This window comes from Nipponia nippon, unplaced genomic scaffold (assembly GCF_047370975.1).
Source record: "Nipponia nippon isolate SJK-2023a ecotype South Korea unplaced genomic scaffold, ASM4737097v1 scaffold_6, whole genome shotgun sequence".
Taxonomy (NCBI): domain Eukaryota; kingdom Metazoa; phylum Chordata; class Aves; order Pelecaniformes; family Threskiornithidae; genus Nipponia; species Nipponia nippon.
The window spans coordinates 56395064-56539242 of NW_028262380.1; the positions used below are offsets into that span (position 1 = coordinate 56395064).

Consider the following 144179-nt stretch of genomic DNA (forward strand, 5'->3'; position numbering starts at 1 on the left):
TTTGCCAAAAATAAAAATGCAGTGGTTATTTTTGGTTCATTACATACAGCACCTATATTTTTAAAACCTATGGATGATTCTTAATTTTTAAAAACATTTCCATTTCTTTAACATGCTATTCATAGAATGTGCCTATCATAGACTATAAGGATATTTCCATCAGTGCTGTAACCCACAGAAAATAAAATGTAGCGAAAGTGACAGAAAAGTCAATTCAACACTTCCGAAGCCTCACAAAAGTTCACACCCCTTCAAATCAGCCTATTTGGCAAAAGACAGAATAATAGACGGGTCTTGCAATGTGGCCTGAAGTGCAACCATCTCAGGCTCCGTCAGACCAACACGGAAAATGAGAGGGGAAGCGAGAGAGGCAAAAGAGAAGGTCAGCTGGGCATTTCTAGCCACCACTTCTCATCCCACAACAAGAAGGAAACTTCAATATATTTAGAAAGTGGCAAACTTTAAAAACTCTTTTACAGAGTGGAGAACCAATCTGGGGAATGGGCTGTGATAGGATGCCACTGAGGCCAGAACCTTATGAGGAGTAAAATACTCAACAGTGATGAGGTGATACAACATGAGATGGTATAACATAACATCAGTCTAGTCAAAGTAAAACTTTAGGACAAAAAGGACAGAGTTTTTGCACCTTTCTCTGAAAACTCACAGTATTTGAACTCTTTGTCTGATGTGGTATATCTTTTCCTCTTTTCCCATCATGTGACAGATGCCAAAATTACCTAGGATCTAGAACACAGAGGTTCTTCTAGAGCATATCCAAAATGCTTTAATTAAGCCTGGAGACCAAAAGCCGGCACACTGCAGCACTAGTATAATGGTTTGCTCACTTAAGCGTTACTAAGTCAGTGGCTAGGTGCAATCTCCTCTAGCTGAGATTAAGTTATCCTGAAGGATCCAGCAAAGACTGTCAAGCCTGATGCCCATAAGACCAAGCTGCAGAAGAATGTCCTGGTTTTTCCTCCATATTGATTGCTATTTTCATTCCATTTCCTTCCTCTTTTTAACTGAAAAAAAGAAGTCTGGATGGATCTCTTTTTTTTCCTAGGAATAACACTAAGACATTCTGAAATAAAAATATTCTTGTGGCTTCCCAAAACCAAATGCAGCTCAGTTTCCAGTAGGAATCAGAGACTCATGAATCTTGTTACCATGAGCTACATTTTAGCTGAAGAACAATACAGTGCCACCTTATTTCAGCCCTCAATAGCTGTCCACCATCAATAGCAGACAAATCTTCCTTGCCAACATATAACGTAGATCAGAGATTGTTAGCACCATGCCAACAGTCTTTTTTGATGGCTTCATATATATGCTGAATAGATGAGTTCTTGGTAATTTGTCACCCTTTGGGATCTCTGAACTACCTAAAGGTGTTGACCTTTGCCATGCAATAAAAATGAAACTGGCAATAGGCAACACTGTAGATAATAATGCATTCTAATATATCTACATTATCTACCCCTATACTGAATTCATGGCCCTTTTCCATGTCTGGAGATGACAGATAATACCAAAGCTGTATTACTACAGCTTTTGGCCTTCTGCCAAAATTAGAGCATCTAAAAATAGACCAGTAATTACGATCTGCCTCTGAAGTAGCTGTCTTGAACACAAGTCCAGAAGCAGCTGACAGCAGCCAACAGTGGGTGCCTAGGAAGCATAAGAACAGGACAAGCATGTAGGGATGCTCCCTCCAAGGACTCTTCCAGCCTGCAACTATTTGCAGCTCAACAACTTCTTGAGATATCTAATAGTCCTTGAAGAATTTTTTTGTATGAATTTGTCCGGTCATGCTTTTTGTTAACTCTATTTTGAGTAACAAATGTTGCCAGTATGGGTCACTCTTCCAGTTTTAGCCTCTGATCAGGCTACCCTGCTAGATTGGTGGAAAGATGACGTTTTTTTCATAATGACTCAGAGGTGGAAAGGACTCTCTTTACACGGTTGGATGGCCAAGTTCATGGTGAAATAGCTGCTATAATTCTGCTGGGATTTCATATTACCATTAATGATTTGCTAGGGCACTTGAAGCCTGCAATGCTATCCCTTAAAAGGATTTAAAATCTAAACACATTAAAAAAACTCTGCATTTGCTCTGCGTGGCTTACGTTCCTATTTTCTGATGCTACAGCCCTAATTCTTTTGACACTCTGAAGTCTGTCACTGTTGGAAATCATTAATGCCACCATCATCAAGGAAAACTACAAGCCCAAACCAGGAACTTTTACAACTGTGGTGTGACAGCAGGGAGTATTCAGCTGCTGTGGAAACATCTTCTGCATGAAACTGTCTTGCTTTTTAGCTTTTGTTTTCGTCTTTTTCCGTCCATGGAAGTTAATTACTTACAGTAATTAACAATTAGACCAAGTGTATGCACGCTAACAGAAACTTTGTTCCAGATGGACTCTGCCACGTAATGAGGGACAGTTGATTGATAGTAACTTTTTCCTTTTCAGAGGGAGTCCAATGGTAGATCATGGCTATGGCAGTTTGGGGAGAAGGAAGCAAAACAATCTTTCATCCATGCAAGTGAGATGTTGGGTGACAAATAACTAACACTAACTGGTAAGTGGCACCAAAATAGATGCATATTTTTTTGTCCATTTCTTACTGTCTTACAAGCTTTCAGCCAATTTATTGAGATCATTTGTATAGAATTGATTTTTGTATATGGTTTTATTGGATAGGCAAACACCCATTGACGCTTATACATGATGGTCCTATCACACAGTGCTGTATAATCAACAGCCACCCAAAGACTGGATGCCCTGGAACAAGCATTAGATGGGGCACAATTTTTATGAAAAATAGTTGTGCCAATATAATGTCCCAGACAGACTCAATTATTTCCATATACATGTGCCTTTTTTGTCTTGGATTATGTCACCTTGGACACTTTTATCACTGAATGAAAGCAACTGTATGCCAATTGAATTAAGTTGCTATAACTGAGATAACTGCAGTGGTGCAAAAGGGAAAACTTTCTATGCAGCCATGCTGTCACCTGGCCCTGAGGCTATATCTCCTGTCTTTGATGGAGAGGCTGTGGTCTACAATGCTGCTGAATTTGCCACAGCCCTGGCACTTTAGATGCACCTGTTTTTATACCCAAATGTCCCTAATCCAGTTCCCACTGTGTCATGTTTAAATTACGAGTTCATTGGCACACACCTTCAATGAGCTAGCATGCACTCTTCCTGCTCCACTGTCATTTACACTGAGGGATGTCAAAGAAAAAGAAAGAGAAAGGCAGCAAAATATACTCAAAGAGCTTTTTAGATTAACAATTCAGGGAATTCTACTATTATAAATCATAGTAGAAGCAAAGTGTGCTTTTTTGCTTGTTTGTTTGTTTATGAAGCTGTCCTAGAAGGTGTGACACAATGGGAGAAATTCTGCCTTTAGGAAAATTAATGGGAAATAATTCAGCGGTTGCAACAGGGACAGGATTTTTCTCACTGTGTATCGTCCTGTTCCCATCCTTCCTCCTCTGCCTCCTCTCCAGCACACATACAGTAGACAAAGAACAGTGCCTCTGTTATTTCAGCTGTCATTTCAAAGGAAGAAGACTGACTTAATTCCCTATCGCCAGGTCACTTAATTGCTTGGCGGTCATAAAGGATAACAATTTTTATTGTTCAATTTAATTAGACATCGTCTAGAATAAAATAATTTGAATTTCCTCATAACACAATCTAGCTCCTGGATAAAGGATAAAAGCTTATTTCAATGGGAAATCATGGCTTGAGTCACATCTGGAAAAACCCTAGCACCTCAAGTCACTGAAATAAAACGTCTTTGTGTAGTCAAATGCAAAACCTGTTCTGATTTCTGTAAGACCTGAGAGCAATATTAAGTGTTTTTTACCTATGTTGGTTTTTGGACAAGATGTTAAGCTCCTAGCTAGAGAGTGTAAAGAGGGCCTGGGAAAATTGAAAAATAGATTATGTTAATTGATTGTGGCTAAAGATGAAAGCTGTCTTTAGGATCTACCATTTCTTTGGGATACTGCAGAACCTTACATCTTCAACAGACACTGTAACCACCGTGCAGCAAAAATGTACGTTCTGCCATTTAAAAACTGCTTTCCGGGGGGGGTGGGGTGGGGAATGTCTGACCTGTTCACAGAAATGGAGATGATTGAGAGTTTGCCCGTACTCGTGCAGAAGGATGCCAACCTCAGCAGCAATTTGCTTTTTTTTTCTTATGATCAGTCAGAAACCCCCTGAAGTTCACCATCTAACAGTTTGGATGGGGAAGGAATTTTGTAGCACCTGTCTCGCAAAAAAATCTGCTGGTCATCTGACTCTTCCTGTGGGCAGGTGTGTGATGACTAACAGGTCTAAAAGAGACTAAGAGGTGGAGCAGAAAGCCACTGAAAGGGAATGCTTTTTTACTTCAATAAGTTTACAAAATCAGTAATTGCTGGCAGGGGCTCAGAAACTGCATGCCCAGTCAAGAGATGCAGTGATTCTGCACTTTGCCAAAATTGCATTTTCTCAAAAGTTCTTCTGCAGCAACAAAAATGTAGTAATTTTTCCACAGGTGCTGGAGCTGATGGGATGGAGTCTACCCAGCCTTCTCCCTTGTTGAAGGCCAGCATTTTTCCAATGAATATACTGAAGTGGTATCAGCATAATGCTTTTTAATTTTATTTTTTTTTAATATCCTATTAAACCAGCAAAACTAACCTGATCCAACTCCAGCATAGGGCACACTTGTTCTGGTATAAAACATCTTCTGGGGGTTAGTGTATGTTGTTTGGAAAGAGGTTTAAATTGTGCAGATAAGAGCCACTGGAACTGGGGCTGTTATGTCTGTGTCATAGGTACTGTTAACTATGGTCCAGTTTTGCAGATGGACAAGATACTAAACTGAAGAAGCCTGGGACAACTGGGCTGTGGAGCCTTCCTCTTTCCTTTTTCTTCCCTTTTTTCCCTTCCTGTTTTCTTTCAGTAACCCATGCAGATGTGCCAGGAGGCCACTTCTTCACTCGGCATTGCTGGTGTGATAGCTGGAGCTGGCAAACTGCACTGACACTGGCTCCATCTCTCTGTTCCTTTCCCCTCAAAATTGTTACCTTCCAAATTGCAGTCCGAGCTTGCCCATCCTATTACTTGATAAAGCCCTCAGGAAGCTGCTGCATTTGAAAATGCTCTGTTAGACCTGGTTTACTCAAACCCTGTGTATAAGTTGCTAGTATATGTCTAGATCTTCAACTCAAAATAGATCCGCTGAAGTTAGTGGAGCTGCTCCAATTCACCCCAACTGTAGGTCTGATCCATCTTTTCTCATTTGGTTCTTTAACCAGCCCCTTTTTCTTGTTCCAACTTCTTTTCTCATCTACATTTACCAGTCTAGTATTTTGAATTTTTCTGCAGTCTGGTTTCATTTACTGTTAAAAATGCATCTCCGGTATCAGGCACATCATTTTCTAAGCCTCCATCATGCCAAGAGAGTTAGTAAAACATCAGTTTTTCACTTCAGTTCCCAACCCATATGTTTTCAAGTAGCACTAGGGAAACATTTTTTAAAGGACAGACTCCAGAGATGTCTTCTAATATCATCAGCAATGATAATCAAAAGCTGCTTCTGCAGAAGCCTGCGGGATTATCAGTCTCTCAAAAGGAAATTCAGCAGCTTTTCTTGCAGTAACATTTATTCTCCACCCTTCCACCTCAAGCTATCGTGCACCTCAAGGTGGTGACACCCTGGACAACTCTGTTTCCATATGCACTTCCTATTTAAGTGTCAGGAGGGACCCCTAATCCAGGATCAGAACCTCTCCGGGCTTTCTAAGGGAAATGTAACTCAAATGCTAATAACAGTTCATCATAGTTCATAGATGATGCAAGTTATGCCTCATTTACAGTTGCAAAACACCTCTGAGGAAGTAGTTTTTTTTTTTTTTTTCCTTTTCAAATTTAGACATAATTTCAGCTAGTCATGACATCAGTGTTAGGACTGAGACTTCTCCATAAAGGAACGCCTTGCTAATTTCAAGCTGTTTATGGCTGGACTTGATGATCTTAAAGGTCTTTTCCAACCTAAATGATTCTATGATTCTATGTTTTGGCTAATTCTATGTTTGGCTATGTCAGGCCCAGAGGTAATACAGCCTGTTCCTGGCCTGTGACTGGCAGCGTGCTGATGTTCATTAATGTCCACATGATGATCATCATTTCTGCAAACCTTCCTGCTAGTGACCTCTTTGACAAGGAGAGTAACACAGAGGGCCGGGATGGCCCTATTAAAAAGTTCAACCAAATACCCTCCAGAATTGCTTTATCATCAGTAATCTCATTATTTTGCACTCTTTGCCATTTCTCACTATTTCTTTTCCTACTCTCCCTCCAAATCTGTCTTGTCAAAATGGTCTGCTTCCCTTTATTCTTCCTCTTCTTCAATTCCCCAGACGACGTCTTCAAGACTTACCACCCCGTGCCCCATCCTTCCCCACGGGGTGGAATTAGTTCAGCATCGCCTGGGCCGTGAGGGTGTATCTGGCTGTGGAGCCCAGCAGAGCCCCGCTGACTCCTGGAAGAGTCTTGGATGACGGGTCCTTTCACGCAAATCTAGAGACAGTTGTCGCCTGCCTTGGCTTGTGCTTACCTCTTCTCAGGCAAACCCCTGGGCGTAATTTATTGGCAATGGAAAAAATTCAGCTCCACTGAGTTTCTGTAGGGTCGAGAATATAAGCCCTTGCTTGGCCATGAGGGCAGCAATATAGTGAAAAGCAACAGCAACCAACCTCTGCAACCCTTCGCGGCCAGCCTTGCTCTCCTTAAACTTTCAGAAGAGGGGTTTGCGGTTGTCTTCAGCACCCCCGCAAAGAGCCTGGGTGAGGCGGGGGAGCGGGCTGGGGCCGGGGGCTGCGCAGGGCTGTGACGGGGAGAGGCGTGCGCGGCACAGAAGCGGCTAAGGCAGGCAGAGGGGATCTGACCGCAGCCCAGACTGCGACAAGAGAAATTGAAATGTAAATTCTGCACCCCGGCAATAAATTTCACAGCAGCCTAATTTTCCTAGGAATGACGCCTTGGGCAGAGCCTGTGTGGCCCAGAAAGGAGCAGGTTTTAAATTTTCTAGAATTCCCTAATCCGCTTTATCAGCCGCTTCTCCCTAAACTGCTGCTTCTCCCTGAGAGATTTAAAGCCGTAGTGGCTTCTTCAAGGCCTCTTGCTGATTATTATGTTTATTCTCATCCAGTCAAGACAGAGAAACATTAGCATGTGATTTACAGCGTGGGACCAATCGCAGATACCAGCACTCAATATTTGAAATTCAAGCAGTATCTACTTGCAGCAAACTGGTCAGGATCAATCTAGAGATAAAGAGGAGGGCCAGCCTTTTCAGAAGGCAGTAGAGATTCATCGTCGAGGTCTGTCAGTCTTAGCCTGTCAAGCAAGATGCTGTGCATCGCTCCTAGGAACCAATGCATGCAATGGCGCTCACACGGTATTAATACATGCCCCTGTGCTGGGTTTAATTCCTTTCTTTTGGCTAGTTTTTTTTTTTTTTTTTTTTTTGCAACCATCCGCTTTCCCTCTCATGTTTCAAGTCTTTGTATATATCTGTCAAGCAAGCAGTGGATTCAGGACAGGTTTTCATGCCAAGGCATTCCTTTACCTAATGAAAACAAGTGAATAAAACATAAGAGAAGTACCTTTAAATTAAAAATAGAGACCAAAAAAACCTGAAGAAAACCAATATCTTAAGGGAAACATTTTTTTTCCTAGAAAAATGCCAACTGAATGGATGAATCTTTATTTATTTCTTCTAATTTAGGTATGCACTTATAATTATACCCTAATTAAATAAGGGAAAAGGACCATGTGTGGCAGATGAGAAATATATGCACATGTGAAGAGTCAAGAAAATCCAGATAAACTTCTGATGGCATGACATACTCACGGAGAGTAGTCACTTTTCAAAACTAAAATTTTCTCCCAAAGGCCTCCAGTTTGTATTATTGATGACATTTTTCCTAGCCTGCATTACCATTTCCATCTGAGGGGAAAAAAGACAAAAACTTTTCTCAAGTTTGAAAGGACAAAGTGGTCTCCGAGTCACAAACATCAAACACTCTTGCACAAACCTTTGAACGGATTTCAGCGGCGGGGTTTTGTAAATGGATAGAGCAAGCGGCACTCCTGGCCTGAGACCCTGTGCTGGCGGGCTCAGAGATGAGGAACAGCCAAGTGGCAAACCTGGGCGGGGAGGAAAAAGGCATGGAAAAGGCACTTCACTATGGCACACTGCAACAGCAGCCCCACGCAACGGGGCCCCTTCCAGCCTCCGGGACACCAGTCCCATTTCACAGGAGCTTCGGTGAAGTGAGTACATTTGGACCCTGATTTAAGTCATGGGTAACGCTGACTGCTAGGAGCTAATTTAAGCCTATACCAAAGAGTTGCAAGGAGCTGGGGCCATTAGAGTAGTTTCAATCTGTTCCTCCAGGTTTCTGCTGGCTGCATGGAGCTTTGGATGCCATATCCTAAACGTCTGCCACCGACTAGCTGTCCCTCTTCTCTGTTTAACACGAATATCCTGTAATTGGAGTGTCAAGCTTCTTGCTGCCACCACTGAGGAGGAGGATACGGAGGAGGAACCAGCAGAAATCCGTCTTTGCCATAATGAATGCATGCAGTTCAGACCAGATTGGGCTGTTCAGATGTTTTATTCCTCCTTTTCATCTCCTTTGTGGAGGCTCAAGCAGTACCAGAACACAGAGATTTCCTTTTAGGGCTTCAAACCCATCAAAGATCCGCCGGGTCCACTGTGAGGGGGGACAGACAGGGAAGCTTTTTTGATGCATCTTTGTAATCTCTGTGCTGCTGGTGCTTTTTGCATATCTTGTCGGCTGTCGGCGTGGGGGCATCTGGCGGAAGCTCCCTACGGGAAGTGGGGGCCGGGGAGCCAGGCCAGGATGCCGTGCCGCTTTGGTGAGGCAGGGCACCCGCCGGTTTGCTCAGAGCGGGTGACAAATAGCTGGTTTTACTGTAGTCTCTGGTGCCTAATTGTACAAGGTGGCACAAACTTAGATGCAGTGCCGCCGCAATGAGGCACAGAAAGCACAAGCAGGCGTTTTCTGTGATGTCGTTAACTCATTTACAGAGCTGTTTTTAGGGGCCTGGGCAGTAACTGCCACCGCCTGTACTCCATATGGCCTCTGGCATTTCCCTGCTGTTTCATGGCTATAGATGAGATCTGTGGTATCCTAAGACCCTGGGCTTTTTTGCCCCCAAGCTGCTGCTAGCAACAGTTAGGATCCCTAAAGGAGCAATAAGTTAGTGCAGAAAAAGCCCTAGTGGCAACTACCTACTTTCGCTGTCAGAAGAGAGGAGTGCAAGGGCTATCGGCTGGGTCAGAGCACCCAGTACGTCCCACTGCCACTGCCCTGGCATCACTTCAGTGATGCACGCAGCTACACTGCACTGAGGTGGTACTCCTCTGGCCGGTCTTAGTGTCATAGTGGGTGCCCACCTGCTCTGTTTGTTCTGTTTGCTTGCCGTCCTGATGGATGGAAATCCAAGCTTTCTTTGTCACCTTACTCCATTCACTTTAATCTAAAAAGGTACCTGTAACTACAGCTGTCTGTGCCTTCGCAAGCCAGCCTGACCGCTCTTCCCATGGTGAATACCATCTACTCACTGACTAGCAACAGGAGTTTTTAATACTGTTTTGTTGCCTTCCTTAGGAAGATCTGAAAGTGAATAAATCACACACGTGTCCCACTGCTAAAGCTATCGATCAGATGTGTAAAAATTGGACACTCACAGAGGTGTGGAGAGATCTGCATCTGTTTTCTAGGATCACACTTTCTTTTTTTCTTAAATGCAAGGTTTACAATTCTTGCCTGGGAACCCATTTTAGTACCTCGTATTGCTGAAGTCAAAATTAATGCTCAGAATGACCATCAAGTTAACATTGACCTTTTTCCCGCAGTTGTTCTTATCAGGCCTATAAAAATGGGTTAATATCCTCTCATCACTGGTTATATGGAATTTCCTACACCTATTTAAATAAATCTGACTTTTACAAACAAAGAGCAAACTCAAGAATAGACTGTAGTTACCTTGGAGAGATATTCCGGACCTAGCTGAAAAAATACAGGAGTCATTTGTAGTCAGAAATACAAGTTAAGATCAGAACATTTGATTTTTTTTTTAATACATAGCTAAATAAGATTTCCCACAGGCTTGAACAAATCATCACTAAATCCACATTTCAATAGAGAACAGGCAAACTGGACTGGATAACTCTTATGCAGTCTGGAGTACTTTACATCTCCTATTCATCTATTCACTTTTTCACACTGTTGCCCAGAATATGTTAGAATTCATGCATTGGGGTCCAAAAATAGCTTAGGAAAGAGTACTAGATAAAAAAGTACTTCCCTGAAAAGCAAGATTTAAAAAATATATTCCGTAAAAATTATTCTCTGTAGATGCTCCAGAACTTATTAAGCTAGTGGTGTCTAGGTTAAAAATAAACCATTGAAAGACAGCTTTTATTTGCAACTTGGAGGAGGACTAGCTCTCTTTTTGCATTTAGCTAGTGCTGGTACGCATAAATTATTTTGTGTATTACTTAATCGCTGAAGGTTTGTACATAATCACATTGCAGTTCAAGCCTCTATCCTATGCTAAGGAATTCCTTAACTAAAGGCCTAAGTGAAGATGTCTTTCTGGTTTCTGCAGGAATCTGAATTGAAACAGATGTTACAGGCATTTCTGACCACAGCAAAGCTCAGAAAATAGCCACCGATAGCCTTGGCCTTGTACAGATGACCCTATTTGAACTACGATTACCTCTCCAAAATTCACCCAGATTGTATTGGCAACCAGCATGAAGTATGAGCCCAGCCTGCCTGAAGGACTAATAACTTCGCCATGAAGATTGGCTTCACGTGCCATGTTACTCAAGTCTGCCTTGGAGGTAAGAACGAGCAGTAATTTCCACAGGGAGTCAGAAAATGAATACAGTCCTGAAATGCATGTCAAATTGCCTTTGCATTTAGTTGCCTACCAACATGCTAGTTATAAGATGGTGACAGCACTGAAAGTTTTTGTGTTGACTTGACTTCTTCATCCACAGGGAAGAATGATGCTACATAGGTGATGAAAGGCACCCGAGTCCTCTCCTGAAATGACAAAGGACTGGAGAGCACTGTGGTGCCTTCTCACATTTACTTTGAGCTTTACTCTATGTCTCCACTCATCCTACCTCACGAGCATCCCAACTCTGCCTGTGCCACTGAAGGAGCAGGTTGTATTGCGCCAGTGCTGGGTAACGCTGTCCATCCATGTGATTAAACCCCTGTGCTGGTGGGCAGGGGTTGTACCAATAGCCTTCGCAAGAGATGGTAAAAGCCATAGTAACAAAGTCAGGGCACATGCATGATAATAATTAGCATTTATTTCCATATCTATTTGCAAGGTTCTGTTTACTGAAGTTCAACCACAGCCTTGTCCTCCCTCACATGCTCTTTCTCTCTTGCTTTCTTCCCACCCCTCTGCTTTTGGTTATTCAGACTCCTACAGGCGACCACAGAGGAAACACAGGGTGCTTGCAGGATCTGCTGGGTGAATGGTGAACCCCAAGCAAACACACTGTTTATTCAGAAATATTTCAGGCTGTTTTCAGGAGCCAAGAGAATACTGATTTCTGATCGTGCTTCCCTCTTAAAGGGGAGCATGCAATTCGCAGCGGTAACTTTCCATTTCAATGGCTACTGAAAGAAATCTGTTTTGGGAATTGCCTTTCCTTATTTGTGTAAAAATCCTTTTATGCCATTTAGACACTTTGCAAAGAGAAACAAGATCTAGGGGCTTGTCGAGGCACAGTTTTCACTACCCAGTAGAGTTAGTCTCATTAAAATGGGCCTCGTCTCCTCGCTGCTCCTGCACATACTGTCAGTTTATCACAGATCATCTGACATCTCTAAAATGGAAAGCATGACGTAAAGCAGGAAAAAGAGCCCAAGACTGAAAAAACCCGAAACAAAAATTACAAAGACTTTGGAGAAACAGCTTGCAGAAAAAGATGCCTGTATACAAACTTGTCAAGTCTTCAGGGTGCCTATGTGCCAGCCACAGGGAACAATAAGTGTTTAGGGCTGTGCTCTCTGCCTTTACCCAGCTCTGCAAGGAGCGGTGCACACTCCTGGAGCCATGCACACAGGCACAACCTTCTTAGGAAAACCCTTCCCAAAAAAACACTGCAGGGACGCCTCCCTGCCTCCACCCCGCAGCCCTAAGAGTGCCGATACAGCCAGGAGGGGCTGCGGCTGGCGGGGGCTGTCTGCCCACCCTCCTGGCCAGGCCCCTCACCAAGACAAGGCAGGCCAGTTTGGGGCTTTCAGGCAGTTCTCGAAGGTGGTGGGCCTGAATATTGGTTTACCCTTGAGTTTTGGGCTGGGAGCTAGGAAACAGCAGAAGCACCTGGATGAAAGAAGACAAAAAAAAAAAAAAGCCCTCTGAGACCTCCTCCAGGTCAACGAGGAGTGCAAATCCTGCGCTCCGCCTGACAAAAGGCAACAACTGGAAAATTACCAGGGGACAGAGGGAAGACTGAGAAACCCCCAGGACGTGGAGCAGTGTGGCTGTGGGAAGCACGAGGGCGAGGGCAGTCAGGGGGAACCACCATGCCTGCTGGGGAAATAAAATCCCCTTTGCCCCTCACATGGGCTGGGGTGCAACAGCTCCCGGCAAAGAGCTGCTGCCGCCTTTTCTCCCGAAGCGGGAGGGCAAAGCCCCAACAGCAGATGCTGCAGCGCTTAAGTGGGCCCAGCGAGGGGAGTCCTCGGTTGATGGGCGAGGATGGCCACGCACTGCAGGGAGCTGCTGGCCCTCCAAGGTGGCCTCGCTGAGGATCACTCCCTCCCTTCCCGAGCATGGAAATGCCCCCAGAGGGAGCTTGCTGTGGGAGACGTAAATTCTCCTCTTGGTTTCTGCGTGACGGCAGTAAATTCTTTTATTGCTCCTTAAGCTGAGTTTTCCACGGTCAGTTTTCCTAGGAGACTATTTTTGCATGCATTTCCTTGTCGCCTGGACAAGACCAAGACAAATTTGAAGCCAGACCATTGCAATAACTCAGCTCCACACAAGAAGCCTGGTTCAGTAGTGGTGGGGGAAACAAACAGTCCGGGGATTGATGGGAAGAGAGATTTAAATGGTAAAGTAGAGTATCTTATGCTGGCTGGGGATTCAGTGGGTTTTCAATGTAAACTGACAAGAGACTGGAGGGCAGGCGAGGGAAATGGAGGCGACAGCAGGAAAAGAGGCTGTGGGACAAAGCGGTCCCTTTGTATACGTATAGGTATAGCTATATGTATATATGAACGTATGTTGAATATTTAGATTAAAACCCCCTCTTATCTAATATGTAAAATGCACAAGTGTTTAACTTGAACCCAAGACTTTACCTCCAACAGTCCCTCTGCTCGCCCAGATATGTTTGTCCCAGGCAGTCCAACTGGAAAAACAAGCAAACAAAAAAGACAACCAAACCCAAATCAGCAACAGCAGTACAGAAACAGAAAGGTTTTCTTATAAAGCGCCAGTCAAGAGCCCTCTAATTGAATTCATGGGGGTGTGGTGTGTGCTTCCCCTGGGGGATTTGCCTCATCCCCCCGCAGCAGCCTTTGACAGCGGGAAAGCAGTTTTCTGGCAGCAGCAGCGTGGCCCTGCCCGCGCTGACCCGCCGCCTCCCCATCAGCGGCGCCGTGCGCTGCCTTCACCGATGAAGCATCTAAACAGGGAGCTAAGGTGGATCTCAAAGAGAGAAAACCAGCCACAGTCAGAGGATGAACGCTGAACTAACAAAATCCACAGGTAAAACCCCGCGGGGAGGTGTTGATTTTGCTGCGTTTCCCGCACCGTACAGGTGACATCGGTTAACGCGTTAAAATGGCTCATGCGTCATTAAAGGAAAATGGGATTGAAATGAAGGATGAGGGATGCGGGAGGCAAGCCCTTTAAATTCCCAGCTGTAAATGCCAGGTTTGTGAATGAGCCGCTGCCGCCAGGTACTTTGGAGGAAAAGCCTAGCTAATAATTGGAGAAAATGGCATGGCACAAAACTCTCCGAGTGCTTGGCCTGGAGGTCGTGTGTCCATTAGAGGAAATCAGAAAGTCAAAACAGACACTGTGTAATTTCTCTGTACTTGCATTAACCATACCCCCAACACTCACAGTGTGGTTCACTTTAGTATAATAAAGCACTTTATTCCACCCCATCACAGCTAAGTGTCCTCATCAGACAGAGTATCACAGTGGCTAGAATTCACTTTTCCATTAAGGAGATCGTGCATACTGCTAAGACATTAGTCTATAGCTCCAGTAATGTTTTGATTATTTTTAAGCGGACATAACTTGCTGATAAACACCCACCTTCCAGCCCCAGAGGAACTTTTAATTTAGTAAAAAAACAAAAATCTTTTCTACTATTTGGCAACTTCCTTGGTAAAATATTTTGTCTAAATTGCAATCTGTTAATCCAGTTGTTTCACTGCACAGCAAATCATTCCTTTCCAGGCACCGGAACTGTTTGCCTTGTGATGTTTTATTGCATTAACTCTTTGGAGTCACTAAAATCAACAGAGCTGGCAAAGTGTGGGGCTCCCCTTTTTCGACCTGGAACAACTACCTGAAGGTTGAGCAAAGAAAAGTTTGAACAGGACTCTTCCCAGAGGTGGAGTGGGATAGGAGAAGAGGCAACGGATGCAAGTTGGCATGCAGGAAATTCAGATTAGATATTAGCAGAAAATTGTTTCACAAGAAGGGCAGTCAAAACACTGGAGCAGGAGCCCACAGAGGCTGCCGTTTCCATCCTCAGCAATATTCAGACCCTATCTGGACAAGGCTCTGCACAACCTGATTTAATTGGCGCTGCTTCACGCAGGGGTTGCCCTACATGACCCCAGAGGTGCCTCCCAGCCTAAATTATTCTACAATTCTGTGATCAGCACAGAGAACAAGAGAAGTGGGATGGCAGCGTAGGCAATCTTACAAGCTCTTCATATTCACCATATGCCAGAGCCATCCAAGACCAAGTTGGATCCCCAGACATCCTACACCAATAGCCTCTACCCAAGTGAATACCGATGCCTGGGAGCCACACCAGCTGCTGGGAGGGCAGCAAGGTAAGAGCATTCCTTCTCCATGTTCAGGAGCCTGGGAGGGCTGAGGGCTTTTTAAGCATTTGTTGTACACGTGGGCATTGTCACGTGCCCTTTGGAGCATTGTATGTGATGCCCTTCCAGGGTGACAGCAAGGGCTGTCTGGCTGAAAGGTCCTGAGGTTAGTGTCACAGAGCCAAATTGTGCTCTCAGGTTTGCTGCAACTGCTCTGAGGTTTGACTGGATTGGTATAGCCGAGACCACAATTAATAACGGAGATTTCTGCGGTTCATGTAACTGTTAAAAATTTGCTTGCCTTTTAATCCTTGAAGTCATTTTAATTCCTTGCTGACATATTTACATATTGGGGTTTTTTTATGTATCTATATCTATCTATCTATCTATCTATCTATCTATCTATATCTGTAAAAGCATTGAAACAATATACAGATGTCTGTTAATGTTATAATAATATAACATATCATGTTAATGTTATAAGATAAGCAAGAGCTACTCTGAGGCCACCTTAAGCCCTGCTGAAACTTAAATGCCAGATTGTTATTATGGCACATTTACTCTCACTTCTAGCTGCATTTTACTGTTTGGCTTCCTAAATCTCAGCAGGGAAAGGACAGCTTAGCTCCCTTGAAGACCATGCTGCTCTGAAATGATGACTGTTGCTGTGGGGGAAGGGGTTGCACTCTGCAACATGATTTGTAGGACCCTCTATAAATCATTTACCAGCATGCCTTCACTGCAAGCCACAGGCTTACAATTTGTGGAGCTTTGAGAAACGTAAGCAATAACAACACGCAAAGGACAAAAAAATGAAGGAAGAGACGGACATCTCTAAAACCCTTGCCTGGAAAAACAAAAGCCTTTATTTAAGTCATAAGGACAAGCACTGAAAGCATTTTAATGGGTGAGTGCCTTACTGCGCCACCACCACGAGTTATACAAATAGCTGCTTCGTGGCTTCAGAGGCAGACAGGGAGGGGGGCTTGGCCAGCCCTGCGAGAGCAGTGCCGCTGCGACCCTCATGTCTCCCTCTTGAAGTCCTTAATAAATCACCCTGCCATGCTCATAAAGTGGAGTTGAGCAGCAAAGCAAAGGCCTGAGCATGCAAGCCTGATTGGAAAAACAAGGGATTTTAAAAGGGAAGAGCAATACCTTCCATTTCTGTCACAGAACAACACCCATGCGTGGTTGCGGACAACACCAGAGCAACTGCTGGGGACCTAACGTGGAGGCATTAAATTTTTCTTACTGCTGGAGGAGCTTCCTGGCATCATCCTTATGCCAAATGGAAGTGCTGATACAGATTTTAAGTGATAATTAATGTCAGTCAGCATTATTATAAATAGAAACCCTGTCTCAAAAAATATTTTTCTTTTTGACGATGGATTTGGTGACACAGCGATCCTCCTTCCATTGTCAGGTGCTTCACTTAGTACCGTACAGCACGGTGATTAAAAAATAAGCACTCCACAATATCAGTAAAGATTGCATTAAGTGGGTGAAGAACTGAGGTATTTTTGAAGAGGATTCAAACAGAGATGTTTCCACTGCAGGTCAGAAGTGCCCGAGACATTGAAAACATTTTCCACCCAAGACTCTTCATGAAATCTAAAAGATGTGACAGGTAGCAACAGGTCTGTCACAAGGATGGAACCAACAACACCAAATACTCTGATGGAGCCGAGGGGTTCATTTTTTCCCATTTTATTGCCTGAAGGAGACAGGTCTGGGGGATTCGTTTTATGATCTTCCATGGACCACGGTTCCTTCCCAGGGCAAATCTGCTGTGGAGCTGGGACAGGAGGCACTAGATCAGCATCCTGTGTTAGGTGCTACCTGTATCTCTAAAAGTCCCTCAGAGAAACTGTAAACCATGTGGAAGATGGTGCAACATTTGGTAAGATAGGCTCACTCAAACAATTGCATCGAAATACAGGCAGGTGTAAAGGCTAGGGATGTGGAGTGGAAGCCACTCCTGGAAATGGGCAGCAGGGTAATCCCACAATAATGGCAAAGGGTCTAAGGTCATAGTGGACAAGCAACTGAACACAGGTTGCCAGGGCAAAGGCGCACTAAAAAGAGGTAAAATAATCCCTATATACAAAGAGGGGAATGCAAGCAGGTTCCGGCATGGGCTTTTTAGGTTGTATATAGTCTAGATGAGGCCAGTTCCTGACAACACTCAGCTCCAGAGTTCGTCTTTTTTAATAAGGGTGTAGCAAAATTGGTGACTGCACAGAAAAAAAAAAAACACAGCAAGTGCCACAAAAATGGTTTAAGAGCTGAAGAAAGTGCTTTAGAGTGAGAAATGTAGAGAGCACAATCTGTTTAGCTTATCAAAAAGAAGACCGAGAGGTGGCTTGATTACAGTGTACTATTACCTTCAAGAAACAGTGGGAACCGTGAAGTTCTTTAACATGGGAGATAACAAAACCCAGTAGCTGGAAGCTTGAGACAGACAAATCTGAGACGATAGGAAGGCATTTTTAAGAAAGGTGAAAAGCTCAGAACAAGGTATCGATGGAAGTAATGAATCCCCCACCTCTTAGTGTCTTCTGATCAGGATATACAGCTTCACCAAGCAGAAGTCATGTTTTTGTCAAACATGCCATTGCCATCTCCCTCATTTTCATGAAAGTCATCCTCTAGGATTTCTAATGGCTGAGACTCTATGTGGCAGTAAAGAGAAGGGAAAGACAGAAGAGCCCAGAAATTATTCCCCAGAATATTTTTAAATACCCAGTAATTATAGCAGATTTTAAATAATTGAAGAAAGTAGTTTGCACAAAACCTCTGATCCACGTTCTTTAGAAGAAACTCCTGGCTCACGAGCTTCTTTCTGTTCCTTGCAGAAAGGTTGGCAGAAACACACCAGCATTTAACAGTTTTTTCCCAGTGCTACAGCTATTGATGGCAAAGACTGAGAGATCGGAAATGCCCTAGGAAGGCTGTCAAGAGCCAGTGGGCACCAGGCAGTGACAGCAGACTTGCAAACCAAGAGCAACCTAACTAGAAGCATGGGTGGTAGCTACTCTGATCACCACCTGTACAGACCTTAGCCCAGGTAAGACTCAAGGGAACATTTTCTTCTGCATTTATGCCAGCGTTAATGCTACAAATTTTGTTTTCCCTTGTCCAAGATGTCCAAGATACAGAAACTGGTCCTGCCCATGGGATACAGGATTCTCTTTTCAAGAAATAATATCTAGAGGTTTATCAAAGGCATCAACAGTCAGTGGATTAAATGGGAGCTGTGGATGCTGGGTCATATTAACTTGCTCCCATTTGGGTGCCTGCTACTGATTTGGAAGTGCCTAAACTAAAGACACTAGAGACTGAAAATGTTGCTTAACTTCCCCTAGCTGTGCTTGATCTCCATGTCCCAGAGGAGTAAAGAAAGCAATAAAAACTAATACTGATCAGGAACTGCAACATGCCCCAAGTGACAATGCACAGGGAGCAAGCAAAACGGAGCAGGAAGCTGTTCCCCCAACACACCATAACAATGTCCGTATGCAAGATCATATTCTGCATCATTTTCAGAGAGATTATGGAATTTATTCAAAAGGTATAGCAGGAGCCACAGAGCGGTGGGTGGGAAAAACAGAGGAGAGACAAATTATAATGTAAACAGCTAGGGAAGAGATTGAGAAAAGTGCTGGAGCAGCGAACTAACACTCAGGGACACCCTGCCTCGTGTTCTGCAACAGGTGATGAACATTTGGGACTGAGGCATTTGAACTTCCTACTCAGATTCCTGCAGCCAGCCTGAGTTTGCTGACATGATTAAGGATTGACTGTGCCCATGTGAATTTAAATTGATTTCTCATTGCAGCATGAATCCCTCCCTCCCTCCCTGCAAGAGGAGGCACAGCAACTGAAGTCACCTTTACAAGTCATCCTGGCATGGGAGAAAGAAGCTTATGAGATAATAAGCAAATATTTTTTAATTAGGTGGTGAACTGAGGATTTCCCCTGTTTTCTGATCCAGATCCTTCCTGTTCAGCAGAAGAGACAGGAGAAGGAAGAGGCAGGACGGGGACGAGCTAGGAAAGTGCCACAGAGAACGGGATTTCCACCAAACGGCTTTGCTCCTGCTATGAGCCCTCATCTCCCACAGCTGGGTCTCCTTCTTGCTCTGGTACGCATGATTTTTGTTTTCCCCTGTCTCCTGCAATGAGTATTCATGTACAAATCCCATAGGCACAACTTTGGAGGCCTCCTAGTTTCCAAAGGGGAAGTAAACCAGGTGAACCGTGAATTCACTCTGTGGGTGCCAGGGGCTGTTTTCTGGCTGGTTTTCTTTTACTGTTAGCCTCTTTCAACCTTCTAATATCATTGATGCTTTAGTAAAGTGCCTCGAATCTGCAGACAACATCATTTGCTCAACTATCAGCATTCCCCATCAATAATGAAGCTAAAAACATAGCTTAATAGACAACAAGGCTACAGCAGCTGGCAGTGCTGCACAAATCTGGCACTCTTGCTGCTGAGTTTATTAGACATTTTATAGTCCTGGGAACTAAAGATAATGGATCCCGTTCCCATATGCTGCATCAACAAGAGCTGGGACCCCGTCGTGCCATTGATCTATGAGGCAGCAGTGAATACGACCCAGACACAAATACCAAAATGAATCAATCCTAAGCTGTTAAAGAGACACCACGAAGTACTTTCCAGTTTTCGGTTCTTGCTTTCTAATCTCCATTCCATGAAATACTCTCCCAAGGGCTCTTAAATACAACAATTTGCCACAGACTTTGGGATCAAGTTGAGAGGAATTGCCCCTGCGGATCAGCGAACAGAGCTGAAATTTAGAGCCCATTAACCCTTAGTAGGCACTTGCGAACTCCACCCATTCCCCTATGCAGCAAAACCCTTTTTGGGGTTACTTTCATTTTTAAAAAGTGCTGCGTGATTATGTTCATACTGGTTTCCAAAGCAATGTTCACTGTACGGTTCATAAAGTTATTGTCAGATGACTGGAAAACAAACTTTGATTTGTTTCTAAGTACAGAAAACTGTAAGTATCTGCAGCCCAGAGAATAACTTATACCTATAAAAAAAAAAAAAAAGAAAGAGGCTTTAGTCTGAACCTGACCGACAGTGAGTCCTACTCAGGTGCTAACATTCGCTGTTTCAGAAACTATGACACCCTCCGATTTTAGCATATGAAGGTACTATGGTTGCTGCAGTCTCAAATCAATTTCTATTGAATCTACATCAATGTGCTCTATTTTAGCCATTTAAAATACATCATACTCAATACCAACAAATCGTTTTAAAGCAAGCACTCAAAGAAAAGAAAAAACTTTAAAATAGCAGCCTCCAGACTGGCACCTACAAACATAAAACAAAAACAAGAGAAAAATGCCATGACATAAAATCAGTTTTCAAAACAAGGAGAGACTGCCTAGCTACGTACACAAAATGAAAGTTTTGCCAAGACATTATCGGATGAAATAGTTTGGAGAGCTCCTACTCAAATGCAGAGTTATGAAAAGCAAAGACAATCAGCTCGCTCCTCCTGATTACGGATGCCAAGTGGATCTGATGACGGCCTCAGGCACTTTCATGGCTCCATATGCCCAAAATCTTTGCAAAATCACATCAAGTGGCATTTGGTATTTAACCTTGCTGTGCCCTTATGGCAAGAAATAACACTACTTTTACTCCGCAAAATCGTGAGGGCTTTTCAGTAATTAATGTCAAGTAAATAACTCAAAAAGCTGGATAGAGAACTAAAAAAGAGACTAATGCATTCATTAGTGTAATTCACTGACGAAAAACCTCCACTGGTAAATTACTTTCTCCTATATGTATCTGTATGGACAGGCGAATAATGAGTCTCTCAGATTTATGGAGCATCTCTCACCTGGGAGAAGACCCAGTTGCTTTGCACCTTGAATCATTCTGGTCATTTGGAGAGTGAAACACAACAGCTGTTTAAAAACACACCCAAGTTTACAACCTGAGGTAGAAGCAATGTAATTATTTTGAGAGGAGTTAGGCTGCTAATGTTAGGATGTGGATTTACGAGATGAGTTACTCAATGACTCTATGAAATCCAGACTTAGCTTGCAGGAGCAAAGCAGAAAACCTCTACCCACCCACATAAACTCACTGGGCGCATGGAAGGACTTGAGCTTTGCATGATTCATTACTCACATGGCAGACATTTCACCAGTGCTAATCAAGAAAAATGCATTTTGGTGTTCAGTACTAAAGAAAGCTTAATAGGAAAGCAGTCTGTTAGGATGCTCCTTGGTAGGTGTATTTAGGTGTTTGACCTGTTGACTCAAAAGAATACAAATAAAAACTAATTTAGGTGCAAGGGGAATAATACAAAGATTGGTTTTGGTAAAATTCTGTTGTCCCCGAGAGAAATCACCTGAGGATGCCAGTATAAGATGAGGATTTGATGAAAGTGTTCAAGAGAAGTTAGCACACTTCTGATTGAAGTCTCTAACAGAGTCGAGACTGTGATTGACATATGCAATATGTTATATAAAAAGCTCAAAGGGTCACTGTCAAGGTTAAAAAGAGCCTGAAATGATTTTGTTACCCTTTTACTAGGCTCTCTCCGTGGCTTATTTGAAATTCATTCTTTTTAATATTTTTCTAAAAGAGTTTTCTTTTTAAACAATAATTTTAAACATGGCAATTATCTAAATACCTGAGGCCCAAAACACTACTTCGATCACACAATTGTACCGCACACCCAAACACATAAATGCAGTCATAAATATACACCTTAATTATAGGCTAGCCGCGTCACGAAACGCGTGCCAAAGAGGGAAGTGAGCATCGCACTGCACAGCCTGGTGACTAAGGTGAAGGGCATCGGATGAGCAGAGTTTTAGCCCTAACTCTGCCGCTCACACGTGGCTGTCGACCAGCTGACCTGAGGATTCGGCACTCGTTACTGCCACGTGCTGGGGTTGGAGGGGTTTGGGTTTGCGTGTGAACGATGCCCATGGCAGAGGGTGCAACGTGCAGAGACAGGTACGGGCTGCAGCCCAGAAAGGGACAATTGGAGAAAAATCATGACATGCTGGGAACTGCAATAACACTTGGGTTCAAATACCACTAAAATAAAAAGCTTCACTAAGCCCAGACAAGAGATCTAGTCTGGATCCTGCAAAACAAACATTTTTGAAAGATTTGAGAGATTTCCATGGAATTGTTTTCCTGCTGGGTTTTCCTTTGACCCTGTCCTGGCCCCACAAGGAGCGGGCAAGCCAGTGGGCCACCCATCCTCACGATCATGTCTCCTGTGGCCCCAGTGCACAGCCCTCCTTCCTCATGCCTTCGTCCTGGTTCAGTCCCCCAGTCGTTCTTCATTTAAGTGAATGATTTAATCTTAACAACTCACTAGCTCAGTGACTCCTAACCAGTGCAACGAGCTCCAAATCCCTCCCTGCTGGTACTTGCTGCCTCGAAGGCAAAGCAATAAAACACAGCGTCACTGGCTCGGTATCCCCCTTTTACCTAGGCAGGTTTAACCTCTCTCCTCTGCTCAGCAGGGCTTCCCAGCTGCTGAAACCTCTTCCCAGCCCCCTCGCCCAGCTGAGCAGGCAGCTAGGTGCACGGGACCAAGCTGGATGTCTGCCCTTTCGCCCGCTCCTGCCAGAAAATTGTGCTGCACCTCGGGAGCCTCGCGCCGGCGTTCGGCCCCTGCCCACCCGCAGAGACCTGCTGGCCCCTGCGCTGCCCCAGAAGGGCAAAGGGTGAAATAAGACACTGTTAACAAGAGACAGCACGCCACGGAGCGGAGGGCTGGTGGAGCCTGGGCAGCTATGGGGGGACGGATCCTGGCTGTGGAGGCAATGGAGCTGCTAAGACCAGGCTGCGCCTCATCAGCACAGGTTAGCCCACAGCAGTTCCATCCCCATTCCCATGCTGAGCTGTGCAAGCCACGAATTAAACCTAGGAAATAATTAAATATCATCTACTTTAACAGCCACTAGCAGGAAAATAAATAAGACATCCTAACAGAGGAAGATAGAGTAATTTCACGTTTTTTAGGGAAAAGGGAATTTGAAACAAACATCTTTTTTTTTCCTGCAGAAAGAGAAACTCTACTGCCTGTCAAAGCGGGACCGTAGCGACACTGAGGGCTCTGTGCAAAATTCTTCTGTTTGCTTCTGCATTTGATTAGCTGCCTGTGTTATGTGTTTTAATTTCCTGCTGTTGAAGCACATTGCTGTCATGGTGATAGATGCTATAGAAATGAGTAAAATAAATAAATAAAAGTTCAGAACACTTTTGACCAAGTCTGTGCTAATTAAGCGCATAAGACAAACAGACGAATGTTTTCTGGGATTTGTGTCAACCGTATCCAGATTCCTCCCCTGCTTCTCAGATATCAGCGAAACCCTTTCTAGAAATGGAAATAAAGAAAGGCAGCAGATGGGGCTGGGAATACTCCGAGTAAGATGTCTCTATTCAGAGCCAGATATTAGCGGCAAACCATCCAGTTAACAGGCACTGTGAAGCAGCGAATATTTAATGTGATGGTAGTAGAAGAGCCAGGAAGATGATATTGCAAAATGACTGGTGAAGGGCTAACCAGAAACCATTCAGAGCCTGCGTGGGTGAGCCGCTCCACCTGCGATGGGAAAAGCTGATCTAGCAGGAATAGGTGGAAGTGGGAGGGGAAAGAGAAGGGGGCTATCTGTCACACTGGACAGGGCAGAAACATGGGAGGACAGAGACAAATCTTGTTAACATAGTTTGTAACATCAAAACAAATGGTGCAGTAACATTCAGCTCTACTTCTGGACTTTTTTAAAGAAATGAAAATAGCAATAATCGTAATCAGCACAGGGTTCAACCAAAAGCATCCTAAGAGTTTTAGAGGCATAAAACGAAGACTGCCTGTACTTTCAAAGTGAGGAAAGGACTTCTCTGATTGACAGTGGAAAAGAAATACATAAAAATAGCTCCTTTCCAAAACCAAAGAGGAGTTATTATTTCTTGCAGAGCTTCTACCACAAGCCATCATCATCCCCTCCTGGCTGGCTTTCCTGTAGAGATTCAAAGCTAAAACACATATCCTCAAGCCATGTAATATCGCTGCTATTGCACTGTCTATGCAGTTCTGATCAAATTTTTTTTTGATCAGAAAATTAATCTTAGCTGGAAATAGGAAACTAAAGGGATATTTACTGGACACAGTCAATATTAAATTATTAGACATTTAGTAATTTTTTCCAGGATACCATCATTTCTCAGAGAAATACAATCCCAATTTAGGCTATAAGTGTAAATTCTAATCTCAGTAATAACATCTCCCATCATATTGCACTGTCACCTGCATATACTTTGCGATGCAAATTGCCCCCAGTACAGCCTTCCTTTAAGCTAACACCACGAAACGGATGTCTACAGCCTGAAATCACATGGCATGCATTTTTGGCCTTGCACAATCTAACCTGTAGACTTTGACCTTAATGGCATAACTGTCCACCATAGTAACTGAACCTCTGCTGTTAAAAAAGCCTTGCTGAGAATTTATACCTTTACAGAACAGGGAAGTTTTATCAGTGCTGCTTTTATTACAGGGAGGTACTGAACAGTCAATATTGGCTGCGTTTTTTATTCAGATGGCTGTAGTCTGTACCTAGGGAGGTGTGCAGCAGAAACAAGGCTAACAGAGGAGCAAGCGGAATGCTGAAGAGGACCGGCACAAATGCGTAGCTATGCAGTAAGGGCTGCAAGTGAAGAAGCACAAAGTAAGATCTTGGGATTCAAGGGACCCTGTAATACCCAGTCATTCAAGGATGGACCAACCATCCTATCTGGGGACCTGTTGGTCAACACGGTAACTGTGGTATCGGTGTTCCAGATCTCACACATGTTCTACCAAATTCACCTCTCCTTGACAGAGTGTTTTGGTCTCTGCCAAAGCAGAAAAGTCACCCCCCAAATCCCATCCAGGTGTCACTGGATGATTTGTCAAAAGCAGTCACAAGTTATGCAAGGACCAGCATCTCCCGCGGCCAGCTCCAGCTGATTGCCTGTGCCACTTCGGCCGCAGGACGAACAAAGCTTCAGCCACAAAAATCCTGTCCTCTCTCTCTGCAGCCTGCAGCACCCAGGCCTGGCCGTCACTGGCTGCCGGTCACTGCCATCACCAGCCACAGACCCTGCTTTGCCCAGGGGGAGTTCGCCGTTTGCTGCATCATTGTGTTTGGATGTGCCACATCTCCTCCTTGCCAAAGGCGGTGCAACGGCACAGGAGGGCAGGAGTGGCTGTCAGGGCAGCAAGGAACTGCTGAGGAAGGCAAAAAGCGACAGCCAGAGCCTATGGAAAGCTGTAAGGAGCCGGGGGGAAAGGCGGAGGACAAGGCGTGCAGGCCAGTACAGTCTCCTGTCATTTCATACAGAGACAGCCCTGCCTGCTGTAAACTCAGGCTGAAAGCTGGCCACGCTCAAAAAGACCTACGAGAACAAATTGGACAGCTGCGGGGAAAAACACATTTCGCTGCGGATGCATTGCTATGAAAATAGCCTAACCTGCTGACTGGACAGCCTGCAAGTATCTAACTAACGCAGCAGGCTGAGCGCCAAAGGTGTCAATTTGCCGTGGCACAATGCATGTACGCAGCTACTGGCGGGGAAAGCATACGTGAGTGGGAGAGGTTAAGTCCATCACCGCATCCATAGCAAAGTTCAGGAGGAGACAGTTTAACACTATCTATCTAGGAGGTTATGGAATAAGCAATTCGGATTGCTCACCCATGTGCCTTTTCCAGTAGACTAAAGGGTTTGGGGGGGGGGGGGCAGGTGGTGCCTGCTGGTGGATAATGGAGACCCAGGGGTGCCACGGCCAAAGTGGCAAAGGAGCACCTTGCTTGAGGTGGGCTGCAACGCAAGGTCCACGCCAGCCCACGCTGCCTGGCTGAGAGTGGGGGGCACGCGGCTGAGCGAGGAGCAGCCCACTGGGCAGCGGGAACCACCTTCAGAGCTGGTTGGCTGCTCCCAGCATTGTTCAGAGCAAGTTTTGAGCTTCACCAAATTCTGCCTTAAGCCCACGTTCAGAGTACCAGTCCCAGGCTGGGCTGAGCCCCATGTCTGTGGCCCCTGCAATGGGGCTGGGGCAGCATGGACCCTAGAGGGTGGCAAGCCTCTTCGGAATACCTGGACATCCTTCCTCTTGTCACGTGCTAATGGCACACGATTGCACTTGAAGGCTCCGACAAGACAAAATCGTCCCTTTACTAGTCGGTAACACTGCTTTTGCTGAGATGCAAAGGAACAGGGCTGCCATGGTGCTGTCCTGCAAACACCGCTCTGCAAATTCAACTTCTGAGCGTCCTGGTCTGCATTTTCTCCTGGGTTTAGGTGCAGATGCAGAAGGTTTTGGGGAGTTTTCTTCAAGGCCACATATATCATCCATCCTGTAAATGATTGCAGTGGCACCAGCTCCTGTCCTTGACTGTGCTTCTTTGTCAAGCGCGGCAGCGATAGCAATCACTCCAGTGTTTTGCAAACCTGAAGATCACTATTGCCAATCTTTGTATAAACAAGAACTAATTAATCTTCACCACATCTCTGTGAAGAAGGTAAGTATTATCATTTATTATCTTTCCTGTTTTACAAACACAAACTGAGATGGCAAAACAAAAAATGATTCGCTGAGGGCCAGGCAAGATAACATGTGGGCAGCAAATATAGGTTTGCTCATTGGTAAAAGGCAGACTGTAAGATTCCCAGGCTTTACCTTAATGCCAATAATGAAGAATAGCTATCCGAATAAATAGATTGTGGTTCTATGAAATGGAGGCTTTCCACTCTGAAAATAAGTAGAACAGCAGCCAGAATATTTTACTAATTTTATTACAAAAGAAATACAAAGATGAAGGGCCCAAATTTTGAAACAGAGCAGCAGCTGCACACATTTGGTTTTCATTTTTAAGAAGAGCACAGATCCCATTTAGGCTTCAAAGTGTCTGCTCTGTCAAAAGGTCCACTGACATATTGAACCTCTTGACATTTTGATTTTTAATTTACCCTGAAATATTGCGAAGGGATCAGTTAAGTGCTGAACTTCATTTTTCTTTTAGTCTGCTGCAGTCAAATGGCGTGGAGCTGTATCTTTAAAATCTTGCCCCATTTTGCATGTAGTAGGGACATGGAAAATTGGCTTTCTATGAGTGCAAAGGCAAGAAAGGATGTAGAAAGCTAGCTGAAAAAGAGCTGAAAATTGCCTGCTTCACTGTAGCTTTGTCTCTGTAAGATACTCCTTGTCTGCAGACATAGTAGTTGCTTCCTACCACGTATTAGTAATTACACTGGCCATTTTAAGAAACTAGTTATGAGTGTGGATTATTTTCATGTGTGGTCAAATGATGAATAATGATTTAGTATTCCTGTGCCACATTCTTGCAAAGCACTTTAAACTGATTTGAGTATATGAGCCTAATCTTCTAAAAAATCTTAACTGAGCAAGAAGTAGCTGAAATTATCCTGAAAAAAAGCACTCAGGTGGCATGTCATTTCTTAGCTGTACAAGGTGAGAAGGGGAAAGGCAAGGCAGTGGTAAAAACAAGGGAAGAATTTCCTGGGAACGAGCTCACGGTACATCCACAGGGAAATCCCTTGGGGCCTTCAGGCAGGTAAATAACTAGCATTAAACTGTCCTGCAGCTCTTCCGCTCACTTATCTTATTTTTTTCCTTTCTTTCGTTCTTTGTTATGGAGAACCTTCACACAGTGCAGTGCCCTGAATTTATTCATTCTTTATTTGATTTGATAAATGCCTTTTCCATATTTTTTTCTCTAAATTCTGGGCACCAGTTGCTAGCATCCTAAAGTTTTCTCCTATGAAACATCGTAGTCAAAGACTAGTCTGAGAAAGCTACCTCTTTTCTGGATGGCCAGAGCACCCAGGCAACCAGCTCAAAGACAGATTCAGGCATTAGCGAAGCAGGAATAAAAGCAGGGGTAAAAGGGAGACCTTCCTCCTCCTGTATCTATATTGGCCACATAGAAATGGCCCAAGTAAAGAAATTACTCCAGTGCCTAAAATGAGGAGACCACTGAAAGTCAGAGCACATTTCCCCGTGGTGCCATGTTTCCTTGCAGCCCGATCTGAGGAGGATCGGTGCAGCCTTTGCCATCGCAGCTGCCTGGGCATACAAAGAGCAACTTGTCTTTACTCATCTAAGAGGAGAGTTTAAGGATTGAGAAACTTGCTTCCTGGTGAGCAAGCCAGAGGCAAAGCAAGACACCATGTGTGGTACTCGCAGTCACCTGGTCTTCTATTTTTCAATGTGGGAGGGGAGGAGGACTGCGTGGTTACGTGTTTCTGTGGCAGAAAAGATGGTGCTGTAGTGGGGAACACCACTGTCCAAGGGAGGAGGGTACTGGAAAACACCTGAGGGTGTCGGGTTTTGGGATGAAGACTCGGGAAGATCATAAGGTTGAAGGAAAAGATGATAGAAGGGGTAGATGATTTTGCCGTAGACCTTAAATAGCCTGGACATCTCTTCAGCTGCTTCTACATATATTTGTCAGAGACCAGCGCCCCAGGAGGGGTGACTGACCAAATGCCAGGCAATTTAGTGTACAAAGATCAGAAAAGACAAATGTGCACATACCAGCAAGATCAGGCGTAGCACGCTCCCATGGATGGGAGTCTAGGGGCAGGGAGCCTACGTGTGCCAAGGCACGAAGTGAGAAGCAAAACCAGGGGGCTTAGAGCAAGGCAGTGACACATCGCCCTGCTCGGAAAGCAAAGAGGGGAGCGAGGGACTGCTCGCTGTACGGCAATGTCTGCCCCACAGGGGACACAGTACAGTTTACAGAAAAACAAAGAAAGGGTTGTCAGATGACCTGGAGGCATTTCATTGCTTCTGGAAGAAGTCATTAAGCACATTAGTTAAAACAGAGTTTGCCCTGTTGAAAAAGCAGGCGGTTCATAGCCAGACTGCTGTTGGGGAGTGCGTGACGAAGCTGTTCGCCCAGGACAGGTCCGTCATTAACCCGGAGAGGCCACCAACACCTACCTTGGGAATTGGGTTCAGGGAGACCTTCTCGCAGAGACAAACCCACCAGCTACCAAGGCAAGGGGCTGCCCCAGGGCTCCAAGCTGGCAGATGCCTCCTCACCATTTAATTACAGGATGGGAGCATCAAAAAGGCACAGCTGAAGAAGCAGAGTTTTCCTGGTTTCCTTTCCATTCGTTTAGTTAAACAGGTGCCAGGTTTGCCAGCAGACCATCTTATTGAAGTTTAGGACAGATTTGTATTGATCTGAAGTCAGAACATTGCTCAACTAAGTGAACCTGCAATAAACTAATTTTATGCCAATTTAAGCCTGTACAAAAAAATCTTGCAGTGGTTAAAATGAATTGGCATTTAAACAAAGTAAACTTAATTTGATAAAACTTCAGTGAGAAGATGAGGCTACTCATCCTGTAGCCCTGCAAGAGCATTTGAGAGAGTTATTCATATAATTTTTGTTGCACAGAAAAAAAGCCTGGATTTGAATCTATACAGCAACATCAAATAGAAAGGGGTTTATGAACAGATTTTTTTTTTAAAACCTGATTACAATTTAAAGGCCTAGTTCTAATTCTTTGACTAAAATAATTTTCTATTATAGTATAATTCACTATTCAAAAAGAGTAAGGTAGCAGATAGTGTCTAAAGCCAAGACAAATCTACAAGATGGCATGTAAAATAACTGTAATTAAACAATCAAATGTAGCAATTAAACATGAATGATTCTTTATTAGGCTGAATGAGGATGCCAAACAAGACTCCACAGGTGGCGAGTTTATTCCCCCATGCTCGTCGGTATTTTCATTAGCAGCTCTTGGCATAGTCAGACATGCAAATGTGTCCGTGCCTTTAAGAGCAAGCCCCTATTTAGGTACCATTCAAACCAAAGAGGATATGCAAATATCGAGAAGGACAGGATTAAAGTATAACGTGGCGTTTGGGAGATAAATTGAAGAAATGTACTGAGATTCAACAAAATCAATGTTTTGCACATAGAATAATGAAATGCAGCACTGTAGCATGGCAATAGAAAACGCTGGGAGTGTTGTTTCGCTATAGGATCTAGAGGTCACCGTTAAAACCCTAAAAGCAATGCAAGCCAGCAGCGCTGCTCTTTGACTGATGCAACATCCAACCGGCCGAGATGGGCTTTGCTGGGCGCCACAGCCGCGACCAGGCGGCAGCGCTTTCTGAAGCGCGTGAACTCTCTTTGCAGACGTTGCCATTTCGAAGCCAACTTCTCTGCCAGCAGCCGGAGGCGGCAAGTTTTTCACAGCCATCGTTGCCTTGCAGCCCTGCCACACCAGAAGCACACCAGGGAGGCATTGGCGCAGCTGCCAGGTTTGCCTGGGCTGGCATCCAACGTGGCCAGCGTCCCCCTGGCAGGAGCAGGGCCACCAGCTCCTCCTGGAGCCACCCACTGCCCCGAGCCTTTTTAGGGCAGGGGCTCCCCAGGGATTTTTCCCAGGTTACAATACTTTCCGCATCGCTCTCTGAAGCCAAGGGCTGCCTGAAGGCAGGGGCTGGACTCTGCCTGCAAAGCGGTATCTGCCTTTGCAGGAACTCGTAAAAATGACTTGCAGCTGAAGGGACAGCCAGTCCAACCCTACATCAACCTGTGCTCAGGAGAAGGCTGGATTTGCATGCTGCCAGCTGGACAAGGTGCCCCAGCAATAAAACAGTTAATAGCAGAGCTGTGGGAAAACCAGGTGAGATAATTATGCTAATTATGCTGCTCTCCTTCAGCAACAGAGGCAATGGCACACTGCATTTGGTGCGGGGCATGGTTTTTTTTTAAAGATTAATTGGGAAGAGCTCACAGGAAAGAAACAAAAGTGATAAAGGATTTGGAAAATAAGACCTGTGAGAGAACGGCATGTTCAGACTGGAGAAGAGAGGGCTGAAGGGACACATAACTGTCTACAAGCACGTTAAGGGACATTATAAAGAGGATTGGGACTAATTCTCATTAGTCAGTGAGGACAGAATGGGAACTAATGGGTTTTAACTCCAGTAGGCAAAAATTAGGTTAAATATTAGGGAAAACTCTCCAAGATCAAACAGGTAACAGAGCAATTTGCCAAGGAAGCCCAGGCAGTGGCCACCACCACAGAGATGCCAGGAGGGACCAGACACCAGGCCCACAAAGGCAACGGGGAAACCATCCGAGCAATCCTCTAGCAGCCAGGCTGGAGATTGTGGCCGACCCACTGAAGATCTCCGCTCACCTGAAAGGTTGGGAAGTGCCCAGAAAGAACAGACTACGTGGGAGGGCTAGAAACTATTCAGGTAAGAGCGTCTCAGCGATGGGGCAGAGTTTTTGCTGCAGCAGGGTCAATTGTGATGGGGATTGTCAAGCCGCTCTGTCCTTTCTTCCCAACTGTTTTTTCTCACCAGGGGTGGAGAGAGGCAGCCCCACAGCTGGTCCTCCTCTCACCTGGCTGCGACACGGACTTGGGGACTGCTGCCAGACTCCAGCAGTTCCTGGTCCTTCTGTCCTGTCCTCAGATGGCACAGGGAAATAAGATGGCTGCTGTAAATCCCACATTATTCTCTGAGGGCATGCATGGACATTTTGGACAAGGCTTGACTTCCACCAGCTGTGGGCAACAGGGAAGCAGCCTTGGAGCTGCAAAACAGCTGGATTAAAAGAAAGCTGACCCCTCTGGAGCCAACAGACAACATGGCATGTTTCATCTTGACCATATGTAACCTGGCAAAGCAAAGGTGTTTGGTGAACACTCCCTGCTTAGTGAAATAAGTTACCACAAGATGCAGTCTGCTTCCTATAGGCAAATTAATTCCTATCGTTTACCTTTTCTGTACTACTACAGTATTAGGACAGCAACTTAGCAATGGAAGGAGCTTGTGTACAGGGTGTGCAAAGAGCTCTTCTCTCCTTCAGCCAGAGCTGGGGATCAGGTCACCTGCGGTGCTTTTTCCTTTTCAGTGCCACATGTGCATAACGTCCTCTGCAAACAGTTGTAGCTTAATTAACACTAGCAGATACATCTCCCAGGGCGTTTTTTGTTTCATTTCCCAGAGAAAAGGTGGAATGACTTCACTTTCACTGATTCACAGACCGATTTCGAGTTCACCTTTTAAAACCCTTTGGTCTTAGCTGAAATATATGCTTTAGAAAGCAATAAAAAACACAAGAAAAGCATGAAAGCATGTTGCACTATTTCCATCAGCGTGCACAGGCAGTGCTCCCAACTCTTCTGTGATGCACGAGGCTTGGGCTTGAGTTGAATCTTGCTGAGGACAATGCGGGTCTTCTCCTTTCGCTCGTCTGGGCTTTGGCTGAAGGCGCAGTTTCCCGTGGCTGCAGGTGTAGGCTGGCTGGCAGGGACAGCAGCGGGGCTGAGGCTCTGCATGCAAACAGGCAGCCCAAGAGCTGGGGCCATCCAGCCTATTAAAAGCAGGCAGTGTATTTCTGGTTAATGCACTTGGGAGGTGGAGAGAAAGGAGTTTGGCTTCTGGCTTGGCACCACCAGCTGCCAGCCTGCAGTGAGATGGAGAGCGACTGCCAGCTGAGGGTCTAAATTTGGTAGTTACTACCCCCAAGCAATCAAACGTCATGACTCAACTCTAAATCAGTGGAATGGTTTAAAACCCAGGAAATACAATAATAATAAACCGTGAGTTTTTTCCTTGACCTTTTTATTTCTGAACCTTCGTGGGTAACTGGTGTCATGATTTGAAGAGTTTACATTTCCTTTCAAAGAAAGTAATGTTTATTTACTTAGGAAAGATGTGATTTAACAAACTCACTTGCCTCCAGGAGCTGGAGTTTTAATGAAGACTAGAGATATAAGCCTATGGAAAAACTGCAAAAGTCGATCAAACTGCAGCTACACAGAAGACAAGTTTGTTCTGCTTCCAATATCACAATATTTACCTGTCAGGGTAAGAGATACGAAAGTCAGACTTTCCTTTGCATTTCTGCCCAATTCTGCCTTTACAAAGCTTGGTTTTGTGGTATTCTGTCTAGCATCTAAAACAGCGAGCTCTCTCGCACCAGTGATGACATTTCCACAGAAGATGGATTAATCTTTTTTTTTTTTTCCCATTGATCCGGGACTTAAAACAGCTTTGGGGAGGGAGGTAGATAGGAAACAAGAAGGGATTTAAGCCTTTCACTTCACCTTTAAAAAAACCCCATGCAGCATTGCTGTCCCTGGAGTAGGCCCACATTATTACTACAGCCACAGCCACATCATCAGAGCTACAGCGCTCAGAGTTGTAGATCATCAGTCTGCTGTCACAGCCGTGATGTATGATGGAAAAAGCTATCCATCTGCAAACACCAAGCACAAAGGGCTGTGGCTGCAAGGATGCAGCGTGGCATGTGCGACGTACACAACAGCGAGCATTTTCCAAGCAAAAAGGGCATAAACATGGTAAATTGAGACTCATCGGAAGGAGAGGGGAAGATGTTCAAAGCCTCTCACTCCCAGGTCTCCAAAATCGCAAAATGCAAGTATGTTCTTGGATCCAGAAATGACACCTATGAATCCAGCTACTGCTTCCTCCACACACACCCCTCTTTCCCTTAAAGCTTACATTTGATTTTCTCTTCCAGTGTAAAACCTCAATCATATTTACACCTGCTTTAGGATCTTTACAGACAAAGACATTTAAGGCTGTGAAATCTTGGGAGAAGGTAAAATGACATGGAGGATCAATCAGCTGATGCTTCTTCCCTGCACAGCAGGGGACTCCAGCAAACCTCTTGTATTTTGCGCGGAGACTCAGCTCTGACTGAATTTTTCCTTTGGCACTATAAGAGCAGAAAGATATTAAAAAAAAAAAAGGAAGTGAGAGAGACCGAGTGAGCATAAGCGCTTATGCATGGCTCCAGGTTTCTCAACTAAAATGAACTGTTGGTTTTCCAGGAGAGAAGCCATTTCTTGTATGTTACTCTGCTGCGCAATACTCCAAGTGTGGGTGCAGAGAAGGTTTACAACTAAATAAAATAAAATAAAAATATTTTTTTAAAAATAGCATGCATTGATCACAGAGCCACTCATGCAGATGCATCCTGGGATGTTGATCATCCAAAATGGTTCTCCTGAGTTTTAACACCCGTCTCTGGGTGACAAGCAAAGCCGATGCTTTACAAAAGCAGACGTTCAGGAGAGAGTTTTGTTTTTTCCCTCTCCATGCAAGAAGTGCCTCATCTAAAAATCAGAAGCTGCAGAGAAGTGGGTATCACTGTAAAAGCAAATGGGAGCAAGCAGTTCTGTTACTCTACCTTTTGCGCGGTGGCAGGGGGAATATTCATTTAATTTGAGCAGCTACAATGCAATTTTTAAAACATCTACCTCCATGTAACTTAATACACTTGAAATACCACATTCTTGCTCATTAATAGTAAATTATGGCACGTGCATCCAGCTGTTCTTGAGAACATAAGTTTAGAAGCCTTTGACAAACACATCCTCTGTTTGTGGGGAACGTGGTAGGGCACCGTGGTACTAAAAAGCATTTATTTCCCCACATTTCACATACTTTTCAATATCTTATTTTTATTTACGAAAAATGATTAATTTCTAATATTTTGCCACTAACGTTACAATTTTTTTTTAATCTTTTCATGTGGATCTGCCAAGGAAACATTTTAGTTTAGAACTACTATTCTTTCATTTTTTCATTCATGCTTTTCTCTCAATAAATATTTGAGCCAATCACAGATTTTTGTTGCTAATAATAGTTTATTTAAGGAACCCGGCTCTTTTTGCTTGCCAAATCATCACTTGTGATATTTATGAATTTCTTCATAGCTGCAAAACATGTTTTGCAAAGCCAACACACCTCTAAAGCGACATACCCAGCCCTTGAACTTTCCTAAGCAGATGATGAGCTTTGCTGAAGACAATGGTAATTTGGCTATTCCCCGAAACGGCAATGAATTTTTAGAGCTTGGCTGCACAGAGGTGAGTCGACTCTGCCTTTACGAAGAATGGTGGAAGGAAGGGAGTTGCAGGACAACCAAGGAGGCGTCCCGGGAGGGCAGCCCAGAGAGATGAATCCTGGTGATCCTGGCTGCAAAGTACCAAAGCACTTTTGGCAGCACAGCAAAGTTCTTCCAGCCTTACGCCAATAAACCTGATTCCCTTGGGAACGCCTGGCATAGGCAAAGCGTGGGACAGTATGAAAGAAAACTGGTGGCTGAGGTGATATCAGATCTAAAATCATTCTTCACAGGTCTACTAATGAATGCATCGGTACCGTCTAAAAGAAAGAAAACATCTACAGTAAAGCAGACAGCACACTTTGCAGGGGAGGGATCCCAGGACAGCTGAGAGCCTGCGACTGTGTGTGGCCACAGCTCAAGAGGGCTTTTCAGTTTTTCTGCTTGAAATTCTGCCCCATTTTGGTTTTTTTTTTCTTAAGCTACTTTATTCAGTGCCAAGTCCTGAAAAGAAAACTGTGGGAGAAAAACTCTCAAGGAAAGAATTTTTTTTAGCTTAAATAGCTAGGCCAGCAGTTCATAAAGCTGACAAAGGCGCAGGTTGCACTCTCCAGGACACTCAAACCACCACGGGCAGAGTTCTCTTATTTAATTCAGGAGCTATGTTTTGGCTTGCACACTTTCCCCGTTCATCTGTATCCGAGTGTGGGATGCCTCTAGTGATGCCTGAGGGGATGGGTCCCCTTTCGGATAAGCAACAGGAAGGAGAGGATGAAACCGCCAAAGTCATTTTTGCCTGCCAAATTGCAACGGAGAGCCGACACGCCGCCATCCCAACCCCTACGGCCAAACCTCCACAGTACCCCACGAGGTGCTCCCGCTCCCCTGGGCCTGTTGGACTCGGACATCAGTTAGCGGGTGTTGCCCTCATTTGCAGATCCTTAGGAAGGGCTAATAATTAGGAAGAGATTTCCGGAGCAGGTTGCCACCCTTGACAACAGCATGGGAAGAGCAGGTAACTGGCTCATACGCTTGCGCATTTATCAGCAAAGGCAAGAAAAGCAACAGAAGCCTCCCTCTAAAGATGAAAACTATCTTAGACGCAAGAGTTGTAGAGCCTCATGAGGCGCAGGGGTGTCACATCTCATAATTTTATTGATGCTGTATTATGCAACATTCTTCTAAAGCAAAAAACCCCCACCAAAACTGATCTACTATACAAGCATTAGAAAGGAAGCATAAAGCAGAAAGAAATATTTGAAAAAGGATAACAGTTTTAACAAAAATTTTTAGACACACACCCCCCTTTAAACCTTCCCACTGTTAGTCTTAAATAGACCCATGGATAATTAAATATCACAGGTAAGTCTTGCTAAATTATCTAGGAGGTGAACTTCCCATTTGCACCACATCTTCAGTAACATAATTTATGTTGCTGAAATGGTGCCCACCTCTACCGTACTTGAGTTTTGTGATTTTAAGGCTTGAGCAACTATAATTAAAGAGCCTTTTCGGAGCAAGCATAGCACTGTGCAGTGTAATGTGACATTCAGAATACATCAGCGTCACTTTACACCGGAGTTCTGATTATTTTCACGTCTGCGCTTCAGCCCTGTCATTTATCCCCAGTGAAGCTCATCTGCCTCAAACCATGGTGTCTCACCTAGTTCATGCAGTTTTCCCCACTTCTATAAAAGTCCGTCATTTTAATCATGTGGTTTATATCTTTAATTCTTAAGATAAAGACCTACTTTTGTTTGCACACTAATGATTCTACTAGCTTATTGCCTAATGCAAACAGTCCTAAAATAAGGCAGCTAATCAACACGAATGTGAGACACGAACATCGAGGCAGCATCATCCATTCACATAGCAATGTATGTCTGCAACGGAAGAGATTTTTATTTTTTTGTTAAATAGGATGCCAGCAGGAACTGAGACTGCTCTTTGATTCAGCGATAATGAGTGAACGTTGCACCAAGAAAATTTACATTTTGCCAGTGGTATGGAAAAACACAAAACTATTCTTCTAAGTTCAGGTTTAGGCCCCCCAAATACACATTGATTTCATGAAGTTTGAGCGCTCTGAAGCCCCTATTGATGTGAATGAAAATCTTGGCAACTTAGTAAAAGATGACATCCAACATGAAAGGTAAAAGTAGGGCAGGTGACTATCTGTAAACATTCCTCCTGGAGGATCTTCTTCTCTGAAGCACATTAACCCATCTTCCTCTTCCCTTTCCCCCACTGCAAGCGAAATCAAATTTTCATCAGTTTCTGTCGTATCTGCTTCATTTGGAAACTTTCTGAAAATATATTAGAAAACCTGCACAAGGCTCCATATCGAGGCAGAAGCGCATTTCTCTGTGCTGACGCCTACCATGTCAAACTATTATCTAGGCTTCCCGCTGGCTGATGCTGCTGGAGAAAGCTGAACTTTGACTTCAGGGGAGGCAGCGAAAGGTAATTTGGTCTGCGCATCACATCTCAGGCAGGAAGGAGGCTGCAGATCTCGTCTGACTCAGACCTGTGAGGCCACTTACAAGGGCTGTGGTGGTTTGGGCAGGGGCCATGAGCCCCACGAGGCTGGAAGTCAGCTGGAGGCGATGGTCTCCTTCCCTACTGTGAAGCAGCATAAAGGGTGACTGCCGTGTTGCCACCAGCATACTGCACTGCTCAGATGGACACAGGGCACTGTCCGCTGTTAGGGCTATAGAAAGATGTGTGCATGTATGCGCAGCACCATTTTATATATATATATGGGTCCTGACACACCAGGTTAAAACTGAAACAAGTTGACAAGGAAATAACAAGATGTAGTTTTCTTTATTGGCCAGTTTGGTAGCATGGACAGTACTGGTATTTCTGATCTTTTCTGATAGTATTTCTGGTCTAAACCAGAACACTACATGGTCTACCAATGCCTAAGGAACATTCCTTGAGCATTTCAATGATTGCGTGCCCTATCCTGACAACAAATAGTATCATTTTATTTCTGTTCATTTGTGTAGTACCAACCCCGAGTTCCATATTTTCTACAAAATTAACAGTACAGGCCATCTCTGGATGGAATAGTTAGTATCCTGAAGAGGGATACTGCAACAACTATAGCTTTTGGTATCCTGTAATCCAGGTAAAATACTGTTTCCTGGCAGCAGAGGCCCTGTGTAATTCCTGGGTGCTTTCAGACAGCTGCTAGCAGAGCCATTCCTCAGCAGCTCTCATGCCCATGGCAGGGGGGCTGGAGTTAGATGATCTTTAAGGCCCTTTCCAGCCCAAGCCATTCTATGATTCTATGATTCTATGGTATTGAAAGTAGGTCTTTTGCTCATGGGCAGCTTTTAACAAAGTAACTGAGACTTGCCCAGCATCTTGTTAACAACATTGCTGTTATCCAAGTTATTACACGCCAGCCAGTCCCTTTGAAGATGTCCTTCCCCTACCCAGAGGATGGGGAGGAGGTGGCTACTATTTGTATTGCAGTGATTAACAGGGAAGAACCTGAGCTACCACTACCAATAGATTCCCAGCCTTGAATTAAGAGAAATGGCTGTCCACTTTTTTCTTCCATAAAGGAGGTACTTAAGCAATTTTTCGTACATTTTTCCTTCTGTTTTTGATGAGAAAAAGTAGTGTTCTCATTCTCCCATTAGAATCTATTATATAGTAGATATAGTACACTTACAGGCAGTAAAAGCAAGCACATCAGTTAACATTTGCAGGCCAAGTATGCAAATGCAGAAACAACAAATTATTTTTAAAATTAAGGGCCAAAAATGAAGCTCCCTTTCAGTTCCTGACACTCTGCTGACACTGGAAATGCAAAGCTACTCCCAGTTCATACAGAGTTTTCCTTTGGTGACTCCAGTTTCTTTACTATCGAGGAGCTCAGCCTCCTTGCTGGTGGGGTGCAGGTTGAGGAAACGCTCTGCTCAGCAGCATGCCATCTTGGATACTTCATTCAAAAAGCGTCTCCAAATCCTATGTGGGTACCAGCCTAATTCTCTTTCCCTCTCCTTCCACCCCACAGCTGTTTATATCACTTGTTCCCCCCCTTCCCTTTTGTTAATTTATTATACAGGGGCAGCAGCATGCAGCAGATGAAAATCATGGAAGCAAGGCTCATTAGGATTCTATGTCCTTTGAGTGGTACGTAAAAAAATGCTGTGTGAAATGTCATGAAAGTAGATTTTGAGATTTTGACAGATGTGAGAAAAGGAGAAATGTTTGCCATTTGTCTTAATGACACTTTAGTGCATTTGGAGAGCCAAAGGAAAAAAAAAAAAAACACCGAGCAACCATTCTGGAGGGATGTGAGCCATTTCCAAAAGTGACACTGGGGCTGAGAGCAGGCCCCCAGGGTATCAGTGGGCCTGGTCCTTTGCATGGGCTACGAAAAGGGAACAATAAGTGGGGTAAAGTAAGTGGAAATCATAGTCCTTCATGACTTGAGCTTAATCTTTGGGTAAGAGCTGGCTAGCATACCTCTTCCCACAATACTACAGCCCTTAGGACTCCTTGAATGCAGCCAGCAGTACAAACAGAAATGTGCAAATATTATCAGAGCGTAAGAGAAAGCATTTATGTTAATTACTAACCCAGCCAAGACAATTATTGTCAGTGTTAGTTCTGAACAAAACGTTCTTCGGGTAAAATCCAGTCCTACAGCAGTCAGACACTAAGTTGCCATCGACCTGAAATTGTCCAATGGGGTTTTAAGATTTGTTCATTGGCTTTATAGGAGAAAAAAGGATGAACCATGGACACACCAATTTCTTCTGACTCCTGAGCCTGGGAGCTGACTCTCCCAGGTTCATGATGATATTGCTTCACTGGCTGCATCTTTTGTCCCCATCAGGCCTTAAATGCTCACTTGTCTCCACTGTGGGGAAGGATGTTGCTGGCAAGAATATCTCTTCACACTTTTGGCCAAACCTACTTGAGCCCAGCACCTGCGTTTTCCCAAAATGGGCTTTCACCTCCAGCAAATATGACTCAGCTCCCCTCCAATAAATGATCTTACTCTTTACAGCTTCAAGGCAAAACTGCCTGATAAGCAGGAAAACCCACTGGGTTCAACGTAGCACAAGTCACCATGGGCTAGGCAAGCTACCACCACTCAAAGAGCCACCACGCATGTAAACGCTTCTGCGAAACACGTCTTTCCTTACAGACTTGTGGGAAAATGAACGCAGAATAAATGTTTGGTTAATAAAGAGTACCTATTACCACTTGGGTGCCAACAGTGGTATAGCAAGGTTCAGTGGGCATCTGGGGCAAAAATCCCTCCCTCCAATCTTTCAAAATAATCGGAATTTGAAAAAAATAATTGTGTCATAGCATTACAGCAAGGGACACACAATTAATGTCAGCATCTACCCCAGTGGCAAGAAGTCCAAGTAGAAAAGGATATACTTTCAAATAGGACAAGCTCACCTAGTCTTGTCCCCTTTCCAAGGAACAGCGTGGCACCCTGGAATAGCAGTAGAGGAGGAGGTCCAGGTGATGTAGGACTCTTTTTTTTCCACATGTAGAAAGTTTTATGCAATCTCAATTTCATAGTTCAGTATTTATGAAGTCAAAATTTCTAGTGATAAACAATGCAATAGCACAGTAGCACGTTTATTTGAGTTAGAAATGAGAAATGAGCAATACCTTATCATGAGGAACTAGTTCTGGTTGAACTATTTGTGGCAGAGAATCTATTTGTTGAATTTAGTCCTTTTGCCTGCTTGTGAATCATCCTGAAACAGATCACAATTTCCATGAATATGTCCACAGCTCAAAATTATCTGACAAGCAATGCAAACATATTCCAGACTGAATTGCTGGTAAGCTGCTCACTGTGATTACTGCTTAGAGTATTTGATATTAAAAATTGAGCTGTTTTTTACTTGGGCCCACAGCTCACCTGATTTGTCAGTTCCCCAACTGGATAAGCACAGCTTTTTCAAGTACAGCTATTTACAACAAGAGTTAATTGCTAGGACTTTCTTCTCCGTCCTTCATTTGCCTCTATCTGCTCGGCTTCCTAATCTCCAGAGGCAGAATTTCACAGCCTCTCACAACAAAACGCTGTCCTCGGTCAGGGCCATCGGGCCAGCCTGGGATATGGGCTAACAATATGACCCTGAGGGGAAAAAAAACCAAAACAAACACAAAACAACTACCTCCTTTGTGCTTTTGTTTTGCTACAAAGCCAACACCACATAGCTGATGTGAAGTTTGCATAATTAATGCTACATCTTTTGAGATCTGTGGATGAAAGATCCACATTTTCATGTGTTTTGTTAATGGTCTGAGAGCTGGAGCAAAGTAGGGCAGAAAATGTTTACTGTCATGTTCGCTGCGTGATTAGAAATTGCCAGCCAGCCAGCGGTGTGGCTCTTGCCACGACAGAAAACAGCTCCCAGGATTTTGCTGCTCAGCTGTCTCTGCAGTGGCTGCAGTGTTACAGGTGGATCTATCCAAGCCGTGATGCCAACAGCAGCTCAGCCACGCGTTGCAGCAAGGACCGCCAAAAAGGCTCCAAAACCCACTGGTGAATCAGGGGAAATTTGGGCTACAGCGCACCACCAGCCTCTAGTTACTGCTGTAATCAAGGCAACTGCACTGGCACAAATTAGCCAGCTGAGAGGCCAGATCGGGTAGCACAGCAGTGACTGCAATATCAAAATCTCTTGCTACGGGAAGGTGGGAAAAACAGAAACAGGAACAGGCATGGGCACCTGCCCGGCCTCCCCCGGCTGCTCCCACCATCCGAGGGAGCTCATGCACACCACAGCCCGCACATCTGCCCAAACTCTTTTACACCACAGCTACTGAGCATTAGAGTAACTGCTGATGGGAATGAGCTTAAATAATGCTCTCCAACAGTATCATTTTGATCATCTGTGGACTCAGGAAAAATTTCTATGCTGGCTTACACAGGTTGCGTTTTTATTTGCAGCTCTGTAAGCTTTGGATTATTATATTGAAAGGAAGGCGGCTGCATATAAAGCCAGCTCTGCAAAGCACTGCAAACAGGACAGGCTCTCGTTTCAGGAGAGATATGGCTAAAATGCAGCCGCCACAGAAACAATCTGGGAATCCATCACACATGCATATACTTCTCTTCCAGTAAATGTTACTAATTTCCTCACAGATCCCCCACTGATGTTTTCAACTGAGGTAAATAAAAGAAAGCCAAATATCTAGATTTTTTTTTCCTCCTTAACACTTAAATCTATTTTATTAATTTATCATATGCAGATTAGCTATTATTATGCAAGTACTTGCATGGCAGATAAGCAAATCCAGGCCCCTGTGAGAAGCGAGCCTTTTCCATTTCAAGAAGTCATTTATCTGCTAATCCATTTTACAGCGTGCAATCTTCACCAGTTGCTTTTGCCTTTCACAGGTTTCCCCTGTTTCACAGAGAAGAAAGTGTTACGGGGAAGCGTGTTCATTCACAGCCCACAGCGTTACCTGGGCCTACAGCAGCCCTTTGCAACAGAAAAGGAAGTTTTTTTCTTAGTATTAGTGCAAGAAAAGTCTACGTTCTTGAAAATGGCATGGATAGGAAGGCTTTTCCCCTGTATAATGTGAGCGATACCGAATTCTGTCTTTCTGCTGGTGCAGTGACGTGAAAAATAGAAAACCTGTGCCGCCTGACCCCATGGGTCTGCTTTACATCTGGAGAACCGAACACAAATAAGATACACCTGGAAATGAAAGCGCATGCTGTCTCAGAGAAAAAAAAAAAAAGACATCTTTTTTTACATTTGTTATTGCTCTTATTTTATTTTTTTAAATACATTCTTCAGTCGGAGCATGGGAAACAAAGAACGTCCATGTTAAGGGCCAGCATCTCCCTGCCCCTTGATGAGGTGCGCAGGACGGGGGAACACAAAGCAGGATGCAGAGCACCTGCATCCCCCAGGGAGGGCGAGAGCACGAGAGCGCTGCTGGCACCGGCCGGGTACCCAGTGCCCCACAGAGGGGTTCGGACCTGCTGCAGGTGACGGGAGAGGGATTTTCTGGTCGGCACTGGGTATCGCTTTGGGAAAACCCGGCAGCTCCCGCTGACTTTATGTCCATCTCTGAAGAGCCAAGCTGAGACCTGCATAGCGCGGGCACATTGGTACCGTCCTCCTTCGGAGCAGCCTGCTTCCCACAGAGCTCTGCTAAGTCCTCTCACCAAGTTATGGATGGAAGAAACAGCAGCTGCTCCAGCACTTGATGTATGCCACAGTTTAATCAGACTCTGCCTCCAAATATTAACGGCATAAATAGACTTATGGACTACGAAGTACTTCAAGAGGTCATCCAGCCTGTGTCCTTGATTTAAGGCTGGATTAGTTACAGTATATCACTTCTGCCAAAGCTAGATCTAATCTGCTCTTCAAGATCCTCAACAATGGAGATTTGACAGCCTCCGCAGGCTGCTGCCTCTCCATCATTACCATTGCAAAGTTTCTCCTTGACGCCTAACTCGATTCTTCCTCACGGCGATTGAAGACCGCTGCTCCTCTCCTAGCCACCAGAGATGGAGGAGATTATTCCCAGCTCCCTCGCAGTGGCCTTCATCTCTGCGAAGACCGGCTTCATACCACCTCTCAGCCCTCGCCTCTCTGGGCTAAACACAAATTCAGTCCTTTCTCAGTGGCACATTTCCTTCTCGCCTCACTCCATACAGGTATGTGCAAGCAAACAAGATCAGTACGGTTACAGAAACTGGGGAGAAGGCTCGTGCCTAAGTGAAACCACCCAAAAGAAACTCCAGTGTGCTATCTGGCACCTACACAGAAAGTTGTGCAACTATTTACCAAACACTCAGTAAACATGGTTTTTAACCATGGCAACCTCTGTATCATGCAGCCCACATTCATAGACAGCTGTTTCAAATAAACAGCCAACAGACCTGAAATAGCATCACACTACTGCCTTAATTATTAGCCCATTGATCCTGTATTGTGTGTAAATAGGAACCTTAGAGAGCACTTTTGGAGAAAAGAAACATGAATTTTAATCAGCCCAGATAAAAAAGGGCACCATACACATATCAGACTAGGAAAGGTATTGCAAAAATTGCTTCCTCACTGCAAAAGAGTATCCCAGTTATCTAGAAAATATATATCTCAACCCACATGCACAGAAAAACCAAAACGTGACTGATATGACAGAGGATGCCACATGCCACCTGCGGTTACAAACTGCTTTTGCTATTATATGTGTTGCACATAGGTACCAACATTGATGATAATTTTAACATGCAAATGCTGCTTTAATATCCAGGTCCACATTCTGGGGAGATGACCCCTGGATCTGCATGTGGTTTCAACCCACAGCTGGTAACATCTGCAAACTGGTGACTCAGTCAGGTGAGTGCCAAACTCAATGTGTTGCACTTGCACTCAGTAGGAGGACAGGTATTAGCAGCTACAAAAAGGGACAGTAACTCCAAAGTCCACGTTGAAGCCTATTTATGAATACAAGTCTAAATATCCATAACTCACTGTCTACGCGAGCATCTCATGCATCCCTGTCTGGTTCAAAGTCCTGGCATTTGTTACAGCTGCCTGTCTATAAACTTAACCCCTGGAAGCTCACCTTTTTGTAGCTGGACACATTGGTAGTGCTGGTGACAAGGACGACTCTACCTATGGCAATATTGGCCTCTCTGCACCCAAGTACCACAACACTGCCCTGCTCCAAATTTTTGGCACCCACTCCTTCAGCCTTAAGATTTACCTATCTCTGTGTTGGCAATGTGTCTCAGTGGAGCCATCTGAGCGTGGAGCGGCATTTGGAGTGGCTTTAAGGATGGTTTCTGAGCTTGTGCTAGCTTCTGGTTAAAATCCCAAGCCAGTGCTGCAGTATTGTCTGTGTTGTGGCTCATGGGTAGCCTATGCGGTACCGGTGGCAGGGTGACTCGGGTGGTTCACTAGTCACAAAGCCCTTCCTCAGTATCTTTATGGGGTAACTTACTTAATAGGAGGAGCATCAAAAAGATGGGATGGGAGGTTGTTTTTCCAAAAGATTATTTGATCAAAGGTGATTTGGTGAGTGAGGAGAGAGCGGTGAGCAGGTACGGCAGGACTTGTGCTCCTCGCTGCCCGCGGAGAGCCTCGGCTGCTGACAGCAGGCTGCGCTCAGACCAAAATGCAGTTGCTGAAACTGGCAGGAAGATGATTTTCGCAAATGACATCAAAGACTGGTTTTGTTGGGATTAAGACACTCAAAATTCATCACAATAGCAAACTTAAAATTAATGTTTTTTTTAAAAAACGAAAAGCTTTATTTTTTTTCATAATTAAGAAAACTTTCAGTCGAAATACACGTGTAATCAATAGGCATACTTTACTCATTTGGATTAAACATGAACTACTCAATATGTTCTTGCAATATGTCAAATGACCTTAATGAAAAACTAAGTCGATTCTGCCCCAAAAATGACAGGAGTGTGGGATTTCACTTTGCAATCAGTTAGTAGGGAAAAGTGTGGCTTTCTGCATAGCTCAGCCTGAATGTCACGAGAAGCCACAAAAGCAAAATGGGTGCATGCCGTCCCCTCAATTCACCAGCCCCCATCACAGCTGGGGGTGTTTCTCAGCCCCCCAACCCAAATGAGAAGAGGGACGGACACAATGTGTCCCACAAAAGAGCAATATCCAGGCAGACCGGACCACGAGAGGCCAGAGCCGATGCTGAGCAGCAGCAGGCACAAAGCCAATGTGTTCACTTCGATTTGCATGGCACGAGGGACCTGGCCTCCGTCCCAAAAGAAAGGCGATGCTGCAGTCTAGGATTACAGTCCTGGGACAAGAGGGAGGGCTGCATCGTTCCTCTGGGCTCTCTCACCGCCCTCCTAACCCCCTTGGCTCCTTTCACCACCGGCAGAAATTGTGATCGCCTCGCAAAGAGGCAGTATCCACCTTGGACTCAGCGCTGAAGCATCCTAAATGAGCTGGTCCTCACAGCAGTAAGCACCACTCAAAGAGCTAGCCACCAAATTCTTCATTATGAAATGTGTATTTGGCTGCTTCCTCTGTTTTTTTGGGGTGATTTTCCTTACACATGCATGCCTGCGTGCCGTCCACCCTCAGTGTCTCCTATTGCAGTAGCTTGCTTAAATCTACTCCTACCGAAACACAAGACAAAGACAGCTCACGGCCAATTCCTATCTGAGGTACCTTTCACTTCACCTCAATATGTACTCCATACTTAACACTGTTCATACAGCAAGTCTCCTCTTGATTACTTTGATAAGAAAAGGAAGAAAAAGAGCAAGAGAAGTAAAACACTAAGTTTCTGAATAGATTATGCAGAGAACAATGAAATAAACCCCCCAAAATCTAACTTTCTAGGTGCAAAAAGGTCCGGTGTGTGGAAGTTGAGTGCTGAACTGTAAGATGACCTGAGCAAAGCGCCCCGAAGGAAGGGAGCATCTCCAGGGCAGACACAGGCAGTGCGCGAGCAGGGCAAGGGAGCAAGGCAGGCACGCAGAGCTGTGCCTTTATATCACACCGCTGGTGGAAGAATTCGGTTTTTTATGGTTGGCAGATCACACTTTACCCTGTTTAGACCTAGTCGGAGAAAAACACAGGCAAATATCACCCATAAAAGAGGTTCAAGTCAGCCTTTGCCTACCGCAGGCAGGTATGCGCTAATGTAAATGCAGAAGGAAACCTGGCTCCCTCTGGACAAATGCAGATGATGGACGAAGTATCACGAGTGGCAAATTGCTGCACGAGTGCAGAATGCATTTAACCCTTTCCACCCCCCCAAAGCCATTACGAGATCTTTTCCTAGACCCCTCCACTGACACACACATGCAGATGGTATTTGGCCTTATATAAATAAAGTAGACAGCTGGAGAGGAGTAGCTGCAGACCAAGGTGCCTGGACGGTTATAGGCTACCCAGAGTGAGTCCCTGAGGCTGTACAGCCTCATAGCCCATCTGGGAGGCATCTCCTCTCCGTAGCAGCATACGTGAAATGCAGATGACATGTCTGAATTACATCACGGCCAGCCACAATGGTTTGGTCTCTTGCAGTCCCAGTCACAGTCGAATTATCTCTGCCTTCACACAATTGCCCTTCTTACTGCTAATTTTTAGGGCTTCACGAGAATTTTACCACCTGCTTAAATCTTCTCTGCTCCATCTCTCCTCCCTGTTGACAAATAGAGTGTGCCTAGTTTTACTTTTTAAAAAGTTACTTTAAAAAAAGCTAGCACAGCAATTCCCTTTGAACAGCAAGACCACGTGGATTCATGCCTGAAAGTTTGAACAGCAGCTGTTGCAGAAAATAACCTATTCATTAGGCTTCCAAGGAGACCCGATCAAATTACTCAATACAAATAATTTATCGGACAATTTTCTCTTTGCAGATTGGCTATACGCAGGCCACTTTTCACCAGTGCAAAACTAATTTTTTTTCTTTTTTTTTTTTCGCCCACAAAAAATGTGTTAAAAGTTTTGCTGGTTCTCTTGGCGGTTGCTAGGAGCGTTCATTATTTGTGGGTCAGTATTTGTGCCGAGAGATTGGCACATGCTATTGTTTCCACACTCTGCTGAGATGTCCTACACTGCGAAACAGGCCTGAATAAAATTGCTGAGGCTTTGTCTTTCCTCTGTAGGTAGCATACTGCGAGGTGGACGTGGAGAAGCTGGCCCAGGGAATGTTAAGATATTGCAAGCCTTTTTCTCCCCATCAATATGGCACAAGGCAGGGAGAGCACTTGATGTTATAAATGGATCCCAGATTTAAACCTGCCTGGGTTCCTTCCTCAGGCTGAGGCAGAAAAACATATATCTAAAAGCTGGTATCTGTTGGCTGTTTAGCAAGTTTACATTCCATTTTCTCTTGTCATGCTGACACAAATTATTTGCTCTTGTGTCTGGATTGCTATTTGCAAAGGGTGTAGCGACTACCCTTAGCCTTTCTTATTTGATTAACTGTCTAAAAGCCATAGCTCTTTGGCGGCGGGTGGAAAGTTCCTTATCGAGTGGCCCAGAGCCTGTAAATAACAGAAATTCGCTTTTTCTGTGCATGGATCCACTGATCTCCTCCCTTTCATGCCACGCTACCAAGCATGCTGTCGAGGGCCCAACGGGGTCCCATGCCGAGCCCCGGGGGCCGCGGGCTCCCCATCCACACAGGCCAGGGCTTGCCGGGTGGGCCGGCAGCGGCTCGGCACGCTCACCCGCTGCCAAACGCGGGCTCGGCCCCAGGGGCGGCAGCTCTGTTGCCCCTCGGCATGTTAATGCAAAGGGACATGAGCAGCCACAGGACGACATGTGATGATGCCAATTAATTTGCACCGCAGCAACACCCAGGCGGCTCGGCCACCGAGTGCGGAGGGGGGTCTCTGGGCCAGCAGGTGCCTCAGCCCCCACGGTGCCACCCTCCCGCACGGGACCCCTGGTTATGGCCCTCAGCTGGCGTTAAAAAGAAGAAATTTCCCTCCATGTGATGCGGCCTGCATGTCAGCAATGATTGATGACACAGCTGCTTCTGCAGCCCCTGTCGGAGATCTCTAATTTAATTAATGGCGTTCGGCATGTGTGTAACATAACTCCTGCAGCACCTCCGGGGCCCGGGGGAGTGCGGGGACTGCAGGGCGGCTGCTCCTGGCAGGGGCAGGGAAACCGGCGGGTGGGAAAACAGACGGGCATACACAAGGGCCAGATGCGATCGGGCACCTCGCAGGTTTGCATTAACCTTCGCGTAGGCGGGGGCACGTGGAGCCTTCGTTTGGCGAGCCTCCCTCATCAGGCCAAGAGCAGCAGCCTCCCAAGCTGCTGTGCATCTGCTGCCTGTCTGCCATGTCCTCAGGAAAGCTGCAAGAAGGTGGGCACCACCCCACGCGCCGCCTGACATCTTGCTCAGCTTTCTGCCTGCTGCGATGCACAAGTGGAAACGCCTGGACCCAGGAGCAGGGAGGCGTTCGGCAGGTGAGGAGGAGTCATTTATTTTCCCCTTAATTGGCAGCAAGGGGAGATCTGAAAGGGTTAATGGTGTCTGTTCAGCCCAGATGTAAAAAAGAAAAAAAAAAAAAAGCTATCCTAAGCTTTCCTGAAATCTGGAGAACTCAGAAGAATGTGGCAAAAATGTTTCCCAGTTGCAAAATACTGCAGGATGGCTTTTCTCTTCTAAGAAAGTGCCTTTGGTCCTTGTCAGGAGTAGGGGATGTGGGGCCAGACTATAGAACAAGACACTAACTTAGGGAAAAGCTGGCTAACATGACCCCCCCCATCCCAAAAAATTCCATCCAAGTTTAAAGACTGAACCTGCACCCAGACGTCCCACACCTAACTCAGTCATGCCTAAGGAGAAAGAGTATTGCCAAAATACCGAATAAATGAGAATCAGTTTTGGGGCATAGCTGCCTTGGGAGGGGGAGTCAGGGGAGTTGCCTGCAGGTCCCAGCTTACTGAAATGGAGGGTTTTTCCCTGTCTTCCCCACCTTTAAGTCCCACCACGGATGAAGGCTCCAGAGGCCCCTGAGCTCAGCAGCATCTCCACACCTTGACAAAATACAAAGCTCAGCCTTTAGGAGAAAAGATGCTCTCTTGCAGACAGGGAGTTCTTAGTCCAAGAAAGAGCCAACAACAGAGACACTAGTATATTTTTGGGTTGCTATTGAAAAGAAAAAGAACAAGGGCAAAGGAAAAAACTCAGAGAACTTTGTTCGATGCCTAAAATGGTCCTTAGCTGAATGGGTTTGGGATAAAGGGTAAGCATCTTATTTTCTTCAGCATGCCCTGCAGCATTTGTCCATCATTTTCTTTGAGATGCGCCAGTCTCGTTCAACTCCAATATTTACTGGTAAAAATATTCCTCTATCTTGTTTTCCTGGAATATTTCACCCTGGCACTGCAGTCAGGCATTTCTGAAGAGTACTTGCTTCTGCTTACCAGCCTCTTCAACTTTGGACCAGGTTTTAAAAATAGTAAGCTTCTACTTTTTTCTCCTTCTTCTTTTTTTTTTTTTTCCTTCCCTTGCTGTTTCCTTTTCATTACCAAGGTGCAGCTACAGAGAGGGAGAGAGGCAGAGATTCTCCTTTGTTTTGGACTTTCAGTTGAACCAAAGACTCGTGCTTCATAAAAACTATGCTGCTCTCCCAAAGGCCATCCTTCACTTCTGTTATGCCTCGTTGCCTCGCCTCCCTACATGAGAGAAAACCCCCAACAATATCGTCTCCCTCGAGCTCTAAGAAAACAGGTAATGATGCATGGATGTGCAATGAAATTTCAGAAATGTGCACTGACTTTTTAGAAATATGCCAACTGTCAAATAAAAAATAAAAGAAAAAATCAGGCCTAGCCAATATTTAAACCGTGAAGTCCTCAACAGCACCACCTCTGAACGGCAGCCTCTGTTACAGCACAGCAACTTGCCCAATATTTTTTGTTTAAGATTTACCCCCAAAATGTGACCTGGTGCTTGACCCAAAAGGTGGTTTGCTTATAATTATTAGTCTGTCACCAGCCTGCTGCTCATCCACTGCCAGCAGCCCTTGAATGTGTCGTGTATACATTTTTTATAGGTTTTCCTATTTGAAAAGCCTGATAGTAAAGATAACTTTGGTTGTATAATGACCTGGCCATATGTACAGAGATGTTCATCATGAAGGACTCTATTTTGTGCTTACATGAAGGCAAAGTGATGGTGATATACCTTCTGAGCTAGGTACAGGAGCCGAGCTGTGGATGTAAATACATAGACAAGTCAATAGAAATATGCGTAAACTCTCTGCGTTGAGTCATATTGGTTTTCATTTTCCTATAGATATGTGTGTTTATGGCTGTACCATATGCTGCATACCCAAAGATTTACTATCAAGTGGATGTGCAAATTGAGATAGCTGCACACCATCTCTAGTGGGCGTATATATACATACATATGTAAGTACATGAATGAAAATATACACGTTACTTCTGCTTAAGACCCCTTTTTTAACATACTCTACAAGTAATTGTAGAAAGTAAATACGTATGCAGGCGTGTATGTATAAACCCACAGGTGTGTTCGTTTATTCCCGCTTGCACACACCGGGGCGCATACATGGATGTCAGAGCAGGGTAGCAGACAATATACAAATACACATTCTATATGTGTATGTACTATATATGGGTACAAACATTGAGCCACACAAGGCTGTGCAGGCAGCAGCATTGCTCAGCAAGCTGCGGGCAGGGAACAGGCAAATAAACGCCAGCAGAGAGGCCGTCGGGGTAGATGCTGGTGGGTGGCAAGGCCAAGCCCGATGGCTGCATGGGCTTGCTCAGCTCCTAATTTTCCCTGCTGGGCTGTGATTGAAAACAAATAGGACATGGTTCGCTGCAGAAAGGCTTGAACGGCGGGGGACGTGGCTGGCCACACAGCGGCCTGCTGGCCGGCGCCTGGGCAACAGCCTGAACCCGGGCCAGGAGGTGGCAGGCCCACCCGTGGCCATCCTTCCTAGTGCCTGTTTCGTGGCTTATTTTAACCACTTAATCTAATTGCACGCCTCCACTTTTCACTGGAGGTAGCTCAAATCGCATTTGGACAAAGCAATTTTGAAACATATTTTATTGATAAGGGAAAAAATTAATGCTCATCGGTGCCTTAGAGAAACACTATAGAAATAGGTTTAGAAATAATCACACGCACGCCACACGTTTTCTGATTTCTTTCATAAGGCGTTTTCAAGCTAGAGCTATTTACATTAACTAGGCTTTGCGTTTCCACAGGATTACGGGTTACACCCAGAGCTCTGTGCCAGGGGACTGGCACCCTCGTGGCTGTAAGACACCAGCGTGCTGCCCAGCTGCCTGCCCGTGCCCCTTGCACGGGCATCCTCGCTGTGCAAACCCCATCTTCCCAGCGTCCCCATGCCACTGCTGGATGCGTGGCTCGACTGGACACGGAGCGTGATGGAGCTCTGATGACCCCATCATTCAACGTAACAGCACCGTCGGGGGGCACTGCCACAGGGGCTGATTAGCGTGGTCCCCAGGCGCCTGTGCCAGGGCCCGGTGGGCACAGCAGTGGCACGGCCCACCGCTGTCCCTTGGACTCGGAGGGTGGCACTGAGCATGGCGCTGCTCTGCCGGAGGGTCGGGTCTGAGAGATATGCTCTGATCTCGCTTATGTTCATGCACAATCCACAGTAACTCATGAAAACTTGGTATTTTTTTCCCCCAGACTCTCTACACAATAAATCAGAAGCCAGGCCTCCTACCTTTCTGATTTGTGTTTTCCCTCCTCCTCCGCACATGATGAAAATCTCTTCTTTGCAATATTCAGTGGGCATTTGTGAAAACTGTATCACAGGGGATAAAAGCCCAGCTTCTCCTCACGTGTAACACACTCACACTGGCAAAGAAGTGGGCTGAAGGGCTCAGAGGGAGGGACGCGCCATAGGAAGGGGAAAGAGACCCTGTGAATTTCCTTTATTAAAACATGAGAGAGGGAAGTGTGTTACGTCTTCTCTGAAGCTGCAGGAGAATTGTTTTCACATAAAATATTTGAAAAGTTTGCTACATGTCTTTCAATCGGTCTTTCAGAAAAAAATTATGAGTATTGTTTGCTTTGTTCTAGAAATATTTTAAGAATTTAAAAGTAATCCCTCTTTTATAGGCACAGTATACTTACTCCCTTTACATATGCTATAAAAGCAAAAATATTTTATATGTCTTATTCAAATCTATAAAATATCATTACAGAAAATTGTTACTTTTATTACTCAAGCTGAACTTTTATGAATAGCTACTCCGTTAGATTTATACACTGACTTTTTAGAGTTAGAAATGACACTGTAAAGCACAGGAATAGCTGGGATATTCATTTTAAAGGCTACATTACAAATAATTTTCTGATAACAATTCTTTTTCTGCTCAGATTATTACTTTATTGCTCCCCGACTTTTTCCTCAAACAAATTGCAAGGTGTAAATCCAGCACTTACAGTGACAGGTGTCGGAGGAACCGCATGCTCCTTGCAGAGCCTCCGGAGTTTCTTTCCCTGCTTGTCCCCACGCCCGGCAGATGTTTGATGCCCAACAGAGGTTGTCCCACGCTGGACTCAAGAGCATGGTCCTGCTGGGCACGGGACACGCTAATGCAAATTGCGATCTGCTGTCTAAGATAAAACGGCGAGCCACAACTTGGAGTATTTGCAGGTGGCTGGAAACCATTTCAATTTGAGTATGCACACAAAAGTATATTTATTGCCGTGTCTGTGTGCTCACGGACACATACACACATGTAGACCTCACATACTTCTGTCTGGGGTATCCCACACAAGGAAATGTATGTGCAGCATACAAAGGCAAGTCCAGCAGGTCCCAAAAACATCAGCAAAATATCTACACTTGTGCTGTCCTCTGGGATTTCCATGTCTCCCTCAACCCAAACCGCTCTCCGTCTGACCTTACTGCCTGAATTACTCAACTTCCATACAAATATAATTTCCAGGTCCAAAAGACAAGGCATATCTAACAAAACTGGGGAGCTTTACATCCTGCAAATGCCGCCTCCTTACCATGATGTGAAACCATGGGAGTACATTGCAGTCCAACATGCACCGTCACCGCCACATCAGCATAATGTGTTGCAACAGCCACAGCCACTTGCACGCCCTGGGGCGAACAGGAACAAGGACCTTCTGGATATCAGGACAACCACAGGAATTTCAACAATCCCACTAGCCACGGACAAATGCTGGATTTAAGGTGGCTGAGAATATGTCTGTCCGAAGATGGGTGGTGAGCTTGTACAGCAGGTTTCCCTATGTAAGGGATTCCTGCTTATTCTCCCAAAGCCTCCAGTGCTGCTGCTGCCAGAGACGATGCTCTGGACTAGATGGACAGCTGGTGGTGTTTCCATGTCCCTTGGCATATCCCCTCCTTTACCTCCCCTATTTCTGCATTCAGGTTCTAAGTTTTTTAAGACACCTAAGGACGGAAACCACAAGGCTAAAAACAGCGTTTCAACCAGTTGTCAAATACTGTGAGGCTTTACCTGGCAGGTGCTGGTGGCCACCCTCCCACCCGTGCTCGCCCTGGCCATCCCCAGGGTGCTTGAGCCTTATAGCAGGTACCCGCAGTCCCGGCAGCCAGAACCAGTTCCACAACTTGCCATAATTCACCTTGAAATGCTAACAAGCAGAGAGCAGCAGCGCTAAATGGCTGGATGAAAGCAGGTGTGTTCAGTCCTCAAAAGAAGAAAACATTTGTATTGTGTTTTTGAGCTAATGATAGAAAACTTTTCCCATTGAGATGAAAAAAAAAAAAAAAAAAAGGACTGTGGTCTATAACACTCATCCTACAGCTTCAGGCATCCTATTCCTCTGCCTGTCACTTTTATATATGCATATATAAAAAGTGTGATAGCCTGCCACTTTCTACATATAAAAATTTTATAGCGGGCACCAGTGGCGACCACTATATTTTAGTGCAGAAAAACAATTTCCATGAGGACCGTGCCTTGATTTTGCCTTCTCATAGTTTCCCAGAACATTACGTTTAGGGATCAAGACATCGGTGCTTGTTCTTTACGTGAAGGTTAAGGGACAGAAGAGAGTGCTTTCTTCAAACCAAAATTATTTCAGCTCTCTTTTTCCATACATGAATGAAAGAGGCTTTTTCCATCATTATTTATAAGAAATGTTTCATATTCTTACAGACAGCTGCTATGTTTGGTTGGGTTTCTCTTTTTATTTTGAAAAAAAAGTAGGTTTGATTTATAGGGATGCAACAAGTTAAACTTGCATACTGAAGATATGCCAAGGAGTTTTCTTCATCTGTTCTCGAGCAAGCATCTGTAAGAGCACTATACCACGTTCAAGTAGGAGCTAGAGCAATACTAAACTACTACAAGCTCAGAAAGCATACAGCAAAGGGCTTGTAAGGCCTCTCAGTCAAGTGTTACTGGGGTATCCTCCCCTTTCTTTTGTTTCATTAGCAGCAACAGGATTAACAGAGGCTTTTGTTGAAATCTAAAGAGAGGATCAAGGGAGCTCCAAAGAAAAACCACCCACGACTGCTTCAGTAGCACTCCGCTGCTGTCTTCTTGCACGGCTCTGGGCAAGCCGTTCAATCCACGCCTGAATTTCTTCCCGTGAGACTGGGGGACCTGGTCCCCGTCCCACGCGCGCGGGGAGCACTGCTGAGGCAGTGCCTGCTCCTGCCAGCTCTGGGCACCTGTACGGGGTGTAGCGGGTGTAACCACACTGACCATGCGGCCATACAGGAGCTGTGAATGACTAGCAAGGTCTGGGCTTTGAGTTACTTGTGAGAGGGTTTTTCCTCCTAAAGGTATGTTACAGATCATTTAGGATGAGACAATACCAAAGCATCTATGTGTTGCTGTGGCACAAGTAAACCAATAGCACTGCTGATACAATAAATGCCCAAAAAGTAGGGTAATAATTAAAAAAGAAAAAAAGCACCAACTCTACAAAAGTCAGCACCTCCTTCCACTCCCCCAGAATTTCAGGTTTCAGCCCGTCTGTTTTATCCCCTTTACCCTCCCCACTGACAGTACGGAGCACTGCAGCTGGTACTGTAGAGGACAACTACCCATAAGGTTGTTTTCCAGCTGGGATCCAGACTGACTCCTTCCTTCCCATTTGGAGTTTGTCATTCTCGTCACAGAGACAGCAAAAGCATGTGGCTTTCAGAGACCCTCTGTGAGCTGAAGAGTTCCCCATCCTTGAAAAATCAGATTTATTTCTGGGTAGGAAGTGCACTGGGTATACCGGCGTGGAAGATGAGCCTACTGTATGCTCATAACCTACTTATTACTGCTTATCTATTAATGAATAAGGCCTCGGGAAGTCAGGTTTAAAACAAAACCAAAATTGATAGCTAGGAGAAATGAAAAAGAAAGTGAATTTTCAAAAGCACTTAGCATCGACTTCTAATGAGCACATTGATTTCCAACACCATTTCCAGTGAAATAGCTCCAATATAAGAAAGAAGCCATAAATATAGCGAAGATCTAATACTAAATCATAAGCACCTCATACCCCAGTCTTTAGACCAAGGCTGGAGCATGTGACTAAGTATTTGGAGGACCTTCTTTTTTAGGACTCAGCTCGAGGCACTTTGTGTTTTCACAAGTTGCTCATAATTTGGCAGCTAAGGTGGCCAGAAATGCCAGCTCGTAAGTTTGCAGACACTTCAGAAAAATCCTGGTGTTCAAACAAAACTGCCTGGGAAGGCTGGCCATCCTAGATGGGAGAAGGCAGGAAGCTGGAAGATAAAAATCCTGCTCAACAGCAACACGCAGAAAACAAAGTCAGTAAGTACCGAAATAATTTTAAAAGGTCAGTGGTGTAGGAAGCCGACAGTGAAAGGGAGAAAAAAATCTAAATAAATGTAAATCCATTCAGTCTTGCCTCCTACAAGACATTAAGTATTTTCCAGCAGCGCTGCGTTAGCTGCTCTGTGTGCCTGGGCTCCGAGGAGCATTTCTGCCTGCTCACACGGCAGCCGCTGCGGGATGGCAAATGGCCCCAAGCCAGGCGTTTCCAACCTCTTGCCAACCTCTCACGGTGCCACCAACTACTGCTTTTTTGTCCCCAGGTAAACTGGGGTGGTGGTTTAGGTTGGGGTTTTTTTTCCTCAGTTCCCCTTGGCTCTGAAATGAATTCCTTTGGGATTTGAAAGCGCCAAGATGCGCTGACCTCTAGCTTGCACTCTCTGGTCGGGCTGTTTTCGTGATGTGTTGCCAAGGTGATGCCGGGAAAGGCTCGGGATGGCCCAGAGCGAGGGGTTGGGGCTAATTTTAGGGAGGGAGGAATTGTGTCAATTGGATAGGTTTGTGTTTTCAGGATATTACCTTAATTTTATATACTTAAGGCGTCTATTAAGGCACGCTGAGCCATTAAGACTAGACTTAAAGCACTTGCCTAAGGCTACGCCATTGAGAAGAGCAGATAAAAATAAATGCGATGGTCAGAGCTTGCCGGGGACTGGGCACACAGTATGCAGTGTAGATGAGCCCGCTCCAAAATTCACCTTCCCCAGCACCTGCATCCCCAGTATGGGGGCAATGCTGGCCAGTTTGCTCTCGCTTCTGCAAGTTTCTCTTTTGTGCCTGCAGGTACCGATGGATGGGACATTTAGAATCAGTGGAAAATGAATAAATATTTTGACTTTTTCTTTTTTTAAACCTTTTTGTTCATCATTTCAGGCTTCACTTAACAGCTGGAATAGGCAGTTTATCTCTTCCTTGCTTTACATCTCTTTATTTGGCTATCAATCAAAAGAACTGTAGAGGAAACAGTGGAAAGTGTGGGGATTTTGGGGGGGGGAGTGCACAATAGAAGATGCTGATAATCAAGCTAAAGGGCAATGCCTGCTTTCTGCCTTCAAACTGTCCAAAGTATCTGCTTGCTTGGTTGGTTGAGCCAGGTTTCTCTTGGGGAAAAAAAAAAAAACACGTTCCTTTTTTTGTGGCTGGGGCTGGACCCGCTCTTGTGAAACATCTGCAAACAGCCCTGGCCCACGCGCCTACGCTTGTGGAAATGATCCCCCAGGAAAAATGGGAAAAGAATGGATGTTTCCTGTCCTTTCAGGCAAAGATTGGAAGATAAATCAAAAAACCATAGCAGCAGCTGCACCGAACAGCTTTCTTCAGTCATCTTTATCCCTAAGAGGAGCTCTGAGGGTGGTCCCCCATGGGCAAAGTGGGGTGCTGCTGCCGCACTGTGTGCCCTGCCGGAGCGAGAGGTATAGCATCCCTGTGTGCTTCAGAGGCCCGCAGAGGAGCCCCTGGCAGAAATCTGGGTGGGATGGAGAAAAGGGGGCTGGGTAATGAATCACAGTGTGAATTCAGCCCATGACCATGAAAAGCGTGGCCGAGAATCTAATCTTTGGTGTTACTTTGCAACACTTTGGTGAAACATTGCTTCCCTTGATGAAAACAAGCAGCCTCCCTAGACCAGCAGCGGCAGCCTTGCGCGTTGCAGATTTACACGGATGAAGAGATCAGCTCAGCATGAGCACAGCAGGACCGGCCACGGGGAAAGGTGCCCACACGCCTCCTTGGCGACCAAAGCAGCTTCTGGCAGGTTAATTTTTAGCCACGGTGTATACTCATGTGTTGGGCATACAGTGCCCTTCCCTGCTATATTACCATCCTCATCCTCAGCAAGCAAACATACCCTGGGCCAAATTCATCCCCGGCGAGCGGAGTTGCAGCAGGCTGGAGCAGGACCTGGCCATGGAAAGGTTATTTTAAGGGGATGCTGAAGCGGGATGCAGCATGTTAAAGAAGGAGAGCGGGTCTAGGGGGACCAAAAGCCAGGGAAGGAGGGTGCAATAGCCCTATCGAGGCCATGTCAGCGGGAGAGAGGAGCATAAACAGCCGTGGAGGAAAATGAAGGCACGGCATTTAAAGCCGGTGTGTATTTTCGAGGCAGAGCGAGAGACATCTACCGGTCCATGCATCCCTGCTGCCAGGGCCCCCTCCCACTAATTACGGCAAGGTTTCCTCTCCTTTCGGCTGACAGCCGGGGAGCGTAATTAGAGTCTAATAAAACCCCGAAAAGTCACAAATGCAAAAACGGGCTAAACAATAAACACTGGGGGCCGAGGAGGGGCAGGAGCGTGACGGCCGGGTAATGCCTTGGCTAAACGGTGTGCGCACTGACACTGTCACGCTCCCGGCAGCCCCGAGCGCGCCGGCAGCCCGCTGCAGACAGACAGCTCGAATTAATCCCAGGAGGCGCGCGTGACAGGCGAGCCAGGCAGACAATTAGAGTGAAGGAGGAAATTGGAAATGGCAAAGGTGTGAACATATGTCAAATTACAACTAAATGATAAATTACAATTCTGTCATTGAAATAAGCGGTAATTAAGAAAGATTTCAGCTAGCCCTCTTGGAGGAAAAAGAGGAAGAAGAGGAGAAAGCAGATTTTTCTCCCCCCCCCCCTTTTTTTTTTTAAATAACATAGTTTGGATGTATTGGGTGTATTGTTTCCACCCATCGCGTACGTTAGGGCTGGTTCTCCTGTTTCTTTCTGACTGCGTCCGTGTACTTAAAATATAATACCTTTCTTCCCGCTCCCCCTCCCCGCTCCCCATCCCCCCGCCTGGCAGAGTGACGGTGTCAGAAATGAGCAGGGAGCTGATAGCAACCGATAAAAACCCATGCGGGAGGATTAAAAAAAAAAAAGCCCATCCCAACCCCCCCAGTCTGTTTAAGCCGCCACACTCTAATTATTTTAAACAAGCCCAGCGCAGAGCAGCTGACAATTAGGAAACCCTGCTTGCTGGCTCGGGGAATTCATGCGAGCTCTCCTCATCATCGCCGGCTCCACGTCCTTCCCATTTCAGCAGCCGCGATGGATGCAGGCAGGCAGGGCTGCCTGCCCTCGCAGCCCGCTTGGCTGCAATTCAAACCAGCCGGGGAAGCACAGCTTTGGAAGGCGGCAGCCCAGCCCAGCCCAATTCAGGGGCCGCGGTACCTGGCCCCCCCCCCCCCCCCCAGCCCCTGGGCACATCTGCAGAGAGTTTGTTTTGGAAATGAGATTTCTCCAGTGCATGACTGCTATTCCCCAGCCAACGTTATCTGCGGAGAGCCCGTGTCCATAGTTGACGGCGCTTCTTCCCACAGAAGGGGAAAGCGCTCCCAGGTAATGATGAATGTTTAGCTTCGTGGTAGCACATTTGTCATGTGAAATTAAAATAATATTGTGTAAACAGCACCTTTCGGCCAAAGATCTGGAGGTGCTGTGTAAATACAAATGAGGTGGGTGTTTTTACTTATCCACTACATACATAGGTAGACTTTGTACCTCAGTATGATCTGTTGATACATAAAACAGTCATTGTAGAAATTTATCTATTGACAATAATTGTTTAAAATCCACTAAAGCCGATTTAGCGTACAAATCAATACTAAATCTCTACAAAGCAATTGGCTCTCTTTGCGTTTCATTACATCTATTAGGTTTAATTAATCTGCAAATGGAGTGACATAAAGATTTAAAAAAAAAAAGCAAGACAGGCTAATTTCAGGTCAAAGGCTTTCTATATGCATCCTTATCATTTCTTACGTATGAGTCCATTATACACACATGGGTAAGAGATGGCCTATAGATACATTTGCACATTTACGTTCTGGCTCTGAAATGTAAGTTTTTGCGCCAGACCTCTATACTTAAACAGGAGAGGAGAAGGGATAAAATAATTCAAAGAGTTAAATGCATCAGCATGCTTCCCTGACAGCGAGGTTGGAACTAGTGACCATCATCAGGGGATAAATCATTTTGCAGCCACTGCAGCCAGAAAGTGAAGTTCGGATCCTGGAGAGCTTAATTAGGAAGCGTGTTAAAAGTGAAAGGGTGAGAGTCATGTTAATTATGTGGGGTTCCTCTTGGAGCAAACCCAGGCAGCAACTGTGCTGTAAGGCTAACGCAGCATCATGTTATCCCCTGAATTAATCAACCTGCGTTACCGGTGTGACACAACTGCTTATACAAAAACCCCATACAAGTGCAATTGCAAATTGCAGGTGGAAGCTTGGATTTGATTGTACTTGATTGCTGTGACGTAACCGTATGATTTTGGAGCAGCTTCATGCTCCAAATAGTTTTTCAGACACCAAATGGGGTGTTATAAGAGCTCTCCAGTCTTGCCATGAACATGCAGCCCGAAAGTTATGACCAGACCCTGAGGACTGTTGGGGTTTTTTTCCACCCTTAGAAAGGTCCATGGAATTGAAGCCCTGCTCTTGGTTATCGCAGGCGAGAGAGCTTTTGATATGAGGCCCCAATGGCTTTATAGACAAGCAGACCAATAAATTTCTCTGCTTTGTCATCTTGTTGAGGGTTTAAATCTTGTTAAAATCCTAATTATGGGGTATATACATGTAACCTCTACAGTTCCTGCCTCAAAATTAATGATGATGATAATGATGATGATGATGATGATGATGGTGGTGGTGGTGGTGGTGGTGATGGTGATGATGATAGTAATGATGATAGTAATAATAATAATAAAGTTTAGCTTGAGTAATCCATCAGAGATGATAATTAGGATCATGGTGAAACTTCTAGCTGTGAAGACATAGCTGCTGCTCTCTGAAGCCCTTCAGCTCCCCTGCTTCGCCCTTCTGGAATAACCACCACCCTCAAGAGACCCTGAATTTCTGGAAATCTCTTTGTCAGGATGACCTGTGTTCAGACATTCACCCTCAAACATGTGTGACCCACCGGCAAGTAGCAGCCTACCAAGAGAGAGCACCGCCTGGTTTCCCATCAGGAGCCTTCCCTGGGGTTCGAAGGGGCGCAGTTCCCCCTTACAGGCGCTTCTTTGTTCACGCATCGTCTTGCTCAGGCAGCAAGAGGAGAACTTTGAATCTGGAGTTTTTTTCTATAGTGGTGGAGAACCCCATACCAACACCCGTAGAAGTCCTAGACAGTATACTTGTGCACTGTCCAATCTTTTTTAGTGACGAAGACCTCAATGATATCTTTTTTCCTACATACTCTTGGTTCAGGCAGGGAAAACCCTATTTTTCCTGTGAGGTTGTCCCGCAAAACCCCTGCCCTATTAGTATTACTTACTGGTCAAAAATTTTCATAAATCAGAGTTTTCAGCTGTCATATTAGTCTATCAAGATCTGAGGAGCAATCAATAAGGTTTTACTAAGCAGTCCTTATAAATGATGTATTCGAGTAGTTCACAAAGGAGTTCTGAAACACTTCATCCTTTCATAATGGTAAGTGTAAAAGAAACTAGAGAAACCAGTGGTATCGGCAGGGAAATGGTTGATTTGACTGGTGATGATGCCATGCTCTCTTGCTCTCTCTTTCTCCACCCACTCACCCCCCATATGCCTGAAGGGTAGGAAGGTCAGCCTGTACTTATGTTTCAAAAATACCACTTGGAAATTGCCATACAGCTGATGCCGTTTCCAAGCTTTTCTCTTGGTTTATGCTTCAAAATCCAAAATTCTGCCAAGAGACCTCAACCCACTGGAAGTGCCTGGAGGAGGTGTCAGGAAAGGACCTCCGCGGACATTTCCACAAGAACCGATTTCTCCCAATGGGTTTCGGCCTTAACCCCACCGACATTTGGTATTGCGTCACCAATCCTTGGAAAAAAAATTTAAATCCACCTCTGCCTTTGTCTGCCTGCTGTTTGATGTGGGGGGTAGAATAGGAGGCAGGTAGCATCTTATACATGTATTGGCCCGCTAGACATACTAAAATGCATCATCAGACACCATCGTTAGCTACTCCAAACACTGAGTTATGGCAAGGAAAGCAGAGCTGATATGCACAATGAGGGGAAAAACAGCATTTAAAGCCAGGAATATATTTGGCATTGATAGTACTCTGAAATCATTTGGCATGAGAATGCCACCCGTTACATGGATGCGTCAAGTATGTTGTTCAACCCTTTTGCGGCCGTAGGTCTACAATAGGGTGTGATTATCACACGTGGAAAATAGATTTGCAGAAAAGATGGCCTGTGACAAATATTAGACAATCATGAGCCAATGGTGGCTGTTCCTTGTAGACTGAAAAGAAAAAGGATAAGAGCAACGCACTAATAATTCAGGCTATTTTGAGAATCTCTGATGATATATGCCAAAATCCAAAATTAACTGCATATAAGGTAAAAAAGTAGAGGAAACTGCAGCAAGAGGCACACCAACTATAGTTTACACAATATTCTTTCCATGGTTTAAAAAAATTTTTTTCTCATTGTAAATACTTCTTTTCAACTATCTGGGACGCTATTACTAAAGATTTTCTACCCTGACAAGAGCCTAGCATTATGGCCTTCAAGAATCTTGTATTAGATCACAGCTGGTTTTAGCATTTTGGAAAGCCAAGTTCAGCTTCCACCTGAGATTAAAAGAACATAAAACTAGTAGTTTTACTGATGCCATGCACATTAAATCACATTCTAACAAGAAGCAGTTGACTGCAACAAACAAAGTGGGTTCGGACAACTGCAACCTCCTTCACTCTGCGTTACTTTTAGAGACTGGAAACAGGCGGGAGCACATCAAGCTTGCAAATAGCAGGCACCACATATACGTTTGAATTCATAAAAATGGCAGAATAACTCGGAGTATTGTTTTATGGATTCATTTCCTCCCTGTCCTTCCCTCCACACCTTCAGGAAACCTCCTGTGATAGCGGCTGCTTCACTTTTACTGTGCCTCTCCAGTCAAGCTGTTCTGGCCCTGACTCAGATAGCTGTCTGCAGCTGCTGCAAATTGATTTATCTCCCCATTGGAGTTGCAGCCGACGACCAAAACACCAGAGTAATTTAGGATTTGTGGTCGTCTGTATAATCTGATTTCCCCTCTTCCCCTTATTTTATTATTTTCAAAACCTATAGACGTTTTCAAGCCAAAGTAATGCTTCAGTCTATCTTCTTCCCACCAGTGTTCTTTGAACTTCGTTTCATAACCATAATGTTATGGTAGCAAAAACATCTGAAAAGGATACAGCAATTTGCAGCAAATTAAAAAAGCATGTCCCAGAGTCTACGCAAAAATTTATAGTCAGCAAATGAGTACGGAGAAGCCAGTATACAAATCATAGCCCTGATTCAGCAAATATTTGGCAGGTATCCTGACGTGCCCCGCAAGCCCAGAATGAAATAGGACGGGAAAAAAGCAGGAGATAAGCCAGGAACTGTGCTGTTTGGGGAAGAAGCAAGAGCATCTCCCATCATCTTTGAGAGAGAGAAGGAGGGCGCTGCAGACCAGTGGTGGCACCACGGTATGACCATCAACGACAGCAGCTGCAACATCCATCAGTGACAGCACCTTCAGCCCCGCTCTCCCCTCACGCCCCATATTGAACTCTACAGCCACAGGGCCGAAGCAGGGCCTGAAAACACCAGCAGGCATGACCACGCTGTACCCACCCATATGAGGGTGGGACCTGAGATTTGGCTTCAAGGAGCACGCTCTGCTTCAGCCAGGTCCCCTCCACCGGGGAGACCGGCAAGGAGCTGCAGAGCACGGAGAAGCTCTCACCAGGGGCAGCTGCATCAGAGCTCGGCGGCGGGCAAAAGTGATGGGAGACAGCGTGGGACCCCCACCGCAACCCCAAGCGCATTGCTCCAGCCCCGGGGCCGCGTTCCTGGCCCCCTGCTCCTCCCCGGTTTGGGTCCTTCGAGCTGGGACCACATACAGAGCCCCGCGCTGGGGGGTCTCTCCCTCCCTTGTGCCTGCAGGTGCCACACCAACACAGACGCCGAGGGGCGATGAAAACATCCAAAGTAGCAGGCTCATCCATGACACTGCCGCTTCCCAAATTCGCAGCCAAAAGGGACTATCATTATCCACCCTTAACGAGGCACTTAATGATGATCCTGTTGCTCGGTGACTGGCGCATTACCGAGAGGTGTATGTAACAACATATATCCAGAGCTGCTTATAAATCGGTGACCTATTCTAACTCATACTTGCTGAGGACCTGACCCAAAATATTTATTCCTCGTGCAAAACAGACATTCCAGGTCTCCTAATGGTCTCCAGTGTTCCTGGCTGACCCAGTTTGGAGCGTGAGCTACACTCAGCCCTATTTCAGTGCTGAACTAGTTCCATCAGAAATGGTTTCCTTTAAAACTGCTGCTACCAAATGACATGCTATGAAATGTTTAATTTTTTTTTTTTTTTTGAGAGAGAGAGAGAGAAAGCAAATGGAACTAATCTGAAAACATATACTGGGTAAACCGAAATGGGCATTACGTAACATCAATAGGGCTCCTAATTAATTCAGATTCATTCAGATTTTACAATCCTCTCCAGAACCAACGTTTCTTTTCAGATGGAGGGGAGAAAACTATAAGACAATACAAAAATACATGTAACTGCTGCTTCTGAGCATATTAATGAACAGAAAAGTAGAAAATGCAGGATTTTTTTCAGAAGAGCAGAATAGCATCTACCGTGATAGATGCAGGATACAGCAAAATAGGTCAGTAAAGGGAAATATGTGCAATGAATTATATAAATCTGTATGTATAAAAATGAACGTATTGATGAAAAGTGATTCTAAAATGAAGGCTTAGATACAAATCATTAGTCCTATGGCTAAGACTAATATGTATTCTGCTGTAATAAGCGATGTCATTACAAGTGAATAACAATGCTGTAATGGGAGAGGAGCCTCGCTGGGGGAGGGGATTGATTATCAAGCAGTTAGGAAACCTTTTCTCAATTATTCGTGTAGTTTTAGTCACCTCGGGTGCTGGCAGGGGCTGCTTCCAAAAGGCAGCAGCGATGCCAAGGAACATGAAGAGGAAATTCAAAGTCTGGAGCGGTGATGGGGATGCCTCCACAGGGACTCTGGCAGGGGCTGGCCCGCTGGAGCTCCGGCGGGATGCTACTGCATTGGGTGAGCTGGGGAAGCAAAAGAAATCACCCTACTCTTTGCCGGGCAACCAGAAAGGACTGCTGAGCGCTCGAGGACAGAGTGTGCGGGCAAACCTCCGGCTGCATCCCCCCTGCATCCCCGGCTGCATCCCTGGCGGGCTCACCCCTTGTGTGTGCTGCCAAAGCCCGGCCACCTTCTGCAACCACCTCCTCTGCTTTTCACACCTCTAACACATGCCCGGCAGGCAGGCATCGTGGACGAGCCCTTCTGCTTCCCCTCCTTCAAGCCATCTCCCTCAGCGCCAAAGCCCTCTGGCCCGTGCGGCATTGCCGTATGGGAGTGACGGGGCCTGATATGTGCTGTCTTGCCAAATTGGCGTCTCCGTGGCCATAAGGGAATGGATGTGTACTGCTGCGCTGATACCAGCCGAGCAATATAATGCAGTGCCGTTAGGAGCATTACTCATAGCTGATGAACACATACCTTTTCCAGTGAAACACATACATTCCAGAAAGAAATGCATAGATCATTTGCTGAAGCACATTTATCATAGCAAAATGTGTACCTCAACTAATGAAACGCATAGATCATATAGTAAAATGATTATGCTCATACCTAGCAGATTCAAGCATTTATTTATTTTTAAGCAACTTATTTTGGTTAGGAGGCTGAGCGTGGCCCTCCCCCTCCCAGGGATTAGCAGTCCAGGACTCATTCTTTCTTCGAAAGTGTATTTATTTTCCCAGGATACAAACCCAGGTTCCCATCCCAAGCTTGCTGAGAATAAATTAGGAGGGAGCCCTCTCTTACAGGAGCTGAGCATCTGAGTTGAAGCTGGTTTTGCTATTGAAGATGGATTTTGCTACTGCATATTAGCAGGTGCTGCATCTGGTATGCTTGCTAATTAAAAATGATGTCTATGTACTACGAAACGTTTTAGGCACTCTCCCTTAAATGACAGTTTTGCTGCCCACCTGAGACATCTTCTACATCCTTATTAGCATCTTCAGCCAGAAATAGGTTGAGTCAGTGCCCCTCCAGAGTCAGCCATAAACTAGCCGTTCCCAGTATATAAATTCAGTTGGCTCCAGCTCATGCTTGCCCTGAGGAATGAAACGGGTCAAACACTTTGTTTACGACTAAGGAATCCTCTAGTACACACATGCCAACCATAACCACAGCTCAGCAATGCTGGGAACGGGTGTAAATCCTGGAGTTATGCTACAGCACCAACATCATTCACGCACTGACCAACTGGGAAAAAAAACCAACACCCTGACTTGTCCCGCTACATGGGATCCCGCAGCAGCCGAGGGCCAGCCAGTCTCTTTCACGACTGCTTGTTTGATTAGCGACAAAGCTGCATTTCGAAAAAATAAAGGAGGACCCTGTTTGTTATTGGACTGGTCTTTCTTCTGCTGAATTGTATCTGTTTGAACAACCAACCTAGGGGAGGGGGTTGAAAAGCAAATTACTTTTGGGAGTAAGCAAGGAAGGGAAAATAGACCAACAAAAGCAAAAAAGCAGCAGAAGACCAGGTACGAAATGACTGCACTCAATACCCCTCTCCCCTTTTTTCCCCGAACTCCATTGGCTTCCAGTTGTAGAGGGTATTGATTTGAATTTTTTTTTCATGTTAACTTTTAATTGCCTAGCTGCAGCTGCAAGGCAGCGCCTTGCTGAGCCCATTTCCAGCTCCCGTCCCGAGCGCCCCACCAGCCCCAGCACCCCGCGCTCTCCATCAATAGGAAATCAAGCGGCTGCTCACAGAATAACTCTTCCTACTTTTCGCGCTTAGCAGCAAGGCTTTTTCAGCTTGCTCGCGTGTCACCAACCTTCGGAGCAGCTTCGGCATCCAACTATCAGCCCTGCTGGAGACTTTTTATCTTCCTTACAAACTTATCTTTCGAACATGCTTTTTAATGTGTAATCATTGTTTGCTTCGGCAGGGGAGGCTTCCTTGGGGCTTATTGTGCTTAACTGGCCCTATTGTGGTGAGCCTTTCTGATAGAAGATGTTGCAAAAATACATGCGGGTCGGGCTGGATATTTGCGTTTGCATTTCATGGAGATAACGGCATTTTCCTTAAGTTATATGAGTCCCATTTCATTATTCCGTGAACCTCTCGGTGAACCTCGGGCTTCACTATATAATTTATGGTCCCTGATACAATCCAACAGTGTAATCTCATGATTTATGTGCTTCATTTATAATTTGATCATTTCAGTATAATACATGTTTTCCTAGATGATTTATGTACTTTCTCCCATAACGTATGTGTTTCATGCCATGATATACGTATTCATCAGCCGCGTGCCATGCCCCTGATGGTACTTTCCCAGGGAGGAAGGTGGGACACCCCAGCCCGAGGCCAAGTCCCGAGGTTAATTGCAATCAATTCACCTTCCATGCAATTACACTTTCATCTGCACGCGCCTGTGAAGTGAGCATGCTTAACGCCGTACCAGCGGGAAAGCAAATGTGCCTCTTTTCCCCTTAGAGCCAATAAAGCCAGCCGTGGCATAGGATTACAGGGGGGCAGCGGGGACGGTTTAGCCCTCCTTTCTAACATTTCCACTGAGAAGGTGCTGAGAATAATTAATTATCTCCCCGTTGTGCTGATTAATGCAGGTCTCGTTTCAGCATGTCGGCAGAAGAGTATCCCAAACGCTGACGAGGCAGCATCAGCCTGCTCTGATTTCAGGAGAGCATCCTCGTGCAGCACAAAGCCCAGGCTGAACAGAAAACTTCAGAAAAACAAACTCACCCTTCTCCCTAATTCCCTCCCCCCGAAACAAGGGCTGGAAAGAGCCCCAGGGACCACCGTGGCTGCTCACCCCGTGGGATCAGCTGTGCCCAAACTCTTCCCCGCAGAGGCCAGCCCACCACCTCCGCAGGTCACACACTTTCTTCCAGTGCTTTGCCCCTTCACCGCCCATCTCCCTCATTTCCAGCCTCCTAGTCCCTTCCTCCCATGCAGCCATGGCTCCTGGTGCTGTCCGCAGCAGGGAGAACATCACCTAACCCCCCGCCGTCCTGCATCCATCATGTGGGGAGCCTCAGCCTAAATACACCCCGCTCTTTCCGCCCTCCCACGCAGGACGTGCTCCCCGGACTGCACGTCACCCTCAGTGCTCTCCGCTGAGTTCTCCCCAATTAATCCATATTCTTCTTGAACAGCCACGCTCAAACCGGGGCAAACAACGCCAGCTGAGCTCTTGTTAGCACTGCACAGCGCAGAAAGCCTCACTCGCCCGTGATCCCCTGCTTTGCTTGGCCCCGTGAGGACTTTGCTTTTTCCACAACCATGCTTCGTGTTCAGCCTGTGATGCTCTTTAACCCCAGCAGATCCTTTTTTCCTGTTGATCTGCTATTTCACTAACAGTTCCTCACCTGGGATGCACGCCATTTATTCCCACCTAAAACCAGTCCTTTGTGCTTGTCCTTACTGAACCGCATAGCCTTTTCTCCAGCTCTCCCCACCACCCTTGCAAGCATGTTGAACCCCTGCCTTCCTGCTGGCTCCCCACCTCTCCTCCCTCGACGCCCCTGCCCTCCCTCACCCATCCCAAAGGGATTCACAAAAATGCCATGCATCCCACCACGGGGATGGGGCACATGAGTAATGGCTCATGGTGGGCGGCTTTCTGCCTCTCCTGGTCCGTGTCCCCGTGGCATCTTCAGGAGAGTGTGGCGTGAGACGGTGTCAGAAGCCTCACTGAGCAAAGATACATGATATTCATTGCCTCTGCACAAGTCTTATTGCCCTGTCATAGGAGGAAATAAGGTGAGTTTGACATGATTTGTTCTTGACAAATCCCTGTTGGCTGTTACTTATCTCCGTGCCATATTCTAGAGGTTCATAAATAATTTGCTTGATTATTTCTTCCAGCATTTTTCCATGAGCTAAGTAGACTGACTGGTCCACAGCTCCTTGGCCCCCTTGGTTTGCCTTTTTTCAAAGATGGGCACTCTGGTTATCCTCTCCCAGGCTTCAGGAACCTCCCCTAGTTGCCACCAGTTCTCAAAAAAAAATTGCCAACAGCTAAATGACTGTTTCTGCGAGCTCCCTTAGATCCAGTCTAGTGGAAAATATCCTGCTGTCTTCTTCTTCCACCCTAAATTTGACCTCCTGATTGCTGAGATGAACACTGTCAACCTAAAAAATGTTCATGGGTGATGACATGGGTAAAGCTGGAGAAAAAAAAAAAGATACGGAGTGCTTTTGTCTTCTTGACATCACCTATTTCTGGCTTTCCCACCTCATTTAACAGTGGGCCACCCTTTCCTGAAGTAACTAAAATACCTGTGGAACACATTTTTTTTCTTCATGTCATTTGCAGGTTGTATCTCACTTCATGCCTTGGACCTTCTCATTTTGCCTGCACAGCTCCATGGTATTTCTTTTCTACTCACTGACTACAGCCCTGCTTCTCACAGGGTTTCATCTACCAAATTTTTCAGTTTATTGATGTCCATCACTGTTCTTTTTCTTTCTGTGAATTACAAACCACATCATTTTATGTTTTGACTCTCCTAACCCAACTTCTAGCTTCACATTTTAAACAAAGTACTTCCTGTCGATAAAGTCCACTTGTTTTCCTTACTTTCTGTCTCAAACTCCTCTTTCCAGCACACCCAAGGCCACCTTGGACAGGTTGCATCGTACTGCGTTCCCTTTCCGACGGGAGCAGGGGTCAACACTTCAGCTGTTAGCTTTCACCATTTTCCATTACTTGCTCAAATGTGAGCTGAAACTACACACAGGCTAGAGTTGTAGTTGATACAGACAAGATGCTGTGCCTATCTGCATCAGAATAAAACATTTCCTTTTCCTCTCTTAGAACTGCTCAATAAAATGTGTATATATATGGATGTATCTAAATGCATGGATGTACATAGATATATAAATATATAACAAATATAAATATATGGGTATAAAACAAGCTGGTACTTTGAAACCAGAAGGGGTGGGATGCCCATGTGGACAGGGTATTCCTCCAGTACCAACACTGCTCATTTTCAGATATCCCGGTCTGCGAGGTAGCGTGCCAAAAGAAATACCAACAAGCCTCAGCTTTTTACCGCATGATGAGACAAAAGCCCAGAACAAGCTTGGTGTGTTAAAACCCAGCTGTATAAACAGTAGGAAGCTGGCGTGTGTGTAGATGCTTTTAAGCGTAAGCCAGATGTGAATCCAGCCATGGTGCAGCCCTTCCAAAGCCAGGGACCGAGGAACAGGGACCTACACAGCCCCATCTGCCCCACCGCCTGCTCTTCTCCTCCATGCAAAAACTTAGGCCATTGCATTTGTGTTGACCAACACAATGGTCTGTATCAAGGAGGAACATCCCTAGATTATCCCAAGACCTTGAAATTAAAGATCAGTTTGGGGGGATTTTGACGGTATCTGCTGGGGACTCCCTCTTCAAGAGGGAGAAATCCTGAGCGGAGACTACTTCTTAAAAAAATAAAAGATCTTTGTTTAATTGGGAGTGATGCAAACAGTATTCAGGTCTGCACTATAAAAATTTTAAGAAAAAAAAAAACCCAACCCAAACCCCACAAAACTCCCACAAAAAACATGCAGCCCCTTAAAAACTGTAATATACTTGTGGGGAGCTGTGAATAGACCAGTTTTGTTAGATAATGTTGACTAACCCCAACAATTAAAAGCATCTTTCAGGAATGTGGTGCTTACGAGATCTTATCTATATGCCAGAAAAGCTCAGGCCACTTGTATCTGAGATTAATTACAGTACTGGATAGGAAATAAATGTTCCCTCAGTACAAGTGTTCAGGGAATTTCGTCCATCTTAGTAAAAACCAGTCACCCAAGGACTGGTCTAAGGAAGCAGCCATCAAATTCCCACCACGTCAGAAAAGACAAAGAAGAATTTATTAATTCCTGCCTCACTGGGACGAGACCTCTGAGAGCGTAAGGTTAGTTTGCACCCCCCTACGTACTGCTATTTTTCCTTGGCCTTGCTCTCCAAGGGACAGTGCCAAGTCTGGTCACTGTGTTGCGATATCAGGGCCCGGGCACACCCTGGCGTGTCACCCATAACCAATCCATCACTCAGCGCAGCCTGCAGACTCTAGGTTCTAGCAATTTGGGGAAGGAGGGGGAAATGAGAGGGGGAAAAAGGTGCATTGCAGCATGTGGACACCCACCAAGCACAACAGCAAAGACATGGATTTTGGAGCAGCCTCTTTGTCATTAGCATGGCTGGGTTCATCGCGAGGCACCAGCCACCACAGCTGTGAGAGGGCCTCGTGAGGAGGGAGGACAGCCAGCGACCCATCCCAAACTGGCCCAGGCATCAGGAGCCACCCCAATGCCAGAAACAGCCCTCAGCAACCGCAGGCAGCTGGCATGGACCCCGGGCTGGGCCATAGTCCTGCTGCTGGCCTGTCAGGAGCAACCTCACAACTGCAGACACCAGGAACGTGCCTGCCGTTAGCCAATCCATTGCTTGGCGAAGAGTGACCTCACAACCTCATACCTCAGTCCCCTGCCATCAGCTGTCCTATGAGCTGCTCTGACAGAAGGTACCTCAAAACCACATATTCCAGTCCTGGCTCTGCTGCTGGCCAGTCAGTTGCTCAGGGAAAAGTGAGCTCGCAAGCCCATGCCCCAGTTGTGTGAAGGCTGCTGACAGAAACGACCTCAGAACCACATACTCCAGATCTGGGTCTTCTGATGACCTACCAGCTCCTCCTGCAGAAGTGACCTCACCGGCACACACCAAAGCCAGTGCCTGCTACTGGCGAACCAGCTGTGCAGGCAAAAGTGACCTCACAAGCACAAATACTGGCCAGGCTGCCCCCGGCTGCTATCCAGACCACCCTGCATCCCCCCAGCCTTCTCGCCCCGCTTTGACCTCAGCGATCTCTTGGTCTTGACAGACTTCAGTCCCTGCACAGCAGCTGATAACGGGTCTGAATACAGGTTTTCTCATTACTGACAAGAACCCATTTCCAGCTAGAGTGTCGGGAGCTTCCTGACCATACCCACTGCCATCAGCTTTTACTCTCCTGCAGCACCTCTCCAGGTGTGCTTCTAGTTCAAGAGTGGTGCCAGGGAAGTAATGCACAGGGCTTGTGCCATCAGAGAGGTAGAAAGCTTTCAGGTGAGACAGCTGCCACCTTCAAGGATTTGCATGGTTCTCACTAAGACGCAACAAAGAGTGTTCCAGGGGAGCACCAAGGGGGGAGGATAAAGCGTGAAGTTTGACAACAGCAGCTTAGGAATGAGCAAAGCCACGTCCTCCAGACACAGAAGGAAATGGGGCACTTGTGTAGAAGAGACTGGCCAAGGGCCAGCAGTGACCTCACCTCAGTATGCTGGGTCCGTTTGCCACTTAGATGGAGATCTTCAAAAACGAACAAACAAAAAACCCAAAATCTGAGGGGGATCAGGTCCAAAGTTCTCAGTAACAATCTTGTTTCAGTGGTGAATGGATGGACTGGTGCTGGGCTGGAGTCCTGGGTAAACCAAAAAGTGCGGCCAGGTGTTTGAGGTGGTATATAAACCTAAAACGTAGCTTTCCATTCGGTGTCCTTATTGATATGGATCAAGCTGTGGTTGCTGTAAAGGCCCCTGTTCCTAAACATTTTTGCATCAGGCACCCTTTCCACTAGTTTTTAAGGTCAATGAATATGTTTTTTTCAGCTGTAATTTAATTTAAAGTATCCAGTAGTAAACAACAGAGGATAAAACCCAATCTTTTATCTTGACAGAGGTAATTAAGGTTTACAAATATTTTATTTGACAAGTGAGGTCCTTGGCAACACCTGCACTGTGCCCAAGTGCTGAGTTCCAGCTCAAAGAACAAATTTTGCAGGTGCGACTTGGCTCCAGGCAGCTGCTCAACTGAATAACCTCACCAGCAGTGCAGGTGCAACATGGGCCTAGTATTTTTCAAATGTCAAAGGACTGGGCTGGACACGGACAGTTCCCACCAAACTCTTCTGCGAAATACCAGCATCTGGCTCAACCAAGCACAACTCATAAGAAATGCTGAGTTTTATGGCACAGAAGGTTGAGTCTGATGAAGAGACCTCTTTGCTAGTGTCACCATTTAAAGAGATTATTCTTAATTAAAATGCAAAGCATCATGAAACATCTGATGGTGGCTGAGGGATTCAAACCAAGCAGGTTTGTTGCTCCCATCGTAGTTAGCCTTTAAGAAGCACGGAGAACACTGGCTGCTTCATTCCACTTCATAATACCACGGAGCAGACAACAGGTTTGGAAGACACATGAAGACTCGATGGTGACCACATTTTAAGTCTTCTAGGGCAGGCCTAGCAGTTCAGATGCAGTTGCAGTCATTGACGCTGACCTTAAGAAGCATGAATAAATGCACTGACATTGTTCAGAAGTTGGTTTTGTTGAGGCAGGAGCTGCAATGGACCATCTACAATATTGTCGTTAACAAACTAATAGTCAACCCTCTTTTTGTCTGATTATCTGAACAGGTATCTCCTCATACCGTGGCACAGATGTAGCATGTACATAGAGCAACATCACAAGCCACATTGATTTAAAAAGAACTCTAATCTTATGGCATTTGCCATTGGCTTTTTTCTGGAAGGTTGGTTTATTTGGCTGTCCTCTGGCGGCTTGGCCAGCCATTTGTTTTTGCTGGCTTGAGAGGACACGTGGCTACTGCACTGCGACAGTGGCACCCTGAGCTTTTAACTTATGAAATCTGCAATGGAAATACCAGAACATTTTTGCATCACAAACTAAGTAGCAGCAGCAGCAAAAGATGGAAAAACAGTGTGTCTGTCACGGTGAAGACCTGCTCATGCTGCCAGGAGTACAAAGCAGAAGGCAAGAAACCAAAGCCACTCCAACACGATTAAGCTTACATACGTCTCTTCCCGCCAGAAGCTTATTTGCCCTCTGGAGAGAGGGTGCAGGGCTGACTGGGACTGCTCAAAACCAGAGACAAGTGGCTGAATGCAGCTGGTCAATAAAACCGTAAATTGTCTCAGCAGCCTCCCCCGTGCCTGCTGGAGCTGCACAAGGAGACCTAAGGTTCCCATAATCCACAAGGAGCACCTATATTTCTTGTGGAAACTCCCATTGATATTCCTCAACTGGCACCAATTTTTATCCCTTTTCTCAAACCCAAAGCCAGTCAGAGAGCATACAGATTATACTTGTTATGCAGCTCTTAAATTTTTTACTAGAGCCACAGCAAAGCAGTTGTTAATGTCCCCAGAGCTCTCACAAGAAGGTGGTGGATGTACTGGTGGTAACTGCAAGTGGCCACCACCAGCAGCCCATGAAGTGCTCGGGTGGGAAGACTTACCCCGTACCCCCTCACAAGCCTTGGCATCAGCTTAAGCCCTGGTCTGGGGATCACCGAACAAGACCCATGTGACAGATTTGTTCAGAGCCTTGGGAAAGCAGCCCTGGTTTTATAACCTGAGGATTCAGAGGACAAACTTCTTGGTCTTGTATGGACCTGACCATCAGTGCCATTTTTGTAAAGCTTGCCTTTAGGACACGTAGGTGCATTAACCGCAGCACAGCACACTTGGGACTGGGAGCACCCATTGCCACAGGGTTTGTGACTGGGTGCCCCTGGAAAGCACAGATGTGATGCAAAGGGGTTTTTCAAGGGAGTGCACCTGTGCAAGCTGGGAGATGTGTGCCGCTGCTGTTTCTGACCACTGATGAAAGCCAAGCACAGCACAGCCACCCACAGAAATGGGTGCTTGTGCTAACAGAGATGGGTGCTAGCCAGCAGTCCCTAGGGGGGCATCAAGGCAGATGCCTGGGAAGGTTTATCAGGGAACAAGACAAAAGCATGATGCTGAGGTGCTTATAACCATTGCACTTTTGAAGCACAAGGAAAGAAGAGCTGTGTTCTCTCTAGCGACACGGCACGGCTGGTTTGCACTTTCCTCATAGTTTATGAATCTTTCTCCTGACTGCAGAAACCCAGGAAGAAGCAGATATATCTTTGCTCTCAGGAGGCATCCAAAGACAAGACCAACAGTAAGTAAGTCTGTAAGGAGCCCGCAGTCGCTGTCATGCAGCACCCGTGGGATTAGGAGCACCCATTGCCAAAGAGCTTGCAACTGGGTGTCCATGGAGAGTGCAAATGGACAGCAAAGAGGTGGTTAGCATCACCCATCCTGTGTTGATCTGGTCTGGAACTTTTTAAGTATCAAGAACAGAGCAGAGGATCCACTCTTCAAAAGAAATCCTACATTCAAATAGTCAGCTGTGAAGGTACACGACTTTACTGCAGCTTGCTATTCAAAGCAGAAATGTCTTCCAAGCGGCTTCAAGACGCGCATGAAAGGCTGAAGTAGATATAGATTCAGTGTTTGGATGCAAAGGACTGAGCTGCTCTTTCTGCTTCTGCTGGTGAGGACCCCTGGCCAGCTCCAGCCATTTGCACTGGAGTCTTTACCAAATGGTTGGGCATGCCAATGCAGGCAGCACTCAGTGCACGTCAGGACGGTGCACAACCTGGAAAAGCGGTTCCCGACCCTGCACCAAACCCACGTGTGGGTGCTCCGTACAGCACCAAACATCCCGCTCCTTATCCGGGATGTCCCGGGGACACCCCGGCTGTGCCGCTGCAGCCCCCATGCCTTGGTGTCACGCAGGCGGCTGGCTGGGACCCAGGCACACCTGCCCACCCACCGCCACCCAGCTCACTGCCAGGTGGTCCCCAGGGAACCCCACAGGCCAGCAGGAGCCCAGGGACACCCGGGGCCGGGGTCCCCAGCATTAGGGGTTGCCCAGTTGCTCTCCCTACACCAGTGGAGACCTGGTGGTCCCGGCCTGAGCAGCTGCAAACCCACCCAGTGCTACCCGCTTCCCGGCCATCGTGCCTGGCTCCTGCTTGCCCCACACTGCAGGGGTGAGATTTGGGGGTGGGGGGATGTCCGTTCCCAGGCGGTGGGGAGCACTATAGCACCCACCAGGGCTTTTCTGACCCACTTGCTTCCCCAGCACCTCTTGCAGGCTTACAGGTTTCCTCCCGCACGGCGTCCCGTTTGAGGTACAGGGGAACACCTCTGGCAGGGAAACCAACGTCCAGAGAGCTAAAAAGAAAAAAGAAGACAACTCGAGTCTCTTGCAGCCTCTCCTGGCACAAGGCACAGCACCTTGCTGGCTCGAGGGACAACAGAAGCGGCAACAGCCGCTCCTCCCTTTCATTTTGCAAATTAGAAAACAAGCCTCAAAGGAGTTTTCGCCTCCCAGGCAGGAACAGGCCCGTGCTCATCCTGCAGCAGCCGGAGCCGCTGCGTGGCCCGGGGGGAGCCCGGCGGCGGGCGGGCAGGGCGGGGGGCTGCCGGCGGGGGGCTGCCGGCGGGGGCCCTGGCAGAGGTGGCTCCGCGTCTCGCACGGCTTTCAGGAGGGACTTTCCTGCTGGAGGCACGGACAGAGGACCGGCCTGTGCCGGGGCGGCGCAGGTGGTGGCGGTTTGGGTTTAATTATTTGAGGCGATGAGTGAAAATCCGCCCCTGGCTTAGGCGGGTTTGAGCAGTGTGGGAATGCTGACCGGGAAGAATGGAGAACTTTTCCTTAAAAAAAAAAAAGAAAAAAGAAAAGAAAAAATCAGTGCGTTTCTCTCTCCCGCAAGACGCCCGCAAGCTTTTGTGCCTGTTTAGCTGCAGCCTCCTGGTTTTTCTTTGTTGTGGGAGCGCATCTCAGCCCCGTGTCCCCGCCTGGCAGCTCCGGCCCCGGGCCGCCCCCGGCCCCCCCCCCGGCTCCCCCCGGCCCCCGCCCCGCGCCGGGAGCGGGCGTTCCCGCCCCGGCCGCCTCTGCAGGCAGGTAATTAACGCTGTTTAGGTATTTTGGTGGTTGTTGTTGTTGTTGCTTTCCGCCGCTCAACAGCATGAACGCAACTTCTGCTCAATTAAGCTCTGGGATAAAAATAAAATAAAGCAAGGTCTTACGGCGGTTCTTTATTTCCGCGCATTAAAGCTGGAGGCTGAGATTTACAGGCGCCCCCTCCCACCCCCCGTGGAAGGAAACCTTCAAATAAAGATGTCTCCAGCTGAAATGACCATTATTACCCACACGCAGGCACATATATATATCTAAAATGCATATATACACACGCACACGTACCTATATATAAACCCCAAATCTGTTTGTGCCTCTTCCCGCTAATGCTAAGGGTACGTTCCTCCCCATTACAACAGCATTTGCACATTTATAGGAGGAATAAAGAAAAAAAAAAAGATGCATGATACATGTGGAGGAGCCTTTCCTCTGCCATCCAGAGAAAGAAGAACTAAAAGGATTATAAAAGTTCAGATTAAAATGATATAAAATCTAGCATTTGGCTCCAACACTAGTGCCTTGGTCCTCTGTAGCTAATCTGTATGCACTCTGTGACCTCCTCGCAGCGAACCCTGCTAAATATATTATTCCCACGGGGGCTTTCACTGCTGCTTGGTGTCAGAAATCAATATGTATGAGGCGCGTGGATGGGAATTTCTAATAGATCTGCCTGGCCCTGTGCTGCTTTTCAATATCTGCCTTGGACTATTAGTGCCGGCTCGGTGCCTGTGAAATAACCGAGATAATCTTTTAAGGTGCGCTGTTAAGGTGGAACCTAAATGTTGCCGTTTCAATTAAAACAAAAAAAATATATAGAGAGATTCATAAATCAGTCGGCACTGTGCGTAACCTTGTGTGTAGCCCGATTATAAACAATGATGGGGATTAAAGTATTAGGGCAAGTATGCTAATGTCTACATTTCTGAGGAAGAGCTTAGTTCCTTTCTTATTTTTTTATTAACGGAAAAATTGCCTAGATTCATGGGGGGGGGGGAGAGGAATTAAAAGTGGAGGGAGCGAGGGATGACACATTGTCTGTGCAATCGCCTCCATGCCGGCAGAGCGGTGGAGGTGAAAGAGCGAGATCGCTATATTACTGCAGATAACGCACCCATTTTACCTAAGAGACACCAGACCGCGGTTCTGCAACGCTCTCCATTTTAGGCTGGTTCGTGCACGTTGAAATTATTGCCTGAGTGATCCCGAGTGGTTTTTTTATTATTATTATTATTATTATTATTATTATTATTATTATTATTATTATTATTATTATTATTATTTATTGTTGTTATTATTATTATTATTACTAATTAAGGGTGGGGGGAGGCTTGTGGTTTTTTTTTTTTTTTAGTTATTGCATAATAACGCCAAGTCGTCCTCTACCCTGCCTCTTCTGGAGGCGGGCAGGAGAGCGCAGGTTGACGGGTGCCCCCGCAGACCCCTGCGCCCAGGGCAGAGGGTCCCCCCCGACGCAGGCAGGCAGGCGGGCAGGCAGGCAGGCAGGCAGGCAGGCAGGCAGTGGAGCGAGGCTCAGGTTTGAGAGGTGGCTGTGGGGAAGGCTGCGTCCTGCTCTTTTCATTCTCCCTCTCACTCTTTGTTTTCAGTTGAATGCACAGAGGAAGCTGTCTCAGCTCAGTGCACAGAGGTGCAGCATATAAAAGCAATAACTTGCTAAAGGACCTCTCGCTCTCCCTTTTTTTTTTTTCTTCTTTTTTATTAGGGGAAAGGTAATCACTAATCCATGCATACGCTCCTCCGGCTTTGCAGGCAGCCAGGCAGAGTTCAGCTCTGTGCTGGGGGTGACAAGAGCAGAGTCACCACCCCAGAGGAGCCGTTTTAGTCGCGTTTAGCTCCGCTGCCCTTGCGAGGTTGTCACCCTACCAGAGGTTGAAGAACTGGCACACAGCCCTGATATTTTTCTTTCCCCTGCTCTCCTCCCTGCACACTTCACTTAGCATGGCCCAATCCACCTGACAGCTCTCCCAATGCCCTGGGCTGCTTGTCTGGCCCGAGGCGCAGGCAGGGGTGGGGGGCAGCGGCCCACGATTAAGGACGTGGGTCTGGGGAGAAGCACAGGGAGAAATCTCTAACCTAGGAGCGCTCGCAGGGACGGGCCCGTCTGTCAGGATAAAAGCAAAAGGCTGCAAAAGGAGGTTTTGCCCATCCAAATTTCACCGCACCCCTCTGAAATGAGGAGGAGACAGAGTGGGATCTGTTTGGTTCTGTTTCCGCAATAACTGCACTTTTCTCTGCAGGTGCCATGACCCCACAGGATGCAGCTCCGCTCCCAGAAACAAAAAGCCATCAGTGTTACCGGAGAAATACCTTTTCAGACCCTTGTTTGGGTCTGCTTCGGTTGCCATCCTTCTGGTAAGGCATTAGTGTGGTGCACAGCCATGAAGTGAAAAAAAAAGAAAAAAAACTCTGGGTGGTTTTTTTTTTGGTGTGTGTGTTTTTTGTTTTGTTTTGTTTTGTTTTTTCCTTATGCTCATTTATAAATAAAGCCACAAATCTCTCTGGTCCCTGAAAAATTTCACCTGAATATACTTCTGCCCTGCACACTGTATATAAATAGATCAGAGCTGCAAAGCTCGACTCCGGATTTTAAAATCCACATGCAAAGATTGCAGGTATTTACACCCAGGGAGCGGCTTGCCAGCAGTTCCTTGGGAAAACAGGACTGGGCAGGCAAGGCAGGGATGTGTGCATGCCCTGGCCTTGCTGCCTAAGGTCCTGTCCCAGCACGGAGGCAACGCCGCCACCTGCCACGGGAGCTAAATTCCAGGCGTGTCGTTTGGATTAGCTATCCCCTGCATCCGGAAAAATGCCAATGTTTATAAAGGGCTCCACCACCGCCAGCGGTTTTATCCCGGATGCCGAGAGCCAGCTCGCTTGCCGCCTCAGCTCCTCGCAGTATTTATAATACAAACACCTCTAATCTAACGCACGCAATTCCCAACAGTTTAATAGGGCTGAAGTTCCCTTCCCGCCTCCCCTTTCTCAACCCATCAATTAGGTAGGTATATGTGAAAACAAACAACCTATGTGTTTTCTGCATCTCTAAGGAGGTGTAATGGTGCGAAGTGCTGGTTATATGCGTTTACTGATGGGAAAAGAGGAGCTGAGTGAGTCTTTGTAAACTGCAGGCTTGGTTTTTCCCCAAATGCTGAAAAAGAGCAGCTTTCAGCAGCGCAGACAGGGCCAGAGATGGAAAGGGCAGGGGAAGAGCTTGCATGCACGCCGCAGCCTTGCGGGGTGGCCACGGTGTCGCTGGCAGCGGGAGAGGTGGGAATGAGACCTGGGACTTAACCCTGACGCCCCGGATGGGGCAGGCGCCGGGCTGCAGCCCAGCACAAGTCACCTCCCTGGCCTGGAAGTCCCTCACCTGTGTTCTCCTGATCCGTTGAGTCTCCGGTCTTTACCTCTCTGTTTATGGCAGCAGAGCAGGTTGTGGGAGTCCCTTATGGCCCGCAGCTGATGGTCACTTTTAGTTCGCATTGCTTCAGTCCATGTTGACCACCAGATCTCAACTACTCAAACTGACCTGCATCTGTATTTAAACAAAGAGATTTTTAAATCGGTTTTTAAAATCCGTACTTGTACCTATATTTCAGAAAGGCTGCACACCTCCAGTTCTCCAAGAGGCCTCTGAAGCAGTGAAAACCCACGTGGGGCACCATCAAACCAGAGAGCAACACGTGAAGCATCCCTCGGTCTTCTGAGTAACTCTCGTGGTGTAAAATATCACCGAGGTGTAAAATCAAGTGTGCACGTGTCGAAACGGCATGTAAGCCATTACTGGCAAAACCACTTGAGCTGTTAAGAGGAGCAGCCTGCGGAAGGTGAACCAGCCGCTCCTCATGCTTGCCACTATCCTGCACCGTGTTCGTGCCATTGCAGCACCCGGGCAAACGCCCACCTAGGCAGAGCGCTGCTTTGTCTGACCTTTTGCCATGATCTCTGCCTTATTGCCTCACAGCCCAAATTTGCAAAGATGGGATTTGACAAGAGGTGTCACATCCCTTCCATCCTAAAGGCAAATAAATGTCCCTTTCGATCACGGCTGTCACCCGCCGCTCATTGCTGAGCGACACCCCAGCCCAGCAAATTACTCCTACCCCAGTTGCTGCCAGCATCTGAAACACAGTTGACTTGGAGACGCTCCTGGATGAAGGCAGAACCAGAAGTAAGCCCAGACTACAGGTCCACCCTGCAATACTCACGTGCAATGTGGATACCATCGGCACCCAAATAGAAAAATCCCTTTTCCAGTAAGCATGACCTCTGCGAAGGTGGGCATTATGCAGCCACATTGTTAAAGGAAACACAGTTAAATCAACTCACTAGAAACCGGCTGGTGGCTGCAAGGGAAGACAGGCTGGTGCGGACCAGCCCACTCCTGCTTGCTCTCTGCTCTGCTCAGCACAGGTTGATGGTTCAACACCAGGCGCGGCTGGTGGCCCCTTCCCCTGCACGTATGGGCACAGGCACGCTGCTCCCCGCAGCCCTGCCGGCAACGGCAGCGGCCAGTGCACCAAGGACCTGGGAAGGGAGCGGGAGAGGGACGGTGGTCTGCGATAGCGGCCCGTGCAAAGACAGCAATACTTATTTGGATCAATACATGGGCAATGGAGCTGGAGGTCAAGCCCATGGTACAGAAGAGGCACCGGCATGGGAGGCAGCCACCACCCAGGGGCAGCCCCTGTTTATTGCTGCACAGCTTTGGGCTTTCCTTGCACGCTCTGGGGAAAGAGGCTGCCACTGCCTGGTGGAGGCTGAGGTCCTCTTTTCTACTCTGCCCCAGGGAGTCCCCACCATGCCACTTGGACACCACTGCAGCTCCCTGAATTCCTCCTCTGGTGCCCTGCCTAGGTGCTGCCTACACCTCTGTGGGCCAAGTAAGAGTCAAAGTAAAAATGGGCTTGAGATGGTTGTGACAGGTATCCACGAGAGCAGGAATGAAGGAAAAATGTCACCAAAACCTGAAACAGACAGCCCAGAGCAGCACCATGTAGTGCAGAGCCTCCGAGCCAGCACAGGCGTTGTGTCACGCCACAGCTCTCCCATGCCAGTCCCACGGCTGGAGCAGGGCGTCCCTGCAGGACCTTTCCTGGAGATGCGGCCATATCCCTTACACCCCGCCAGGCTCCTCAGCCACTGGGAAGGGCTACGAGAAGCAACCTCACCTTTTGAGGGGCCAGGGAGAGGCGGGTGCCTGGCTGGGGCGGCTGCGACAAGGGAGGAGAGCCCAGCTGGGGCCGCAGGCAGGGCCAGGAGCCCATGTGCACCCACAGGGACACGGCCATGCACCCAGCACCCCACGCTCGCCTCCTCCATACGCACCCAGGCAGCGCTTGTCAGGCTTTTTTCCTCTCCTGTTTCCCCTCCTCGCAGCGCTACCACCTTCCTCTGATGAAAGGACGAGGACAGACTGACAGCACATTTCCCAGCACAGCAAGTGATGCTTGCATGCGTTTGGTTAGGTCTGCGCTCAGGGTTTTTTAGTACCTGGCTACCCCGCGAAGCTGCAGTGCCTTTATTTGTGGGGGTGTGTGTTTCAAGCAGTGTTTCAGCACTCCTTCTCTCGCTAAAGCATCCTCACCAAAAGCTCTCCTTTACTACCACAGCTCTGCTGGATGCCCCTGCAGTGTTCACAATCCTGACCCAAAGCTGGGCTCCCCATTAAAAACCTCCTGGCAGCAGCTCTCCCGTGGGGCAGAGCCCCCCCGGTGAGGGGCGGCAGAAACCGCAGGCACCGCTGGGCTGGGGCTGGGGCTGGGGCTGGCCTCCCCCCGCTCCTGGGCCTCTCGAGAGCAAAGCAATTCATCTTCGCCCTTCTCGGCAAATCATTCCCGTGACCACACAACGCGAGCTGGCCATTCAGGCTGAACCCTGGCCGTGTATTATCCAGACAGCGAATCCCGCAGAGCCCTGGCAGCTCACCCCGCTCCTGCAGCTCGCCCTGCCTCCCAGAAAGCATCTCCCACGAGCTGTTGCTGTGGTGAAGGCGAAGCTCCGTCCCATGGAAAGAAGGCAAAATTTTACATCTCCCCACCTCCCCCCAGAAATTATGAGCACAGCTGCTGCTACGCTTGTGTTTACTCCAGTGCAGTCCCAGCTGCTCCAGCAGCCCCGTGGGCTGCACTGGGGATGCTCAGCTCCTGTGGTTACCACAGGTGAGAGCAGGTTCACTGACCTCGGTGGCTCTTTCCCTGCCTCCTCCCCAGCTCCCAGCAGAGGTTCTGGACAGCCCAGTTAGGGCATGGCCTTGAGCAGCCTGCCACCCAGTTTCCATGGCCATTGGTGGCTCTGGTGCCCAGCTCAGCCATGATTTATGGGAATACGGCAGTCGTGGCATTAGGCACAGGCATGTCCCTGGTAGGGTCAGATGGGGAGCAGCTTTGCTCCCTGGGACAGTCCTCTCCAGCAAAAGTGGCAAAAGCAGAAGTGGTAACGACAGCGTTTCAGGGAAAGGCACTGGAAAAAGGGAATTTAAGAGAGAAACTTCATGTTCTGGGCTAAAAAAGCAAACAAGAAGCATTTGCCAGTGCAAGTTTCCTATTCCCATTTCCCGTGGGTGCAGCCTACCGCTCCCCAGCCACTGCCTCCCTCGTCTGCAGGCAGAAGCAGGGGAAAGCAAGCAACGCTCTGCATTTAGAGTAGTCTAAGAAAAATGCCAACCTGCCTTGGCCAGCAAGATTGCTTTTGCACGGCTCTGTATTCCAGGCTATGCTGCTTAGAGCCTGTGTTAAGGACCAGCGAGGCTTGGCACAGCTCGGTGCACCCACCAGGGCGAGCAGCAATGTCCAAACGCAGCATCCCTGGGTGCCGAAAGCCACGCGAGTTGTGGCTCCTGCATCTGCATAGGGGCAGGACCAGACCCCAACTCTGCAGATATGGTAATGGCAGCAGAAGGCACTCAGACACAAAAAGATAACTTGGGTGAAGGGCAAGAAAAAAAAAATCTCCCTGTGGTACGACACACTGGGAACTCCAACATCCACTTTCTTTAAGCAGAAGATACTTGAAGGAGCAGTGACAACCCACAGGAGCACAGACCACGGCACTGTACGTCCCATGTCTTGTGCAGATTGCTGCCAAGTCGGTGGGAAGGTGACACATTGCAGGGAGAACAACAACAACAACTTTAAAATAATAATTAATGAATTATTACTGACAATTGGAAAAAAAAAATCCCAGGCGCTTATACAAATGAAACTTGGCTTCTGGAGTTTCTAGAGATAATAAATATTTAAACACCTTCCTTGTTTTAACATAAAGCAGAAGAGAAATGCAGTGACTGCGGTGGGAGCGGCGATGTGTCAGAACAGCAGTGCGGAGCATCGCGTCAAAACGCAGCGGCGCGGGGAGGGGGCCGCGGCACGCCCCAGCGCAGCTCTGCTGGGGCATCGCCATCACGCCCGGGAGGTTTCTTTAAACAACCATTCTGGATATAACCTGCCTCTGTGCGTAGCACAGCGGGAAGGTGATGAGCTGGGCTGCCGGTTCTTTTCAGATGAGCCAGAGGCAGAAACCGTGGCGAAAGCCCATGTGGCGCACATGCCGGGCGAGCATCTCGCCCACCTGCTCCCTGGGGCACGATTTAGCAACCATGGGGAGCTGTTCGGCCAGGGCTGCTGCTGCACCAGGAGCCACAGCTACCCCCTTGGCTGGCCCGGCAGCCGTCCTTTCCATCATACAAGCGGTGTTTTATGCTAAGGGGATGCCTACCCAAAAAGCGCTAACCCACCTCGGCTGCCTCCAGCCTGGCTGGCAGAGAACCAGCCTGGGTGTCCCCATGCGGCGCTGCAGAATTAATGCCCTTCTTGCTCCCTCCTTTATTCCCAGCAAAGCTGGTGGCAACACCTGCAGTTCACATCGCCTCAAGTGCCTATTACAAAGTCCCGTCTTTGGTGGTTTGTAGCTTTATTCAGACCTTTAATTCTGCGGGCTGAAAGCTTCCAGGCGAGGCATCTGCCTTGAGCCTGGTGTGCTTTCAAAGTCCTAGCAAAACCAGCTCAGCTGTTTCCAAGAAAATAATTAGGGAAAAAACTAGCTAGGGTCTGGCTTATTTTAATCTGTTTTGCAGAACCCTCAGTTCTGGCAGGGGAAAGTTTAGGAGACACCAATGATGGATCAAGCACATGTCACCCTCTGCCCCTTAGGAATCCGCCTAGATTTGGTCAGCACCAGCATTTTAGGGCAGAAGCAGCCTACGTATTCACTGCTACCACTGCAACCTGCATTGGCTTCCTGCCCCTGCCACGCTGGGGATGTGAAAAGTTCAGCAGCGACTGCTTCGGGCCAACATCCCCCATCATTTCCCCATGGAAACTGCTGGCGCAGGCAGAAGAGCAGCAGCCCCAGAGCACTGCTGCCTTCCCACCCTCGACACTTGCTGGGGGGCCGCTCCACACCCCGAGCATCCTCCCTACCTTGCAGGCGCTCCAGCCTCCAGGACCTCACGCCTCTGCGCAGCCGCAGCCCCGCCACCTTCCCAGGATGCGAACCATGCAGCTGGGGACCCGCCGGCAGGAGCCACGGCAGCTGCCACAGCTGCCTTCCTCTAGGGAAGGGAAGAGTTAAAGGAAGGAAACGCAGGGGAAGGGGCAAAAAAAAAAAGAAAGAGAGAGTGAGCAAGTGAGCTTTCTCCTCTGCCTGGCTTGGGGGAGCTGCAGTTTTCCCTGGCTTCTCTTCCTCTTTCAGCTGCTGCAATTCTAGCTTATGTTATTGGAGTAAGATGTGCTGGGTCACAACCGGGGAAAAAACCGATCAGCTAATAATCCTGCTCATGCTTCATCTTTGTGGTGAGATTGCCTCGGGATCATCCCCATCTTGCAAAAGTCGCTCTTTCCCGCAGAACTAGGAGATGAAAGGCAGGGGCCAGACTGGTGCCCCCCAAAGATCCCTGGCTAGGACGGCTGTGCCTCCGGCGGGGTCAGTGCATACGGGCGCCGGGTTCCATCTAGTCCAGCTGCGCAGTTCAGTGATACTTGATCTCACCGCTCACGTCCGAGGCCTGAAAGCTGACAAAGCATTAGCCTTCCTTCTGCTATCAAATTCCTGTATGCTCTTTGGTGAGATTAAGATTATGTGCGTGCCCTGGGCCTCCAGTGGTGGCCTGAACGGTCTGAAAAAATACAATTTTTATGCGCAATGTTTGTAACAGGCATCAGCCTGACATATGGAAAGGATGCTGGCTTCTTTACATCAGAGGACTACACGTAGTTGTGCGCAGGCATCAGGCCAACCTATTTCTAGCCTTGCTGCCTCTCCCTGCAGAACTGTTATTCCATCCCAATGGTCTCCTTGACGAGACCATTTAAAGGGTTAACAGTTACTGCCAGCTTACTCATCTATTGACATGCCTTAAACAGCTATGACATGAGAATTCATTTTCCTTCTGTTTACTACACTTACTATCAGTGCTTCCAAGCTGTTTCAGTTTGAACTAGCCATCTAAGAGAGAAAATACCTCCACCACCCGCAGAGTCATTTCTGACCGGACTTTTGCCCTGCATCACAGGTCGGGGAGCGTTGGACCCCAGGAGTGCGGGAGGATGCTGGCCCCGGACCTCTGCCTGCTGAGAGGTCGCCGGCCCGCACGTGCTCCGGCTGTCCCCTGCACCGACGCGCAGACTGCAACGAGCATCGCCCGGTCGAGCAAGTGAGCCATACTGGAGGCAAATGCTCTGCTTAATTGGTCTCAGCTGGAAGCTGCTCTCTGCGTGTCAGTGTGCTTAAGGAAGCAGGTCTACAGGAGAGAGGACACCGGAGTAACCAGTTAAAGAAAACCCCTCATTTCCTTTCCCCCTCTCTCCCAGCCCTAAACTCAGAAAGTTTGTTTTATTTTAAACAAGGAGCGTTTCTCACCGTCAATGAAATCAACTCGAGAATAAGGTTTTGCTATCGGTATTTCCAAGTTTACTACTGATAGCACCTGTGGAGATAGCTACAGAGACCTGGTTAAATCAAGTCAAGGTTTGCACCTTTATGGCTCCATTTTAATTTTTTTTCTTAAAAAGAGGAAAGAAGTGACACAAGGAAACTCTTCATCCAGTTCAAATCCAAGTTTATTAGCCTGTAAAAGTCTGTTTCCACACAGCAATCATAAGAAATGAATGAATGTTTATGGAGCGTAGCATAAAAATATACCGAGTCAGCCACAGGTTGGAGTTTATGATTGCTCACAAAAATTAATCAGCAGATCACATGGCATTGCATCAAAAAGGCAAATCAGTTCTAGGAATGCAAACAATCAGGATAAAAAGGCAAAACAAGTAAGAGCAGAATATCAGAAAGCAATAATTAGTTCACAGTTCCTAATGTGGGTGACAGATTTCTTTAGATCAGGTTATTTACCCACTAATTCTCCAAAAACAGGTTGAAAGCCAGTTGTTATAATTTTGCATTAAACGGTACATTCTCGGTCAACATATCAGCTGGTCAAATTCACTGTCAGTCTCTAGGTATGAGGATTAAAATGTAGGCACATAAAAGACTACGTATACTCAACAGTTCAGCTACTTCTCCTAAAGCCTGGTGGCCTCAGACACTCACAGCTAGAAATCAGAAGCTAATGCGAGACACGAGGGTCGAGACATTCTAGTCACCGTCTGGACGTGTAAGCCTTCTCTCCTCTTAAAAACCCGCCAGCGCGCTATCTGCTCATCAGCTCTGGGGAGGTTCACCTCTCACCTGGGCATAGCAAACCTGATCCAAACTCGCATATATATGGAAGGGGAAGGGGTTTGGGGCCTCTGGCACAAACTTGTGTGTGTCTCGCATGTACCAGGGAGGCGGTGGTGGGAACGTCCCCCGCCGGGTCCTGTTTGCTTTGGTGTTGATCTTCTGTTGGGTTGTGTCCGATTGCCAAGCTGAGGTAGGGACTTTGCTCACAAGCTACATCCGATGCAGAGAGCACCCCGAGTTGGGAGACTTGGGCAAGCAATAGGGGTTTCTGACCTGGGCTAACTCTTCTCTCTCTCTTTCCAGAGCAACATGTCTAGTCAAAAAGAGATGTATTTCTTCTAATGTTTTGGTTTTTTCCTGAAGAAGTGCAGAGGGTTAGTGTTATTAACTCTGCAAAGAGAGCAGATTTAAAGGAGTAAGGAAAGAAAGGTGTTTTCTTCTCAGATGTAGGATGCTTATACACATCATAAACCAAGCTGTGGAGAACCACACTGAACAATTAATCTGGGCTCTGCCTGCCATCATGACACCTGTAGATCTTACTACAACAATTCTGCTGAATTATTTTCTAGCAAAGATCCTTGACTCTGCAAGTCAAACGGGCCTTATACAGATGAATGAACCCCCAGTTACAGCATCTTCTCTTACGGGGAAGTCATAGTAGACTAAGAAGTACCTTCAAAGTTTATTGTGAAATTAACCCATGAAGGTTAATTTCTAAAAAACGTTTTTCAGGGAATGGGCAGTAGCATGACAAACTACTCCTGCTTCTTAAATTAAGAATAACGTGACAATCCTTTAATATTGTTTGAAAACTCAGAAGAACAATGGAAATAATTCCTGAACATCCCAGCTTCTTTAAGCAGTCTAGATCCTTGTCTTGCAGGATTACAATTTGCTACCCGCATTTCCTTCACTCTGCCTGTCTTAGGCAAAAGTGCCTTTCCGAAGGACCCAGCTACCCAGCCAAGTGTGTCCATCCTAAAAACCAAACGGCAAACAGAAACAAAGCTACGGTGGGAGTGGATCCTGACATCTTTGCTGATGCTGAACTTCACCTTTCTTTCCTCAGATAGTTCCAGTGGTCTCAAACGTTATTGTATGTTCTGCAGTTATTACTGAGAAGACGTATTTCTTACCTTTATAGATTTTGGGGCCATCTATCCGTGCTCACCGCACACTGGTGACTGAGTAGATCCTTACAGCAAAGTAAGGCAGAACTTATAACTAAGTCACCTATATAATATCCTCCAATTTCATGAGCTACCTAGTAAAGCCCACAGGAATCTAGGGAGGACTAGAGCCTCCCACAAGGCACGTTGCCCCTTATCACTAGACCGTTCATAATTTCAGACTTGTTCCTTGGAGAAATATAAGAGAGCGCTGAAATGGCTAGTGGCAAAACCAAATTGAGTCCAACACAGCCTAGAAGAATTGAGCTTCCACACAAAAGGGTATTTTCCTTCCTCTTAATAGGCTCGGTAATGAGTTTGTCAGTTTTGGCTTTGAAGAATTACCTGCTTGTTGTATGGGGTTTTTTTAGAATTTTTTTTTAATTAAAAAATAAAAGCTATAAAAAGCTAGAGGTAGTTTTAAGCTGCAAGGTTCATATCTGGGGCGAGTATTTCTCTGGAGCTGAGGGACGTTTTTCATTCAGACTAGTATAAAACAATACTCAAGGGGAAAAAAAGTTGAAAGAGAAAGCATTAAAGGAATAGGAACTCAGAGACCTCTTCCCGCTTCCAAATCGACCATCTCATGAAATGAGCGTATTTCCTCCCTGTGAATTCTATATTTAATCCAGAGAGATCACTGACTATGCCTGAGCAACCTGGCAGCCCTTTTCCTCCTCTTCAAACAGACCTCAAGATTCACTCTTGGCATTGTCTAATGAGCAGTCTACGTCTCCCAGGAACATACATCCTTACGGATTTCGATGAGCAGACAGGATCAGTGGAAAATCCACTTCTATTCCTTTCACTTTTGTTGCTTTCTTTAAAAAACAAAAGGATACACTGAGGCTCCCCCTGGAAAATCAGTTGGCATTGAAGGAATCTCACAGACCAAAGGACCTACCTCATGTTTCAAACCCTTTCAAAATCCTGGTTTGGCACCCAGGAGCAGACATTCTGTTTATTAAAGGAATATTCACAGAAAAATGACATTCGAAATTTCACCAAAATCAGGTGCCGTGCTGCCGGCAGTCACGAACTTTCCCACCTATCTGAAGTTGCTTTAATGTCCGCAAGTAGTATGGGGAAACCAAACGGCAAGGGGAAACCGTTTCCTTTGCTATGTATAGTTTATGAGGCAGGTAAAGAGCAGAACTTGGAACAGAGAAGCAGTAAAACAAAGAGGAAGATATTATCGTCATTCTCTCACAAACCATATTCGTAATCCCAAATACTCCAACAGCAACAGGATGATCTCATCTCAGGACTATTTTTTGTTGCAAGAGTTAGAGATGAGATTTCACCTTCATATGCTTTTCCCTACGAAGATAACGGTTGATTCATCACATCACCCTCACTAATCCACTGGTTTTTGTACTACAGAGGTCTGCATTAAAGGGTTGAAGGCTCTTCTGCAATCCATCTTGCTCCTACTTCACTAACCTTTTTGTAGCCTCAAAATCTCAACCTAACATTCCTAGTCTTAAAAAGGCGGTATTTTTTTCTGCTATCTTAAAAAATCCAGAGTACAATGTTACCTTCAGGTATACAACTTATGGGGTTTCCATCGATTGCCAATTGAGAAGGAATTAGTTTTGTAGCTATTGTACCGGCACTTCATAAGCATTCATTCCCATACGCAAGACTGAGGTCAGCATTTGGACCTTCTCGCTCATTTGGAGGGGTTTTTTTTAAAGAGGTTTTCTTTGTTTAAGATCCCACAAACAAAACCTGTTTATGGAAAAAGAGAGATATTTTGAATACTAAAGTCCTTTATTCAACAACACAGAAATATCACAAAAACAACTTTACTGGGCAAATTGAATGTTTTTATACAGTTTTGTACATGCCCCATAAGTGATTATTTTTTTCATAAATACACTGTTTTCCAAAACTGTTTTTTTCCATAATTGCACAAGCATACATACACCTTACACAAATATCTATTAGAAAATTTAATAGATAACTGCACAGTTCAGAAATAGGAGAACACTGTGAAAGGAGTACATTTCTGTGGCCCGTGTTTCTGAAAAAATCCTCCTAGTTCCCTGCAATTGTGAAAATGGAGTACTTTCTAACATAGGAGCTGTCTTTTATTCACTAAGAATACAGTAGAGCTCAGCGTGAAACTGCCAAATTTAATAAAAACAAAATCTGAAACATTTAGCTGTTACATGAGAACCCACTGTTTGATATCACTATGCATCTAACCATGATCAAAGACCCACTACTGCTTTTTGCTGAATGCATTCGACCCTGAATGGTATGTTCATTTAACTACTTTCTTTCTTCATTATTTGATTACAGATATAGCCCATTTAAAGACTTTATATTCTTCAACATTAATTGTAGGACTTACATACCAGGGGTTCTGTACAAAAGGGAGTATTTCCCCTCGTAGGGAGAGTCTGTTATTAATTGACAGAATGGGTACGTGTGCCTCCCTTTCAGCCTTTCCATTTTTCATAAGTTTATCTGGGGTATGCCAAAAATGCTTCCATTAGGCTTAGTGCTCACACCTAGAAGACAGCGAAAGTATGTTCTGCCTTTTTTTTGCCTTTTTTTTTTTTTATCGTGAGAATGAAAGGCATTGAGGAATACAAATTCTCATCCTGGAAAATGGGTTTGGACCTTGTGAAGAGCACAAATTTGGTAATTAGAACTTGACAATAATCCGATTGACAAACGTGTATGAACATGGGGGCGGGTAGGGCTGGGGTGGAGAGAGACAGGCCAGAAAAGGGATTTCCTTCTTCAGACATCACTAATTAAAATGCTCTATGCGCACTACATCATATAAATACTGTTTCAGCAAAATCTAAAAATCTGATGGTGCAAAGGAACAACATCCGAAATGAAAATCGTATGGGTAAATCAAAGAAAAATCAACTCTTCCTCATCTTCAATAATTAACAGGTTTGCTTGTTTGTTTGTTTTAACAATTTTGAATTGACATGTAAAACACCACAATTACAATATACAGATCCATCAGTTCTTTAAAACAAAACGACAAAACAAAAAAAGAAACCACATCAAGACATGCAACATTAGGGTATTAGACAGTAAGTACATTGCTATGAATATCTTTGTACACCTAATGTAGCCTGAACTTAATTTTGTCTCTGCTTCTGTAAGAGCAATCACAATTTTCCAAAAAGCAAGGCAAGCTTACCAACCAGATGTGCAAATAAGGCTTCAGTTTGTAAATCAATCAGCATTTTGGTAGAGAAGACCTTACAGAGCTCGTATTGGTCTAGTGGTCAGTAACAGAGGCCCTAACCAAAAAGTCTCCAACACAAAAAAAAATTCATACGTGGCTGCCATACAAACAGACATAAAGCTCATTGGATGGGTATTGAATGGGTATTCAACTGAGGACCTCTTACAAACTGTAAGAGGGGCACCATGATAGAAGCATTTCAAATGTGATATTCCATCTCTGAAGCCATGTATGTGACGTCATACAACGCAAAGATGTAGACATGTGTGTCGACCCTAAGTTGAGGATGCAGGTGTAAGCCCACCCCGCCTGCGTTCCTCCAGTTACCCCGGGTCACCCACGCTCTGCCCGGCCCTGCTGACACATATGTGTGACCTCAGGAGGTCTCTCCTCCTCCATCCCTTGGTCTTCACTTTCTGGGCCATTCCCAACACCCACCAGACCTGCAAGCTCCCTCCCCTGCCAAAGCCGGCATCTCCCCCGCCTGCACAGGTCCCACACCGCGGCACTCCCAACCATCCCCTGTACTTCACCAAGTGAGTGTGACCAGGGGCCAAAGGCTTATGTACTTAGCAAAAAACGGAGAAAGTGCTGAAACAATAGGAATTTGAACATGCTGTGCATCATTAATCAGTTATTTCCATGCCCAGCACCTTGTCTGTGAAACTACTGGTAGCCCTATCTTGTATAAAATGATAAATTTATCAAATACATGGCACAACAGCATTCGCTTACTTTGATGGGATGGCCTTTTCACTCATGAGTGGTATGACGAAGCCAAGCAATAAAAAGTGATGATCAACTGATAATAAGTATCCCTAAGTTCAGTATCCTCCATATTTTTTACGACAAGTGAGTTACATTCCTCCGTGCGCTGCCTTTTCGAGGAGCAGACGTTTCCTCCGCGCAGCCAGAGCAGGAAGAAGAATGGCGGAGCATTCTTCTGGGGGCCTAAGGGACCAGCTGTTCAGCAAAGCCGAGATCAGTGGACCAAGAAACATGTGGGGAGAAGCGGTCTTTTTTTAAACATTTTTAAAAAAAAAGTTCATTTTTATACCGCAAAAATATCCAGGCTCTTAAAAGAACACAAGTGCAAGTGAGACCCAAACCAGTCCAACTGTCAAAACTCACTTAACTGTGAAGAGCTCCGCTTGGACCAAAAATATTGCATTCCACTTTATAAAAAAATTTACTCCACTGACTGAAAACGTTACATAAGAACTCATAGGTGAAGGGTAAGTAGGCTGAGTCATCATTTTTTCTAAGGTCTCGTATTCACTTTGTTTTGCATCCTAGAACAACCTTTACATAGACGACTGGTTTTGCACATCCACCTATGCTGGGCACTCCACTTCAGAGCACAGTGAAAAGCGAGTCAGACACCAGACAGCATTTTTTGAGAGATACCCCTCTGTAATGCTTCTTTGGAAGCAATGCAAGTGCACAAACCACTACTCTAATATAGTGCTTGAAAGATTAATTTTAAATGTTACGTCTTCCCCTCTTACGCCACCACGACGGAAGGTAATTGCTAGATGCATCACAATCTTTTTATCTTGGAAAACTTGGCATCAAGTCTCTATGGAAGGATGCATGGTAAAACAGTGCTGCTGTTGTTGCTGCTGCTGCTAAACAACTAGCAAAATAATAGTTAAAGCTAGAATTTATTGCTCCGGATTTAACTCGCAGAACCACACCGTTGTGTACAAACCGTTAATCTCCATAGATGCTCAGACATGATTGTCTCCTTGTGTCTAAACACACAAAATACAAGCGGCTATCTGTACAGTTTACAGTACTGAAACACATATATTTGAAAATGAAGTATAGATATGTTACTTTTCAAAGATACATGACTTTATAGCAGGGGTTTACCCAAACTTTTTTTTTTTTTTTACAGCCACTTTAAAAATAGACAACAACTTCACTAGTATAGCTAAGTTACATCAAAGAAAGAATCAGTGTACTGAATGTGAAGAAGCTGGCCAATTCCCCAGGCTCCCAGATTTTTGTCTTTTGCTTTTGAGGAAACCCCTATACATAAATGAAAATAGTATCTGAGTATATTCTTCAATGGTGGACTAAGCAGTTTCTTAAAACAAGACTTTAGCTTGCCATTCACTTCGGACTGCCTTGAAAATAAGATACACTACTGCTTAAAAGAACCATCGGAATGCTTCAGCGCTGGGAACAGGTGTTCTCTAAAAAAAAAGCAAGAAAACAAGTTAAGCTTTCTTTTGCGGCATTGGCATACTCGAGTTCTTCTAGTTGTTCTTTTCCTTTACATTTTAGGCATACTTTCAGTCATCTAGGAACAACATGATGCCTCACATTGCTTGACAATTAATAGAAACATCCTTTCTCCAAACACACACCATTTTAGGATCATACGTGATACACCGTACTCCGTATATACCACACCTAACATGCTGTCTTCTCCTTACTTAAACAAAGTAGTCATGGAAATGTAAACATTGCTAGAAAAAAAGTCTCCTGGAAAACAGACAGTGCTTTTAGAATATCCCCACAGCTGTACAATGGTTTCTGCCTGTGCCTTGGCATGCTGGATGCGCAGTTACGCCGCGGTGGGTTTGCAGGTTAGACACACACTTTGGCAAGAACACTTCTTTTGATAGGGGAATAACGAAGGCATTCATCTGTCATTTAGAAAGTGTGCTGTGTCTACAGACGCCTTGGGAGCAGAGGTCGGCATTTTCAAACCTCAGGCTGGTCACCTCGTTCCACCTTTAGGTTGCAACGCAGAAAGCACTTAAGCACATCCTTGACTTCATTTCAGTGAGGGAAATATCCTACTGATTTGGGGGGGACTGCCCAGACTGCCCATGTACTTTCTTTTGCGCACACGCTGGACCTTGGCTTACACAGAAATAGCCTACTTGCAGAGTTGCTACCCTCCCTCCTTCCCCTGCCTCGTGTCCCCCCAAAAATGATATCCACTTGAGTTCAGGTGCCTCCATACACACTTGAGTACAGGCAAATTCCCTTCACAGCTTTAAAGTACAACATACATGAGAGACTGAGGCACTGAGCCTGCAAGGGCTGTGTCATTTCTGAGGTCCTTCTTGCCCTCAGTTTCCTTCAAAGTCAAAAGATGATGTAAGTGCCCTTGAACCCATGCATCTAGGCCCACGTCTCTCCTCCGGAACTAATGATGATGCACTGACCAGGGAGGTGAGAGCAAGCCCTGCGATGACTTTGTATCAGTCAGTCCCAGCTCACAAGTACTTGTTTCATTAAGAACTGCCCACAAATAGTAGCATCACATCCGATGAAATTCCCCTAAAAGCAAAACTCTGGAAATTTGCAAATAAATATTTGTAATGGAAGAGTTCTCACTGATTTTGCTGGTGTCATATATGTCTCTTTTTGAAGGAATTCTTTCATTTTTGTTTCAGGGAGGACCTTTTAAATGTTTTCCTTGTTTTTCCATAAAAATCCAATAAACCATGGACCCTACAGCGTACAGTGTGCATTGTACTTGATGTCAGAATATTTCTTTCTGAATTCCAGGGAACTTCTCATTAGTATGGCAAGTATTTTTTCTCGAATACTTAGCCCATTTTGTGATAGTCAGGCTCACAGAGTACACGTCTCCTCTTTTTGTAAAAGTTGTATGAAAGGGGAGCTCTTACTGTTATGTTTATTGCTCGTGCCCATGAAAATACCAGAGCTGAAAGTAATTCTGCTGTGTCACCAGAATTCTGACCTGTGGTAAATTCAATACCTGCTCCCCCTCCGCAAATGTTAAGCTTTAATAAATCATCCGAAAATTAACTTCCAAAGACAATGAGCTCGTTTGTTGAATACAATCGCCCTGACCAGTACGAGTTTTCTTTGTGTCGGTGGTCCAAAAGTAGCAATTGCTCATATCCATCTTTACCAGTCCCTGTTCTGCCCCGTTACATGTGTTTAGTGCAAGCACAAGTAGTGACAAAGCACAGCAGCCCTCCTCCCAAGGTACACCGAGGAGAGCTAATGCAATTGCTAGACCATCCGCACCGGTCTGTGTGGGCTGTAAGATGGCTGCTGAGAGCGAGGTATACAGATTTATAATTTATAAAGAGGTTGACTGCAGAAGAAGCTGGAGTTCAGAATGACAGGAAACAATCATACGACTAAATAGACCTCAAAAGAACAGCCAAACATGCAAATGTATTAAACTCAATAGATTGTCTTCACCTGAAAACGAAAAACGTAATACTCCGCTGTGGGTCCATCTGCCTAAACACAAAACCACAGCTAGACAGAGAGATTTAAAGACGTAGTGACTGAGATGGCCTTTATTTATTTTCTTGCAGCATCAGGTTGAGTTACTGTCAGACGTTGTCATATCAGCTGGAAGTGAAGGTGCAATGTCTGATTAAAAGGTCATTCAGACCTTTAAATACACAGAATAATATTTTTGAAGGGCAAAGCTGTGGTTTAATATGTGTGCTTTTGAAAAACTACAAGATAAGAAATTTTGCATCCATGTACCAAGTTCTAATTAAAGATATAAATTTACAATTAAATATCCATTGCGCTAACCCCCGATTTGGGAATGAATTATTAATCCACGCTTAAACAAGAAAGAAAGCTTTAAAATTGAATAGGTGGATCGAGTTAAATCTAAACCAATTTATGTGATGAAATCCATAGATTTTACCACTCCAAGAATCAAGGTTATTTCCAGACAAAAAGAGATCCTTCAGCCCATTTAGTGGTTCAGCACACCAACGTACAAGCTGAAGTGCAATGACCACCTACCGCCTGGCTGTATAAATCTGGGAGTCCCAGCTGGGGAATCAAATTCTCAGCAAGATTACAGCACGTTTCTGGATCTCTGTGCTGCCGGCGGGGAATCGTTATCCTGAGTGACAGGAAAGACAGATCCCCCTGGAAGCCTGGGGAGGGGTGGTGAGGAGCAGAACCGGAGTTGATCAGCGTGGTTTTGCTGTAAAAGCCTTCACTGCTCGTGCCGGTGCAAATGCTGACAAATGGCAGGCTTGCTCCCAAGAGGATGCTCAGAAACCCGCAGCCCTGGCTTCTCCAAGTGGGTAATGCCATAAAGCGTGGCGCTCAAAAGAATTTATCCCTGCACAAACCCAGGATGAAATGACCTCCACGCTTTCAAACTCATATTCTGTTCCCTTCTTGCCAGCTTTCACTGCAAAAGAAGTGGCTCAAACATTTGAAATTTGAAATTTTAATTGTTGCCTTGAAAAATCAGCTTCACATAGGGAACCAAGCGTGCTACATTTTGGGAGGAGAAGGTAAAAAAGGCAACCAAAACCAACAGAAGAGTGAAAATCCCTTCAATTAAGCAGCAACGGAAAAATGATACCTACGTCTCTGTCCTGGTTGCCCCACGCAGAAGCGTAAAAGCAGACCCTTGCTACATGTGTGTGCGTGCACGTGCTGCCAACGCATGAGAACAGCACGCTGGCAGGTGCTGTAAATTCCTCACCAGAGACTCCGTTTTGACAGCTGAACTCTGTAGTTTCACAGAAAAAGCATTCGTTAAAGAATGATGCCTCCCACAGCCCCCCGGGGTGACTGATCGACTGATGGAGCAAGGCGTGGGGGGCCAGACGGACGGCTCTGCTCGCCCAAAGCCTGCCTGCATGCCCAGCCCAGCCCCATCCCTTGGCGAGCTCATGCCTATGAAAGCTGCCGGAGATGCCTCTCTCCTCAGCTCTCTGAGTCTCGCAGCTCGCAGCCACCTGAAAGATTTGGTACAGAGATCAGGAATCAGGAAAGTTGGCCGCTCCTGCTTGGGATGCTGTTGCTTGGGGTGCAGCCCAAATTCACTGCTGCATAACCAAGACCCACTGTAAGTCATAGGTATTATTATTTTCTACGAGGCTAGGGAATCACTTGGGTTGAGGTGAACCACATTCAGAAATAAAATAGAATAATAAAATATATCAGAGCACTACATGATTATGACCTAATACTTTAACGATGTTAAAAGATGTTGCATTATGTAAGAATCCTTTGATGTTTGATCCATGAGCAAAAATCCTCCTCTCACTGAAGCAAACTCATACATTGGCTACAGCGAATTATTGGCCAGACGTGGCACTCCTCATTCCTCTTGAGGAGTCCTGGCTGAAACGATCCAGCTCAACAGAGGCCCTTTGGGAAGTATACTGCAGCTGAGGTACGTTCAACAAGATCTGGGCTACCTGACAGTCTTTACAAAGACCTACACAACCACAGAAATAGACAGCGGTGAAGGAACTTTGTCCTTCATGAATCTCAAATTGACATGGCAAGGCAAATGAAACTGGTGGATTTCCCAAAGCAGCAGGACTGGTGCTGGCCACACAGGGAAAAACGACCTTACCGAGGTCTGCACAGAACCCCATGGGAGCTTCTCACCCTGGAGGACAATCCCTTCTTGAAATGCCTTCCACAAGAGGAGCAGTTTGGCACTTAGGCCAGTGGATGTACAGCATGAAATTTGGCCCACTAAGTTATATACGTACATATGTGTGTACGTATATCTCAATATACACGTATATGTACATATATAGATACGTGATCAGAGATAGAGAAATCTGGTGCTCCATGGCGGCCAAAAAGTTCAGCTGGAAAGTCATGGCCCCTGTGCGAAATGCGATTTGGATCAATCAGCAGCCCAGCACAGCAAACACTGACCACCACTGGCCATAAAGCAGTGACTGTAAGCTTTTCTTACACCTGTGCGAATGTGGGCTACACACCTCATCAGTCCCACAAAACTCACACGACTGACAGTGAAAACGCAAACTGGCCTTTCCTCCGTGTCACACCTTGTATTTCCAGCGCCCCAAGCTAATTTAGGTGTCAGCTCGATCACGCTGGAAATGACGTCAAATATACACACAGCGTTCCTCACGCAAAAGCAGCGCAGAATCTAGTGCAAGTCCACGTGCTCCAAAACTCACTTTCTGCCCCCAGTTTCCCTCTCTGGAAAGACCCTTCCCCAGCCAAGCGCTGGGCTGCACAGCACGCATGGTGGTACGGACCCAGCCTCGTGGCTGAACGGGGCTGTGTGTCTCGCTGAGACGCGCCAGCACCCAGCAGAGCGGCGCAATCTCCTGACCCGCAGAGCAAGACCATCTCCTGACCCGCAGGCAGGCGCCCTCCCCAGCGGCAGAGGCAGCCCACCAGCGGGCGGGTGAAGGATGCCGGCCGCCTCTCCTGTGCTGGCTTGCTCTGCCACTGGTGAATGCGGTCTGGACCGCATCTCCCCTCCTTGCCTAAATACTGAGCCACCCTGAGAGGAAAGCGGCCTTTGAAAGTATCTATGGCCCACTTTGTTCCGCTCATAAATATACATTACCTACAGCAATGACTTTGGGGAAAACCTCCCGACGCTCAGATTCAGCTCACACAGAGTCTCCTTGAATGTTTTTCTTCAGGCGAGGAGGCTTGGGGGCAAGCAACCAGCGTGTGAATTGCATCTCCTGGAAACGCGGAAGGGAGGAAAAGGCAGAGCCCAGCGCACAGCGCGTTTCTCCCCGCCGCTCTGCTCCCTGCCCTGGAGGTACGCTGAGAGTCCGACCGTGCCGACACCGAGGGGGCCGTCTGCAGCTGCAGGGGGGACGAGGCGCTGCTCCTGCACGTGTTGCAGCTTCGGCACGCGTGCACGCCGGCTGGCACGGGAGAGCTCTGCGCGGGAACAGCCCACGCCTCTCCCTCTTGGCCTCTTCCCACCCGGCCGCAGGCCCACAGGAGGGACACGCCGGCTCTGGACGAGGTGTGAAGCAGTCCACGAAGCTGCTGCTCCCCACAGCTGCCAAAATCCCTGGCTGCCCAGTGATGCTACGCTCCTGCTTGCTGCACATGTTACCAGGAGGTAACAGATGTCCTCTAATAACAAGCTTATTCTTGGACTTAGCAGATAAAAAGGGACACGTACACCGGGTCAGAAGCTCGGTGGTAAGTTTGTTTCCACAGCCCACCTTAAAATATCTCTCCCCACACCTGAGCTATGAGCCTGTCTCCCTTCATACCAAGGGTGAGATTTAACATTTATTTTAAAAGTCAGCTTTATTTGCTCCGAGAGGACACGCATCTGTGTGCTGGCAGTTATTTTTCCACTTGCGTTGCATATCTCTCAGGCCATATTTGAGACAAACCAGATTTAGAACATACCAGATTAGGAAACTCATTTGACTTTCTCTGCCGCCAGCTCCACCAAGTGAAAAGTAAACCTCCAACACGGGACATTGCAAATAGAAATTTAAAAAATGTACTCCTAAGTCGGGGTCGTGTTTTGAAAACCCAGCTCCTCTCAAATAGCTCGCTCAGAGGTAACCTCAGGAGATTTCAGTGGGGCTAGCTGGCGAATAAAGCATTTGTGCCCATGGTCACGGAAGAGCTAGAGACCTGCCACTGTAGGGCCAGATCCTGCCGCTTGGATTCGGTGTCAGCAGCAGGCAGTAGCTCCCCACCTAAATCAATAGGATTAGTCTGAGGAGTAATGTGTTTCTCCACGGGAGAAAGAACGAGCAAACGTGTCCCTCATTTACATTCAGTACACACCACAGTTTATTTTATATATTAGTTTTTTTCACTTTATATATGAGATTAAACTTGGGGAATCGGTAAACAATTTCACTTTTTTGATCCGAAAAAATGCAGAACACCGTTGGGGAAAACAGATGGCAAATACAGATCAGGAATCGTAAGGAACCCAGACTAATGCTGTCAAAGAAAAACAGCTCGGTCCCAGGAAATACTAGTGACGGAGCCCCTCTCTGCGCCGGTGAGCACCTACAGCTAAAAGCAGCCACGCTAGCTTTCAGCAGAGCGGCTCACATGCCCCACCATTGGCCTTGAAATCCCCGAGAGGGCAGCTCGAGCCGCTAAGCCTGGCAGGCACAAGCGTCGCCCCAGGATGCAGGCAGAGCCCTAGAAAGAAACACATCTCCTCTCCCTCTTCCCTCCCAGGCTGGGAGTAATTGGCTGTGGTCGCCTTCCAGCACACTCCCTCCCTTGTGCCAGCGCAGCTCTTTTGGCCAGCAAGCCGAGGGACAGAGCCAAGTCTCCACCTCTGCCATCCCGCTCGCCCCCGAGGGGAGCAGCCAGCTTGGCCGCCGGCTTCCCCGTGCCTGGCACCCAGCGCGCGGGGCTGGCAGCACCCGGCAAGCCGGGGTCGGGAACTCCTCCTGCCGTCTGCTGCCCTGCAGCCGTGTTCCAGCTGGCCACGCTCCGGCCTCAGACGGGGGCTCCTAACCGCTTTCTGGCAAAGGCAGCAGGGAAGACATCAGAGGTTTGGGTTTTCAGGTTAGGGGTCTCTCATATCTCACTGCCAAAGGGATTCACGTTTCTTTCCCCATTTCTACAGCCCTCTCGAACAGTTCGTGCAGTTTCTTTGGTTTTTCAGCTATCCCTGTACTGGGGGATGGAGCTGCTAAGCCCACTGGGGTGCCTATTCAACTTACGTGACTATTTTGGGGTTTTTTTATTTACTATTTGCATTCCAGCCGCATCTGAAGGCCGCAGGAAGGATGAGGTATTGTTTCTGCCAGCCCGGCCTCTCAACCAGTAGGTCTGGCCGGTCTCCTGCTTTTTCAGGGATGGGGAAGGGCACCTACAAGCTCTAACGCAGTGTTACTTCAGAGCCAAGACTGATGCTAAGCAGGTCAGAAAAGCTGTCACTCAGTGTTCCCATACTGACTGTGGGAATTAGTATCAAATAGCCAAACATTTTATTCACATAAAGCAGAAACCTCTGTTACTGAGGAAAGTTTTATAGAGAAATTCTTGGACGCAGGTTCGTTACCACCATGCAACATAAAACCCAAGACCTTACAAATGCAAAAGACACTAAAAATGAAATATCCACACCACTGCTTAGCTTCTGCTTTCACCTAGGACCCGCCTGGTTACTTCTGCTGACTCTCCTCTGTCAGACATTATCAACTAGAAGTGTGTCTGCCCTCTGCAATGGAGGTACCAGTGCATACACCTCCCGCTCTCTCACACACACACACTGCCATTCACCTTCTCCCTAATCAAACCTCTGTGAAGACCATCCATCAGTCCCTCTCGTTTATGCTTCCCACACACACAAGCTCACAAAACAGAATTATTCTTGTTAACATTCATTCCATTAATGAGAAATCCCTGCTGGTTCGTCATCCAGTGGTACAAGTCTTTGCACTCACAGGCTGACATCTCTATCATCCTCCAAACTGCTGCTCTGGGGTACAGTAATCTCTAACAGACTGGTCTCCAAGCAGAGGGGAGGCACATTTCTCAGTACCAAACTTAAATTTAAATCTCTTTCCCCTAGAGCTGCTGGGGCTTCAGCATCTTTTTCTCCTGCATGGAACCTAAAATCGGCTATGATGCCTCATTGGTTAGCTAACTGCTTCTGTCCTTTGGGATTTTTCATATGCTGTTGATAAAAGAGCCAGTGAAAAATATATCCATTAAAGCTTGCCCTCTGCTTACTTGTTTCTTTTTCTGTGAAACTTGAGAGGGGGGGGGGGGAATAATAATAAGAAAAAAATAAATTCATTCAAATGCAGTACTCAGTCAGTTACCTGGGCTGAGGGAGTATCTGCAGCCAATGCCTCAAACCCATTACAGGTGCCAGCCGGTGAGCACCATGTATCGTCCGACTAGATGCAGGGAGAGAAGCAGGAATGCAAACTTACACAGCAGGGCACCACAATTCCTCACTGGAGGGGAAAACATTAAAAGATTGTAAATGGCTCTGAACCCCATTCATTCCCAGGTATGTCGTCTTAAATTTTCAAGGATGACAATTAAGACCCATCTCAGTGATTATTTTCATGACACTGTCACCTCTGCTGGACTTTGACCTCCAATTTATTTTACATCAGCTTCCAAGCAACCAGCCAACTGTGATCACCGCCTCTCAGAGCTCAGATGAACCAGTGATTTAGAGGGAACAGGTTTTACATCATTACTAAGCTTGTGCCATCGAGTCCTCTCCCACCCACTCCCTGGTGGCTAGCTGTTCAAACCCACGACCCTTCCAAATACGTTTTCTTCTCTTTTGCTCACTCTAAACCCAACAGCCTTTGTTTGACTGATACCACTCACTTTGGAGATCACGTATTTAGCAAGATATACTCCTTGCCTCTCCTTTTCCATTTCTGACCTCTTTAACTGCACCACGATAATCACCCTCTGCCCTCCTTGTACCTTCAACACAGATGGCTAGAGCTCTTCAGCTCTCTTCCAAGCCTGTAACTGCCAAGGCTGCTGCACCACCTCCGCATCCCCACCCAGCAGTTAGGATGTGCAGAAGGATGGACGTTACTGAACCGCAGTTGTTTTGGGGTATTTCTTTCCTGACGATGGAGCAAATCCTTTGTGTTAACGTAGTGCAGACTGACGTGCCGTCAGCATGCTCCAGCCTCCCTAGGACACGCAGCACACACCACCAAAGAAACCTCTAAGCCCAAGCAGTCCTCATGCAACAAATCATCATTTTCAGCCTTTCATTTGCAAGCATCCCCTCCCTTTTTCACATTTGTCAGCTTGCCTAGATGTATGCCTTTGTCATTTCCTTAGCTCTTGAACAACTTGCTCGGATCATGCATCTCCTCCCATACCACATGCTCACCCCGATACGCGAATTCTCTCCATAAATTCCAGTCAATTTAAAAAATGAATTAAAGAAAGCGGATTACGCTATCAACAAAGGCACATGGAAAGCCCTGCTTACCCTCATCAAGGTCCCCTTTTGCTGTATAAAGTCTTGGCCTTCCCCCGTAGAAGTGCTGGGAAGACGGGTTAGTGGTGAACTCTACAACTGCCTCACCTGAATTACTAATGGCGAACCTCCTGCTCGTAACAGCAGATCTATTCCACGCTCTTCTCACCAGGGGAGATCTCATGGCCATCTTCAGCACTACCGCTGTACCCTTCCTGCCAGCAGATCCCCTCCAGTGCTCAGCCAGTCTGCCCCATGGGAACTGAGTCACTCCTACGGAGGAGCCGGCACCCCCTCACCAAGGCTTTGCACGTTATAACCAACCCTCAACCACTTTTGCATCCTTCTCTGAGCACTCTGCAGCTCTTCTTTCCTCCTCCTCTGTCCTCATCTTAAGTGATTATCCACCCCAAACTTGCTAGGATTTCCCATCATTTTCCAGTGCTTATTAAGTTCCTCCATCCACCTCAAATTTTAATACTGCTTCTCCACTTCCTAAACCACTGAATAATCGCTCTCATCTCTGTACAAATAATTCCTAGTCAAATGAAGTCTGATACCAACTAATGGGGATAGAAGTACGACAGAGACCATGACCACAGCAGTCTGGGAACTGAAAGGAATACTGTCCTGAGACAGGAGAGGTGCAAAGGTTTAAAATGTCCAACGTTTCAGAGACTGACATAAAGTAAAATACTCAGTAGAGCAAAAGAAAGAACAAAACCCTATGGTGAGTCAGGGAAGGGCATTTGATGAGTTTTCTGCCCACTAAGAAAGCAATATCCAGCATGACCCAGGCTGCCTTCATTCCTTTTACGTTCTCGTATCTCGCTTGGCGCTGGAGTGTCTGGTTAAATAGGAAGGAATGGAGAAACTCTGGAAAACTGCAAAAAAATTCAACAGGCTTCACGCATACCTGGCTATGGATTTTTATAGTGTTAATTAAGAGGATGCCTAGGAGTTCCAGGGAGGAGAAAATATTTCCCATAATGTCTGAGAGTAGAAGTTAACAAGCCTGCTGGGATCTTTTTAGCCCCTGCAGAGCTAAGGCTGCAACATTATTAAATGGCTGTCGCATCTAAAGTATGGCGCAACATAACTCAACACGCAACAGAAAGCGCAGGATGCTGAAGTGGGGGATGACTTCAGATTACACCACTGAGTAATTCAATTTCAGGACAGGTGTTTGCATGTGACTAAACAAGATACGACTGTGGAAAACAATAAAGGTACCCAAAAGAAGAGAGAAGACAGACACAGCAGGCTGGGCTCCCAAATAGCAGAAAAGTGTCAAACGAAACCGCAGGCTTCAAGACATTGTGGTTCAGTACGATCATTCAAAGTAGATGAGCTATCAAAAAATACAGGCACTACAGAAGCAGAGAAACTCTTTCTTCGGGTGGTGGTACTCCTCAGAAGACATGGTATCTGCTGGCAATTTTTAAGCACATAGTCGGTGACTCAGGAATTGTTAGCAACTGAGGCCAAGTCCCAGGGACTTTCTTACGGTGACACGAGTTACTTTCTCATTGCTCCTAACTCACTTGGGTACATCCGAAAAGCTTATCTTAAAGCCTTTCCCTACGCAATCAGCAGCCACCTCCCATTGCAACTAGCGATCAAAAGGATTATGCTGTATTTGATAAGACTTTAAGGTGTACATTCGAGGTTTGCCTGCTTAGAAATATTTCACCAAGCCTAACACTTAAAATAGATGCATGTTAAGAGTCAGAAAACTGCTAGTTTTTGTTTTACAGATACAGATTTCTAGGATATTTGAAAAGGACCTGTTCTCAGTTATTGCTATGCATGGCACAGCATACAGAAATTAATCTCTACCTTTTGTTTAACTCTCTAGAGCACATTTCTTTTAAAACCAAAAATGCAGTACCAAGATGTTGCTCTTCAAAAGGGACCACTTTCTGACATCCTCATTCATTCTCCAAGTGAGCAAGGTCTTCCCTGACTTCAGTAAAGGTGTTAGGTGCCCATCTAGCAAACAGAATTGCATGGAAAGTGGCCCAAAAAACCAATAATATGAACATACGTGAACAGACAGACAAAAATTGAGACTGTTACTTATTGTTACCCACCCCGACTTAGCGGTATATAACATGATATTCACATATCTAGAAGCTTAAACGAGTCTCCCTATATGAATAAGGCATGATGTGTATAGCCCACGTCATGTACAAACACAGAACTGGTAAGATTTTCCAAAAGTGCTGTAGCTGGCATAGGAGTCTACGTCATGATGGTTCTATGCACCTCTAACTGAAATACGTAGTGCCAAGTGACTAAGACAATTTGGGAAAAAAAGAAAGAGAGTACTTATTATGCTAATTACTGCTCCAGAAAAAAAACTGGTTTCATTCATCATCTTTCTCACGACACATGCAACTTGTCCAGCCTAAACAATACGCAGCGATTTCATTATGACAGCTTTAAAAAATAGACTAACCAATCAGTCACGACACTGAAATCCAAAGTCTGGCGCAGAATCCTGACACCCCAACCGGATAACCTATATTAGTACTCAGAAAAACGTGCAAAGAATGATTCAGTGCAATCAAAATGCGGAACCACCACAACCAGTTAACCTTTCTTACCATACGGACAATTTCACTGGCAATCATAGTTCAACAATTTAAAGCAAGCAATTTCCAATGCAAGTAGAAAGCAGTGTTTGTATGAAAGAGGCTGTTAAACCCTTGACTGGCCTGCAATTTTCCTGAATTCCTTGAAATTCTGTTCAGTTCAGTACCAAATCCCACCACTAAGAGATTTCCTTAGGCAGGAGAAATTTCACTTTTGCCCCCCTTTAACAACTGCACTAGATCAAACAGCAGTTTATATAATGTATAGTCTAAATTGAACGCTAATGTCATGGGCTTTGGGCACTTTCTTTCAAGTATCAAGCAAGGAAAGGGAAACAACAACATATGAAACAGTAGAACAGACAACATCCAGCTCCATTCCAGAGGCTAACCCTTGTGCTCAGTAATTTGCCAGAACTGTAAGGAGACCAAAAGCTCGTCTCCACTGGGCCCTCAACGTCTTCCTCAACCCCACGTCTCCCACCAACCGCAACGCATCCCCGCCTTGCAAGATGTGATCCTAATGCAGAAGGTCAAATAGCTTCAATGAGATTTCCAAGGGGCAGAGATCAGGCACCGGTGAGCAAAGATGCCTGCAGCTGCTCTGGTCTCTGCTGGAGGTGGCAGGAGGAGGCCTTGTGTTGTCCCCAAAAACCTCCCGAGGTCAAAAGAAAAACTCGTTGCCAAACATATATTTATCCCAGACATGTAAAATCTGGATGAAAGTGACAAAACCCGTTGCAAAATGCTCAACAAAGGTGAGATCCTGTCCTGCCTCTTGCCTCCCCCGCTCCCTGCCAACACGGTCACCACATGATCGTGCGCCGTGTTGGAAGCCCCTAACGGGAGCGCGGCAGTCACCCGGCGAGGGCTCTCGTGCGGTGCCAGCTGTCAGTTCCAGCGCCAGGCACCCTGCCTGCAGGCCCAGGCCTGGGAACGGAAAAACAAGAGCACCCTGGCAGAGCACGATGGGCACGCACGAGGAGGAGAGAGGGAAAAACCAGCATTCAGGGCTGATCAGGGCTTCACAGCTGATAGCCAACATGAATTGCACTCGGGACAGACTGCGGTTCTTGCTCCAGCTGTAAATGCCCGGGGACAGGGACTGCTTTCTTGCCTGCTTGCACAGTGTTTAACACATGGGGAACCTCGGCCAGATGGAGGGCTACGAGGCAGCGGCAGGGAGGTGAGAAACACTGCCATGCAGCAACATCGCAGTGAAGAACGGCAACGCAGGCTACAAGGTGGTCTGTCTTTCCACCTTCCAGTTAGTCACTCGGATCGTGTTAGCTGCCTGCTCCTTATCAAGCTTTTCAGTTCCCCCTCACACTACTTGATTCCATCGTGCCGTCGCTTAACTTATGCGTGTAATTTAAAGCTAGATAGACGGCAGGGAAATTGCTTCCTCTGAGGCCCCTACTAATTGACCCCTATCCACAGAGCTCAGCAGTCTTCCCTTAACAGCGCTCACATGCACTACCACAACACAAAGTGGAAGTTCGGAGGTTGCCAGCGCAGCCTCTCTCCCCCGTGGCAATGCCATATGGTGTTAAGATTTTCAGGATCAGACGCCGTTCCTGCTGAAATCAATCATCACAACCCTATCCCCGGCAAAGGCCATCTTGAACTCCTGCTGGCTTGAAATGCGACTCAGCGAGGTGCCTTGGATTTGGATGCTGGTATTTACGATTTCAGGTCAGTATGCAAACGTTTACTTTAATAACGCACATATCAATTAGCGGGGCTGTTACGAATGAAGTAAGTGGCACCGGCTATGCCAAAACAGCAGATATTTCACATTTGGGCCGAACCCTTCAGACCCTGCCAATGTGAGTCGGCCCCTCTGCCCAACTTTGCTGCCACACTAATGAAAACGAGGAGCGGGGCAACTGAGATTCACACGCTGAATCGGGATGGCTTACTTCAAAGAGAGGGGGATGTAAAGTAACGTCAGGCTCCTAACCTTCATAACCGGCGGCAGAAGTTATAGACGCGTATACCAATCAGAAGAAAATAAGTAGTCTCTATGGGTAAATAAAGATTATGTCTCTTTAAACCGACTGTAAATCTGAATGAACACAGAATATACATACACAAGTAGGCAGCGTGCAACGTGACGTCAATCTTATTTTTATAGATTTATTATTACCATACATAAAATTTCCTAGTAATAATAACATTCTATGAAAAATACTAGAGCATTGGGACACTTTTGAGGTGAAAATACTACAAGAAAAATACGAAAAAATAATTCAAGTGTTTAAAAAAAAATGCTGGGAGGGAAGCATTCCATTAAAAATGCAAGGGTCAGGGACTGGAAAGCATTCATGTGAATAATCTGTCTTCAACTCCATGTACTAACCTTGAGAGTTATATCCTACGCCTTCATTGCACCAGTAGAAGAAGAGATTTAAAGGAAAGAGAGAGAAATGGTTTCCGTGGGATCAGCCAGTTTACTGTTTATTGTTATTATTCTCACTTTTCGTTTATTTGGTTTTTAAACACAGTTCCGCCCCCTGCCTTGAATCATCTCTGCAACTTGCAGCTGCCGTCGAGCACAATTCACAAATCTTACAAGCACGCAGCGGAACGCGAGCCCCTCGATCCTTGCCGCGTTTCCCGGGGACCATGCCTAGGGAGGCGAGGGGGGTCGCCCACGCAGAGCCGTTGCTTCCCCAGGAGCGCAGGCCAAACGAGCCCCAGGAGCTCGCTGGGCAGGGAGGCTGCCCTCGCCCACCGCCGCTGCTGCAGTGCCCTCCTGCAGGCCCTGCCACTCTCTGACACCCTTCCAGCGGGTGGCCTTACAGCCAGAGCGCTGCTGCTGCACGTGTGCTTTAGGCAGCCCTGCTGTCGCTCGTTATTAGTTAATTTAAAAAAACAAAACAAAACACCAGAGGAAAAGAAAGAAGACATAAGAAAAACCACCATGTAAGAAAGTTACTCAGTTTGGGCACTCTTCCTCTCCTACTGACAAACCACATTTCTGTAAAGAAATGAGACGCATCCCATGGCAAAACTTTGTAATGGGCCACAACCTGCAGAGAAGCGATGCCCTACTGACATCTCCACAGCTGGAAAGAGAAACCCGTTTCCTTCGAGTCGCGGTATAGCAGCAGAGGAGCTTTTGTGCTCATGTATCTGACGGAGCACAAACAGGAGAGAGAGAGAGCAGGGGAGAAAGAGAATGACGAAAAGAAGCGAAGGCAGGTGGTTATGAGAGTACACAAGTGGCTAATAAAACCATGGGTTTTACTAGCCACAGTGGTTAAACAATTTTAACGGGCGGCATTCTCATAACACGCCTGAGCAGTTTTTAAGGCTGTCAAACGCCTCTGTCAAGAGCAAGGAAGTTCTGGAAATATGCTCAGAGATGCACACAAACCCATAGGAAGATCTGATAACATACGAATTCGTTTCTTCCAGAGATAGCTCACTTTCTGCGCAAATCGATAAGCCATCAGAACCTATCATTTATCACAAACATTAAATCCCAGCAGCGTCCCGGTTTGCAAGCCTAATGAGGGAACCTGGCGCACAAAGGCACCCCCGGTGCTGGGTGGCGCGGGGCAGGAGCAGGGGGGGATTCTCCATGTCTCTGGTTCAGAGAAGTCTCTTTTAGGCTGTACTCAGCATTATAATCCATCATTAACAGACTATGGCGTTAAGTATCTTCTTTGTGAACTTGCTACGAAACCAACAAAGGCGTATTATTGAGAAAACCGAGAGCTGAAAACCCAATCTAGTTTCTAGCACCTGGCAAGTCCATCCTGGTTTTTGCATTAGTGATGCTGGGTCACCGTACATTCACAAGAAAGAGCTAAGAGGAAGCAGAGCTACAAATCAAACTTTCGGCAAGGACTGTTCACTCTTGCAAGGAGGAATTAATTAGTTGGTTTGATGAGGCTGGTTAGGAAAGAGTTAACGGTATCAGCCAAACATCAGTTAAACCCCAAAATGCTGCTTTTGTCCCATCGCAGTACCAATACCAACGCCATTACCTCTATTTAACGTAGAACAAATTAATGGGCTCTCGGTGTTGCTTTTTCCCTGGAATCCCTCATCCCACCTCTTCTTGGAGAGAACTCCTGCAAGCAACGAGTTAGGGAATAAACCGCTCCGTGCACACACGCGTGCGCGGGCACGCGCACACACACACACACGGAGGGAAGTTGCAATTTCTCACTTAGTTGCTAATTTCTGTGACTACAAATCTTGATGTCACCCAGCGTACGCTCCTCCTCTGTACTAAATCCATCATCCTCGACACCTTCAGACGCATCCGATATGTGCGCCTCACCAGCAACACTATAATTTTAATAATGACAAGGGATTAAGTATGATTACTAGTCTTTCCTCTCGCTTGTTTCCTTCGCCTGTCGGTATCAGCCAATTGCCGTTTTCCTCCCGCTTGTGTGTTTGGGTTCCCATTGTCTGTCGGCCCCGATACATTAACCTCAACGTCTGCGACATGGGATCTGCCTGTCTCTCGCACGTCTAGCAAACCTGAAAACCTGTCGTTACAGCTTTGGGAAATGCAATACATATTGTCAGTTCCGAGGACACGTCATAAAAATCACCATGTGTACAGTTCCGTCAGGAATCAGTTCAGTCATACCTGTGCTACTCTCCCATTGTGTTTTATACACCACGAGCGGGTTATTTCGTAAAAGATACGGCCAAAGAGATTACTTGGGCACGTTTCACCGACTGCCGGGCTCTACGGCCAGCTGTCTGTCCCGGACCAGCTGCTGCCAGCCACCCCGGGGACCAACTCGCCGTGACTTTCCCCCGAACTTCCGACGGCGGGAGCCAGGCGCCCAGCCACAACTTGCCCTTCCCCACCTCCCCGTCCCTACCAACCGCCCCGCATCCTCATGGTCGCCATTAAAACAAAACAAAACAAAAAAAAAAAAAAGGAGGACAAGAAAAAGAAACCGGAGACAGCCAGCAGTCTTATAAGAAACAGCACGGCAGGTAAACCAGGCGAGCAGCGTCTCGTAAGGGCCTCCAGCTGGCGGGGAGGGGGCCGGCGCCCCCCGGCCAGCCTCCGGCTCCGGAAGGCTGGGCGCTGCGGCCCGCGGCGGGGGGCGGCCCTCGCCCTCGCCCTCTCCCTCCCTCCCTCCCTCCTTCCCCCCCTCCCTCCCTCCCTCCTCGGCGGGGCCGGCGCCCAGCTCGGCGGGGCGCCGCGGGGGGCGGCGTTTCTCTTCCCTGCGGGGCGGAGAGGGGGCGGGCGGCGGGGCAGCGCCGGGGGGGCCGCGCCCGCGGCGGGGGGCAGCCTCAGAGCCTGAAGGAGGCCTCGGAAAAGGGATGCTGCATCTTGAAGCTAGACAAGAAGCACTGGAGGGGGGGGGGCAGGGGGTTGAGGAGGGACGGCGGGAGGCTGGGGAAAAAGAAATCATCTCCTCTGACCTCTAGCGAAGTGCCCGGTTTTTTCTTAAGCTCTTCACATTTCCTAAATTTGCAGATCTGGTGTCCCGTTTTGCGGTTCCTGCAACTGCTGCAGACTCCACAGTTGATGAGCCGCTTGCAGGGCACGCACACCCCGCAGCGTTTCCGCTTCTTCTTGGCGGGGTTGCCCGCCCCGGCCCCGGCCCCGGCCCCGGCCCCGCCGCCGCCGGCCCCCCCGCCGCCGCCGCCGCCGCCTCCGCCGCCGCCTCCGCCGCCCCCCGCGCCGGCGGCGGCGCCCAGGGCGGAGGCGGGCGAGGCCGAGGCGTGGCTCTGCGGGCAGTCCGCCAGGTTGGCGATCTGGAAGGCGCTGTCTGTGACGGCGGCCGAGGCCGCGGCGGGGGAGTGCAGGGCCGTCATGACGATGACCCCGGGGGGCAGGGAGAGGCCGCCCAGCGCCGGGATGGCCGAGAAGGTGCCGACGCGCTCGGGGAGGTTCATGATCTCGGCTTCGGCGGCGCCGCACTTGAGCTTGTTCATGCACTCGCCGGCCAGCGGCCGGCAGTGCTCGGGGGAGAGGGTGGAGAGGAAGTTGCCGTTCGCCATGGGCAGGGCGGGCTGCTCGGCCGGCGGGCAGCCGGGCTTGCCCAGCCGCCGCGAGTCGCTCCGGTGGTGCATGCCGCCCCTGCCGGCGTGCAGCGAGGAGGCGGCGGCGGCGGCCGCGGAGGCGGAGGCGGAGGCGGCGGCGGCGGAGGAGGGCTTCCTCGCGCCGCCCGCCGCGCCGCCGCCGCCGCCGCCGCTGCCCCAGAGCATGGCGGTGGCGGCGGCGGCCGTGGCGGTGTCGCAGTTCCAGGGGGACATGCCGATGCGGGCGGCGGCGGCGGCGGCGGCGCTGGGGAAGATGGGGGTGGTGATGCGGGCGATCTTGGCCGCCTGGGGGAAGGCGCCGCCGTTGGTCTTGTAGAAGGTGGCGAAGGAGCGGTACCTCTCCATCTCCGAGTTGTAATCCACAAGGCTGTTGAGGGCCCCCTCGGGCAGGTGGCTGTCCTTGGGCAGCCCCGGCGCCTCGGGGTTGGGGCCGCTCTCCACGCACACGTTGGTGTTCATGGTGGCCGGGGCGGGGGACGGGGCGGGGGGCCGGGGGGAGAGGGACGGGGCGGGGGGCCGGGGGGTCGCTTTAATCCTCCTCCTCCTCCTCCTCCGCCGGGCGCGTTCCCGCGGCCGGTGCCTGGCCGGGCAGCCGCCGCTCCTCCTGCATCCTCACGGGAGCTGCCGCAGCTGAAACACAGAAAGTCATTGCCGAGGGGCTGCGCGCGCGCGGGGGGCGCTAACGGCCGCCAACGGCCACCCCGGGGAGGGGGGGGGGACGACGACGACACGGGTGGGGGGCACAGGCCGCCGGGCCCGCGGGCGGCCGGGCGCAGCAAGCCCGGTCCCGGGACAAGCCGGCCGCGCCGCGGAGGGAGTGGGGCGGGGGGGACGGGGCGCGGGGAGCGGGAGCTGCCCACCTACCATCGCCACCGGAGAAAATGAAAAGGCGGGGGGGGGGGGGGGGGGGGGGAGGAATAAATAAAAGGAATAAAAAAAAATAAAAAAAAAGAAGAAGAGGAGGAGGAGGAGGAGGGAGGCGGGGGGAGGGAGGGAGCCGCCAGCTGCCACGGTGTCCTTCTGCGCCCGGCGGTCATTAGCTGCCTGCCGGCACAGCTGGCTCCGCCGGGCGCTGGTCGCGGCGGCACCGGCCCCCCCGCCGCGGGGGGGAGAGGGGGGGCTGCCTGCGGGGGGGGGGGGACGGGGCTGGGGTAAAAGACGTAAATAAATAATAAAATACAGTACTTAAGGCAGGCAATTTCACAGCTTGTGATCCCGGCGCCTGCAGCTGTACTAAAGACGGGAGTATGTATCCCAGCCTCTCGGGAGGATTCCCCGCCACCGGCGGCGGGGGCTGCGCAGGGAGGGCTGGGGACACACAGACGGACAGAGCGACACGGGGACAGCCCCGCCGCGGGGCTTCGCCGGCGAGAAACGCCGGGAAGGCTGGGGAGGGCACGTCGCTGTACCTGCGGAACTAGCCCTCGGCGGGGAAAGATGGCTTTCTGCTTCAGGGCTAGCAAAGTTTCGGGGGAGGGCAAGGACTCGGGGCTCGGTTTGTGCCCCCCCCGCCCCCCGGGAGGTGAAGGCGGGTATTTTAGGTTATGGCAATGAGGAAGGTACGTTACGGCAGCCTGCGCGAACTAAAGCAAAACATAAACATAACTTAAAAAGCCCTCAGTTCGTGAACACTGCCTCTTTGTTTTCCAGATGCTCTACCTGAATAGTTCAGATATTTCCAGCATCTTTTCTGATGTAGGGCTATCGGTCAGAAACGTTCACTTCGGAGGCACTCGTGGGGCTACGTCTACTTCCCAGACTCCGGTATGCTTAGTTCAAAATGGTTATCAATTACGCTAATTACGATCATAATTAGATTAATGAACCGTTTGCAGCCCAACCTACCGAGTGCAAAAACTTCGTCTTCTCCCGACGCCGTGCACTAAAAAGCGGGCTTTATGTAAACAAATCCAGAGGAAGGGAGCGTGAATCTACGGGAGAAACCTCACCCTGGGCTGCACTGGGGACTGGCGGGCGTCTTTCCATCGGGAAAAAAAAAAGACCCCCGAGCCCGCAGGAGCCACCTCTGTCTTTCCACGTCAGGGAAAAACCCAGGCTCCCGCTGCCTTCAGAGGTCTGGTGGCGAATACAAAGGCTGCCCCGGAAAGCTCTAGGCTGAGCCTCGTCTTGTGGAGGGATGCAAAGGATTTGCATATAGGGGAAAAAAAAAGAAAACAACCAACAAAAAACCAACCCAAAACCCTCTCCCGTTTCCAGAAAGGAAAAACCTAGCCGCATGTCCTCGATAACAAGTACTCAATAAAACTAGTTTTGCCAGCCATGTGTAGGAAAGCCACGCATCTGGTAAGGAATAAAGCGTTAGCCCTCAGCCGTTTATGCCAGAAGTCAAGGAACATACGCATTTTCTTGCCCTATTCCCCCCAGCGTTAAAGTGGCTTCTCTCCACAAAAGCTTCCCTTGCCGGCTCCCTTTTCTCTCCCCGCAGCCCCCTCTCGGGGTTTATTGCCACCAGGAGCGAGAAAATGATGGTGCCCACCAACCGGGTCATTATTGTTTAATCGATGCATCTCCGGAGCATGAAAAGGGTACCCGAGACGCAGTTATTGATTTCTTCCCCCACCCCTTAACTATCGCCCTCATTTCCACGAATGAAATAAATAAATAGAAATTGCGAGCCGGGCTTCGCGGTTCTGTCCCTGCTTAAGCTAAATGTGACCGTACATGTTCAATATTGCATGTCTGCTCTGCCAAAGACAGAGAGATCAAAGGTCGTACTTAACATTCAGGAGGAGGGGCGGGTGCAGATTAATTAATAAATTAATATAGCGGCGCCTTTTATTGCCCAAGTCTAGCATTAATCTACTTTTACGATCCCAGAGGACAAGAAAAAAGAAAAAAAAAAAAACAAACAACAAACACACCACAACAGACAAAACCACAAAATTAAAAAAAAAAAAAACCACCCCCCTTAAAAAAAAAACAAAACAAAACAAAAAAAACCCCCACAAAACAACCAACCCACGACGGAAAAGGGGGGAAAGGAGAGGGGGGGGAAAAAGCAAACCAGTCACTTACCAGGCTCTTTATTTGGGGGGGCTTGAGTGTGCAGACGCTACCAGCCTGTCTGCCTTTAATTAGTTGCACATCAGTCCCTAACACAAAGAAGAAGAAGAAGAAAAATATCCAGATGTGCCTTGGCAGCTCCTCAATTACAACTTTGATACTTGTAAACAAACTGCGAGGGGCGGCGGGGAGGGCGGGGGGGGATAAATGAAGCCGCCGATCCACTAAACAAATACCTGAGAGTGGCTTTTTCCCCCCTCTCCCTCTCTCCCTCTCGTTGCGGAGAAAGGAGGAGGAGGGGGGGGGGGGGAGGAGGGGAGGCGGCGGGGGGCGAGGAAGGAGCAGGCACAGAGGGAGCGCGTGTGTGTGTGCGTGTGTGTGCGTGTGCGCGGTGGTCTCCGCTGCTGCCGCCCGCCCTCGCTCACAGCGCCGGCAGCGCGCGCGCGCGCGTGTGTGTGTGTGTGTGCGCGCGCGCGCGCGTGTGTGTGCGTGCCTGCGCGTGTGTGGCGGCGCGGGGGAGGGGCGGGCGGGGGCGGGAGGGAGGCGGCGGTGGCGGCGGGGCCACCGCCGCCGAGGTGAGGGAGCGGGCGGGGAGGGCGCGGGGATGCGGACGCCCGGCCCCCGGCCCTGCCGCCGCCGCCGCCGCCGCGCGGCGCGCACGGGCCGCGGCGGGGAGCCGACCCCGCCGCCGCCGCCGCCGCCGCCCCCCTTCCCGCGGCACGGCTCTGCCCGGCCCGGCGCGGCGCGGCGCGGCGGGGCGCTGCGGCCGGAGGCCGCCCGGTGCGAGGCTGCCGGCGGGGGCGGGGCCGCGCCGCGCCGCAGAGGGGAGGGGAAGGGGCGGGAGGGCGCGCCCCGCCGCGCCGCGCCGCGCCGCGCCGCCCGCTTCGCCTGCCGCCCTCCCGGCGGGCGGGGAACGCCGGCAAAGTTTGCGCCCCGGGAAGTTGGCGGGGGCTCCCCCGCCGCCGCCGCCGGCAGGCCGGGGCCGGGGCCGGGGCCGGGGCCGGGGCCGGGGCGCGCTCGGCCACGCAACGCACCCCTCGCGGCTGCCCCCCACGCCGTTATCTTTGCGGGCGTGCGAGGTGCCGCAGATCTCGGGCGTATTTAGGCGAGGCGCTGAGCCGCGGAGGTCACGCAAGTGCCTCGGCAGCACCGGGAGCGCTTCCCCGGCGCCCGCCGCCTGTGCCGGGCACCGGGGGCCACGCGTGCCCCGCGCCCCGGCGTTCAAAGCGCTCCTCTCGAGGAGCGCTGGCGCACAGGCGTTGCGTGCAAACGCACAGCGGCCCCTTGAAGAATTTCAACAACTAAATGTAAAAAAAAACCAAACCACCCAACCAAACCCACCTGCCATCCCCGGAGTTCTTGCAAGCACAAAAAAGGGCCTATGCTCACTGAATACATTAAGGCATCGCAATTTCTTCGTCCAGCTCCTCTTGGTACCTCCGGAGCGAGCGCTGGCACTCACAGAGGCACTGCTGCAGCCTGGTGCAGCCAGCGCGGGCACTAAGCAGTTAAGAAATGGATTGTCCCTGCCAGGGAAATCATTTTAGCCATTTGTAAATTACAGAAAAAGAAGGGAAAGTCGTACCGTTTCGTTGGCTTTACGTGTAAGTAAATGAAGGCTTTATTCGCAGACTGAAGTTTTATTTCCTTCCACTCCAATCTGAATCCAAGCTCCGGGTGCTCAACCCTAGGGAACTACCCGCGGGAAAGTGCCGCGGGAACTTTTTCCCAGGAGCAGCAAGAAGAGGGGGGTTTCGGCAGCGGGATTTGGTGAGGACCAGCAGCCTCGCGGTTAGTACCCCAACAACCGGTACAGAAGAGGGACGGTTACGGGTGGCTCGCAGATCTCCAGCTCGGAGTCGCACCGCTGGTACTTACGTTATGGATTGGTACGCTTTATTTGGAACCGGTACAGTTTATCAGACTAATAATCTGCCTCTAACCACACAATATGCATTTTAAAATACCCCCAAACGTGTATTTACATAATAAAGCATAACTTCCCGAGTAGCTAGCGTCATCCCTTATGACAGTTCTGCTGCCTTTTTCAAAGTCTTTTCTGTTTTGATACATTTTAATATGAACTTATGGGGGAAAAATACAAATGAGGGGAAACGATGTTTCGGTAATGTCACAAAGTGACAAAAAACAAGCGCTTTTCCTGTTGAGGTTCATTCCCTACCACTTTTCTCCCAAATTAGTTGTCAAACGCCATATGCGATACTCCAGACACTGAGGATGTTTTTCAAACACAGACTCCTCCTGAACTCCAAACTTCCTTTAATCACAACCAGGGTCTCCTTTCCGAGTTAATTTCTTACTCTTGAAGGAGTTACATTTTTAATAACCTAAAAGAGGAAAAGGGGAAAACTCTGATAATCTTTTCTCATGCATAAGGAAGACCGTTTCATGTATTTTTTAATTGTCGTGTGAATTAAATTGCAGTGCTACATATAACCTTTCTGCTCCAGCCTGGAAAACTCGCACACTTTCCTGGTGTTGGGGAAGACGTGTGGAATTCAATTCAGATGGGTTTTCTCTGAAACCTTTTGTGCGGTAGAGTTTGGGGTTTTTTGTTTTCAGATACGAATCTGTTTTATCCTGCAGTCTGCCCTGAGCCTGGGAGCCGAGGAGGACTGGAAGAGTGGAAAATGTACAGGTGTTTATCGGGGAGGTAGCCAACCTTCCAGCTACAACTTTCTCGTCACGAGTCTTAAGAAAGCAATTCCAGATTGTCCTTTTCACCATAATCCATGCTTTGATGGGAGGGATGGAAAGTTAAAAATCACAAGCTCTGTTTTCTGTCCAGAAACCATTCCCATTTCATTTTTAGCAGGAATGCAGTGAGAGCGGTATGTTGCAACGTTGTGAACATGGGAGCTGCCCTGCCTTTGTAAATATTAAGGTTGTTCTGAAAGAAAGTTGCAAAACAAGAAACAAACTGAAATTCACTTTCTGTTCCTGTTCGCTCTGTGACTGGCTCTAGTGTGTACCTGCAAACTGGTGGTGTAAACCTACCCTGATCCATCGGTATTATAAGCATTGCGCCAGAATTAGAAAAAGGAGGTGAAGCAAGCCCTTGGGGAATGCAGCAGTTCATTACAGACTGCTAGCTGGGTCTTTTTTTCTAATATTATTACTCTTTCCTTTTGTGTGCTGTTTTCCTAGGGCTCCTAAAGCCCACAGATCCACCGTCGGGGCTGGACTCTCGCTCGGCCGCTGCGTTTGGGTTCCCTTCTGATGGGGCCAGGAGCTCTAAAATGTCCCTGACCGCAGGCGCTGTGACTCCGGGTCTCCCCTGGGTGCTACGGGCAGGCGTCCTGAGCAAGCTACCCTTGGGGCGCGGGCCTCTGCGACAGAAGAACTGCGGATGGGGACGGGACAGGCAGCTGCCTCTGCTCGCCTCGCCTTCTCACTGGGAGATCTCCCGCCTTGCACTGGAAGTGGTAGGTTTCCATTCAGGACCACGTTCCTTTACCCGCCCCCAGCTCTGTGCCTCACCCCTTGACGAAAATGGAAATGGTGGGTCAGCTGTTTTCCACCCCTGAGAAGAGACATGTTTCTGGCACAGCCTTTCTTCTAGCACCAGTCTTGTGGGCACTCCGGAAGGATGGTCCTCCTCTTCTGGGAAAGGGGGTAAATTGAAAGAGAGATGCGCGAGCCTTCTCAAAGTTCCCAAACCAATTTCTTTTTTATTCCATTGATGCATGAAACACATGGAAACGTACGGAAATGTCTTGTATGCCCTCCACAACAACAACCTCGTTGCCTGGAAGCCCTCATAACTCTTTAACATCCTTCGAGCTACAAATTATTCCATGGACTCCCTGGGACCTGGGCTCAAATCTAACCTGAAAGCTGTCTGTCGGCATTGCCGTGATACCAAACCCAGCCCCTCTGAGCCGCGGTTCACCTCTGTGACTTCCAGCAGCGCTAGGCACCCTCCTTCCTTCCTCTGTAGATGCCCACCTCCCTGCTGGCACGTACACACCATTCCTCCTTCTCATGGCGGTGGCCAGGCACCTCCTGAACACCTCCCTCATGCCTGCCCCCGCTGCTTTCCACACGTGCAGCCCATCCCAGCTCCCTGCCGAAGAGGGATGCCTCGCTGCTTGCCAGCTACTGTAGAGTTCTTGCACGAGTAAAGGAAAAGACCAGGCACGAACTAGTTTTTGTGTGCTGCAAGAAAAGACACCTGAGAACTGCTGTAAAGCATAATCTGCCAGCAAAAATAAGGTTAAAACCATCCATTACGATGCCTTGTTTATCATCCAGTATTACGGAAAACTGCTCTCCTTGCATTTGTTTGAAAGGGAACACAGTGATTACCCCCCTATTACAGACACCTACAAATATTTACTAAAATAATGTAGCAGAGCGATTTTTTTAAAAGTTGTCACAGCTTAAATCTCCCCATTACTTTGAATCTGGTTTGATTCTGCTTCAAGTACAGTCACTTTCCTGCTGCTTCCTAGGCAGGAGTCCAGGTTGCTGATCTCCAATTATGCCGACTCCCAGAGGGCTCGATCCATCACTGATGCAAGTCAACGTCGCAGCGCTGCGTTCGATGGGACGCTGCCAGCTGAGAAACAGCGGTGCCCAGGAAAAAGAAAACCCACAGTGATCCCCATGCCCTCGATGCTGGGATCCTCACGGGACACAGACCAAGAGCTCTGAAACTCGGGTCCGAAGAGCTGGCTCCTAAAAACACCTGGGTTTGTTTAGACCATCTCAGTATCTCCAGACGTCTCTCCTCTGTGAATGAGGGCCCACGCGTCGGTGCCACAGTTTCCTTTCTTTCTGGTTCTTAAAAACCTGCCCTTTATTGGAGGGGGGCTGGAGTGGCTTTTACCCTGCGAATGCTGTATGAATCTAAATGACATGCCAGATATGTCATGCCAGCAGCTAACGAGGGGGTTTAGAATAAGCCCTCCCTGGCCAGTACGCAGCAAGCGTGGGCTTGTTCACCTAATCAGCTTCAGGCTCTCGGTGCTAAGGGGCTGGTATTCTCATTTTGTGAAATGGCATCGCACAAACGCTCCTCTGGGGCAGCTACTCAGAAAGTGCATTTGTTCTTTCGGGGCTTGCATGTCCAAAAAAAAACCTGTAAGAAAGGTTTGTATCACTGCTGCTAGTTCAGGACGCCTGGCAGTTTATTTTTCTTTCAGGCCTTATTTTCAGATACTTCTCAATTTGTCAAGTTTCACCTCTTCGGACTAAAAGTTCCCTGTTTGAGAGGTATGCGGTCTCTAAAACCGTTCAGCTGGTTTCCAGACTTCATTCTTAACAAACACATTTTCTTTGCTAAAATAATAACTATTTAAGAACTACTTTCCTAAGGAGCTCTAATGCCTTTGCACTTAGAAGCAAAAGTTTGAAATTTGGTCATTGTGAACACACCTTATTCAGCCAAACTGCACAAATTTCTGAGCTATAAGAAAAAAATCTTAGTTCACACATAAGAGAATTGTTAGAAGCGCAGCAGCAAAAAATTCTCTGAAGTGTCTCTTTTTGGCTGATCTTTGAAAAACATTCCCTCTCTAAACGCATTCCCCGCAGTGGAAATGCTAAGTGATCTGACAATAGCAAAAAGTAAGCATCTGGCACAGAGCGTTCAAGTTTGGTGATCTCTTTTACCAAGTTACCAAAACAAGGACGATCCCACTTCCAGGGTGTGGAGACAGACTCATCGATGTGTGAGAAGCACACGGGTGCCACAGAGAGAACCTGCAGAAATTTTGGAATATGGATGTGTGGAGTTGGGGCAACTTTGTGAAGGAAGAAAAGACTGATGCCGACAAGGGACCATGGACTAAATGAGGAAACAATCCTGCGGGAAGACCAGTATGCCAACAGGCAATTAAGAGCCTGATCAGGCATATGTATCAAGCTGGTAAAGTAAGGATTGCATGGATAAACTCAACTCGGGCATCTCCTAGCTTTTGAGCACTTCACTTTGCAAAGATTCTGGAGGTTTCTACCCCCTTGGCTTGGCTGCTTTCTGAGTTTTGGTACTCGGCAGTGACAGATTTTGCTTTACCTCCATACTTAAGTTTCCGACGAGGGAATTCCATTTTCGCATCTAGTGAATCAGGGAGAGTACAGATTTCATTAGAAAGCAGAGTTTTGTCAACTTAACACCAACTTCAGGTGAATGACAGTGATCTTGAGCCAGATTTTCATATCACATCATGTCATATCCCTGTGATCAAGCACCTCTTGTAACTTATACCAATGAAAAATCAAGCTCCTACCACTATTGACTGAACCCTGACTTTGGCCCTGGGATGCCCAGGATAGCTACATCGAGTGATTCCAGGCTCTGTGGGACTGGAAGAGCATCTGAAACCAAAATAGTAAGTAAACCCAACTTTTTTTACTGCCTCATAAAACAACAGAAGAAAAACTAGTATCTGCTTCAGGTGGCTTCTATAGGAAGGGAATTTGAGTGAGATTTTTCTCTAGAGAAAAGTCTTTTCTCTGTAGTTGTGATGTTGCACAGCTTTGGTCACCTTCTCGTTGAAATAGCCAGAGATTCTGTTAGCATCTCAGTTCTCACACTCTGACAAAAGGTACGTGTGTATTTTACTATCCAGTTTTGTAAATGCTTTGCTCCCCTCATCTGTTGTCACATTTTCACTGTTAAAAGATTCAGGCTCATCTGGAATAAGCTTATGTTTTTCAAATACTTGATTTCACACAACACTATTATTTATGGTTAAGGCTTCATTGGGAAGAATGACAATCAATCATGACTCAAAGATGGTCTCAGTGCCAGAAGCACTTGTATCCTTCTACAGGCCATCATTCTGACTTGCAATAAGCACCAGCAGGCAGTGGATGGTCATTTCCCTTACTGTCCCCTGAGATCATGTTAATCAGCCCTCGGCTTTACCGTCAGACGGCATAAAAACGGGACTCCGCACGCTGCAGGATGTGGGACTGATGGATGATCCAGGAGAAGTACTGATGATCCTCTTTCGATGCCTGCAGAACTCGTTTCTTTCTCTGATTTCAGAGGTATCCACAGATGAATAGGGGTGCTGTCACGGTTCAACCCCAGGTGGCAACTAAGCGCCACCCAGCTGCTCGCTCACTGCCCCCCGGTGGGGTGGGGGGGCGAATCGGAAGAGTAAAAATGAGAGAACTCCTGGGTTGAGATAAAGACAGTTTACTAGGCAAAGCAAAAGCCACACACGCAAGCAAAGCAAAGCAAGGAATTCATTCACTCCTTCCCATCAGCAGGCAGGTGTGCAGCCATCCCCAGGAAAGCAGGGCTCCATCACGCGTAATGGTTACTTGGGAAGACAAACGCCATCACTCCGAATGCCCCCCCCCTTCCTTCTTCTTCCCCCAGCTTTATCGGCTGAGCATGACGTCATATGGTATGGAATAGCCCTTGGGTCAGTTGGGGTCAGCTGTCCCGGCTGTGTCCCCTCACAGCTTCTTGTGCACCCCCAGCCTGCTCACTTGTGGGGTGGGGTGAGAAGCAGAAAAGGCCTTGACCCTCTGTAAGCCCTGCTCAGCAGTAACTGAAACATCCCTGGGTTATCAACACTGTTTCCAGCACAAATCCAAAACATAGCCCCATACTAGCTACGATGAAGAAAATTAACTCTATCCCAGCCAAAACCAGCACAGGTGTGGAAGCCAGCTCACTGCTCCACACATCAGGTGGTTTAAAAGATGCTACAAGTAGCTGGATGCTGACAGCACAGCGTCTGTCATCTAGATGACTGCAACTAAGCACCTCCTTTGTCTCACAGAACAGGTCACTGTTGAGGTTTAGATAATGCCAGTTTCCACCAGTTTATGACTGTCACCCCAGTTCCCTGAATGCTTTTCAATATTCACCTACTTACAGCTGTGGCCCCAGACGTTCAAGAAAGAGGATGTTGGGAAAGGGAAATGATACCCCAGATGCCAATGGGTGATCAGAAGAATACATTACATCCCAAGAATGGCAATAAAATGTGAGCTACTGGACTTGGGAAGGACAAGAATGAACACATTGAAAAGCAAACAAAAAAAAGCTTGTGAGAGCAGTGGAAGAAATACGGATAAAATGTATTGTGAGGATTTAACAGGAAAATCAGGGCAGAACAAAACACAGAAGGGATCACAAGGGACATAAGCAAACTTTCTTATTTCAACAAGATAGCTATCCTTTCTCACACGTGTGCAGTCCCGTCCAAACGTGCAGTCACACAAATATTTTAAGCTGCTCTCTCCTGCCAGCAAGAGAGTTGTCATTATGGCAGCCAGCGCCGCGCCACCCAGATGAGCCCCCAGAGAAAGCCCTCTCACCTCTCTCTCACTCGCTGGCGTGCCAGCCGATTCCCTGCACACCTTACTACGTGCTCTGAATGACGATTACATTTCAGTTAGTGCTTCAACCCTTTCTGGGTGTAACTTTAGCCCCCTTGAGCAAACGCGCACCTGCTTTACGCTGCATCTGCGGAACGGAAGAAACAAGGCCCTGAGTACAGAGATCTTGTTAAAACATGCTATAGGCAGACCAGGAGATATTATCAAGCAATTGAACAAGGACCAATATACCTTCGGTCTTGAAATTCTGCCTGTTATCCCTACTCCGCTGGATCCGCTTGATTCCAAGTTGCAAGGCGTTATCCTAAGCAGGGACAGAAATGCCCATTGTTAATTAATGTTATTATTTTATTACTCTTGGTACTTAATGGCCCAAGACACTTTAGCTGATAATTGAGATCAAGTAACGGGGTTATTTCTTTTATACCTGGACTGTATGTAAGTATATAAAAAAAGAAAGCTATACAAATACTTTAGGGTAGAGATCACTCAGTATGCAAAGTTTTCCTTAACACCTCTCAAGCCCATTTAATATTCAGGTTTGCTGTTACACAAAGTAATAAACTGACCAAAAAACAATTGCTCTTATAGATAAAGCGAACATTAAGGCTTTAATCAACAATGCTGTCAAAGTATTTAGAAGAAATTAGTTTATCATGCATAGCAAAGATGGGTTTCTTGAGACCTCTAATGAAAGCTGATATAGCCATTATCTGATTACTGTAATGTACACTCAATCATTAATACAAAAGTCCTCTTTAATGATCTTTGTTTTATGGCTACAGCCATCCTAGGAGGATGCCGGGAGGTGGGAAGAGGAAAGTATTGCTTCTTGATTTTGTTTATGCCAACTCTAATGGGGTTGTGACACTGAAGAATGCTAATTCAAGACTGATGTTGATTTCTTGGCCCTGATGACAAGATGTGGGTCAGACTTATGAGAGGTCAGCAGTATTTGATGTCCTGAGGGCAAAATGATGCTATTCGAGATTAATGCAGAGGCTGTGCCAGTCCTCTGCAGTCCCAGGGATTGCCGCTTGGCATATTAAGATGGTGTGAATCTGCGCTCCCCATCGCAGCTGTGCCGAACCAAGTCCTGTTACGAGTAAGGAGCTGAGCCCTGGCATCTGCATGGAAATGATGATCCTGCTCTTCAGCAGCAAAAACATGGAGAAAGTAAAGATGCATAAGGGGTCTGATGATTATTTCTCAAGTTTGTCACAGCAAAATGCACTCTGTTGTTATTTTGCTGCTGGCTTCTGCTAATAATTTGCTCTCAGTTTTTAAAGAATAGACCCCAAAAGAAATTCGTTGGCATCTGGCTCAATCAAAATGGAAAAAGTCATAATAAGGAAACTGTCTTTCAGAAAGAGTGAGGACTGTGTTCTCTGAATGTAGATTTTTTTAATGACTTTGGATTTTGCAGATTGTAGTCATTATACAGCTATTTATGAGGAAGTATTATCGTTGTCTTTGTCAACAAAAAAAAGCCTTGAGAACACTGTCTGTCACCTAGGATTAGTATTGCCACAAAATAAATGTTCTCTCAACATTTTTGTGGATGTTTTCACAGGATCGTTAGAGAAACTGATCCCCACTATTACTGCAAATTAAAAATTATTTAACAGTGCTGCCTGTGAAAGGGTGTGGTTTTTATAGTTGTCAAAGACCTCAGACACTGATCATTTTGTTTAACGAAACATTATTTTCTTTTAGTATTTCTAGACAAATTGCAGGTGTTATCTTACGATTCTTTAAATGTTTGTGTTATTGTAAAAAGCACTAGTATGAGTGAATAAATAGTTGCCTAAAATAGGTATTGGTTTTGCATCTTTAAAAGCAAGGTACCGAGAACACCAATAATATGTTTACCTCAGAAATATGAATGTTTTCATGTACCATTCAATTCACGCTGCAAGTTTTAGAGCTTTGTATCTCTTTGGAGAGAGTTCCACTGCGTATCATTTAAGTCTCATGTAAACTTGTAGGTTAAGTGGTACATTAGTCTTGTTCTGAATCAGAAATTAAATGTATCCTTTGGGAACTCTTCTAAATATTTTGACTTTAATGACTGGAGCTTTTTAGCCTTTCTCTTTCTTAAAGTCAGTCTCAGAATTAGGTTTTTTGTTGCTCCCCCCGTCATTCCTTCTCCTGTCTGGAGAATCTCAGCTGCTAAAACCCACCACTGCCAAATCTGCTGCAGACTCTGGACAAAAGAGAAAGTTCAATGGAACAGGAACACTCGAGCTTCCCGCTCGTGCCATGCTGTGACTGTAAAACAATGGAGTCGCAGCAGACCTGTAGAGTACGTAAAAGAAATGGACCTTTAAGGAATGTATGTTTTCACACACTGACAGGGGTACTAAGCTCCCACATTTTCCTACCATGTGAAATTCATCACTGTGTATGATTCTATCTACATTCCCATGGTTGACTTCCTGCTGCAGCCATGATAAATGTCCTTTTATATTTAAGGATTTTAGGGTTACTCATCTTTCATTTCTATTGTTATCAAATCTGTATTATTTCAAATATCTGTCTGCATCCTGCTCGTTACAGTGTGATAGATGAGTCTACAGATAATATATGCACCCCATACTTAAATATCCCCATGCTAAGCCTCCAGAATTGAGTTCACTGTTCACTTGGGTTGATACTCTTCCTTGGCCACTGCACCCCACAGCAATCACTTCAGCACCATTAGTTCACCTGACCTTCCTCTGCGTTTGATCCGACTCAACAAACGCATTCATTTTTCCTAACAAAACACTGGAAGTTTCCAAATGATTTTTGCTTCCCAGGGTAGACTTCAAAATGAATACGTGCATACACATATGTACATTTACATATGTACAATGGCCGTTTGCTTGCGCCGTGGTCCTGGGGGAGACCAAACTTGAGCAGTCAATAACATAATTTGCTTAGAGTACAGGTCACAGATAGGTCTGAATGGCATCTTAAAGATTCTTATCTATCTCCCTTGACTCAGATTTATATGTTAAAAGGTAAAGCCAGGTGAGATGAGTCCAACCCATAGTGCCCAAATGATCCATTCACAATGAGGAGGCCAATGCATCAGATGCTGTAAGACAGAGTGTGCCGGGAAATGACAGGTTCCCAAAGCACAATCCAAGACTGATCCAGAGAAGACTCAAATACTGATCAGATTTACAGCAGACTTAATTTAAGAAGCAATACAATTAGCAAGGGTGAGAAGCAACGCAAAGGGGAAGACTGTAAAAGATAGGAGTAATAGTAGTACAGTCATACATTCACATCAATGATGCACAATGGGGTAGTTGTGAATCAAAGTAGTTTTAGTTATTACTAGGTCTGGTTTATGTACGATCTCTCTTTAACTATAGATAAAATCATCTCTCCTCAATTACCAATCAAGCTAGGTACCTCTGGCAAGGTGTTTTCTTCAAGCATCGCAGTAAAAAGTGGATTTTGAAGAAGGATTTAAAAGGCAGATGCAGCTGGGATGGATTAGAGATTCTTATGGAAGGAGAGAAAATTAATATTGCCACGGGAGGGAAAGGTGGACATGATTTGACTCACTGGTCTTCCTTCTGTCTAGCAGTCATGTAATATCACTCTGTCACTGTGGAAGAGTCTGCTCCAGTTCTAAGTAAGATCAACCATATTATCTGTCTTCAGGAATCTTTAGTACGCAAGTCTTACTTTCTTCCCCCATAAAACACCTGCTAACATTTCCCTCAAAGTAAATCTTGCCACCACGATGAATAAATATGTGAACAGTAACATATAATTATTGCAATTACTCTAGCCCAGCCTGTACACCAGCTCTTCAGCAAGTTTCACAACCCATTGATGTACAGTCACAGTATGTTCTCCATTGACCCTGATGCATTCCTCGCTTACAACACTTAGGAGGGAGAAAGGAGGCGAAAGAGAGAACAGGCAGCAATATATGCTGGTCAGAGAAAGCAGTCAGGTCCCAGAAAAATACCTCGAAGAACTCTTTTTCCTATTTTAACAGTTTCCTCTGGTTCAAGAGAATTTTCTCTGTTTACCATTTATTTTCTCTATAGTTTTTAGGTTTTCACAATTCATTAACGTACCATTCAACAAGTCAAGAGTTTGCAGGATTACATTTCCAACATTTGCTTCTCCTTGCTATGTTTCCACTTATTGAATTAAAAAAAAAATTATACTTTAAATTTCACATTTATTGTTATATTTATAAAATCTCTCTTCCCTCTATATAACTTAAATTCCTGGATGTTTCCTCCCTATTTTATGTGATTCTAATTGATCATCCATTATGCCAATAATGTAACTAAAAAGACAAAAATCAGAGTTACTCCAGGGTGAGAAGCTGTCGTAGAGCTTTAGGTGACCCTGATTTGGGACGCTGGAGAAGTCGATGATGTAATTAAGAAAGTCCTACAGTCTTCATAAACATTCCAAGGTTACCTCCCCAGACTTGTGCCTTTTTCCTTTTCTTGCCACTCCAAGCCCTGTCCCTGCCAATACCTGCCACAGGGAAAATGGGACCCTCACAGCTGGCCTCTGCCGTGCTTCCAGCAATCTCCATCAGCCGGATACAGGACACTGAGGGTGGCTTTCATTTATTCTTTTCTTTTTATCTGGTGTAAAGGAGCAAAAGGGCTGAAACTCTCACCTTTTCTCTCTTCGTTAAGGATAACATATTCAGATCTCTCCAAACAGAAGTGCCTAGTACTGTACGTGTGTTGTACTAGGGAAAGAGCGTTACCTCTTGCATTGCTGGGAAGTCTAAGCACATCTGAGTCAAAGGCAACCAAGTTTCCATCACCTCTTGCAGTCCCTGTCTTGGAAGAGGAATTGCCATAAGAGGTACTATTAAAGACTGCCCAACAAGGGATTTCTGGAGATCTTTTTTTGTACACTGGGTGTATCTTTTAAAAGGGTTTTTTAAATTGTTAGGAAGAGCCTTAGAATACATTGGGATCTGCATACACACGTACGTCTCTAATACCACTTAATTCCTCCAGTGCTTTTTACCCAAAAGGATTTATCTCGTAGGCTCTGAAATAGACCTAGTGAGCAGGGAAGTCTGTTGGTTCAATAATAGCGATAAAAGCCAGATATCATAATGCTTCCATTTCATTAGGAAGCTGTCGGTCTCCTCGTTGCAGCTGGTTATGACCCAGGAAAAAGTGGATACATGGCTTGATACAGCATAGAAAACATAAGCTATATATGAACGATCACGTGTTGTTTCTACTGCAAAAGGACAGTTCTCTTGGTTCTAGTTGCACATTGTTTGATTTGGCAGTAGGAGGAAAGGGAATAGATGATTCAGTTCCTGTAATTTGTAAAAAGCATCAACAATTTTAACCTGCATTTTACCTTCAGTCGTACTCTCATCTCAGTTAACGCTTCTTGTTTGATGTTTTCCTCCACTGACTATGACCAGCCTTTAAAACACTTGAGATGAAGTCAGGTAGATCAAACAGAATATGGTATCATCTGTGTACACTCTAACAGCGTTAACATACATCAGTGAAGGGAATGGATTACTTCCCCATTCAACCTAAAATCATTTTTGTCCTCAAGTGCCATACGCGTATGGCAGACGAAGGAAAAAGAGGACTGAGTAACATTAATTGCACGGTTTGGGGTACCATTTAGACTAGCCATAGCAGATAATTAGACAGATAAAGCTTTTGGTTTAGATGTTTGTGTGTTGGTAGGAAAGTACAGTATATCAGCTGCTCTAACTGGGTCTCCCCGGTATCATTTTGCAGGGGGGTGACAACTGCAGTGTTTTACCTGAAGTTCTAGGTTGAGAACCGTGTTTTAGTAAGACAGTAAAGCTCTTCCTGCAAAGCCCTGCTACTTTTTCCATATATAGAAGCTATATTGCTCAAGAAGAAAACAATACATCTAGCTAATCCCACATATTCCCTTTGCATTATATCTTGCTTCCATTTGTTATAAACTTTTCTCCCTCTGCAATTAATTGATCCTTTTTTTTTTTTTTTCCTTTTCAGTTTTCCTGATTCCAAACCTCTCACTAAGCTTGATTTGCTGCTTCTGCTGGGCCACCTAAACTATGCCATGTGTATTATACCTCAGGGTAGATCATTAATTCCTACCTCTTTGATTTAGCTGCAGTCTCAGTCAGATTCCTGCATCATTTTATCTCCCTCGATTTTTTTCTGCCAGTTTGAAACTCAGCTTTGGTTCTGCCTCCTTAAACATGAGAAGAGAGTACATTTCTTTTACTTTGACCTCATTTTCTCACCTGACAACACTTGGCTTTTTTACTGATGTCTCCCCAAATCATGTTTTTTCCATTTAGTACTAAGGATAGTGTTTCCGTGTTTCAGCAAAAGCAGCTATTTGCGTTCCTATCATGTTCAGAGTCATCCTATGTGTCTGCCTGTGCAATTCCGAGTTCAGTGCCAAAACAATTTGGGAATTTGTATTAGAGCTAGAAAGCCTTTCGACTATCTTGATAGCTTAGCTGTATTTGCTGTCACAGTATTAATACGGGCCAGTCGATTCTGCATTCCTCAGTACATTTCTGTGTTCTCCTTTGTGCTCTGCATAACTGGTGGCCACTGGTTTCTCATCAAACATGTTCATATGCAATGATACACTCATCAAATAGCTGGTAAAATTTCTGTTACTATGCAAAAATTCAAATCTCTAACTTCCAGGCTAAACCTACAGTTCAACCATTTTCACATTGAATTCGATACTAACTTCCTTCACATTTGACTCATTTAATCTGAGTTCACATTTTACTCTCCTCAGAGTCACGTCCAATACTCTACAACATTAGCAGTCCTTTCAGCAAAGTTAGGGTAATGTATCTTTCTTTTATCAAATACTGCCACCAAAGCTTAATTGTTAATGCTCTTCATCTTAGATGGTCCACAATTGCTTGTCTCAGTAGTTTTAGCTCAGTGTTATGCTCATCAACCCACCACATCCACTGCAGATTCATCAAAAAAAGCATCTGATTTAACAAAAGCGGAAGCTGGCCTGGCAACCCTGGAGATCAAAGCACACTAATGTATTTACGGGAGCTGAACATGCAACCGTACAATCTTCTACCATATTTAGCTATGTAATGTGTATTACCTCTTATTCTGGGAGGCCACCTTTGCAGGTCAGTCCTTCAGTTCCAGTACCCATTTAGTCCTTCTGAAGCCAGAAAGCAGATGACATGCTAGCTATGGTTATGATTTGGTTTTGTTTTGTACATATCTAGTCATCTTCAACTCTTATCAAGGCACCCAAACCACATCTAATTGTATCAATCATCTTCAGTTACTACTAAATGGAACCACCACAATACTCATCTCCTCCATCTCCACAACCACCATCTATTTTTTAAATGAATATGTGGATCACAATGAGTTTTTCTAGTAAAAAGCCACAACTGTGTCTACTGCATAGCAGGCATGACTTAGGAGATCATTTTCACAGAAGCACTTTGTAACCTTCATCACTATGCGCTGTGGAGATTTGCACCTAGGAAGATTTTGTTCTCCTTGAAGAGTTTGCCTTCTGAGTATGGCTTCAGCGCACACACAACACAGACCGCGACAGGGGACCAGAGGTGATAAAACCAAAAGGGTGTAGCAGAAAAGCGAAGGTCTCAACTTGGCATTTGGTCTAACCAAAGCCAGAGAGGAGCAGTTCAAAAGCTTCATGACAGAAAATTTTTAGGGAGAAAGGTACAGGAAAATGAAATGCCATTTAGTTGTTTAGATTGGGTGAGATGGTATTTGCCAGAGCAGGCAATAGGCAGCTTATCATGGACGTCATTACCAGCACAGAGCAGGCAGGAGTTATCAGTTTGTGGGACGTGTGGTTCTGACAGATGGGGTGACACCGTCCCCTGGCCTGTAGGAAACTTTTCCTATTCTGCCTCCCGTTCTGTCCCCGAGACTGCTTCCTCAGTGTGCTTGGTCAGGCCATGATCGTCAGCGCTAACAACCTCAGCCGAACAGGCATTCTGGCTCATGGGAGAACGTCCCCTGCATTATCTTGGGTTTTGCATTAGTGTAATGCACTAAGAGCTTTTATTTTATTTATTTTGGCTGGATAGCGGGTGTGGATTAACAGTGCGTAATACTGCTTTACTCCAAGGCTGTTGTGTGATCTCTTGCTTTACAGTCCTGCTGCTGGCTGGAATTTCCCAGAGGCCTTGCACCCCCTGCGGCTGGGACTAGATTTTTGGAAGATTTCGGCTCCCATGTAAGCACCTAAATAAATGTCAAGATTTTCCAGGAGCCCTGCATGCTGAGTGCTGTGTGGACTGGCACTATGAGATTGGCTCTTGAAAACTGAGCCCTGTGAAGTGGGGACTGTGCTATTTACTATTTGTGATGCTTTTTCAAATGAGACTTAAAATCATTCCCGGTATTTTCAGTCTTTAAAGATCAGAGAGAGGTATGTGCCACATAAATAATCACATCTCTGCCTGCCCCTCTCTCTCTGCAACTCTCTGTAGAGAAGATACTTCTTTCCTAACAGAGACTGGCCCCCTCACCTGTGATGCTGAATCCCTTCGGTTCATGGCTCACCAGAGGCAGTGGGGAAGGCTGGATCTATAATACAGCTGGCACAGGGGCATGAAGTGGTGGCTTCATTTCCACAACTGATGCTTTACTCTGGGATCCACACTAGTGAAGGATGCTGGGTTTGTGCAGGTTATTATTTATGCCCTTATGTCAGCTGTATTGTTCAAATGGATTCAAATAAATTAGTCTTTCTAAGACTTGAACCAATTCCTGAATTATTACATAAATTATTAAGTAGTCTGCATTGAAACTTTTTACAGTATTGCCTGGTTTATAGTTTGGTAGGAAGGATTTCATGATGTAGGAATGCCACATTAATTTTACATTTAATAGTGATATTTCATTGCTTCTAAAACTTTTCACACTATCTCATTTCTTGTGCCATTCCTAAGTCATGTTTTTATCTGCCAAGATGACATGTTCAAAGAGCTTTGGCAAAGCTTGTACGAAAAACTTGTATGAAAAATAGGATGTTGAGTAGCACTTCCCAAATGTGAAAGAGATACAGCAGAGTGTTTCAGAGGCCAATTAATTACGGAATAATTCCTGCAAACTGTGGCAGTAATTAATGAGCGAGTAACATGCAGTATGTAGAAGTGAACAGCAGTTAGCAAACACTATGCGTCATTTTGTGATTGTAATACAAGAAACAGTCCTGTACCCATTTATTGATTACGGGTATTAACAGATTCACCTAGTTAATGATGTCTCTTGTGCTTGTATCATCTAGCTCTAATCTGAAATGTGACTGGGTAAAAAAAAAAATAGCACTTTCTTTCTTGCACGCATTCACAGGAGAGAGAAGCAAGTTTCCACAAGAGTTTGCTTAGGTTGAGAAACCACCTGTGATTAGTTCAGGGAAGACAGTTGCAGGACCACACTGGCCCAGAGAAATTAAGACTTTACTGCACATCAGGAAGAATGCATGATATAACTGGAGGGTTCAGGTGGCTTTTCTCTTACCTCTTCCCTGGGGTTAAGCAGGACTGCACCCTTTCTCTAGCCTTATGATACACCCTTTAAGCTTTGTGAAGCAGTTCACACAGAGCCCCAAGAACAGGATGAGTGCGACCCGTTCCCTTAGCATATTGCGAGGAAGGTCTCCCCAGCTTCTGTACACTGGTGCTGAATAAACTTTTTCAATTTGTGCATTATCAATGAAATTTTCTGCTAGCTTGTTCAATCAGCCCCACCAGCCAAAATCTACTGACAACAGCACTGACCTGCAAGACTTGTTTTAGTACACCTCTATTGGCTCCTTCTGGTTTTAGATCATCAGGGAAGACCTTCAGGGAAGGGACCATTTCTTCCACTGTGTTAGTACAGCACTGTCTTGGTTTCAGGTGGGATAGAGTTAATTTTCTTCTTAGTAGCCGGCATAGTGCTGTGTTTTGGATTTAGGATGAGAATAATGTTGATAACACACTGATGTTTTGGTTCTTGTTAAGTAGAGTTTACGCTAGTCAAGGACTTTTCAGCTTCCCATGCTCTGCCCGGTACACAAGAAGCTGGGAGGGGACACAGCCAGGACAGCTGACCCCAACTGACCAAAGGGCTGTTCCACACCATATGACATTATGCTCAGCATATAAAGCTGGGGGAAGAAGAAGGAAAGGGGGGACGTTCGGAGTGATGGCGTTTGTCTTCCCAAGTAACCACTACCCATGATGGAGCCGTGCTTTCCTGAGGATGGCTGAACACCTGCCTGCTGATGGGAAGGAGTGAATGAATTCCTTCTTTTGCCTTGCTTGCGTGCGCGGCTTTTGCTTTACCTATTAAACTGTCGTTATCTCAATCCAGGAGTTTTCTCACTTTTACTCTTCTGATTCTCTCCCCCATCCCACCGGGGGGGAGTGAGCAAGCAGCTGGGTGGTGCTTAGTTGCTGGCTGGGGTTAAACCACGACAAGCATTTAGGACAGGAGGCAACCAATATTAAGTGTCAAGTCTATGAAATAGTTTACTTTATCTTAAAAAAAAAAAAAAAAAAAAAAAAAAAAAGATGGTGATGAAAAATAAAAGGAACAGAGACGTGACCATCAAAGCCCAGCCAAATCTGGAGAACTGGACAAGGAAAAGTAGCATTTTAACTTCTACATGGAAGAAGGCTGACTGTTTACATCATTAGCAACATAAACAAGAAACCCAGAGAACATTTTTACATAGACTGTCACTATGCTTTAAAACTCAAGGTTGTTTTAGCATTGCCCTTTTAAGATCCCAAAGATAATCAGCTTATTGAAATGCATTGACTGGTGGTTTTCCACTAACTACTTCCAATAGGATGAAAAAAGTAACTGAGAAAAGGAAGCCTTTTGTAAGGAAACTTATACCTGCTACCCAGGGTGTCTGCCCGTCCACTGGAGAATGTTTAGGTATGTTCGAACTGGAAAAAGTTGAAAAACACTGCTAGGACAGTGGGTCTATTCACCCGAGAAAGGCATGTTGAGATCTTTAAACGCAGTAAATATTCCTAAGGCTTACTTTTTTAAACCTTAAAGTGCTTAGAAAGATCATGAGCAAAACTTTCGGGTCCTGACCTCTGTGATTTGTCTGAAGATACCCCATTTTCCAAATTGAGAGCATCCAGAATTTGGCTAGCAGTAGTGAGGACTTCAACTCATCTGATTGCTCTGGGGTAGGTAGTATCTTCTTCCTAACCGTCCTCTGTAACAAGCTCCCTCTCCTGGGCTTGCTGCCCTGTCAAGAACACAACACAAAAATAATTTAAGACTTGAATGACTGACTCTTGAAGAAGGTGCTCAAGTCACAGCAGTCTTCCAGGCAACAAGATCTCTTCCCGAGGGCACCTGTGTTTTGGTCTTGCTTCATGGCTACAGCCTAGTGGCCTGAGAACTGGGCAGATAGCACTTGGCACGCCCCTCTACATTGAAAAGGGTCCGATTTTCAGATATGAAGGAACTGCAACAGTTCCACTGAACTCAAATACGTGGGTACCTCCACTCTGGATGGGTATTTTTATGTGTCTGCATCTACAGTTAGTTGGACTTTTTAAGACACATTAATCAAGTGTGTGTGTGTACCATTGAAAGAAAAAGCACGTGATTCATGCAATATGGCCAAAATGCTTGCAAGAAGACCACTAATGAATTTAAGCTCCCATGTGTGTACTATTTTTTTTTTCTTAGGCATATTAACAGTCTTGGCAGGAGATGTCAATCTGAACCCAGAACAAGTCTCATCTTTCCTCACAATTCCTTCTTAACTTAAATAGCGGAAGTATCAAATATGAATTATTGACAAGTTGAGATTGATCTGTCGCAAGGGCATTAAGAATTTATTGCTTATTTCTGGGAAAAAAAAAAAAGAGGCTGCTTTTATAGATACCTAAACTGCTTTTATTTTGTCAAAGACTAAGAAAAAAGACAAATGCAGAACGTACATAAAAACAGCATGGGGCTGCGTTTCTTTTTCCTCACTTTCTTATGGAAAGGAGAGTGTTAAACTGCCATCCACTAGAAGCAGCGATTTTATGCTGAGGTCTCCAAGTCAGTGAATTTACATTTCGTAAGAACACCCTGAGGGGCTTTCAGCTACTTTGCTTAAAAGGTAGACAGATACATTTACAGCAGCGCATGCAGAGCTCCATGTGCTAACATGGCCACATAGCTGCAGATTCGCTTTCTGGCACATGTGTGCTAGGGCTGACTTAGTTCTAAGCAGGTAATGCATCAGGACACTTTTATGTGTTGGCTGGGAATACAGTTCAGTAAAGAATGTGACTGTAATTACCAGTAACGAGGGTATAAATTTCTGATCCCCGCTTTGTTGGCTGAATTTTGCTAGTGTTTCTACGCATTTACATTTTACAATTGCCTTATTTATAGCCTGAAATTTGGTACACTAGTTTTTCATGCATGTGAAATGCTTTTTATTGCATGTGGTAGGAAACTACTGCCTTCACAAACTAGCCTTTCATAAAAATATTATAACCAATTTAGTTTAAAATGCTTTAATGATAATAATAGATTATTGGAGATTTTTAGTTGGAACACATTAATCCTATAGATCTTCTTTTTCTTATTTTGCCTAAATAAAAACCATATATCATTGTGTTCAAGTTCATACAGTTGCTACAGAGAAATAATTTGTAAATAAAAAAAAATTTGCTCTTATATTATCCCCCCAAACTGGGTCATATCTGCTAGGTGGACTTACAGTAGTAAATCTGGCATATTAGTTCACCCATAGCTTCAACCACCCAACACGCAAGACAGCAGTTTTGCATTTCCATTCCAAAGCCATTCAAGCAACTTGCCTGTGCAAATCGTTCCACCCACTTCATCACGCAGGTCGAGTGAACAGCTTTTGGGGACAGGCTGTCATTCAGACTGGGACATTTGGTAAGATGCCTTTCTTTGATGGTTGAGCTTTCCAAGACTAGACATTTTGAAGGTCTGCATGTTGCTAGGCTTGGACATCTGGACACAGAATAAAGATCTCCTACAAGTACTGTAATTGTGAATTAATGCCTGAGGTTTATATGCCTCCCCTGCACATGGAAAAGTATCTGGAACAAAACTTGTCCCAATTCTCCATTTTTTTTGGCACCCATCATACTTGCATAACAGTCTGGGACTAGGCTGCCCAGTCACTGCAGTAATACTACATTCCAAAGCTGCTCCATTCTGCAGGTAGAGCAATACCTGTCTTCAATAATATTTCACACCATTTTAAGAATAGCTCAAGTTGACTAAAGTCAATGCTTTAGGGGGTCACCTTGCCTCACTAGTCAAGTCCTAAATCAAATCCGCAAATTAACATTTACCTTTGGTGTTGACTTGGCTTTCCTCAGCGATGAATCGGGCCCTTTGTTGACTCTCTGTTTTCTGAGCCAGATGATAAAATTTCCAGGCCTTATTTTGGTTTTAGCTCTTGACTTCAGTATAGTTGCACTAGATTTATACGTGTATCAAGGAGAGCAGAGTTTGCCTTTTCATACTTTTCTTTGAAAACAGCTTCAGTGGAAACATCTAAAGGTGAGTCTTTGATTCTGTGTTTAAGTGGTTTATCATGAAGATGTCAGTGATATCTGACTCTCTTGGAAACACTTCCTGCAGGATAGGCTGCGCGTGGCCATGAAGGGTCCTAAGGGAAGAAGCAGAGGAAAAAAGCACAGATCACAGCTCCTGTATGAGCTGTCCGTCGAGCAGCCTCTTACAACAGCAGGGCCCAAGAAGAGCCTGCTCGCCTCTTCCCACCTGCTTTAGAAAACAAATAGCACGAAATGACACGAGGAGGAAGCAGACCACAGTCCTGCTGCCCTCCACTTTGACACATAATGGAGTGAGAGTACAAGAGGGTGTTCCTGACCTGAAAGTGTGGGTGAAAGCACAAATATGCATTGTGAATCATAACATTACTTTCATTATCATACTGCACAAGTCAAACATAGCAGCAGCCAGAACCTGGCATTGACTTCAACCCTCTCTTTCCTGTCTTCAAAATGAAGTTAACTTTTGGCTTTTACTACAAACACCACAACAGCGGCTATTCCTCATAGAAGAGCCTGCACCATCTTCAAACTGTGGAGAAGAGCATGTGAGCACAAATGAAGATACTCCTTGGTAGGCATGGTTTCCCCCTCTGCTCACTCAAGCACATAAAACCTTCACCCTGACTGCTAGTAAGGTCTGCGTATAAACCGTGCATGACTGGATCTAGCATCTACTGGACTGCAGCCCGCTTCATTTTGGTTTTACCTGATGGACAATGTACTTGAGAAGCAATGTCAGGAGTATAACAGTTTCATTTCAGGGACAGGAGGGAAAGCCCAGTTTCAGAGCTAACTTTCATTCCAGTGTCAAATAGAAATGTTTTTAAAAGTGAAAAAGTTAAGAGGTTCATTTGGACATATCCACCACAGGACTGCTGCTAGCCAGGGGGCCTATTTGCTTGCTTGCAAGTGGAAAAGCTGAGTTTAAATTCATTGCCCTGCCTTTATCCCTACTGGGACTTTGGCCTCTGTGCCCTACAGTGGATACCAGGAATCTAACCACTGGCCTGCAGAGTAACTCTTTGGACTGGAGAACGGTGAACCATTCACACAACAAAACACCTCTGACAAGGCTGAGAGGAAGTGGGAGAGGCAGGCAGACAAGCAGACATGCACTATAAATCATCCCTGCGCCCAGGCTGGACAGTATCTGGGGTCACCAGTGCCCCAGGTGGTCACACTGTTTCCCAGGTAGTCGATCGCTCTCCTCTTTCTTTCCTAAAAATTCCAGCCTAGCCCTGAGAAATTTTCACTGAAACCAACACACTTCCATGAAACATTTTGTACTTTTGTAAAATGCTGTATTTTGACAGAAGAATGTTTTCTGGAAGTTTTTTTTCAAACAATTGTTATGACAAGCTCTAATGGATGCTAGGGGTGTTTTTGGCAATCCAGGTAATAGAGAGAAACATCAGCTCAAAAGCGACATCAAATCTTAGGGCCCGATCCTGAAAGAGCCCATTGCTCATATTGACACCGTGACTGCCACCCTCAGCACAACACCTCAGACCATTACTCTGCCATTCTTCCCATTTAATAACAGAGAGTTTGGGTTAAAACATACCACCCTTCTATGCCATCGCGGTACTTTTAAAAGCCAAAACCTCATTCTCAAAATAGTTCACCCAAGATACAGTGTAAAATTGATATAAAGAATAGAGAGCTAATGTTCCTGGCCACATGGACTACTCCAAGATACCACATCCTATTGATAATAGATTTCCATGGTATCAGCAGCTGTGTTTCCCCGAAACCTAAGCCACTTGTCTGAGGAAGTTGAGAAGGGACGACCTTTCATGCAGTAAAGAACTTTTCAATGTAATAGTGGAAACAGAAATCCTTTGTTTTCCTCAAATCTCAAGACAGCGGCTTTTCATCCTATGTTCAATCAGGGCTCAGCAGAAATATTTAAAAGGAGAGAAGAAAGGCTTTGTTTTCACACGGCCCTAAAGCTGCTTCTCCCTCCTCCTCCTCCCCTGTACTTCTGACAGACTTTTAGGCTCCATAACATCAAGCAAACTTTATTAGACTTGGATTCACCACAATTTTATAGGCAGGTGTCTACATTTAGAAAAACCTGCTGTGTGCAACTTTGCACGTTTAAGTGGATGTGACCTTCTTGAAGAGTCAGATTATTGTCTTATGCTTGATTTCCATGTGGTTTACACCAGCAGAAGTGTGATCGAAGTGTAACTTGCAAGATTCTGAGCAGTTTTTTAAAGGGACAGAAACAGCCGTATATAGGCTTCCCTGGATTTCAAGTTGACTTTTGATTAGCTTTTTGTGCAGGTATTCCAGGTGTTGCTATTAGTTAGACATTCTGATTCTTGCTTTCTAATTATATAGTCCACAATTACTATCACCTTCCATTTCATTTTTGACATGACATGATCTATTTGTAGATACATTTTGGGTACTCCAGGCACTAGAGCTCCAGTTAGGTATGACGCGACACAAATTGCGTGTCGCAAATTATATGTTCGGGTCTCAGGAGCACAGCTTCATTCGTCAGCCTCCCGGGGGGCTGGGAAGTGTAACAGCGACAGTCACTTACCTGCTCGGTGAGAAAAAGGTATCGATGCAGCTGGCTCTCTTCTGCAACCAAACCGGGGTGGAAGGATGCAGCCCACGATTTGATGGGCTGGCTGCTGCTCGGGAAGGACACAGGGGACTCCTTGAGAAGGCTCTTTAGCTGGGGGAAGAAAAAAAAAAAAAAAAAAAAAAAGCTGATTCTTCCAACCTCAGTGTTGAGCTGAGTAGTAGAAGATACCCAGGACCCTCATGAGTCTTTCTGGCTGCGGTGGTGGCAGGCTGGGGCAGGAGAAGGGGCAGGCGGTGGTGCGGATACCTCGTCGACCCAGGGTTCCAGTGCGAGCCAGCTGCACAGAGGCGGCTTGCAATGTCATTTTTTACACAAACAACATTCAAAGTACTTCCTTCCTCGGGAATCCTGACCAAACACAATATGCTCAAATCTCAGGGAATTTTGCTTGTTATTTTGGCCTCTAAATAGTATCAGTTCTTGAGGCAAAATGCTGCTATTGCTTACACAGGCCCCTAGCCACCTTCATAAAACCAAACTACCAATGAAGCAGCATGTCTTCCCATGTGGGAAAGAAACAGCAAGTGCTGCGCCAAAGTACAACCATGTAATGCTTGCACTTTAACATAAATACCAATATTTAGTACCCTGTAGGCACTACAAAACACCTACACTGGGTGACAGAAAGACTTATTCACAGACAGCAAAATTAAAAGCAACTGAAATAAAAATTTCTGTATTTCTTTTCCAGAATAAGTTGGAAGCAAGTCATGTCCTGAGATATACCAGCATATTTAAATCTCTAATGCTGTTCAGTGGTATTGCCGCTACAGAACATGACAAAGAGGATCAGCAATTTTTTGTTCCTCAAGTGACATCACATTTTACATTATTTACGCTTTTGCTGACTGAAAAAACTTAGCTGGGAAAACAACTGCGTATAGTAGTACAACACTTTATATCTATTTTGAAATAAAATTGGAACAATTTTGAATTTAAATTGGGAAATCCTTGGCTAGAGCTAAGCATGCTTTGTGCACAAGGCATCGACGATACATTTCTGTTTTTCTCTCCCTTCCTTTTTCACTTCTAGAGCCCTCTAATAGAGCGCGCCCATCCTAACAAATTGTTCTAAACCTCTTTAGGGCACGCTATGAGACTACCGCTTACCAGGACTCAAAACAGATGAAAGGACAGCTCCACACAGGTGAACGTCTAGAGCCTGGCTGCACAGTTTTCAAAATTTTCTTTATGGATGCTATTTAAAAGTGGCAGCCATTTTGCAAGAGCACGGACCGCTCTGTGTCTATCTCTCCCATTCTGCTTTGCTGCAGGCGCTGCTCGGGTGCATGGCGTTGGGTGTCCTAGGCAGAGCTGCACTAGGGGCACGGCTGCAGAAGGGTTCTGGCTCAAGCCTCACTGGCTTGTCTCGCCACTGTGGTTTGGTAGCCAGTGCCAAAAGAGGGAGTACTGGTTTACTTCAGTGCCTTTTACCTGACAATCAAATACTTAAAAAAAAAGAAAAGAGCTGGCTTTCAGTCTGAGTCTAAGGTTGAGCTCAAACTTAGGCCTCTCCTTTTAAAACATCCTAACTGCAGGCTCTTTTCGGATCAGAAGTGAAGTTGGGAAGTGGAAGAGGAGGAGGAGAGGAGGACAAGCTCCATGGGCCACTCTCTGCATACTGTCTTGATCTTCACCAAATCCAACCTAGGCTCTCCCCTAGGTTAACCCCCGAATCTAAATGGTTCCTTAGGAGAAGCAGGCAGGAACACAGCTGCAGAGTCTCAGTCATGTTTCCAAAAGATAATCTGGCCCATCTTGAAAAATGAAGCCTGGAATAAACTAGGTTGTAGTAGAGTGATATGGATTATACCTACACTGGAGATGTACTAAAAGGAATGTGCGTGCGCAGCTTGACCAGGAAGGAGGTATGAAGTATAGCATATATGAAGCAAAACATGTAAAAAACCATGGCAGCGATAGTGGGAGAGTTTAATTATCTAGACCTTGGAGTGGATTACATTAAGCGGAGGAAGCAAAGCTTGATCTGGTACAGGACTGCTTTCTAATTTAATGTGTACATAAACCGGCAAGGAAGGGAAGAATGCCAGATGTGGTATTAAGCAACATAGAGAATATGATTTAGGACATTAAGGTACAAAAAAAAAAAAAGGAAAGGAGAAGGAGCAGTGACTGCTAAGCTAAAACAGCTTCTGCAGCAACATTTTCTACTCCAGCTAGAAGGTGTACGTACCCTCCGAAACAGAGCGCAGAGATACGAGCTGCTGTGCCCCCACGTCCCCGCGGGAGCAATAGCTGGGCCCGCGAAACCTCTCGCCCACACCTACACAGCTCTGCTCCAGGGCAGAGCACTGCTACCGGCGGCGTGCGCTCCGCAGCCAGCCAGCAACCCTGCGTAGAGACCGTCTTTCAAGCAGGCTACAGAGACCTCACAGATAAACTACGGTAGTTTCACATCACCTCTGCCCTCTCTTGATCTGCTTAATGATCTGCAAAAGCAGGTGAGCAACGCCAGCAGGCCTGGGGGCCTGTTTGTGTTTGAGCTGCCTCTCGAAGGTGCTTTCTGGGTCACAGCGCCGTCGGGAGTCGCCTCGCTTGCGCACCAGGAGCATCCCTCCCACGGCAGCTCCCGCCATGCCCTCCCGGTATGCGGACGGCCGCGCGGCAGGTCTCGAAGGGGAACATCTTCGTACACGCGTAGAAGGAAAAAGTTTTATCAGACAGGGGCTCGAGCTTGTAACGACAGCGGGATGGAGCACGACGCAGTAAATCAAACATGGCCGTGTAACCAAACAGAAAAACGTACAGCGGTGCCACAAAAAAATCTAGCATAGACATACAGCAATAATAACCTTCTAGAAAGAAAAAGGGATTTATTTCAGAACCAGGTCAGATTATTTTTTTTCCTGAGGAAATATAAGCCTTCCTCCAAAAGGTGTTCTGGCAAGTTTCAGGTTTCCTTGTGAAGGCCCTACAAAACATTGTTTAGAGCTCTTAACACCAGGCAGCATCGCCGCTACGCCACGCTAAAAAGCCTCTGGTAATTTATGAGCTATTTCGCGTACAAGGCCAGATTCTGGCCTCACACCACACGCTGTAAAACTAGAGCCACTTCCACTTCAATACATCCAGTCCCAGACAAGTTTGCCACTCGGGCCCCTACCACGGTTTCAGTTTCTTCTATTGCGTTATTATTATATTACTTAGCAGGTCTGCCGATGACATGGCGTTCAAAATGGAGCAATTATAAACACTGGCAGGAAACACCGGAGTAGCAAATGCTTTTTAAAAAATGGCAAGGACGTGAAGAAATTCAGTGGAGATCTTTCATCCGATGCATGAAAAGCAGAGGACCAGGGAAGGAGTCAGTGGGGCCACGAAAGGGAATGAGTGAGAAGTCAGTGACAGATGAGCCTGAATTAATATCCTTTGCCTGAGTATTTACAGAAGAAGCTGAAGGTCACATCCCGGAAAGAAGGACCCATTTTCTTGAGGGGGAAAAAATGAAATGTTAAAAGGCTTTATGATCCAATCTGGACAGGTAGTTAGTTAATTAGAACTATTAAAAGTTGACAGGACCCGAGACTTAGATTAACTGCATCTCTGAAGTTGGAAGGAAATAGCAAGGGAAATTGGCAAACCTTTAGTAATACTGCTTGATAGCTTCCTGAGGAAGGTATATCTGGAGATGCCTAGAAGGTAGCTACTCCCAGCTTTACTTTTTAAAACTAATAATATATATATATTAAAAAAAAACCAAACCCAACTTTTTTTTTTTTTTTCTTTTTTAAATCGAGGGAGGATTTAGGAATCCACTCACCAGTAATCCCAGCTACAGCCACAGAACGGATATTGGAAACATTAATATGGGACGGGGTTATGCAACGTGTAGAAACAGCCAGCCCGGGGAAGGAGAGGCAGCTGGATTCACGTCACGCTTTAAGTTCTTTCAGTACTTTCCTAAACAGAGAGGCAAAAGTGCAGTGACGGGCATAATTTACCCAGATGGAAGAGATTCATCTGGTGTCACGCCCCACAAAGAGATTGATCTA

General features: G+C 46.4%; 1 protein-coding gene across 3 annotated transcripts; it reads right to left on the reverse strand.

Annotated features, from left to right (window-relative positions):
• Positions 1-8116: 8116 nt before the first annotated feature.
• CXXC4 (CXXC finger protein 4) lies at positions 8117-113161 on the reverse strand. 3 transcript variants are annotated; one of them, XM_087737836.1, is made up of 2 exons: positions 112025-113161; positions 8117-8228 (listed from the first exon to the last, which is right to left on the reverse strand). In XM_087737836.1, the coding sequence occupies exons 1-2, from the start codon at positions 113105-113107 to the stop codon at positions 8199-8201; spliced, it is 1113 nt and encodes a 370-aa protein (XP_087593962.1). In that variant the 5' UTR covers positions 113108-113161; the 3' UTR covers positions 8117-8198. The 3 variants fall into 3 exon arrangements, with proteins under 3 accessions (XP_087593962.1, XP_087593961.1, XP_087593960.1); XM_087737835.1 differs by lacking the exon at positions 8117-8228 and adding an exon at positions 91807-94533; XM_087737834.1 differs by lacking the exon at positions 8117-8228 and having other exon boundaries at positions 111893-113161.
• Positions 113162-144179: the final 31018 nt, after the last annotated feature.

Bases quoted from the DNA above. Each gene is read 5' to 3' on its own strand.
- CXXC4 (XM_087737834.1), bottom strand. From the start codon at position 113,107: ATGAACACCAACGTGTGCGTGGAGAGCGGCCCCAACCCCGAGGCGCCG.